Below are 144179 nucleotides of genomic sequence, written 5' to 3' on the forward strand. Positions count from 1 at the left end.
ACCGGTGCATCAGCACAACAGGATGTTGTCGATGCAGTATCTGATTGGGTGTTAACACGAATGGTGTTAGCCAGTTAAGATTATAATTGTACATTTTATTATGAACAAAAAAACATGCACAATTGCGCTAAAGTCGTTAAACAACTTTGCACGCTTTTAAACTACAATTTGAATCACACACAAATAAATGGTAAAATCAGTTTTTGAATAGGCCCGCCAAAATTTACAACGTGCCAACATAATAGTTGAATAGTTGGGACTTCAAATGCACCATGAAATATGCGAGCCACATTACTTCCAGTAAAATTATTTTCGGGATACATATCAATGAGAGCTATAACATCTGATTCAATATCACCATCCGAGACATTTGATTCCTGTAAAAAAACATGATAACTGTAAAAAATAGAGCCTATGTTTCAACTCACAATTTCAAATCTTTGGGATAATAATTACAGAAGTTGTTACGTATAATGGCCTTAAGCGGATCCAATGTATCATGACAAAATTTTTCACTGCAACACGGAACATGGCTATTGTAGGCCACCGAAACATTGTAACTTGCGGAGAAAAATAAATTGTTAATTTGGCGATAGGAATTAGGTATTTTTTTCTTACCTGGATTTCTCCTTTTCCAAGGTGCCTTGGAAATAACCGTAATGGATAATCGTTTTGAATAGCCATTGAGGGAGAGAAAAGGCAGATATTTTGCGTCAGCTGTTTTGAGCTAATAAAACACAATCAATGCACTTGTACCCATTCTAACGCCACTTGAATCTAACAGTAAGAGTTATTTAGATCAAAATTAGCTGCCTGTGGCAATTTGGAAATACATATCGTCACCTGAAATGCCCAAAGACGTAGACATTTCTTCAGCTTCAGGAAACGGTGATGGATCTTCCTCCAGTTGGGCAGTCAGCGTTTTTCATTTCCGGATCAGTCACTTTACGATCTTGCGTACGCAAGAAACTGGCGAAACGTTTTTATTTTCCATTTCTATAAAAATTTAAATTATTAAATTTATGTATGTTTATTTGCTGTTTTGTATGTATACACAAACAAAAATCAGCTGTCATTTATATCCTCATAAAGGCATATATAAACGGTTAAGATTAACCAACTGGATCTTTAAATCCCACAGGGTTAACCTTCAATAGTATAAACGCCCTATTTGGTTTCCATTCGGCGTGGTTTCGTGATTTCAAAGGCGTTTCGTGATTTCGCCCGAAATCAAGCAAAATTTACCATGATTTTGCATACAAAAATGAAATAATCTCATTTCGTGATTTCAGCGAAATCAGCATCGAAATCACAGTACACATGATGCACAACTCTGTTTTTGCCTAAAAAAGTACCAAAAGTAGCAACACTTTTCATGTATTGCAATAAAAAAGGTAGATGGTGAATTGTGCAACAAAAATTTTAGTATCAAAATTTGTAAACAAGGTGAAAAAATTATATTACTTTGTTACAATGTTAATTTTTTATTGTGTTTTTGAACCTTAATGTTAGAAAAGATATCGAATTGTCAAAAATTGCTTTTCATACAAATTTGTAAAAAAATACGGGAACGCAAAAATGAAATTTTTAAAGACAAGTGCAAGTCTTGCTAGATTTCGGAGTACGGGAACGCAAGTAGCAACATTTGGCAGCTTCTTGAACACAAAAAATTCTAATTATGATGTCTCAACAATAAAATAACTTTGTATTTGCTCATTTAATACACTTTTACTGTAATTTTCGAAATAAAGCAGAAAAGTTCTATATTGTCGTATATTTTTAACGGCATATTCAATTTACAAAAACTTGTTCTGAAAATTAATGTTTGATCAGCTGCGCACATGTATATAACTTAATTATTGTGATATGCTTGAAATCAACAAAAAATTTGTGTAAACACCAGGGTGTGTTTCAGGATTTCGTGAACTAGTATAAACCAGCCATAAGAAGATATTGACTTTGCACAAATTGTTTCATAAACTAATGCTTGGTTTACATTCGGCGTCGTTTCGTGATTTCGAATGCGTTTCGTGATTTCGGGCGGAATCAAGCAAAATTTATCATGATTTCGCATACAAAAATGAAATCATTTCATTTCGTGATTTCAGCGAAATCAAAATCGAAATCACAGTACTCATGATATACAAACCTGTTTTTGCCTAAAAAAGTACCAAAAGTTGCAACACTTTTCACGTATCACAATAAACAAGGTAGATGGTCAATTGCTGCACCGAAAAATTTTAGTATAAACATTTGTACATAATGTGAAAAAGTATTAAATTACTGTGTTACAATGCAATTTTTTCATTGTATTCCCGTACTTTTTAATGGTAATGGTAGACAAAGAGCGAATTGTCAAAAATTGCTTTCCCATACAAATTTCTTAAAAAATTCGGGAAAGGAAAAATTACGGATATTGCAAAAACTCCATCAAAAATGCAAAAATCAGGGTATCAGCCATCGTATTCAGATGCCAATAAACATGCAGCTACTTTTTACTATGCCCAATTTTTATAGCTGAAAACAGGAGAAGAGTGTGTTATTCAAAAAGAAGTGCAAGTCTTGCTAGATTTCGGAGTACTGGAACGTATTTCTAGCACTAAACGGGAAAACTACTGCATGTAGTATATTCTGCAGGTTCTGAACACAACTTTTATCTATCAAAATTTGTTATTATGATGTCTCAACGATAAAAATAATTTTTTAGTTTTTCATCTGTTTGTATTATACACAATTAATACGATACATAGATAATTTTACGATAATTTTCGAAATAAAGCAGTAAAATTGTATATTGTCGTTTATTTTTGATGACTAATTCAATTTACAACAACTTTTTTGAAAATACATGTGCGATATTCATCTACCTTGATTATTGTGATATGCTTGAAATCAAGAAAAAAGTAAGTGTAAACACCGGGGTGTGTTTCAGGATTTCGTGAAATCTAGTGGATTTTGGAGCGCAAGTGTAAACTTGGCATAATGCTCTGTTCCAGAACCTGCAAGTAGCTACTATTTTTTACTACGATAATATTTTTTCCTTTTGTGTTATCGAAGAAAATAGTAAAAATCAGTAGATTCTTGCAGATCTGGAACAGACCATAACACACCCATTACCTATTATCACGTAAAAAGACACAGCTATTGTGTATCGCAGGCTATCATGGTACAATTACTTAAGTAGAAACATCGGCGAATTGCTACAACAAAGCAACTTTTTTTGTAATGTAAACTGTCAACATTTTCGCCAAATGGTTTCATGTTGTCTCTTTTTATCGCTTGTGTTTGTACAGTGAAGTGAACACATGCTATCTCTTACTTACCGAATCATATGGTTTTTTGTTTTGATTTTGCATAGCGAATTCCTAGTTTTTTGACGTTTTAGATTCGATCAACTGGGCTGAGGCATCTACCTAAGTAATTGTACCATGTAGGCTATCATATCTGTGTGAATGGCACAGAAGAAGAGGATGAAAATAAACAATTCCTCAAAAACCGATCGCGAAGTTCGTCCAAAATCGGCGTTGTGCCAGAAAAAAATTAACCCGTGCTAGAACGGGTAATGTTAGAAGGCTAAGTTATGTACCTTGAGATAGAGGCATCATCGGGCATATCTTCCACCAACTAACATTTGATATTACATGAAGACCTGGCCACAAAAATGGATTTTTTTACGTCAGACGCGGCAAAACTGGGCAATTGCTCAAAAAAGGCTCTTGCAGATTGGTGCAAAGAAATTGTGAATAAAGAAGATCGCGGTGCTACAAACGACGTTTATAAGATCGTCACAGGCGACGAATCTTGAATCTATACTTAGGAGTCCGAAACAAAACAGGAATCGACCATGTGTGTCTTCGAAGATGAGCCAAATCCCAAAAAAGTAGTTGGTGAGGGATGTACTTTCAAGAAAATGGTCGCCTGTTTCTTCGGCTGAACTATGTGGCTACTATACGACTTGAGGAACGTAGGACGGTTAATTCTGAGTGGTACACTACAATTTGTTCGCTGAAAGAAGATAAAAGAAGACATCACACATCAATTCAAATCAGCGCCTTCTTTTTGACTGGCCAAAACGTGGAATTGGTGGATCATCCGTCCTACAGCTGTGACTTGGCACCCAATGACTTCTGTTTATTCCCACACATCAAGAAAAAGAGGCGTGGTCACCGATTTTCCTCGCCAGAACAACTTTTTCGATGTGTCTCAAATGTGGATGAAGTGCTTCAACAATTACTTTGAGGGCATGTAAAAGTGTATAACAGCCTGTTTATGTATGTCCCCAGCAAACCAAATGTCGGATGTCCGACACGTCTGATCAATTTCGGAAGCAACGTCGTTCAGATTTCGTTACGATTTCTAAACGATTTTTCGGAGCGGAAATAGTTCAGATTTTTTACCGATTTCGTTCCGATTTCGGAACGAATGTCGGAAAGAAATTTCATTTCCGAATTTCCAAAGGATTTTCTTCAGATTTCGTTACGAAATCGGATCGAAATCGATACGATGTCGTTCCGATATTTCGTTCCGAAATTATGTCAACCACTTCATACAACTTTCGTTAAGATATCGTTACGATTTCGGATCAGACATCGGACGTATCGTCCGAATTTTGTTCCGATTTCGTTAAGATGTCGGTACGATTGGTTTGCTGGGTCGTTAAGAAATGAATGCGTAAGAAATATTAACAAACTCGAGTGTTTTTAAAATTTGTTTTTTGTCTTGAAGCAAAAGCAAACGAAACAATATTTCGAAAACTATAGGACTGAATGCGAACGAAAAACACCTAAAGTTTTGTTTTCATGATAATATTGACCTTGTTTTAGCTTCAAAACAAATACAAAATTTGAAAATCATAAACGAGTTTAGGTATTTTTCATTCACATTCATTTTCTTTCGAAATAGTGAAACAGGCCCTTAAAGTTTGGGTGTGTTTCACTCGTATACGATAACAGGCTGTAAGTCATTCTGTAGATCACTTAAGAAAAAATAAAACTATTTTTGATGTTGATATTTGCGTTTTCATTATCAGGCTGTATTCTATTATATAGAATAGGCGTTTCTATAGTCCGTTTCTGAAGGAAAGGGTGCTTTACAGTCTGTTTCTGAACGAAAGGGTAGTCCCTTTCTGGAAGAAAGTGTGCTGCTATAGTCGCTTTCTGAAAGAAAAAAAGGGGTCTTCTATAGTCCCTTTCAGAAAGAAAGGGGGCTTCTATAGTCCCTTTCTGAAATAAAGGATGCTTCTATAGTTGGTTTTTGAAACAAAGGGTGCTTCTGCAGTCCCTTTCAGAAAGAAAGGGGGCTTCTATAGTCCCTTTCTGAAATAAATAGTGCTTCTATTGTCCCTTTCTGAAATAAATGATGCTTCTAAAGTGACTTGTTGAAAGAAAAGGTGCTTCTATAGTCCCTTTCGGAAATAAAGGCTGTTTCTATAGTCCCTTTCTGAAAGAAGGGTTGCTTTTTTGGTCCCTTTTTGAAGGAAAGGGTGCTTCTATAGTCTCTTTCTGAAAGAAAGCATGCTTCTATAGACACCTTCTGAAAGAAAGGATGCTTCTATAGAGACTTTCTGAATGAAAGGATGCTTCTATAGACACTTTCTGAAAAAAGGATTCTTCTATAGACACTTTCTGAAAGAAAGGGAGCTTCTATAGTATCTTTCTGAAAGAAAGGGTTCTTCTATAGACACTTTCTGAAAGAAAGGGAGCTTCTATAGTATCTTTCTGAAAGAAAGGGTTCTTCTATAGACACTTTCTGAAAGAAAGGTTGCTTCTATAGACACTTTCTGAAAGAAAGGATGCTTCTATAGGCACTTTCTGAAAGAAAGGTTGCTTCTATAGACACTTTCTGAAAGAAAGGTTGCTTCTATAAACACTTTCTGAAAGAAAGGTTGCTTCTATAGACACTTTCTGAAGGAAAGGTTGCTTCTATAAGCACTTTCGCCAACACACATTACATCAGTGTAAAAGGCTTTGCTTTTGGAAGTACTCCATCCAAACCTGTGATGTTCGTCATTACAATTTAAAGCCCAAAAATGAAAAATTGGTTAACAACCTACTCCAACCTACTTCGCATTATTATAAAGGCTATGTTCTCTTCTTTCATTGACACACTTTGAAACACCCCTAGGAGAAATGGAAATAATCGCATATGAATAAAAAAATTTTTCTCCACATAAGTTGTTTGTCTATTCCGACCCCTGTGTATTATCCGACCATCATCAAACACAATAGGCTTTTTCCTCGCAGGGACCCCCATGAGCACGATCCAATCGAAATTTAGACCTGTAGCGTGATTACAAGTTTTAGAACGGACGCACATAAATTTTAAGTTATCACGGTACAATAAAAGACATGCTGAAATTGAAAATTAATTTTTTAATGTTACTGCTTTGTTTACATTTGCGGTCATATGTTTTTCAAATGAAACCAATGGCGGATTGACTTAAAATTGACGCCGATAAATTATTTGGCGTAGGCGCTCAACTTGATTGAGAGATGCTATGAAAATTTAAGCAAAGTGGTGGCAACCCATTTTGCGTTTGACGTAGTGAAAATTTTGAGAACAGCGCCTCGAAATTGCCACAGCCTGTATGAAGTCCTCGTTTTAACCGGTATGTACAAAGTGCATTGCAGGCTTAATATTTCTTGAGAAAAATACCGATTTTCGAGAAATATCCTTAAATCAGGTCCAAATAATTTTAAGAATGGGGTCAAAGTGGAATTATTTTACCGTCTTTAAAATTGCCGTTGGACATACATATATATATATATATATATATATATATGGTAACATGGGGCGCCTTCGCCACTGGGGCGGCTTCGCCACCGCAGATTTTCTCGCAAAATACAAGTGCTACAAAAAATCCGTTAAAAGCAAAATTGTGAGTTTAATGAAGATCTATCATCTCCCAAAAGTTGGCAGTGGTGTCATAGGTATGATAGCGGACGCACGCGGTTTTGTTTTTTTAGGGTATTGGGAAAAATAATTATGGTAGGTATTTTTTGTGATACCTTCTTTACCTTTTGTGATATCAAAAACACATTTTATACCGTTAGAAAACAACTACTGCAGAATATAAATCCCAATAAGTCGCATGAAAAAAGCAAATGCAAATGTCAATATATTAATATTATGAAATATGTAAGGAGTGGGGCGCCTACGCCATGATAGGGGCGTGGTGGGTTAATGTTAGAAATTTGTCATGTTTAACTTAAATTCTTTATACCATAGATATACCACACTATAATATAAAGTTAAAATCAAATATTATCCTAAATGTATCTTGTTTTAGTTATATCATGATTTTTGTACCTAAATTCAAGGCACCTACTTCAATTAACCGCTAGAATCGGTTACTTTTTGTGAATTTTAAAATAATTTTTGATTATTCAATAGAAAACATGTTCCTTTTTTGCATAATCTTGATATTTAAGGAAGAAGTATGGTAAATTACAGTTTTAGAGTCCGTTGGAGAATGTTCATTTTCGATGGCGAAGCTGCCCCATGGGTGGGGAGGCTTCGCCACTTTTTACACATTTTGTAAATTCTCAAAAATAATATTTTAAAAACAAATTATAGCCATTTATATATCAAGAGTTACAGTGAAGATATGCTAATATTTGTACCAAAAATAATATTTGAAAAAACTTTAAAAATAATATTTGAAAAACATTTTGAAAAAAACGTGGCGAAGGCGCCCCATGTTACCATATATATATATGAGGAAAAGTCATATATAAATTTGCCTTCCCAACTTAAAAACATTATTACACTTAAACTAAAATAGCTACTTGTACCATATTTTGCAACCAGATAGCCAGATGTCATAGCTAAATTACGGCGCATGATCAAGCATGATTTGAGGTGTTTTAGTGCTTCATAAACTCAAAATACTTTTGTGTTGAATTATGCGAATCTCGTAGTAAATGAGCTGTAACTCGTCGAGTTTTAGAGATATCATATATATAATATATATCATATATATCGTATATCTGGCAAAAATTCGTGATCAATTTTATAAAAGTCGTGATATCTCCGAAACTAGAAGATATATATGATATATCATATATATGATATATGATATGTATGATATATGATATATAAAGTCGCAATATCTCCGAAACTAGATGAGATAGAGCAAATCTGGCAAAAATTCGAGATCATTTTGACAAAAATCGCGATATCTCCATAACTAGATGAGATACAGCAAATATGGCAAAAATTCGAGAAGTCGCGATACTTTTTCGGAGAAAAAGTCGCGATATCTCCGAAACTAGAAGAGATAGAGCAAATCTGGCAAAAATTCAAGATCATGTTTATAAAAAATTCAAGTTCAACTTCATTTTTATAAAAGTCGCGATATCTCCGAAACTAGAAGAGATAGAGCAAATCTGGAAAAAAAATCGAGATCATATTTATAAAAGTCGCGATATCTCCGAAACTAGAAGAGATAGAGCAAATGTGGAAAAAATTCGAGATCATATTTATAAAAGTCTCGATATCTCCGAAAATGGAAGAGATAGAGCAAATCTGGCAAAAGTTCGAGATCATTTTTATAAAAAATGCAAGTTCAACTTCATTTTTATAAAAGTCTCGATATCTCCGAAACTAGAAGAGATAGAGCAAATCTGGCAAAAATTCGAGATCATTTTTATAAAAAATTCAAGTTTAAATTCAGTTTTATAAAAGTCTCGATATCTCCGAAACTAGAAGAGATAGAGCAAATCTGGGAAAAATTCGAGATCATTTTTATAAAAGTCGCGATATCTCCGAAACAAGAAGAGATAGAGCAAATCTGGCAAAAATTCGAGATCATTTTTATAAAAAATTCAAGTTTAAATTCAGTTTTATAAAAGTCTCGATATCTCCGAAACTAGAAGAGATAGAGCAAATCTGGGAAAAATTCGAGATCATTTTTATAAAAGTCGCGATATCTCCAAAACAAGAAGAGATAGAGCAAATCTGGCAAAAATTCGAGATCATTTTTATAAAAGTCGCGATACCTCCGAAACTAGAAGAGATAGAGCAAATCTGGCAAAAATTCGAGATCATTTTTATAAAAGTCGCGATATCTCCGAAACTAGAAGAGATAGAGCAAATCTGCCGAAAATTCGAGATCATTTTTATAAAAGTCGTGATATCTCCGAAACTAGAAGAGATAGAGCAAATCTGACAAAAAATCGAGATCATTTTTATAAAAATTCAAGTTCAACTTCATTTTTATTAAAGTCGCGATATCTCCGAAACTAGAAGAGATAGAGCAAATCTGACAAAAATTCGAGATCATTTTTATAAAAGTCGTGATATCTTCGAAACTAGAAGAGATAGAGCAAATCTGACAAAAAATCGAGATCATTTTTATAAAAAATTCAAGTTCAAATTCAGTTTTATAAGAGTCGCGATATCTCCGAAACTAGAAGAGATAGAGCAAATCTGGCAAAAATTCGAGATCATTTTTATAAAAGTCGCGATATCTCCGAAACTAGAAGAGATAGAGCAAATCTGCCGAAAATTCGAGATCATTTTTATAAAAAGTCGTGATATCTCCGAAACTAGAAGAGATAGAGCAAATCTGACAAAAAATCGAGATCATTTTTATAAAAATTCAAGTTCAACTTCATTTTTATTAAAGTCGCGATATCTCCGAAACTAGAAGAGATAGAGCAAATCTGACAAAAATTCGAGATCATTTTTATAAAAGTCGTGATATCTCCGAAACTAGAAGAGATAGAGCAAATCTGACAAAAAAATCGAGATCATTTTTATAAAAAATTCAAGTTCAAATTCAGTTTTATAAGAGTCGCGATATCTCCGATACTAGAAGAGATAGAGCAAATCTGGCAAAAATTCGAGATCATTTTTATAAAAGTCGCGATATCTCCGAAACTAGAAGAGATAGAGCAAATCTGTCAACAATTCGAGATCATTTTTATAAAAGTCGTGATATCTCCGAAACTAGAAGAGATAGAGCAAATCTGGCAAAAATTCGAGATAATTTTTACAAAAGTCGCGATATCTCCGAAACTAGAAGAGATAGAGCAAATCTGGCAAAAATTCGAGATCATTTTTATAAAAGTCGCGATATCTCCGAAACTAGAAGAGATAGAGCAAATCTGGCAAAAATTCGAGATAATTTTTACAAAAGTCGCGATATCTCCGAAACTAGAAGAGATAGAGCAAATCTGGCAAAAATTCGAGATCATTTTTATAAAAAACTAGCTGACCCGGTCCGCGTTGCTGGCCCGTTGTTTGGGTTCTCTGTGTAAACTTTAGTTATCTGTCCAGTATTGATGTCAATGTTTGGACATAAATTCCATGTAATGGTATCTCCCAAATTTAAGATATAAAATTTCTTTTATTATACCCTTGACCATAAATGGACAGTTTAAAGCGCTTTGTGACCCACATATAATGGTCGGTGCAGGTCAATTAACATTGCTATATATTGGTTTGTTGGTCTCGGTTGGGGTCATAAATATTACTGCAGAGAATTGTCAGTATAGGTCGACGTTTTGATGTACATAGCTCCCAGAGAACGGTACCGGCTGATTTTCACTATTTTTTTAGGTTTTAACATCATTATCATACCAAAATGGCTGTAATCTGGTTTTAATATAATTTAAAGATGAGAGCATAAATATTCGGATCGACCGAAAGACACGCCTTTTTCTTTGCGCTCGGTATGCAACAGCTATAGGTTCACGTTTTAATATATCTCCCAAAAAACAGTACCTCCCGATTTTCGATAGTTCGGTGATATAGCCCCTGTGGGGGGTCGTAAACAGTCTTGCAGAAAATTTTCAGTATACGTCCTCGTTTTGATATACATAGGTCCCATAGAACGGTGGCGACTAATTTTCGCTATTTTTGGTGGATTTAACCTCATTCAGCCCGATCGAACGTAACGCCTTTTTTCTTCGCGCTCTATTTTACCACTATTGCATGGTAAAATACCCCTCAGCGAAATGTATGTTCCTTCGGTATATGTATGGCACCATTTATATAATTCATAAAAAATTACTTCTATAAACTATAAACTGAAATCAATGTTCATGAAGTTTCACTTCCCACATTTTGAGATTTTATCCGTAATTGTAATATTTTCAAAAATCGGACACTATCGCGGTATTCTGATTCTAATGATGATATTGTTTTGTATATCAATAACTTTGTCTGATGTCCAATCATTTTTCTGGAATTTCGGTCTAGTGACATCTCAAGTTATCGGGATTTCACTGTATTCCAAAATGTGGAGTTGATCGAGCTATCCCACTTATTGTTAAGTGTTCAGGGTTTGTAGCGTTTTTATGCACACTTACAAAATTATGTATATTATCTGAAATAATAAATGTTTGAACATTTTGTGATGACCATGATATTTCACTTCCGCGAAGACCATTCAGGGTCAAGACAGTATTACAATAGTATTGCAAACAATCTGTAAAGAATACGTTCAAAAATATCATGGACTTCAGATTTTTTTTTTTAAATTTTGAAGGAGAACCTCCGGTCACTACCTCCGGCCACTACCACTTGTTCAAGCTAGTGTTTATATCATTTTTGTGTCACGCTTACTAAAATTATGTATATTAATTGAAATAATACATTTTTGAAAACTTTGTGATGACCGCGATTTCAGATTTTATTAAAAACATTGTAGGGGAGGACCACCGGTCACTACTCTTAGTCGTATAAAAACAGCTTACGAACGTTCTAATTAATTGAAATAATACATTTTTGAAAATTTTGGGATGACCGCGATATTTCACTTCCGCGACGACCATTCAGGGTCAAGACAGTAATTACCATAACATTGCAAACAATTTGTAAACAATATATTAAAAAGTATCTTGAATTTCGCGGTTTTCTTAAAAAATTGTGGGGAGGACCACCGGTCACTACACTTAGCGGGTTAAATAAATAGATTACGACCTATTCTCAGACCTAAAACCTTCACATACAACATTTTATAAGATTTCCCAATCGATTTTTCGGAATTGCTTTATCGTGACATCTCAAGTTATCGGGATTTTACTGTATTCCAAAATATGGCGTTGACCGCGTTATCCCACACATAGAAGCCAGTGTTATAGCGGTTTTATAGTCACGCTTACTAAAATTTGCTATACTATCTGAAATAGTAAATTTTTGAATAATTTAGGATGAGCGCGATATTTCACTTCTGCGACGACCATTTAAGAAAATATATAGCCTATTTTCACCACCGGTGTTCCCAGTACATTATCGGAAATTTTCCAAAAAATCTATTCAGCCGTTTTTGAGTCTTTTCGTTTTTGAATAATTTGGAATGACCGCGATATTTCACTTCCGCGACGACCATTCAAGAAAATATATAGCCTATTTTCACCACCGGTGTTCCCTGTACATTATCTGAAATTTTCAAGAAAATCTGTTCAGCCGTTTTTGAGTCTATTCGGAACATACAAACATACAAACATAGTAACATACACACATTGTCTTTTATATATTAGATTCAAGTTCAACTTCATTTTTATAAAAGTCGCGATATCTCCGAAACTAGAAGAGATAGAGCAAATCTGGCAAAAATTCGAGATAGTTTTTACAAAAGTCGCGATATCTCCGTAACTAGAAGAGATAGAGCAAATCTGGCAAAAATTCGAGATCATTTTTATAAAAAAATTCAAGTTCAACTTCATTTTTATAAAAGTCGCGATATCTCCGAAACTAGAAGAGATAGAGCAAATCTGGCAAACATTCGAGATAATGTTTACAAAAGTCGCGATATCTCCGAAACTAGAAGCGATAGAGCAAATCTGGAAAAATTCGAGATCGTTTTTATAAAAGTCGCGATATCTCCGAAACTAGAAGAGATAGAGCAAATCTGGCAAAAATTCGAGATTATTTTTATAAAAGTCGCGATATCTCCGAAACTAGAAGAGATAGAGCAAATCTGGCAAAAATTCGAGATCATTTTTATAAAAGTCGCGATATCTCCGAAACTAGAAGAGATAGAGCAAATCTGACAAAAATTCGAGATCATTTTTATAAAAGCTGCGATTTCTCCGAAACTAGAAGAGATAGAGCAAATCTAGCAAAAATTCGAGATCATTTCTATAAAAGTCGCGATATCTCCGAGATCATTTTTATAAAAAATTCAAGTTCAACTTCATTTTTATAAAAGTCGCGATATCTCCGAAACTAGAAGAAATAGAGCAAATCTGACAAAAATTCGAGATCATTTTTATAAAAGTCGGGATATCTCCCAAACTAGAAGAGATAGAGCAAATCTGGCAAAAATTCGAGATCATTTTTATAAAAGTCGCGATATCTCCGAAACTAGAAGAGATAGAGCAAACCTGGCAAAAATTCGAGATCATTTTTATAAAAAATTTAAGTTCAACTTCATTTTTATAAAAGTCGCGATATCTCCGAAACTAGAAGAAATAGAGCAAATCTGACAAAAATTCGAGATCATTTTTATAAAAGTCGGGATATCTCCCAAATTAGAAGAGATAGAGCAAATCTGTCAAAAATTCGAGATCATTTTTATAAAAGTCGCGATATCTCCGAAACTAGAAGAGATAGAGCAAATCTGTCAAAAATTCGAGATCATTTTTATAAAAGTCGCGATATCTCCGAAACTAGAAGAGATAGAGCAAATCTGGCAAAAATTCGAGATCATTTTTATAAAAGTCGCGATATCTCCGAAACTAGAAGAGATAGAGCAAATCTGACAAAAATTCGAGATCATTTTTATAAAAGCTGCGATTTCTCCGAAACTAGAAGAGATAGAGCAAATCTAGCAAAAATTCGAGATCATTTCTATAAAAGTCGCGATATCTCCGAGATCATTTTTATAAAAAATTCAAGTTCAACTTCATTTTTATAAAAGTCGCGATATCTCCGAAACTAGAAGAAATAGAGCAAATCTGACAAAAATTCGAGATCATTTTTATAAAAGTCGGGATATCTCCCAAACTAGAAGAGATAGAGCAAATCTGTCAAAAATTCGAGATCATTTTTATAAAAAATTTAAGTTCAACTTCATTTTTATAAAAGTCGCGATATCTCCGAAACTAGAAGAAATAGAGCAAATCTGACAAAAATTCGAGATCATTTTTATAAAAGTCGGGATATCGCCCAAACTAGAAGAGATAGAGCAAATCTGTCAAAAATTCGAGATCATTTTTATAAAAGTCGCGATATCTCCGAAACTAGAAGAGATAGAGCAAATCTGGCAAAAATTCGAGATCATTTTTATAAAAGTCGCGATATCTCCGAAACTAGAAGAGATAGAGCAAATCTGACAAAAATTCGAGATCATTTTTATAAAAGCTGCGATTTCTCCGAAACTAGAAGAGATAGAGCAAATCTAGCAAAAATTCGAGATCATTTCTATAAAAGTCGCGATATCTCCGAGATCATTTTTATAAAAAATTCAAGTTCAACTTCATTTTTATAAAAGTCGCGATATCTCCGAAACTAGAAGAAATAGAGCAAATCTGACAAAAATTCGAGATCATTTTTATAAAAGTCGGGATATCTCCCAAACTAGAAGAGATAGAGCAAATCTGGCAAAAATTCGAGATCATTTTTATAAAAGTCGCGATATCTCCGAAACTAGAAGAGATAGAGCAAACCTGGCAAAAATTCGAGATCATTTTTATAAAAAATTTAAGTTCAACTTCATTTTTATAAAAGTCGCGATATCTCCGAAACTAGAAGAAATAGAGCAAATCTGACAAAAATTCGAGATCATTTTTATAAAAGTCGGGATATCTCCCAAACTAGAAGAGATAGAGCAAATCTGTCAAAAATTCGAGATCATTTTTATAAAAGTCGCGATATCTCCGAAACTAGAAGAGATAGAGCAAATCTGTCAAAAATTCGAGATCATTTTTATAAAAGTCGCGATATCTCCGAAACTAGAAGAGATAGAGCAAATCTGGCAAAATTCGGGATCATTTTTATAAAAGTCGCGATATCTCCGAGATCATTTTTATAAAAAATTCAAGTTCAACTTCATTTTTATAAAAGTCACGATATCTCCGAAACTAGAAGAGATAGAGCAAATCTGGCAAAAATTCGAGATCATTTTTATAAAAGTCGCGATATCTCCGAAACTAGAAGAGATAGAGCAAATCTGGCAAAAATTCGAGATCATTTTTATAAAAGTCGCGATATCTCCGAAACTAGAAGAGATAGAGCAAATCTGACAAAAATTCGAGATCATTTCTATAAAAGTCGCGATATCTCCGAGATCATTTTTATAAAAAATTCAAGTTCAACTTCATTTTTATAAAAGTCACGATATCTCCGAAACTAGAAGAGATAGAGCAAATCTGGCAAAAATTCGAGATCATTTTTATAAAAGTCGCGATATCTCCGAAACTAGAAGAGATAGAGCAAATCTGGCAAAAATTCGAGATCATTTTTATAAAAGTCGCGATATCTCCCAAACTAGAAGAGATAGAGCAAATCTGGAAAAATTCGAGATCATTTTTATAAAAAATTCAAGTTCAACTTCATTTTTATAAAAGTCGCGATATCTCCGAAACTAGAAGAAATAGAGCAAATCTGACAAAAATTCGAGATCATTTTTATAAAAGTCGGGATATCTCCCAAACTAGAAGAGATAGAGCAAATCTGGCAAAAATTCGAGATTATTTTTATAAAAGTCGCGATACCTCCGAAACTAGAAGAGATAGAGCAAATCTTGCAAAAATTCGAGATTATTTTTATAAAAGTCGCGATATCTCCGAAACTAGAAGAGATAGAGCAAATCTGGCAAAAATTCGAGATCATTTTTATAAAAGTCGCGATATCTCCGAAACTAGAAGAGATAGAGCAAATCTGACAAAAATTCGAGATCATTTTTATAAAAGCTGCGATTTCTCCGAAACTAGAAGAGATAGAGCAAATCTAGCAAAAATTCGAGATCATTTCTATAAAAGTCGCGATATCTCCGAGATCATTTTTATAAAAAAATCAAGTTCAACTTCATTTTTATAAAAGTCACGATATCTCCGAAACTAGAAGAGATAGAGCAAATCTGGCAAAAATTCGAGATCATTTTTATAAAAGTCGCGATATCTCCGAAACTAGAAGAGATAGAGCAAATCTGGCAAAAATTCGAGATCATTTTTATAAAAGTCGCGATATCTCCCAAACTAGAAGAGATAGAGCAAATCTGGAAAAATTCGAGATCATTTTTATAAAAAATTCAAGTTCAACTTCATTTTTATAAAAGTCGCGATATCTCCGAAACTAGAAGAAATAGAGCAAATCTGACAAAAATTCGAGATCATTTTTATAAAAGTCGGGATATCTCCCAAACTAGAAGAGATAGAGCAAATCTGGCAAAAATTCGAGATCATTTTTATAAAAGTCGCGATATCTCCGAAACTAGAAGAGATAGAGCAAACCTGGCAAAAATTCGAGATCATTTTGATAAAAAATTTAAGTTCAACTTCATTTTTATAAATGTCGCGATATCTCCGAAACTAGAAGAAATAGAGCAAATCTGACAAAAATTCGAGATCATTTTTATAAAAGTCGGGATATCTCCCAAACTAGAAGAGATAGAGCAAATCTGTCAAAAATTCGAGATCATTTTTATAAAAGTCGCGATATCTCCGAAACTAGAAGAGATAGAGCAAATCTGTCAAAAATTCGAGATCATTTTTATAAAAGTCGCGATATCTCCGAAACTAGAAGAGATAGAGCAAATCTGGCAAAATTCGAGATCATTTTTATAAAAGTCGCGATATCTCCAAAACTAGAAGAGATAGAGCAAATCTGGCAAAAATTCGAGATCATTTTTGTAAAAAATTCAAGTTCAACTTCATTTTTATAAAAGTCGCGATATCTCCGAAACTAGAAGAGAAAGAGCAAATCTGGCAAAAATTCGAGATCATTTTTATAAAAAATTCAAGTTCAACTTCATTTTTATAAAAGTCGCGATATCTCCGAAACTAGAAGAGATAGAGCAAATCTGGCAAAAATTCGAGATCATTTTTATAAAAGTCGGGATATCTCCAAAGAGATATCTCTAGAAGAGATAGAGCAAATCTAGCAAAAATTCGAGATCATTTTTATAAAAAATTCAAGTTCAACTTCATTTTTATAAAAGTCACGATATCTCCGAAACTAGAAGAGATAGAGCAAATCTGGCAAAAATTCGAGATCATTTTTATAAAAGTCGCGATATCTCCGAAACTAGAAGAGATAGAGCAAATCTGGCAAAAATTCGAGATCATTTTTATAAAAGTAGCGATATCTCCCAAACTAGAAGAGAAAAATTCTGGAAAAATTCGAGATCATTTTTATAAAAAATTCAAGTTCAACTTCATTTTTATAAAAGTCGCGATATCTCCGAAACTAGAAGAAATAGAGCGACACTTATAAAAATGTTGTCGAATTTTTGCCAGATTTGCTCTATCTCTTCTAGTTTCGGAGATATCGCGACTTTTATAAAAATGATCTCTAATTTTTGCCAGATTTGCTCTACCTCTTCTAGTTTAGGAGATATCGCGACATTTATAAAAATGAAGTAGAACTTGATTTTTTTTTAAATGATCTCGAATTTTTGCCAGATTTGCTCTATCTCTTCTAGTTTCGGAGATATCGCGACTTTTATAAAAATGATCTCGAAATTTTGCCACATTTGTTCCATCTCTTCTAGTTTCGGAGATATCGCGACTTTTATAAAAATGATCTCGAATTTTTGCCAGACTTGCTCTATCTCTTCTAGTTTCGGAGATATCGCGACTTTTATAAAAATGAAGTTGAACTTGAATTTTTTATAAAAATGATCTCGAATTTTTGCCACATTTGCTCTATCTATTCTAGTTTCGGAGATATCGCGACTTTTATAAAAATGAAGTTGAACGTGAATTTTTGTTAAAAATGATCTCGAATTTTTGCCACATTTGTTCTATCTCTTCTAGTTTCGGAGATATTGCGACTTTTATAAAAATGAAGTTGAACTTGAATTTTTTTTAAAAATGATCTCGAATTTTTGCCAGATTTGCTATATCTCTTCTAGTTTCGGAGATATCGCGACTTTTACAGCGATCCGTGGACAAGCCCATGCTTCCTGGCATACTGGTCCAAAAGTTGTACGATGACCCACTGAAATGACTAGTGGGCGCGATATCTATCGAAAAGATATGACTCCCATAATAATATCCAAATCTTTAATGGCCCATTCCTTTAAGTACCTCCTCCGCAACACTTTTGAACTTTAATCCTAATCCACATTTTCTTCGGCAAGTTCAAATATCCAAAAAGGCCACGACCCACGACCCTAAACACATTCGATCTGACTGTAGATTAAAGTTTCAATTTACATAGGCTGAGTATATATCTCTGTCGGCAAAGCCGACTGTTACTTTTTACTTGTTTTTCTCTAAAATAAAATATTATTTCCATTGATTCAATCACAAACCGCATTATGCATTGTAGTTATATCTCAAATTCTTCTAGAATTACGTAGTAGAAGTAGTATGTTTAACATTTGTTCCTTATCTGATACATACACCTGAATTTGAGATAAAAATACAATTGTAACCAAACATCAAATATTTTATGATATTTTACACATATTGCATGGAATTGTATACATTCATATTTCGTATAAAATCACAAATTCTATTTTATTGACTTCATTCTCTTTTGTGGGTTTCACAACTCACATTAATTACATTTTTAGAAAATTGTATACACATGTACATACATACATACATATCTTACTTATAACTGTTGTTGTTATTATTTACTATTTATACTTAATTTATCATTAAATAAGTAGAACATGTGGCCAAGATTGATGCTGGGCACATGTTTGCTCCTTGCAATAAACATATTATTGAAAAAAAAAAAACAGATATACATTGGGGATATGACCTTTTTGCAACCTCGAATCCTTGTATCATATTTCGATGAGTTTTTACCTAGGATTGGATAAAATCTTAATTATAAGGTGGTTCGATAAAAAAAGCTCATGAACTCTCTTGACAAAATTTTGAAATAACTATAAGGAGAATTATAACTGAAAACAAGCTTTGGAGTCATGTGAAAACCCAAATTGGAATAATTTTCTATTTCTCACTGAATTTATGATCATATCATCTTTATAAATAAAAATCAAATGTCGATCGTTGGTAGTGGCATCAGTTGAGAACGGCTGGAAAGATTTGGACAATTCTTTTTTGCCATAACCCAGCTTAGGTTTTTATGCAAAGAAAATTTGACCAGGCCCACTTTTACGCCCCCATTTTTCAATTTTAACCTTTTCTAAAAAACTACTAAACCGATTTTCCTGAAATTGTAAGAGAATGTACAGGGATGGTCCCCGATGAAAATAGGCTACATATTTTGTTGAATTTTGGAAGCGGCGGGGTACTTCCCTTATACCCTATTTCTTTAAAAATGATATATCTTCTCTATAAATATATCAAAACAAATGTCGTTCGTTGGTAATGGCATCAGCTGAGAACGGCTGGACTGATATGGATAATTCTTTTTTTGAAATGTTCGCCATATCCCATCTTAGGTTGTTATGCAAAGAAAATTGGACCACGCCCACTTTCACGCCCCCTTTTTCAATCTTAATCTTTTTCTACAAAAACTACAAAACCGATTTTCCTGAAATTGTCAAAGAATGTACAATGATGGCCCCCTGTTAAAATAGGCTACAAATTTAGTAGAATTTCGGAGGGGGGGGGGGACCCTCCCCTATACACCATTCTTTAAAATTCTATATTTACAATAACTAAGAATGTATCGGTTTGGAAATTAATTTAATTGGGATTGTGTCTCCGACCTTTCCTACTTTTTTAGGACCCAAAGGCTTGACCACGTCAACATTGAAAATATGTTACATCTACAAAACTACTGAACCGATTTTCCTTAAATTTTCAGAGAATGTACAAGGTGGCTCCAGGTGAAAATACCATGCATATTTCCTAAATTTCTAAGGGAGTGGGGTCCTTTCCTTTGCTATATGTAAAAAACGCCATATCTTTATGAATAAAAATTATATGCTGTCGTAACCCAAATTAGGTTTTTATGGAAAGAAATTTTTACCACGCCCACTTTTTTCAATAATCAATTTAATTTTTTTTTCTGCAAAAACTACTGAACCGATTTTCCTAAAATTGTCAGGGAATGTACAGGGCTACATATTTTAATACATTCCAAAATTACGCATGTATCGGTTTAAAAATTTACGGATTAATCTACAATCTATGTACTTCTTTGGGATCTAAAGACCCGACCACGCTTATTTTACTGAACCGATTTCCATCAAATTTGCAGCAAAAGCTCAATGTTTGCCGTTGTTATGTATATTTTATGAATTTTGGAGGAGGTGGGGTAGCTTCCCCACAACTTTCTTTTAAACGTTATATGTATAAGACAAACATATGATTATATAAGTTTCATCATACATTTTGGGAGGCACTGGGGTTGTGTGTACTCTAGGTACATATTTGGAGCCAAAATATCGGACCACTCCCACTTTTTTTTTAAATATGTTATATCTTGAAAACTGATGACCACGCCCACTCTTTTCAATACATTATTTTTCCAAAACTTCTGAACCGAATTTAATGCAATTTTCAGAAAATGTTCAGTAATGTCCCGTGGTCCAAAATGCTATGCAAATTAATTTTCGAGACAACGGTGGTTGCGCCCCCGATCAAGAAAAACGATATATTTGCAAATGTCCTTAAATGGTTAAGTTCAATGGTCCATCAGCCATGAAAAACTAAAACATATAAGTAAGTCTCAATAAGCGGGAGAATCCGACTTAGCAATTGTTTTAACTTTTATAATTAGATAGCTTCAGGATAAAGACATGGGACATAGACGATAATGAATTCTAAACAGCATAAATGGGCGAAAAATCCGACAAAGTTCGTAAGAGAAAAGAATGGCTACAGACGAAATCTGTTGATAAATTTATGGATAAAGTCCATAAAAAGGTGTCATTAAAACTCATTACGACGGGCCAGCAACGGGGATCGAGGTCTTCTAGCATCAAATAAAAGTGATTTGTGTGGGACCTTTTTCAATATTTAAAAGGAATAAAAGTTATTATAGTCAATAAATAGTCGTCCAGCAGGAAATAATTTTTGAGCATTTTTTTTCATAGCATTTTTTTTAAAAATGTGTTTTTTCAAAGTGGTTTGTGCGTGGCCTTTTTTAACACTTAAATGGAAAAAATAACAGGCAATAGTTCATTAATTCTTGCTTCAGAAATCATTTTTGAGAAAAAAAGGTGAAATGCCATAACCCTATTGCACATATATGACATATGGTCATTATCATATCCTTAGTTGTTGTCTTCGGTCGCCCTAACAACACAATTATTATTTTCAAATAAAAATGTAATTTCTTATTTATTTATATATTTATGCAAGAATATAGCACAAATAGTGTGTTCTTGGTTGTACGTAACTTCTATACAAGCAAATTAGTTTAGAATTATATCCAATGATATAATGAATTAATAATTAGAAATTTTAAACAAATATTAAATCCTTATATATTATATTATTATATTAATATTATTATTTTAAAATAATACACCAGAAGAAGCTTCATTAAAGTGAAGAACATCTCAAAAGGAATCACGCATACTAGTCATAGGCATACTAGTCAAATATGGGCAGGCGTGTCAGAAATATTTTCGACATATCGACCCGGTCTTTAGTAGAAGTTCATACTTCCTTATGATGCTTACATTGTAATGAGTCATTCGGCTCACAATTTATGCCGAACTGGTTCAAGCATATTTATATACGTTTAAGCGGTGAGAAAATTGACTATTTTATATTTGATTGTTCTTTGTTGTTATACCCTCCCGGTAAATGTATACGCTTTGATAAAATCAAATTTATTGTTCTTGTATTAATGTATGACATGGGATCCTCTGCTTTCACTTCCCGATCAACATTCGAATAGTACACTTGTCGCTACTTAAACCATAGTAGCATCTGTTGGCCAATACAATTCTTCTTCTTATTTCACAACTGATGTTGTTTGTTGTGTTTATGGCAGTGCCGAGGTAGACGAAGTATTTAACTACCTCAAAAATATAGGTACCAATTTCCACAGTTGGTCTGAGCTCTATGGATGCTTTGCGCGTCGACACCATCAATTTGGTCTTTTCGCCGTTTACCGCCAGACCCACTTTCGCAGATTCTGCTTCGACCAGGGACGTACGCAGGGGGGGGGGGGGCACTGGGGGCCCGTGCCCCCCCCCGAAATGGTTTGGTCGACTACAATTTTTTGAGCTACTTATCAAATTATTACCATTTATGCTGTAAAATATATTTTGATTTTAAAATTTCAAATGATAACTGATATTGTTCTGAAGGTTCTGTATTGAAAATGTACTTTGTCATCAAGTTGTCTAAGAAATATTTAAATTTTTTTTGTTTGAATACTCTTTTTAGAGAAATTTCCAGTGAAACTGGAACTGCCATGCCAGTGTTTTGGAGTTCTGTAATAAATATAAAGGTCTGGAGGCTTTAAACTCATTTTGTATTCAAAATATTTACAAATTCAGTATTGTGCGGATTAGAAGTACATAAAATGAAATGTCTATTGGACAATATATACGACATATCAAGGGTTTTCCGTGGAGTATATCTCGAAAAGCAGTTAGAACATTGTTTTACTGCCTTAATAAAAATGTTGTATTCCTATTTTATATCAACTTGTTGCTAAACAGTGGGATAAAATAATGGAGAAAAATGTATTGTTCTGCATAATAAAGTGATAATATCTGCTATAAATAGCGTGCCCATCTGAATTTTTTCCTATCAGTAACAAATTTGTAGCAGAAAACTACCATAAATGAAATTAATGCTCAAACTTTATATGGTATTGTATTAAAATCTGCTGTTATTTGTATCGTATATTACGGTGCTCTTGAACCAACTTTGAATGAAAGAAGAAAATCAAAAAACAACAAATTGCATTTTTAGGGTTTTTTAGGTTTTGACGGTTTTGCTGGGAAACCACAAGCCCTATCAAAATGGAACTAAAAAAAATGTTATAGCAGTAAAAATTCTCTACAATATTGTTGATATTTTGCTAGGTATTTTCGTAGGATTTACCATTTCTGAGATATAGAAGTTCAAATTTAAACAATTCACTGACTGTATCTCCTTATAAAACAATGTCAGGACTATAATTTCCCAACTTAAGTTAAAAAATGGTACAACCGAGTAAAAAAGTTACGAATCCCAATCTTGTAAAGAATTCGACAAGACTTACTGTTTTGAAGCAAATCGTGAAAACCTAACAAAAAACCCTAAAAATGTGACCTGAACTTCTATATCTCAAAAATGGTGAAATCTAGGAACAAATCAAACAAATTTTCAAAGTTACAACATTTTCTTTAGCCCCATTTCGATAGGAGTTGTGGTTTCCCAGCAAAATCGCGAAAACCTAAAATAAACCTAAAAATGTGAACTTATTTAAAAATCCCTCCATCGATTTTTTCTTGTTTTGGGATTTTTCTCATATATGAACATTGCTGTTTCAGAATCCACAAAAACTTCCCAGTTGTAAGCTCCATTCATTTAACGTTGGTTCAAGAGCACCGTGATATTGAACCCGCAACCATTAGGCTAACGATAAAAATGTACCTCATCCAAATAATGTTCTTAGACTAATCATATGTTTGGACGAAACACGCTTCAAACTATTTGGAGTCGATTTATCCCAGTTTGTCCGTCTGTCTGGCTCGGTCCCATTATAACTCTCGAACAGATCAACAGATTTGGTCCAAATTTTGGATCTCGCAATATTTTGTCCAACCTTCCTTTGGACATCAGACTTCAAAATGTTTCTCTAAAATCATGAGCAAAGTCAATCCGATTTTTTCGAGACCTAGAGTAGGTTCGAAAGTGGATTATATCGATTCACTCCCTCAGATACCTCCAACACAAAATTTCAATTATCCGAATTGACCGAAACATCCTACAATAACGTACATATTAAATTCTGAAACTTCTTCGCTATACAATTCAAAGAAAAAAATTGGCTATCTTGCCCCTATTCGATCTGTCTATATATAAAAGTCTCAACTCACACAGGCTGAGGGTATATCTCTGTAGGCAAACCCGATTGTTACTTTTTACTTGTTTTACAGAAAACAAAAGTTATGAATTTTCATAAGTTTGTCTCCGCTGTACCGACAGAAGTGATTGGTCGTTGGAAAGTTTTTAAGGTCATCGAGTCCATAAACATCTAGTCATACAATTAAGATAGAAATGGAGAAATGGATGGAGCTTTTCGTCTTAAGCTATTTCTTCAGGATTTAGCTAAAATGTTGCCGATCTTTTTTGAGAGATATTTTTCGACCATGTGTTTGCGTAGTCTCAAACAGTATTATTAGTTGGCTTTCACGGACTCTATCACTTCTGGTAAAATAGTAAAGTTTTGGTGTTTTTATGCACTTAAAGAATATCATTTTCTTACAATAATACAAAACTTTTTTAATGGCACTGAAGTTAGTGTGTGATAAAGAAGAAACGGCGTTATGTTCAGATCGAACTGTTTATATCCTCCAAAAATGTATAATCTATTCGACATATTCGCGAATGCAATCCCTGCGTTCGAACGTGGATCCATTTTCACCACTTTTTGCATGGAAATTCTCCCAACAAAATGATTTCCAAAATCCATATTACTGACGATATTTTTAAAAACTATGCCAATAGCCTCGAATATAGAAAATGTTTCGAATGCTATTCGCTGCGGGATTTAGAACCCAAAATGTCAAATAAGAGCTAATGTGGTTGAAAATTCTGGGATACAACAAAACGTACATCTATATGGGTAATATCAAATTGAAAGATTTGTTAGTTATTACTTCAGTTCTGTTGGAGAATTTGGTTAAAAACTTTTGTAAGGAAACTATGCCGAACGTGGTTTGATATGGTTCATCCAAGGACTAATATATTATAATCAGTTCCAAATTTCAATCTTGTATCTAAAATATTGTGATCTCTCTCTTTTGAATGTATATATTTTGTGGCATCCTTTAAAATAGCTTTACGTAACGACACACAACATTTTTAATTTTCATGATTTTTGGTCAAGTTGGGCCCCCCCCGAAATGAAATCCTGCGTACGTCCCTGGCTTCGACCTTCCTAAAGGTATCAGTTACTTCCTTTACTGATCGTCCCATGATGTCTATGTCATCAGCATAATCAAGTAACATGTGGCGATTGGTGTCAATTTTGTCACTTCTTTTGACATTTGCACCTCGTATTACCTTTTCCAGCAAAATGTTGAATAGGTCACACGAAAGGCTGTCTCCTTGTCTGAAACCTCTTTTGGTACTGAACTGTTCGGAGAGGTTCTTTCCAATTTTAACTGAGGACCTAGGATCAGTTAAAGTCATCTTACAAAGCCGCATGAGCTTTGCGGGGATACCAAATTCAGACATTGCATGGAATACCTTTTATCGGAGGGGACTGTCGAATGCTGCTTTATAATCGACAAAAAGGTGATATGTGTCGATCTGCATCTCTTGGGTCTTCTCCAGGATTTGCCGCATGATAAATATCTGGTCAATGGTGGACTTGCCAGGTATAAAGCCACATTGGTATGGTCCAATTATTTCGTTGACCATTGGCTTTAGTCGTTCGCACAATGTCCCTGACACAATCTTATAGACAATAGGGAGAGGACTTATGTCACTATAGTTGGAGCAAACAGTCTTATCTCCTTTCTTGTGGACGGGGCACAGGATGCTCAGGTTCCAATAGTCGGGTACGCGTTCTTCTTGCCAGAAGGTGCTAACTAGCTGATGCATACAACTTATCAGCGCGTCGCCTCCGGTTTTAAACAACTCGGTTGGTAAGCCATCGGCTCCTGCTGCTTTATTATTCTTCAGGCGGTTGATTGCTGTTTTTACCTCATCTTGGCCGGGCGGTATACATTCTATACCATCTTCTGGGATCGTTTTCGCTACTATTGGATACCAGCAGATTGGAGAAATGTTCCTTCCATATCTGTATCTGTTACCAGATTACCTTGCTGGTCTCTACAGGAGGATGTGCCTGTACCAAATCCATCTGTTTGATGTTTCACTCTTTGGTAGAATTTTCGGACTCCATTCTTGCTCCTGTACATCTCGATTTTTTCACACTCCCGCTTTTCCATTTCTCTTTTTTTCTTGCGGAAAAGACGTTTCTCTTCTCTCCTTTTCTCCCGATATTTCTCTCGTGCGCTACGCGTTGCTACTGATTGTAAAGTAGCACTATATGCCGCATTTTTCTCTCGGTAGCAACACGACACTCCTGGTCATACCATGAATTCCTTTGTGGAGGTCTCTGGTATCCAAGTATGGATTTTGCGGCTGTTTGCATGGAGTGGGCAATATTTTGCCATTGTGTTGTTATGTTAACGGGACAAGGAGTGCTCTCATTAAGCAATTGGGCTAGTTGAGTGGAATATGCTGTGGCTATCTGTTGTGTTTGCAGCCTATCGATGTCCAACTTCCGCGTTGTGTCTGTTCGTGCTTTATTTGCAACGTTTAGACGGGTACGTACCTTTGCTGCAACAAGGTAGTGGTCCGAATCAATGTTTGCGCCTCGGAACGATCGTACATCCAACACGCTCGATGAATGTCTTCCATCTGTCACAACATGATCAATTTGATTACTTGTTCTTTGATCTGGAGACAGCCAGGTGCCCTTATGAATATCGAGATGCTTAAATCTGGTACTGCTAACTACCATGTTTCTTGCAGCTGTAAAGTCTATCAGCCTCATACCATTGTGAGATGTTTCACTGTGGAGACTGAAATTCGCGACTGTTGGGCGAAAGATATTCTCCTTTCCAATTTTGGCATTAAAATCGCCTATTATAATTTTAATGTCATGGGCAGGGCAACGATCATACGTTTCTTCTATGCGCTCGTAAAAAATCTCTTTGGTCTATTCGTCCTTTTCTTCAGTGGCAGCATGAGCGCAAATAAAGCTGATGTTGAAGAATTTATCTTTTATTCGAATTGCAGCAAGTCTTTCATTCACTTGGGTGAAGCTGTATACCAGATGTTTTAGTCTCCGACTAACTACAAATCCGCAACCAAACTCATGCTTTACGTCATGGCAGCTATAATACAGTGCGTCACCTTTAGGTGTTGTTGTGACGCCTTTCCCAATCCATCGTATTTCCTGTATGACAGTAATATCGGCATTGTACTTTTCAAGTACGTCTGCCAATGCGAAGACTGCACCTTCTCTATAGAGAGTGCGAACATTCCAGGTACAGATTCGCAGATCATGGTCCTTAAAACGTTTGCGCTGATCGTCATTTTTCTTTTCTTTCGTTTTTTCATAGTAGGCTGTCTTTTGTAGGGGAGGGTTACTAACCCGACGCCCAAACCCAAGTTTTTAACGTTCTTATGGGTTAACGCGCGGCACATGTTAGCTCACTACCTTTAACGGGTGTTAAAGGCAGTTCCCCAGGTGACACCACGGAGAGGTCAGTGTCCACTTGAGATGAAAGAGGGACCAAGATAAATCCTGGGCTTTGCCATGTTAAAACCGGTCAGGACCGTTACTGTGTATCTTCAATTCCCTATGTCACCCAAAATATTGTGTTAATTTTTTATTAAGTAGGTAAGATTGTTGACCTTAAGAATTCTTTTAATAAATTACCGTAGCGTTTACATGTAGTGAGGTATTTTATTTTTCCCCAGGTACTCCATTTTAGTGAAATTCAAAATTTCGTGGACTAGAACTTTCCGTGTCCTCTTTCAGCCAATGTATACTTGTGTACCTGTAACGTTTGGTCCGCTTACCACTTTTTAAATTTATTGAAATTATATGGGTAAAAACGAGGGTTTTTTCTTAGCGTTTCCCCATATAAATTTTGGCTTTTTTGCACAAGTGAGCAATTTATTGATATAAATGAGATTTTATATGAATTTTTGGAAAACCTGAAAAGAAGGTTTTTTTTTAATTTTTAAACAAACTTTAAATTTTTTACTTTTTTTTTAATTTAAAAAAAATCTTGTTCTCAATGTTTTGTACTTTTATGGTTTGTTTTTTTGGTGTGTGATTTTTTTTAATAGATTGGAGAATATGAAAAACTCAAAAACACTATATTTTGATGCAAAATATGGAAAACTAAAAATGTTAACTTTGACCTTGAATTCCTTAGCATTATTGTATTGTTTTATGTAGCTTCATTTAAAATCAATATATTTTATATATGTCAGGATTAAAATATTTTCTTTTGGAAAAGCAGCACATAATGGGTTTGCTTATTTTATTTATGTCGCAGGGTATAACTTTGTCTTCAAAGTCGACTTATACTTCCTTATTCTTGTTAGACTTGTTTTTGAGAAATTCCTTGCAGTGTTTCTCATTTGCTGTACTTAACCAACAACAAATTCAATCTTTTCTCATTCCTTAAGTGCAGACCAAACACACTCACGTCCACATTGAGCAACATCTCTACATTATATTATATTTATGAGCTGTAACAAAGAACAACTCAAAATCGAATTAAAATGTAATCTTGTATGTGTCGTCTTCACTTTGTCATAATAATACTGATATGTAATTGCATTTTAAAAATTTCAAAAATAAATTGTTTGAAATGTAATCTCTCTACTGACATAATCTATTTAATTTAACATAAAGAAATTTTCGTCTCGGCATTGATGTGGATGGAAGAAAATTAATAATGTTTGTTAGCATCCAACCCGACATACTAATAACCTAAACTGAATTTCATAGAAGAATTAAATTTGTTATTTTGTTGCAAGAAGTTAGAATTTGAAAAATTACTTTGGAATTTTTAATATGCTTGAATTTTTAATATGGAAATTGTGTTCTAAGAAAATAATTAGTAACTTGTAGATAGGTGCAGTATGTGAAATCCTTTGACACAAAGTATAAAAAAAAACTAACTAACAAAATGTGTAAGAGAGAACTATTTCACAGAACAATTATGGCATTAGAGACCAACAATTTAAAAATGCGATATGAATATTAAATTAGTGTTTGCAGTTTTATTTTGAAATTGAAAGTAAATAAACTTGTAATTTTAGTAAAATACATTTTTATAACAAATATTTTAATAAATAAGTAACTGGTTTTTAAACTCCAATTTAAACTCTAGAAAAATGTCTTTACCTAAAATGTATCAACTTTATTTTTATTAATAAAAACATATTTCCCAGAGTTAATATGTACAACAAATTTATTAAAATTTCTTTAGTCTTTAATAATATTTTCCTCATTCTTGTTTCATTACAGGCACTTTAGAGAAAAATATCGTCTTTACCGTTTAGTAAGTAATTTCCGTTATACTATTTGTGTACACGTAATTTGTTCTGTGTATGAGTGTGAGCTTAATTCACAACCACTTCATAATATGAGCTAGAGGAACAAGTGGTTCATAAATTGTGACAAAACTGCTCGCACACAAAAAACGTCTAAACAACAATTTTCTCTATTGTTGTCGATTTACTCATTCAGAGTTTTAATTTCATTTTACGCTTTTGAACACTTCAGAAAAAACAAGTAAGAGAGGGTTATAGTCGGACGGGGCAGACCATGTGATACCCTACACAACTTGCCCTGGGCATTAGTTTTCAAAGGAATTTATTTTATATTATTGCGACACGTTATATGTTATTTTTAAATTTGTATTAAGTAACAAGTAAAAGATGGCTGTAGTCGGACCGGGCCGACCATGTGGTACCCTACACCACTTCACATGTTTTTTTCGGTTTTGTTGGAACAACAATATTTATTTATTTATTTTTTTTTTTTTTTTTTGATTCCAACAATTCATTTGTTTTGTTCAAGCATTGTAATTGCAAATCCAAAAATACCATCGTTTACTCCAAACATACAAAACAAAAACAACTTGCGAAATTCCTCAATATTGTAAAAATCATTGAAAATACCTATGGCAACAACTATCATAATCTAGAATTTTTACAAAAAACTATTGTCAGCCCAGAAAATTTGTTACTGAAACTTTTGATTTGATCGTATATAATTCTCATATACACTTTCCAAATGACTTAGGTATAAATGTCACGTATAATATTAAGAGCATTGACAAACACTACATATGGCCATGTTTTGCCAGGTCTAAATAAAATGACAACAAATTGAATGAAGAAACATAACTACTACATTTTAAAAAATCGATGACGGATTTTTTTTATGCGTCACCCTCCTAAACTGTTTAGTTTTGTTAAAAATTAAGATTGCCAAAGCTTCAGCTCATTTGGAATATGTTAACACGTGCCACTGGGGCCTCAAAGTTTCCATGGGCCCTTTATATAGCTAAAATTAAAATCTGACCCGATTTTCAAAATTTTTTATAGGATTACTTGTTTAGCCACTACAAAGAACTGGTAAACTGTTTTCATAGATTGGACAATAAATGTGGTCTGTAGAGTGATGACAACATTTTACCAGTTCTTTGTAATGGTTAAACAAGTAATCTTACAACAAAATTTTGAAAATAGGGTCAGATTTTAATTTTAGCTAAAGGGACCATGAAAACTTCGAGGCTCCAGTGGCACGTGGTAACATATTCCGATTGAGCTCAAGATTTGGCAATCTTAATTTTTAACAAAACTAAATATTTTAGGAGGGTGCCGCATTAAAAAATCCGACATCGATTTTTTCCCTTTGAGTTAAAACCAGTCTAATATACATACACACAGAAAAAAATGGCCTCTCTAACATATGTCCCAAACATATTTTGCAGCAAACAGATATTTGTTTGCAAGCAGTCACAAACATAACATATGTTTGGGTCCTGCAAACAAATATATGTTTGGGTGCAAACAAATTATACGTTTAGGTGCAAACAAATACATACCCAAAAGCCACAAAAACAAACACATGCACCAGTTGGCGCTTTCTGAGAGAAAGGGAGCGTAAATGTCAATGTGAAACACATTGAAATGTATGCTCACTTGCTCTTAGCAAGCGCTCACTGGCTATTTCTAACATGTAAACACATTTATAAATGGTGGTGTTTTTTACTGAAGTGCATAGAAACAAGTAAAAAAGTGTCAGTCGGTTTTGCCGACAGATATATACCCTCAGCCAATGTGAAGCGAATGTATTTGGTGTCTCTTCAGAATTTTGGACATTTAAACTTGCCGACAAAAATGTGGATTAGGAATTAACTGCACTAAGACACAAATATTGAACTTTTGTAGGGTAGGTACCCTTAGGGAGGACCGATATGGGCCATTTTAGAAGTTAAACTAAATTCTGATAAAATATTAGGAGATCCAAAGTTTGGACCAAATTGGTTGCCCCATTCAAGTGATATCGTCCTAGCATTTTGTGACATTTTTTTAAATATTGGGGAGAAGTACCGAAAGTTGTGGACCGGTATTGCCCATGAAACTGAGTTTGGATATAATATGACGAAGACCAAATGGTGGACCAAATCGGTTGAACAGTTCGAGAGTTATCGTGCTCTCCGACCGCCACATATGGTGACATAGGGTTTATTACACCTTTTGGACTGTTTTCCCAAGAAGTATGGACTTGCCCCTGAAAAAACTTTTACCGTAGTAATGGAGGTAGCGAATGCAAATCGCTTCAATAAAAAACAAAGTGATTCGATAGCAAGTATTAAAGTGAACTTAACCGAAATTTTGTGTGAGAGGTACCAGAAGGAGTAGACAAATATAGTCCATATTCGAACCCGATCTATATTTGGTAGATATATTAGGATGTGCAAAGTATGGATTACATCGGTCACTCCCTTCAAGAGTTATGGTGCGCAACATTTTTCCAAACATTTTTGAAGTTTTGTGGGGAGGTACCTGAAGGAATGGACCGATATAGCCCATCTTCGAATTAAAACTATGTTTTGATAAAATATTACGACGGCCAAATTTTGGATAGAATCGACATATCCGTTTGAGAGTTATCTTGCGCTCCAACCACTACCCAAGGGGTCAGAGGGGCTTTTTGCACCTTTCCGGCCATTTTCTCAGGAAGTATGGATTTGCCCCTGATGAAACTTGTACCGTCGTATGGGGGGACGGTGAATACAAGTTGTTGCAACAAAAATCAAAGCGATTCGAGAGCAGGTCCTAAACTGAACTTATCCCAAATTTTGTGTGGGAGGTACCCGATGGAGTGGGCCGATTGAATCCATATTGGAACCTCATCCAAGTCTTGTAGAAATTTCACGATGTGCAAAGTATGCACCAAATCGGTTACTCCCTTCAAGAGTTATGGTGCCCACAAATTTTCCGAACATTTTGGAACTTTTGTGGGTGAGGTACCGGAAGGAGTGGACCGATATAGCTCATCTTCGAACTTAAACTAAGTTTGGACAAAATATTACGAAAGCCAAAATTTGAACCGAATCGGTTCATCCGTTCGAGAGTTATCGTGCGCACCAGCCAGCCAGACAGACGGGCAGACAGACGGACGGACATGGCTAAATCAACTCCAAATTGTCTGAAACACATTTCGTCCAAACATACTTGGGGTCTAAAACCATTATTTCGATGAGGCACATTTTGCCCGTATGAAAGTGTATATACCCTTTCTAGCCTAAAGGCTGAGGGTATAAAAAGCAAAGCATAAATGACACATAGGTACATACAAAATTCCAAGGAAATACATAGCACACTTTAATAAAAGAAAAACTGAATGAAATAAATTATAAAAAGTCGCACTTTTAAAAAGAAAAAAATTATATAGAAACAACGTTGAACGCTTCTCCTTATACCCTAGGCCAGGGACGCGCTTCTTTGCAAGACAGTATAGTGAGGGCGCCCACTTAGTTGTTTTTGCATTTGCTTCTCTCTCTCTCACGTACAGTGTACGTGTACATAAACCAGGGACGCGCTTCTTTGCATGACAGTATAGCAGGAGGAGGCATTGTGACTCACAAGAGAGGCAATGTGCTCTAAGTGAGCGTAAATTTGTTATCGCTCACAGCCTGTGTAGATGCTAACACGTTGTGAACAACAACAAATTTACGCTCATTGAGAGCACAAGAGAGACCCAAAAATGTTCTCTGCCTCACTCTGCAGTATAGTGAGGACGCCCACTGAGTTGTTTTTGCATTTGCTTCTCTCTCACGTACAGTGTACGTGTACATAAACGAACGATGAACATCATGTGGTTGTTGTTTTTTTCACCCATGCATACACACATGCTTTTGTATTGATGGAAATATTATGTGCGACGCTGCCCTAGACAGACGGCAACGTTAATTTGCATTAATATGTGCATTTAATTTTAACCTGACAGACAACAGGTTCTGCTTTTACGAAACAGCTGTTTGCTGGTAAACAACTGTTTTGTTTGCAATGCAAATTGTATTTCAGAGCATGAATATGCCCTCTCTCCTACATGAATATGGGCTCTCTTTTACAGCATTGCCATATTGAAATACTTAAATTCAGTTTAAATTCCCTTTGATTTTGTGCATTAAGAATGTGGATAATGCACGAATTAATTTGAATTAAGGCAGTTAATACAAATTAACGCTGCCGTTTGTCTAGGGTATTAGTTGTGGAATAAAGCACATTTTCTTCAAAGTTGAAATCATCAGCGGGAAATCGACATCTGGAATCAAATGATTATATAATGTAATAAATAGATACATCCATATTTCAAATATACATATGTATGTATATGAAAAATGTATTGATGTAATTACCAATATTTAATGCGATTTCTTCCTTGTCCAACAAAATATTTCCATTCACCTTTTTGATTCAACTATAAAATGTATTGGACATTTAATTTACTAAAAAGCACAACTTCTTTAAGAAAAGACAAAACACTGATTTATTCACTCACATTACCGTCTTTACTCAACGATGTTCTCTAGAACACTGATGAAAAAAGACCAACACAATTAATACCATTTTTTTTCTTTCCCTCTTCGCTTGCTACGTTGGTTAACAACAAAGCACGAAACACACGTGTTTTACGTATACACATCGCAGAACGTCTCCTATTACACCATGCACACAACTCTTTATTATAAACCAGCATTCCGCAGCTGCGAGAGCCCTGTTGTTACTCTCTTTGACAAAAATCCTCTACTCCCATAAAAAAACATGTTGTAACATCAAAAATATGTTGGTACCTAAACAAATAAAATTGAGATATGTTACAAAATGTTGCAAATATATATTTGTTTGGACACAAATTATGTTTGTATCCAAACATATATTTGTTTGCAATCAGTCCCAAACAAATATTTGTTTGGATCCAAACATATTTCTAACATATATTTTTCTTTATCTAACTGCTACATTGATATAAATTTCATTAATTAAATTGTCATGAGTTGGTGTTCAAGTTTTCGTAAGTTGTCCGAATATGCCCCCAGAATTTAAATTACTTAGTAAAAAATTTAATTGAATATTTTTCCCACAAAAGTTATGGTCATTTTTACACTCTAAATACTATCCGATCATTATCAACAATTATTGGAACCATCCTTGACCAAAACTGTTACCTCTTGCAAACATTTGTCAGTGTGGAACCTATAACTGCGATGTCTAACGTGATTAAGGTTACACTACTCACAATTAAAACTGAGGGATCCCTGTATATACTAGGCTGTAACTCCGTTATCTGACTACCTTCATCAAAATAATTTGCATCAATGTAAAGGTCAAGCGTTCCTCTTCTTGCTTGGGTTTAACATAGTTACCAGGAATAAAGATATAGTCATTTCACTAAAAACTTTATCAATTTTCACACAAAAGTTCTGGTTAATCTAACCCGCTAAATATTATCAGCCCATCACGTTAAATTGCCAGCTACTTCTCTGTCGTAAACGCAAACCTTACATAAAATTTCGCGTCGATCAGACTAACATTGCGACATACAGAGGCGTTACAAAATCGGATAAAAAGTTAGTTTTTGGTCCATTTCACCGTCAAAATATTTCACGATCATCGCCAAAAACTGTAGGGGTCTATTCTGGTCTGAACCTGGTCGACTCCATACTAAACCTCGTGAATATTAGTCCATAATTGCGGCCTGTAGCTTGGTTACAATTTTTAATGGAGGACGAACAAACATCTCAAAATCGCTTTATCTCGTCGAGTTATGGATTTTGGTATAACACATGAGGGGTCTACGAAGAGTATTTCGCGGTGTTATATGAATCTTTCGAAAAACAAACTTATAATATTCTTTCCACATTGTGGTGTAGGGTATAATTAATTAAAAGCACCTGAAAATTCATGCTGCCGCCACAACACAACAAAAACCCAGAACAGAACAAAATCATATAATTTCCTAGTCTACGTATGAGATATTCCATGAGAGAATTTAACAAATAAAAATATAAAAAAATGAAAAATCATATTTTAATAAACTTAACAAACGTGGCATGAAATTGACACAAATGCAGGTGTGCTGTTGATTAGTTTTCATTGTTTTTTTTAATATATTTACCTTTAGTAAGTAAAATTTTCACCACATTAAAGGTTTCACATGTGGAGAAACATCAAATCCACTTAAATTTTATACTTCCATGCCAATCTTAAATCCTTCATATGTTGGAATTTAATAAACCCTTCATTCACATCACTATATTACAATTTCATTACACCTTTTCCCCCCACTTCCAATTGTTACCACATCACAAAATTCTAGTGCTCTAGCTAAATAATAATCATCTTCATAACACACGCACGCATTTATCCATATCCACATACAAACACACACTTTGGTGTAATATGAAATTATATATTCTCACAGCATTTAGCATTCATATGCTCCTTTTGTGATACACATGGCAAACTCCTGGATCTCGGGATATGAGTAGAACTCGCAACAACCACACCTTTACTGGAAATACAACAATCACAAACATACTTGCGCTATCCTGTCATACATTTACTTGGAAGCTTATACACAGACAAAAATATATCATTCCATCTTTGTGTTTATTTCAGCTTTAGTCCATATTTTGTTGTATTCAAGTATTTGAATAACAACAAAATGTTTTACAGTGGATATGAAATTGATTAGTTGCGGGCGGAGGGTAGGGAATACTATAGTTTCAGTTGTCACCAAACAACTTCATCAGTTCCCTTTTCCGCCGACTCTGTATCGATAAACAGGTCAATAAGCCCATCCAGCAAATTAAACAAAATGAGAAATTTGCTATAAGGCCCTAAAGCTGATTACCCTACAATTTGAGTCGAACTAAAGAATTTCATATCCACCACTGTTTTTATGTCGTCTTTGCTTTGCTTCAATAAGCGGGGGTAAAACAACGAGAAAGTTGTTGTTTTTGCATTACGCATTGATCAACAAGGCCGTGCTGATGCCTATTATTGTTGTTGGCGTTTTTTATTGTTGGACTGCAGAATTTTACATCTTTGTGTTTATTTCAGTATTCCCTATTCCCTACCCTCCGCCCGCAACTAATCAATTTCATATCCACTGTAAAACATTTTGTTGTTATTCAAATACTTGGATACAACAAAATATGGACTAAAGCTGAAATAAACACAAAGATGTAAAATTCTGCAGTCCAACAATAAAAAACGCCAACAACAATAATAGGCATCAGCACGGCCTTGTTGATCAATGCGTAATGCAAAAACAACAACTTTCTCGTTGTTTTACCCCCGCTTATTGAAGCAACAATCCTATGTTCGTATTCTTTGCAAAGCAAAGACGACATAAAAACAGTGGTGGATATGAAATTCTTTAGTTCGACTCAAATTGTAGGGTAATCAGCTTTAGGGCCTTATAGCAAATTTCTCATTTTGTTTAATTTGCTGGATGGGCTTATTGACCTGTTTATCGATAAAGAGTCGGCGGAAAAGGGAACTGATGAAGTTGTTTGGTGACAACTGAAACTATAGTATTCCCTACCCTCCGCCCGCAACTAATCAATTTCATATCCACTGTAAAACATTTTGTTGTTATTCAAATACTTGAATACAACAAAATATGGACTAAAGCTGAAATAAACACAAAGATGTAAAATTCTGCAGTCCAACAATAAAAAACGCCAACAATATATCATTCCACAAATCCGTGAACTTTTTTTTTAATTTTCCCGCTTAAAGACAAGATTGTTAGGTACTCAAAAAGCTGCCAAAAATATATGAATATAGGTACATTTGTTTGTGAGTTAATGGAGACAGACTCAATCAACATAAACTACACCAAAACACGTATTTCATTTTATATTACAAGACTAGCATTGCGGTTACAGCCACTTGCAAATTTTTAAAAAATCTAAAGCATGTAGAAAAGAATATGTTACAAAGAAGTAAAAAAGTGTCAGTCGGCTTTGCAGACAGAGATATACCCTCGACCTGTGTGGATTGAAATACTTTTTTCCCGAAAAAAAAACATGTGTATTTAGGGGGCTTTTCAAAATGTTGGGCGTATGCACCGACAAAAGTATGGATAGGATTATCACACTAGCCTACGAAAGCTAATATCGGTAAAAATATCCAAAGGATCCTCGAACTACACCAAAATGTTGAACATTTGTGTGGGTGGTACCACAAGGATTGGACAGATATGACCCAAATTTTTATGTTCAAATTAATTTTCGATAATATTTAGAGATCCAAAGTTTGGGCCAAATTGGTTTCTATGCCTAGGAGAAATCGCGCTCACCACTTTAGCGAATATTTTCGAACTTTTGTGGGGGAGGTACCGGAAAGAGTGGACCTATAAGCACCACCTTCGGATTTCATCTAAATTTTGGCCGTATGCTCCGGCAAAAGTATGGATAGGATTAAAACTTAAAAATTTGGGGAAAATCTATAGATAGGGCTTTTTTACACTAGCCTGCGAAAACATAATATAGCTATGTTCGGTAATATATTCGGTTCGAGCCCTTCAGCCACTACATATGGTGGCATAGGGGTTTTTTTACAACTTTCGGGCTGTTTTCTCAAGAAGTATGGACTTGCCCCTGAAAAAACTTTTACTGCCGTAATTGAGGCAGAGAATGCAAGTTACTTCAACAAAAATCAAAGCGATTCGAGAGCGGGTCTTAAAGTGACTTTATCTTAAATTGTGTGTGGGAGGTACCCAAAGGAGTGGACAAATATAGTCCATATTCGAACCAGATCTATACCTTGTAGATATTTTAGGATGTGTAAAGTATGGACCAAATCAGTCATTCCCATCAAGAGCTATCGTGCACACAATTTTTCCGAACAGTTGTGAACTTTAGTTGGGGAGGTACCTGAAGGAGTGAACCGATATGGCTTGTCTTCGAACATAAACTAAGTTTTCACAAAATATTACGAAGACCAAATTGTGGACCGAATCGGCAGATCCGTTCGAGAGTTATCTTGCGCTCCAACCACTACACACGGTGTCACAGGGCATTTTTGTAACTTTCAGGCTATTTTCTCAGGAAGTATGGACTTGCCCCTGATGAAACTTATACCGTTATATGGGGGGCAGTGAATACAAGTTCCTACAACAAAAATCAAAGCGATTCGTGAACAGGTCCTAAACTGAACTTTTCCGAAATTTTGTGTGGGAGGTATCCGAAGGAGTGAACCGATTGAGTCCATATTGGAACCTCATCTAAGTCTGGTAGATATTTCATGATGTGCAAAGTATGGACCATATCGGTTACTTCCTTCAAGAGTTATCGTGCGCACAAATTTTCCGAACATTTCCGAAGGAGTGGACCGATATAACCCATCGTCGAACTTAAACTAAGTTTGGACAAAATATTACGAAAGCCAAATTTTGGATCGGATCGGTTGATCCGTTCGAGAGTTATCGTGCGCTCCAGCCAGCCAGACACACAGACAGACGGACGGACATCGATAAATCAACTCCAAATTGTCTGAAACACATTTCGTCCAAACATACTTATGGCCCCGACACATACGATCCGTTGTGAGTCGCGTCACGCGTTGAAAACAACAACCACATGAAAAATGTGTAAGTGATGCCAAGTTTGTTCTTGAATTTTTCATTTTTTCGATGAGGCACATTTTGCCCGTATGAAAGTGTATATACCCTCGTTAGCATAAATGCTGAGGGTATAAAAATTTCGTTTGTGCGTAGAGACGCAGGTTATACGTGGTTTGCACGATAACTTTATTGGCTAATACGTTTAGCTCGTCTCGTAAGAGAAAAAAATACTGAAATTTTACCATATAATCAAAAACTCGCGGTTACAGGCAAACATAACAGAAAACTCTAATATTTACCATCAAAAATTGTTTTATTACACTGTGCAACACTGGAAATGCAAACAACTTCTAATGGGCATTTTCTGAAAGTGCATATTGAGGCTACAAAAACCTTAATTGGGTTTTGTGTTCTTAGATCGGGTTTAGATTTTATGGCCTCATCTAAACCGACCTAAAATGAGCCTTTTTTCCAGTGATCGGACCTTTATCTTCGAAACTAATAAGAATTTTGCTTTGCAGTTTTCAGCAATATTGTAGCCCTAAAGTAGTAGAACTTATGTGTCAAACATATGAACTAGGAAAAGCTGCATCTAGCGCATCAAACTCCTTAAAATATAGAAAGTTTCGTAATTTCTGAAATTCTGGTCAGTAACAACTAAACTGTTGGAAGTTGAAACAAGTAACCATTCTAAAAATTTTCCAAATAATGTAACCGTCAATTCTTCAGAACATTCTGAAACTCTAAAATTGTTATTTCACGTGTTTTAAGGGGTATTTCATAACATACCTTTTACAAAACTTATTTCAACCAATGTTCACACAGGCTGTTTATTCTCATGTTGGGGATTTCAATGAATTATTGAAATATTTACCGAATTGTTGTTGAAAAATTTGCTATAAACAAGGCGATAGAGGCATTTTGCAACAATATAATGTTCTGAAGAGTTGTGTATTACATTCCAGAGAACATTTTCCTAAAAGGTACCATTAAGAAGAATTTAACATTTTGGGAGATACGCTGCGAAATATACACAAATTATAGAATTTTTAGATATATTATAAACTTTGAGGCAATAAATGCAGTTTTTCGAGTTCACTATTCCCCCAAATATTTTCTTCTTGCTCTTATCCACAAGTTTGCTGCAGAAACCAAAACAAGATTCGTATTGCTTTCAGAGATACAGCCCCGATTTGTTTTAAAAATTCGATCTTTTACCATGTTTATATGAGGCCATAAAACCCGAACCCGATCTAAGAAAACAAAACCCAAATATGGTTTTTGCCTATTGGTCCTCTACTTTCATAAAATTCTGGACAGAAGTTGTTTGCACGCGATTGGCTCAGAAATGTTGCACAGTGTTATTGTCAGGTAGTCTCCAGCATGATTTATATACTTTTTCATGCGCTCAAAGCAAATGAGACACCTCAAAAAACAACAGCATTTTCTTTTGATGTGCGCCATTTCTCTTGATGTGCGGGAATCAAATGAAGTCATTGGGTGCCAAATAGGGGCTGTACTGCGGGTAACACAACAATTCCAGGTTTTGTCCGGTCAAAAAGGAGCTGGTTCGAATCGATGTATGAGAGGTAGCATTGTCATAGTGCACAACAATTCGTCTTATCTTTTTCGTTTCCGAATTTCTCAGGAGACTTCAGGCAAACAAATTGTAGTATACCACTCAGAATTAACCGTCATACGTTCCTCAAGCCGTATAGTAGCCAAGTGCAGCTGAAGAAACAGGTGACCATTTGCTTCGAAGTGCCTCTTCCATGAACAATTTTCGTTGATGCATTGTTTCATACACATAGATCCCTCTTTTGCACCTGGATTCATTTTTTTAAACGTCGTTTGAAGGACCGCGATCATATTTAATCACAATTTTTTTGCACAAACCGATAAGAGTCTTTTTTCTTTCGATAGTTAGTTATCGTACCAGGAGAAAGGAAGCAGGAAATTGCCCACTAAAAAAAATATATCGTTGTAATCCATATATATATATATATATATATATATATATATATATATATATATATATATATATATATATATATATATATATATATATATATATATATATATATATCCCGGTATAAACATTTACAACTACAACTTTTTTCTACAACGGATTTCTACTACCAACACAACATCTAATGATGTAGACCACAATTACCAATGTCATGTTTACCAAAGGTCAAAACAGCTGTGGGGGAGGTCACCCGAGACCACTTCTTCCCGTTATACTATGAGAATTTGCATTGAAAGCTGTTATTTCGATACTTTGAAGAGCTTTGGCTGATTTCCCAATCGATTGTTTTGGAATTTTGGTCAAGTGCCATTTCAAATTATCGGAATTTTAGTGTGAAAATTGTGAAGTTGACCGCAATGTCTAACTTATTGAAGCCAGTGTTTATAGCGCTTTTAAAGACACGCGTACCAACATTAAGGATATTATCTGCAATTATACATTTTTGAAAAAAAAAAAATTGTGGACCGCGATATTTCACTTCCGCGATGACCATTCAGGGTCAGGGCAATAATTACCATAGCATTGCAAACAATTTTTAAACAATAGGTTGCAAAATATCTTCGATTTCACGTTTTATTAAAAAAAATTGTGTGGGAGGTACTCTGGTCACTCCACTGACCACTATAAAAAGTAGTTAAAAACCTATTCTCAGACCTACAAATTCCATATACAAAATTTCATCAAATTCGGTCCAGCCGTTTCGGAGGAGTTCAAAGCCGAACAGTGAAGTGAAAACACGATTGATGACAATTCAATTCTTTATTATCATATTTTGGTGCATAAATTATAATTAACATAGGGATATTGGTAAAGTTGTTGTAGTCGGCTCGGCCGTGCTCGGGTGGCAGGTGTCGCCTCGATCGTACCCAGTGTTAGTGGTTGTACCAAGCGACATGGATTGATGATACTCGGTTTATTGCAGTTGATGATACTCGGGTTGGTGTAGATTCTTGGTTTGCGATTCTCGTTGGGACCCTTTGGAGGCAATAGTGGTTGTGTCTCCGACCCTAGGTACTCATATGGAGCCTGATGACCTGACAACGCCCACTTTTTTAATATATTATATATTCAAAACTGCTTTATCGATTTTCTTGCAAATTTCAGAGAATGTATAGGGATGAACAATGGCGGGGAACCCCCCTATGCCCGATTTTTTATAAACGCTATTTTAGCATCCCACTTTTTAAATATGTGGGTGGGTGCCACCGTGGTGCAATGGTATGCAAACCCGCCTTGCACACATAAGGTCGTGGGTTCTATTCCCCGTCCAGGCAACATCAAAACACTTTCCAACGGTGGCAAAATACCCCTCAGTAATGTTGGCCACATTTCCTGAGTATTTCAGCCATGTAAAACTTCTTTACAAAAGTGGTGTCTTAGACACGCCGTTCGGGCTCGGCGATAAACTGTAGGTTCCATATTCTCCCTTGTCCCTTTTCACCACGGATCCTCAATGTACATTCTCTGAAATTTTCAGGAATATATATTTTTTTCCTGAAAATTTCAGAGAATGTACAGGGAAGATCCTTGGAGAAAATAGGTTATCTTCTTCTTCTAAATTCGATAGACAATGGTGGTCGTGTCTCCGACCCGAGGCACGTATTTGTGACCTTAAGACACGACCACACCCAATTTTTTAAATATGTCATATGTCCCAAACTTCTTAACCGATTTCCATGTCATTTTCAGATGATGCACAGAGATGGCCCCTGGAGGAAATAGGCTATATATTTTGATTCATTTCGGAGGAGCGGTTTGTCCCCTGTGCCCTAATTTTAAATGCTCTATATACATATGTAAAATTAACGAACGTGTCCGTTTCCCGACCCTGGATACACATTTTAGCCATAAGACCCGACCACTCCCGCCTTCGTAAATATATTACAAATCAATGGAAATAAAAAATGTTAAGCATAACAAAGCGTTGGTCTTTTTGGAAATCATGTGTTTTAATTAGAAGGAAACATATCGATAGCTATAGCTTCATCAGGTATATAAGGTACATTAAAAGAAGGTGGAAGGACGTCACAGTCGGCCCTAAAGTAGCAAATGGACATTCATTGAATGAGAGGCACACATGCAATATTAAATAGAAGTTATCAACTGGAATGAATGTACGATGGCACATAAAAACTCCTTAGAAGATTTTGATCGATTCTTGAAGGATTAAAGAAGCAATTCAGGTTTAAATTTCAGACAAACACTTCCAGATATACTATTCCAGCAGAATGAATACATGCGTACCTCAAGTCATCAGTTCTTTGGCGGTATGTTAAAATTGCATATCTACACCAACATTTCTGAAAATTGTTTATTTATAGTCACTTGCAGATCCCGACTAATTACCGATGCAAGCCAATTATAATTGACTTAAGAAAAGGTAACATAAAACTGTTTCAAGGGCCAGCATCGCGGACCGTGTCGGCTAGTAGAAATATAAACATTAAAGTGGGAGATATGTATAATGAGGTAAGTTAACCACAATATGAAATACTATTATTATTAAAGAAAAGAAATAAAAGTAATGGTCACGTTACAAATTTCAAAGCGATCATCAAAAACACTTAAACTGCACTTGAAAGGAAATTTTGAACTTTTGTTATGTTATAGTCCATCTTCGAACCTGATTTAAATTTAAGAGAAATATTACGATGTGTAAAGGCTGGAGGAATGTCAGTCACTCCTATCGGTAGTCATCGTGTTCACAAGCCATTTTAGTTGGCCGCCTTTGAATTTGATAGAGCGAAAACTTTGGATTTTGGTGAGAGAGGTTCAGATACATTTTTCACAAGTGTTTATTGGTACTGTCCGATATAGAACTTCACTTCAGGATGTACTTTTAGAAGAAAGTTTACTGTGTGTAAAATTTCGACCAAATCGAAAGCTCAATACATAAGTTATTGTTCTCATCAATCATTTTTGTTGGTGTCGGCAGGACTTTTTAAAGTTTTTTTACCTTTATCTCCTCGAAAATATGAACTGTTTAATTAAGGGCCGCAAAGACTAGCTGTTGCAAAATATTTAAAAAATACGCTTTAAGGAATAATTTTGAAAGTTTGTGTAAGAGACACCCTAAGGTATCTGAATCTGAAATATGTCCGTATAAACTATCAGGATGTGCAATTTTGGACCAACTCGGTGACTGCCTTCAAGAACTAGCATGTGCACCAGCAAGTCAGACAAAGATGGCGAAGGATGCACAGGACTAAATCTACTCCAAATTGTTTAAAACGAATTTCCAAAGCCATTATTTCCATGAAACACATTTTTGATCTTATCAAAGTTTCTGTATTTTTTTCTGTGTATTAGAACGGTAGCCAGCGCGTTAGTAACTATTTTTATATTCATAATATATACACACGTATGCATGCATGTGTGTTTGTGTGAATTCATGTCATTTACTCATACTTTTTCTGACCATAATTGCACCACAAAAAGCAGCAGCACTATACCGAACAAAAAGCAACAAAACATTTACGGTAATGTGGTCGGTCGTACAGGAAAGCTGTAAATGTATATGTGATAATTTACACACTATACCTTTACAACGATGTAAATTAGGTTGTCGTAGGTGGTCAAATAGCAGAGATATGGCAATAGTCGATAATGCATCCCTTTTCCGATTGTTTTGTAATCACGCCACAGGTTGCAATTTTGATCGGATCGTCACGAAATTTTAGGGGTTAATGGGGGTCCCACAGATTTTAATGATGGTCGGATAATATTTAGGGGTCGGAATGGGCAAAAACTCATTTGGAGACAAATTCAAAGTTTTATTCTTTGTGAATATATTGGCTTTTAGTAGGGGTATTCCAACGGCAAAACCTGTCAATGGAAGAAGAAAATATTACCTTTAGATTGGCGTAAAGCAGGTTGGCGAAGGTGGTCAAACAAGGGAGATACCACAATAGTCGGTAATGCATCCAATTCTTCCATTTTTTGCAATCAAGCTACAGGTCGTAATTTTGATGGTTCACGGATGGTCACGAAAGTTTGGTTGCTTATGGGGGTCCCAGAGAGAAAGAGGCATATTATTTTTGGTGGTAGTCGGATTATATTCCCTAAAAGAAATGTTTACCAGTGAAAACCTTATGCACAGGGGTAGTGGTGTAGGGTATCACATGGTCGGCCCCGTCCCGACTATAGCATTTGCTCACTTGTTACTAAAATAAATAGTGTTCGTCCTTTGGCCAAAAAACTATCTTTCCCAACTTTCATGCGAATCGGACAATAAATGCGACCTGTACTTTGTTTACAAAAATACATGGACAGACGGACGGACATGCGTAATTCGACTCAGAAAGTGATTCTATGTATGTATGTCCCTAAAGGAACTATGGGTCTATCTCGTTTCCTTTTGCATGTTACAAACTAATGCACAAAGACATAATACCCCTTACCACAACATTGCTGTTTAAGAATCCGCAAAAAATGTCCCAGGTGTAAGCGGTTTTTATTTAAAGTTGGTTAAGGGCACCGTACATGACATTGTTTTATAAGGAGGCGATACAGTCAATGCATTGTCCCAATTTGAACTGCTATATCTCAAAAATGGTAAAACCCAGGAAAAAGTCGTAAATGTCAATTTTGTCGAGAATTTTCACTGCTACGACATTTTGTTTGATCCCATTACGATAGGATTTGCGGCTTCCAAGCAAAAACGTGAAAACCTTAAAAACCCTAAAAATGTCAACTTTGACCGCGATTTATTTTAAAACTCTTCCGGCGATTTTTTGTTTTTCTCATCTATGAACATTGTAGTTTCATTTAAAGTTAGTTAAGTCGCACCGTGAACAATTTTCCGAATTGAGCTCTTGAACTCCTGGCAAAACACAATAATAAATTACAGCAATCTCGGTAAGAAAATTAAAAGAAAAAACTCGAAATATATACAATTGGGCAATAGACTTAAAGCTGGATATATATGGATAGCTTGTTTGCGAGTAAGTTTTCTATCTTCTGGAAACACTAAAATCCTATTAACGACAAATTCGGTAGAAAAATTAAACTGAAGTCTTCAAAAACCTTTAAATGATGACTACGCTTATTAAGGGGCTATACCAAAAGGTGAACCTACACTGTCTGATTTTTGCAAGGGATGTTTTGTACTTGTATAAATGTCTTGTACCTCTAGCGAAGGTTTAATACCAAATTTTAGTTATACCGTTTGAATAATGTGGCTAAAACTTTCAAAACGCCGAAAATCGAATTATAAATCGAAAATTATACCGACAAATTTCTGGTGGAAAGTTTTATACCCCCAAAGAATTGTAAATGCGAAATTTAAACCATTTGGGTGGGATATTGGAGCCAAAATCTTCAAAATACCGAAAATTTGGAGGGGCTATTCTATGCGGCCTATTTGAAGAGATGGAGCAATACCAACAAATTTCATTTGGAAACTTGCATACCACAAACGACAACTAGATAGCGAATTTCAGACGTTTCGGTGGTATATTGAACCCACAATCTTCAAAATACAAATACCACCAACGTAGACTAAATACCAAATTTCAGCAATTTCGGATATTGAGGTCAAAACCTTCATACCGAAAAATTGAGGTACTTTTCTATGGGGGCTGTATGAAGATACCGACAAATTTCAGGTGGGAAGTTTTACACACCCCAACAAAGACTACCAACCAAATTTTAGTCATTTCGGTGGGATATTGAGGACACAACTTTAAAAGTACCAAAAATCGGGTGGTACCGTTCTATGGGAGCTATATGAAGACGTAGACCTATCGACAAATTTCAGGTGGAAAGTTGTGTACTACCAACGATGATTAAATACCAAATTTCGGCCATTAACGTATTATAATGAGGCTAAAAGCTTCAAAATACCGAAAATTGTGAGGTACAGTTCAATGGGGGCTATATCAAAATGTGGACCGATCGTAGGAGTAATAGATACTTCTATACCAAATTACAAAGCTCTATGTTAAAAATTGCGAACTGTTTCTTTGACAGACGGACGGGCGGACAGACGGACATCGTTATATCGACTTAAATCAACAATATATATGAAGAAAAGACAAAATTTTTTAGTTTTCCCATAAAAAAAAAAATTAAAAAATTTTTTTTAAGCTACATGAAAGATTTTTGTACATAGATTGGGAAAAAATCCCATTCTTAAATCTGTTCGAGATACTAATTTTGGTTGTTGCGCGCAAAAGTTATGGCGGTTTCAATTCTGATAAAAAGAAAAAAATCTTTAAAAGACTCTAATCATTATATTGAGAAACTCTCTTAATTAGGGGCTCCCTACATACTATATGTTTACTGAGGTCCCATAACTTTAGTGAAAAAGTTGTACATTTTCGCGGAAATTAGGAAAGCATTCAAAACAATTGGTAGTTTACAACTTGCTCTAATAAAATTCAAGCTGTTTATGCATCTGAAAAATATATAAAAAATATGTACGTAATCTAAACATCGCGAAGATTCAAATGAAACCAAAACTATACAAATCCGTTTAGCGGTTTGCATATTATAGCAAAAAACAAAAAATGTATTGATGAAATTTATAAAATTTTTGTAAGAGAAAATATTTATTAAAATTTATTTTGTGAGTTAGTTGAACAAAATGTAAGAAAAATAGGTCGGAGTTTTTCTTCTATTTTAGTTAAATTTCACGCAATTAATCACATTTTTTATTCTAATCACTTCTCGAAAACACGCTAACATCTAGCAGAAGATATGGATATCTTTCAAATAAATGTTGGGTTCCTTTAAATGGGGAATACTCTTGAAATAAAATTGTATCGGGTAATGTTCATTTTGAAATGCGTGCAAATCGCGAAATCCTCAAAATCACTTGATGCGCATGCGGTTTACCAATACAGCGAATTCTTCTCTTTTAATTTGTACACATTTGCCAGGATTTACTTTGGCCGCTAAGATGTAGCATCGTCTGCAGTTTAGTGTGCAACAAACTGTATAACGCTTATATTTTGCACACAGTGCATACACTTTTTATGCGCATCCGATTTCACTATGAACCGTGAAAAAATACATCGATCTAAACATATTTCAATAAAATCCATCAAGAACCGTGGATGTAGCATCACAAAGTATTTTTTGGATAAATCGGATACAGCTCCCATGCCACTAAATTTTTCAAACCGCTGTTTTCGCACAAATGCGAGTGATGATTCACTTTCTTCATTGAAATGGAAACGATACACATAAAACGCGAATTAGTCAGCGATATTTTGAAAAACGTTTTTCGCAAATTTTTCAATTTTTGCAGTAGCCATTTCCGCCGTTCTAGTAGATGGATTTTTACGATCTGTGATTCATATGATCCGGATCGTCGAAAAACTAAAATATCGCGGGGTACCAGCACACTCAAAACGATATTGTAAATACTGTACCCAAAAAATAGTTTTTTTAGAAAAAATATCGCTCTAAATGTTGGCCTTTGGCAGTAGATTACTCTGCTGCTGTGTGGGCTACATACTCAATATACATATCAGATTATGCGAAATCGCGAGTTCTTTAATCCTATAATTGGTTTTTCGAAATATCCGAATGCGCGTCCCAGTTACATAAAAAAATACAAAAAACACCTGAAATCCGGCTTCAAAATGTCAGCATCCATAAAAGGTGGATGCAGTGGAAATTTTGGAAAGTGATACATCAGAAGTATAATCTTCATTTTGTATTCTCCTACTTTTACTTTGGACAGATGTCCGTCATTTGAATGGTTTAATCAGAAATCGAATAGCAATGTAAAAAACCTGTTTAGCTTCAACGTGTTTTTACCTATGTTTTTTCCTTTACGCGGTCGTAACTACCACGTAAATTAAATTTTTTTGCTAAATTTTTGAGCTTTGTACAAAAACATCTAAATTAATCCAGCAATAGTCATAGTTACTGGTAAACTACAATAGTTCGCGTATTATAATAGTGCAAACCTTGGCTTCATGGAAACTAAAAAATTGTGACTTTTCCTCATATACTTTATAGGGTATCCGACCAACATTTCGATGTGTTACAAACGGAATGACAAATTTAATTATGCTCTCCATATTATGGAGGAGGGTATAACAAGGTACCTATTGAATTATCACCAGGGTGAAAAATAATGGGTGCTTTCTTTAAAATTCTGCAAATGCAAAACCAATTATTTTACAATTTTTTACTGAGTACTAAGTAATGACTACCGACAGCGCAGACATTGTGTGTCTGACTACAAGACCGAGAGTTGTGGGTCAACGATCACCACCTGCAAACATTTTTGGCAGCAAAAGTTGCACGGGGTGCCATAACTAACTTTAAATGAAAAGTGCTTACACCTGGGAAATTTTGCGGATTCTGAAACTATAATGTTCATATAGCCGGAGGGAGTTTTTAAAATCGATGTCACAGTTCACACCCTTATAGTACGTTTATACTATGGTGGATTTAGCAAATCCAATCGATTTAAGTTGTCATTTTCATACAATATACGTCAAAAAATCGAGATAATGCACTTATACGTGTTATAAGTGTACGAGCCCTAACCACTATTAATTCGTACACATAGCATTTTTCAATAATGTGATATTAAAATATGCATATCTTCAGAACTATAATGACTACACAAACAATTTTTTATTATTCTTAAAGATAATTTTATTCTCTTTAGACATATATTAATAAAAATACATATTAAAAAAAGGTCCTTTTAAACAACGAACAAAAACGAAAGTTCATTATTTTAAACAAAAATATTGTGACCACTATTAATTCGTACAGTCACCAATTATCATTGTTAGAATTATGTTACGCCATCATTGCTTTTTACAACGGTCTCGACCCACTTTGGCATGGTACTGACTAGCTTTTGACAATCATCTCGGGTTATCTAGTCCCAAATTTTCTGAATTTTGGACTTTAACCCGTTAACAGCCCACACATTTTATATTGGATTAAGGTGTGAACAAGAAGATTACCAATCCTCGGATTCCATTTTCTTCAAGCTACTTTTTCTTATTTTTAGCAGTATCGGAAAAAGCACCATCCTGTTAGAATACGTATTCCCCATAGTCTGCTAATTTCGATACAGATGGTATCAGATTTTCTTCCTGTATTTTTATATATTTTTCTGCATTTACGATTCCATCTATGAAATGGAGCTGACCAACACCTTTTGAAGAAATACATCCCTATACCATACCGCTAACTGAAAACTTTACTGCACGTTTTAAGCAGTTTTTATTGTATGCCTCGGCGCTTTTACGTACTGCCCTTTTTCTTACATCACCAAAACAGACATACATACAGTCTGTCGCAAAAATTAGTATACACCGTTGAAACCAAAATGTATTAGGGATAAATATCACTATAACTTATTGAGAACAACAAACAATTAGTTTTATTTGATAGACAAGAAGGTTGTCTTTCGTAATAACAATTACAAATTCGCAATATTTGCATACATTAGCAAATGTACGGTTCGAATCCCAAAAAGACCAAAATTTATGTCGCAAAAGTTAGTATACAACGGAGAATCCTCATGGAACTGTGTAAAAAATTCTTGATATTTTTGAACTAAATCAAACTAAATCTGTATTTAAGATCACAAAGAGTATATTAATTGGTTTTAATGGCAGTTATAGTACTTATAGTGACAAGTCTAACGTACACTGGATCGTAAAATCCACAAAAATTGGTCATCTACAAATGCAACAACTGCAGCGACAAAATTCCGAGTGTTATGTCCTGTTTATGAATTCTAAAGCCATGAAAATCTCAGAAAAGCTCTAAAGTTTCAATATGGAGTGATCTTGATCGAGTTTCGACTTGTCCTTTTTGAAGAAACGGGAATTTCTTGAAGGAAACGCATACTTTTGAGGCCGTTGTCCTTTTGAAACATGTAATAATCCTTAATCCTTACACGTAAGGACTTTCTTTTTCAGTTAATTTTCTCACATATTATGTCCCTTTTCACATTCCCACCAAAAATAAATAGTAGGAGAACTTCAAGTTCTGGTGTAAGCCCTACAGTGATACTCCACCACCACAGAAGGATATGAGAGCTAATTTAAAATTTTAATACAGAGCTTTCTCGGCTGTTATAACGCATGGATTGTGCAAAAACGTTCTGAGAAGCTGTGTTCGCTTCACTTAGGACTAAAGTACAACTAAGTGGATCAGTTAGAAGTAGTTCATTAGACATTAGTAGTACATTAGACACTAGGGACACGATAAGCATGTCCGATACTGCTAAAAGGCCGGCAGGACAGTATAACTGCAGGGCTTACAACGGACCTTAAGGTTCTCCTACTATTTACTTTTGGTGGGAATATGAAGAGGGGGAACATTTGTGAAAAATTAACTCAAAAGGAAAGTCCTTATGTGTAAGGATTAAGGTTTATTACATATTTAAAAAGGACAATGACTTCAAAAGTATGGGTTTCCTTCAAGAAATTCCCGTTTTTTTAAACAGGACAAGTCAGAAATCGATCAAGATCACTCCATATTGAAATTTTAGAGCTTTTCTGAGAATTTCTTGGCTTTAGAATTCATGAACAGGACGTAACACTCGGAATTTTGTCGCTACAGTTGTTGCGTTTGCAGACGACCAATTTTTGTGGATTTTACGATTCAGTGTACGTGGGACTTGTCACTATAAGTACTATAACTGCCATTAAAACCAATTAATATACTCTTTATGATCTTAAGTACAGATTTAGTTTCATTTAGTTCAAAAATATCAAGAATTTTTTACACAGTTCCACGAGGATTCTCCGTTGTATACTAACTTTTGCGACATAAATTTTGGTCTTTTTGGGATACGAACCGTGCATTTGCTAATGTATGCAAATATTGCGCATTTTTAATTGTTATTACGGAAGACAACCTTCTTGTCTATCAAATAAAACTAATTGTTTGTTGTTTTCAATAAGTTATAGTGATATTTTTCCTTAATACATTTGGGTTTCAACGGTGTATACTAACTTTTGCGACAGACTGTATATCAAACTTGGATTCGTCACTAAAAATAATGCTGTCCCATTGCCGTTGTACTCAAAATCTTCTCTTTTTAGTCCATAATAGGCGTTTATTTCATTTTAAGCGCTGTAAGCAATGCTTTTTCCTTGGCATAAAAAATTATATAAATTATCAGGTTGATTTCGAAATACCGGCTTAATCTTTAACTTACTTTATAGAAATTATAACCTTTTCATATGCAGTCGGGTCCACTCACGTTCTAAGGGCTTTCCAATTGCTTTAGACCGCTTTATGGCTATATCTCGAACAGTGCTTCTACGATTTAGTTTAATGATATTTGCTGAAGCTCTTTTATCGCGAGGACTTATTTTGGAAGTCCGGCCTACGTTCGAAACATTATTACTGAAATTTCTTAATATTTTCACTTTTTCATATTTTCTTTTTTTCATATTTTCTTTTCTTATATTTACTTTGTATTGTAGATCTTGGAATTTTTAGATCTGTCGAAATTTGTCCATATGTCTTTCCAGATTTGAATTTATATTAAAATTCAAATTTCCTTCCAAATAGGTTTGCCACGTGCCATTTTTAGAAACGATGAAAATTAAAATAAAACGAAAATGTTATATTTGTTGACTCCTTTACGAACCTATTCTCTCATTGTAACGATAAATTTACATTTTTTTGATAAAATTTTGTTTTTTCGTTTACCTTGAACGCAATTTATAAACTGAACGAATAAATAGTGGTCAAATGATTTGCAGCAATAATTAAAGGCCTTTTTGTTTACTTAATATTTTTAGCATTTTAACACCGAGTTTAATATTATTTCTATACCAGTTTAGAGGAAATAAAATTACCTTTCAGAATAGTATAAATGTGTCGGCGTTATTATAGTAATTAAACCTTTATTCTGGCGTTTGATGTTAAAGAGTGAAAAAATACCTGGTGTACGAATTAATAGTGGTTAGGGCTCGTATAGTCTAACAGGCGTTTTAGGTTTGTTTTAGTATTTCAGGATTTTGCTTGTAAACGGCAAATCCAAAAGAAAAAGTTGTACCTGTAAAAATTATCTACAAGATTGTTATTTATGATATCTTCCTAGGTCTTACCATTTATGAGATATAGAAGTTCAAATTGGATTTGCAGTTTTCAAGCAAAATAGTGAAAACCTAACAAACCTAAAACCTAACGAAATGTGACCTTAATTTCTATATCTCCAAAATGGCAACACATTCGGCAGAATTGCTGTGGTCAATCTCGTAAAAAATTTGCACATCTACAAATTTTTTTTAGTCCAATTCCGATAGAACCCTAAAAATGTTAACTTTGACCTCGATTTATTTAAACGAATCCCAACAGCAGACAAAATCAAAATGTGAAATGTGTCGGCTTTGCCGACAGATATATACCCTCAGCCTATGTGAATTGGAACTTTCGTCTACGGACAGATCGAATGTATTTAGGGTATTTTCAGAGTTTTGTGGCTTTTTTCGGACATTTGAACTTGCCGACAAAAATGTGGGTTAGGATTAAAATTCAAAAGTTTTGTGGAGGAGAGAATGGACTGACATAGTGCATTACGGAAGTGGATCTTATTTTGAGAGTCATATCTTTTCGATAGATATTGCGCCCACTAGTCATTTCAGTGGATTATCGTACACCTGTTGGACCAGTATGCCAGGAAGCATGGACTCGTCCACGGAAAACATAATATGGCTGTACATCATCGGTATAAATTCCAAAGGGTCTCCGAACAGACCCTAAGCTGCACTTGGACACAAATGTTGAACTTTTGTGGGGGAGGTATCCTAAGGAGAGGACGAACATTTTAGAAGATAAACTAAGTTTGGACAATATATGACGAAGGCCAAATTTGGACCAAATCGGTCTATCTATCGGTCCCAAGAAGTTTGTACTTGCCATTGAAAAAAGTTTTACCGTTTTAATTGAGACAGCGATTGCAAGTTGCTTCAACAGAAATCAAAGTTAGTCAAGAGCAGGTCTTAAAGTGAACATGTCCGAAATTTTGTGTGGGAGGTACCCAAAGGAATGGGCAAATATAGTCCATATTCAAACCTGATCTGTGTCTGGTACATATATTAGGATGCGTAAAGTATGGACCAAATCGGTCCGTCCCTTCAAGAGTTATCGTGCGCACAATTTTCCCGAACATTTTTGAACTTTTGTGGGGGAGGTACCTGAAGGAGTGAAACGATATGGCTTATCTTCGAACTTAAACTAAGTTTGGACAAAATATTATGTAGACCAAATTTTGGATCGAATCGGCAGATCCTTGTACCGCCGTATGGGGGACCGTGAATACAAGATGCTACAATAAAAATCAAAACGATTAGAGAGTAGGTCCTAAACTGAACTTTTCCGAAATTTTGTGTGGGAGGTACCCGAAGTCGTGAACCGATTGAGCCATATTGGAACCTCATCTAAGTTTGGTAGAAATTTCACGATGTGCAAACTTTGGACTAAATCGGTTACTCCTTTCAAGAGTTATCGTGCTCACAAATTTTCCAAACATTTTCGAACTTTTGTGGGGGAGGTACTGGAAGGAGTGGACCGGTATAACCCATCTTGTAACTTATACTAAGTTTGGACAAAATATTGCGAAAGCCAAATTTTGGACCAAATCGGTTCATCCGTTCGAGAGTTATCGTGAGCACCAGCCAGGCAGACAGACAGACTGACGGACTGGCATTGCTAAATCGACTCCAAATTGTCTGAAACACATTTCGTCCAAACATACTTGGGGTCTAAAACCATTATTTCGATGAAGCAAATTTTGCCCGTATGAAAGTGTATATACCCTCCTTAGCATAAATGCTGAGGGTATCATTAAACATAATCTCACCACAGCCGTTCTAAATATGGAATCAGAACCGCAAGAATAATAATAATAATTGTTCCACAAACATCCCAGAAGGGAAAAGAGAAACTTCTCTCATATCAATGAGTGCACACCGATTCATATTATCTCAATGATATGGGACCTACTTTTTATCACCGAGTCCAAACGGCGGGCGTGTCTTAAGACACCACTTGTAGAGATGTTTTACATGTCTGAAATACTCAGGAAATGTCGCCAATATTACTGAAGGGTATTTTGTCACCGTTGAAAATTTGATGTTGCTTGGCCTGGGAATCGAACCGCAGATCTGCGGAGTGCAAGCCGGGTGTGCATACCATTGCAGCACGGTGGCACCCACGACTACAAGAGTACCTCCTTTAAAATCTTAAAAGCGAACATTTTAAACTTTTGAGAAGGAAGGTTTTGACCAATCTAGACCAACTTGAACATAGTGTAAATTTGCAAGAAATATTGCCGTGAACAAGGTGCTCAATTCGAGAACTGTCATCCTTGCCAGCAATTCTTGTTGGCTGCCGCAGAGCTATTTCAACTTTTGGAAGTATCCCAGCAAAATGTTCGATGCCAAAGATGATATTCAAGAATGGGTGCAAGTGAAATGGAATGTCATTTTTTCAGCATCTTCACTCATTCTTTTTACAAGAGCGTGACCCCCAAAAGATGCAATTCATTTTCAGATCCTAAGCATGTCATCTATACCAACTCGATGGAATGGCATCTTCAACAATTCTTTGGCATGGCATCTATACCAATCCTTTGGCATGCCATCTTAACCAATTCCCAAGAATAGCATTTTCACTAATCTTTGGCATGTCATTTTCACCAACCTTTTGGCATATAATTTGCACGTCTTGTTCGGAAAATGGAAAATGCTGTATTGAAAATGATTTTCATTTTTTTTATTTTATTAATTCAAAGGAATTAATGAAATAACTATAATTTATTTATCATAATAAAGTTTACATCTATAATTGCAGTTTGTTCTCGTTGTTGTAACAGTAGTTAATATGTGTGTATTCTCATTTTTCTGCCTAATCTGACTCTGGGTCTATCAGTCGTAAGAATGTGGCTATTTCGCTATTTATATTTTTGGTAACCACAAAGTTGCAAACTTAAGTTTCTTAGCAGAATTGGTAGGGCAATTGAAAAGGAGCAGTGTGTCGTGGGGGCCTGTGCTGTATGCTGGGCAGATGTTTTCCACGTTGTCATCAGTACTTGTCCTATAGGAATTTTGACGGCTGCACCATCCCGAGCGTATTGACCCAAAACTACTCTGGATTGTCCTGACAGCTGGCGCTTCTCAGCTGCGATAGATGGTGGATGTTCTCCAAGGACCGCATTCATACGATAACTGTTTACTGCATCTGCGACTGCATTCGTGTGAATTCTACTTAAACCTGGTTGAAAGACTTGTTGATCTAGAGGTTCTCTCTTGTAACGTTAGACTTCTCTTTCTAGATTATTAGCACGGCTTGCTCTGAGGGAGTCCTCTGCTAATATGGAGATGGCCTTCAGCGCAGTTGTTGTGGTGCTTACGGATCCTATGCTATTGATCGGCAACTGGAAAGTTATTTCTGATGCTGGAAGAACTATAGCCACAAGGGTCCTTGCTACGGGCGACAAAAGCGAAATCGGTTTGTAAGATTCACCTTTGCTGGCATCCTTTTTGGGCTTCAGTAGCTGGCCTATTTTCCAGACTTCGGGAACGATGTGTTTGGCAAGCGACAGGTTGTAAATTTAAGTGAGAAACTTGACTACCGGCCGTCCCAGCTGTTGTAGTCTAAACACCGCCGCTGCACGCAACAGAGTTTACTTCCTCCGCAACAGGTTTTGATTCATCTTACAAAAGGATTTTACTTCCCATCAGTGCTGTGCAGATTTCGACATTGACTCCAACTGCAGATTACTATTTTATATTACAAAGTTTTGGAAATGTTTGTTGTTTTGTAGGGATCTACAAATCGACTTCTTGAGCGGGGTTCTCTAGTGCAGGCAAGGAAACTTTCATAATTGGTCTGTTCCTTTACTTTTAAAAATGGTAATTGTTGCAAAAATTGTAAAAGTGGTGAACTGCTCTCATATAAATTGTATGCTTTTAAAAGTAAGGAAACACTTTGCGGGTAAAAACTGGTAACCTCAGGCACGTAAAGGAACACGACTAATACCAAAGAATGCAGTCCGACTCTACTTTTAGCTCAATGATTGGGACTTCCTAGCATAATAAATCTTACATTGCTTTAAACGTACATATTTAGATAAATAAAAGAATATATACATGTGTAAAAATAAAAACACAAAATTCATCTTTATTGGATCGATGGACTTCCTTTGAATTGGTTGAAATGCTGATGAAACGATCGGATCTTTCACGAATTCCTTCGAATGGGTTCAAATGCTGATGAAAAGATCGGATCTTTCACGACTTCATTTGAACCAATGCAAAAGATCCAGTGAAATCATGGCATCTCATGGAACCACTTCCATAAAATTTTGCTGGGATGGAATTGTCCATACAAACAAATTAATTACGACTACAAAGACTACCTTCTGTATAAATGTCAAAATTATCCTCGAAAAGACTTCAAACGGCAGTTAAGCAATTTTGGGGGGAAATTGACGTCATGATACTGCATTTTCTTCCCCGTTTTCCACAAATAGAGTCCACTATTGTTTCACATCTTTCAAGTGAAAACAAATTATTTCATTGTCATGTCATTTTTCTTACTAACAAGCGATGTCAATGAAAAAATATATATGTATGTATGTATTTGTATATAAGAAATATGTTTCAAAGAAAAACAGTAATACACAACAATGGTAAACACCCACCCAGACGACGAGCTTCTTCAAGTGAAAGAGGAGTTGGCATTTTCTTTCAATAGAACTATCTTTCAATCTGACTAATGGGAAAAACGCTACATTGCGATTTGTGGAACGTTGACAATTAGTTATAGTCTCCATAATGTCCGGATGGAATTTGAAGCAAACAATAAGAATGTTCTTTTTAATGGATGTTGTCGATAACCAAAAGAGAGGAGGGCAAGCTTTAACAATTTGCTATTATTTTGTTTTCATTTGTTATTGTTATTTTTCTTCATCTTTTGCTATTTTCCTCGAAATGTCGATGCAATGTAATGATTGGGATTTTTTTTAGTATAAATATAGTTCTCGTAGAGCACACGAACAAAATGGCTAAACACAATCAATAACTTCAACGTAGAAATGTCAGCAGTGAAAACTATCCAAACCCCGACAAACAATAAAATCAAATGATTGATTACAAATATCAACGTTCCTTGGATTCTTTTTCGTTAGGTTCTTTTGTTATTCCTGCTTTTAGTTTCATGTTCCCCATTTCTTCTGTGATGTTTTGTAACAAGAATGCATCCTCAAGCATGAAATTTCAGGAAATTTAGTATATTTTTAATTATAAACGCCAGGGGCATAGGGACAAATGATTACATTTTCTGCTCATCCAGAGTGCATTGACCTGAAAGAGGGAAGAAAAATATGTACTTTACTTAAATTGTCATTGTACTTATTTTAATGGATTTAAAGACCAAAAAGTTTTTTATTTTACTCATATTCAATTTTAATTTTTAATAATAAATTTATCATAAGGATTAGATCGACAAGAAAAAAATGACTATACAAACATTAAACATTATTTTATTCTCCTTCTTGCAATTTGTTTCTATTTGGAGATTTTTTTCTGAATAGGGCAATCTTACACTAATTTCTAAAATAGACAATGCACCCACACAAATGCTTAAAATGTTCGAATAATAACTCCTAAACGAATTTTAAATGGAAGGTGCTTACACCTGGGAAGTTTTTGCGAATTCTGAAATTACAATGAGATTACTTGGAAACTGCAAGTCCTATCGGAATGGGATTAGAGCAAATGTTGTAGCTGTGAACATTTTCTACAAGATTGACCATTATAATGTTTTCGTAGGTTTTACAATATTTGAGATATAGAAGATCAAATTGGGAAAATGCAATGACTGTATCGCCTCCTTATAAAACAATGTCATGCACGGTTCGTCTTAACTAACTTTAAATGAAAACCGCTTACACCAGGGATTTTTTTGCAGATGCGATAAATCTGTGCATTATTTAATTTGAACTTCTATATCTCAAAAATGGTAAAACATATGAAAATATCATAATGGTCAATCTTGTAGAAAATTTTCACTGCTACAACATATTCCTTAGTCCCATTGGACTTGCGGTTTCCATGTAAAATCGTGAAAACCTATAAATACCTTAAAAATATGAATTTTAATCGCGATTTAATTAAAAAGCACTCCGGCGATTTTTTGTTTTGTTTTTTTTTTTTTTTTTTTTTTTTTTGTAATTTTAGAATCCGCAGAAACTTCTCAGGTGTAAGCACTCTCATCACCATTTAATAAATTATTTTATATCCTTAGCCTTTAGGCTAGGAAGGACGTATACATTAGGGATATAACCAAAAAAAATACCACGCCAGTGCCATATGCGGAATATTGTCCTGATAACGAAAACGCGTGTTTTAGTTCGATTCGGTGAAAAAAGTTTCCGCAACGACTGCGATTACTAAAGCCCTTTTGAAATTTTGTTAATTAAAACAAGTAAGACAAGGCTATAGTCGGACGGGGCCGACCATGTGATACCCTACACCCTTACCACTGGGAATTAGCTTTTCACAAATCAAAATTTCTTTATTGAACACATAAACTTATTGTAAGAAATAACTTTGTGGATTCTGGTACCGTATCACACCAAGCTTAAATAGTAATATAATAATTGTTTCACAAACATCTCAGAAGGGACAAGGGAGACTTATCTCATATCAATGAGTGGGTGTACCCCGATTCATATTCGCTCAATGATATGGGACCCACAGCTTATCTCCGAGTCCGAACGGCGTGCCTTAAGACACCATTTGTCGATAAGTTTTATATGGCTGAAATACTCAGAAAATGTCGCAAACCTTACTGAAGGATATTTTACCACCGTTAAAAAATTTATTTTGCCTGGCTGCAATGTATGTATAAAAATCCAATTGGACAATTAAAACGTTAGGGCACCATGTAATTTACAATAATGCAAAAACCGGGAATTGGAAAATTTGGTTCTCTACACAAAACACATTATATATTAAACAGTAGGCCCGTTATCTAGCAGACACGTGATTGCAATTTGCATCAGGGGGAAGATCAGTAGTTCTATTTCCATATGTAGTCTACTTTGCCGGCATATGCCCCCAGGAAATAAAATATGGACCAAAAATATTTTTTTGTATTTTTCATACAAAAGTAATGGTCCATTTCACCCGCTACATAATATCAGATCATCATCCAAAATTGTAAGCATCTTCTTTTACATACATTTTTACCTCGTGCAAAATTTCGTGATTATTGAGCTATATTTGCGAACTCTAGCGTGATTATGATAACACTACAAACAAATAACTGGGTATATTAGGCTGTAATTCCGTTATCTTATCATGTAGACCAACACAATTGAAATCAATAGAAAGGTCAAGCCTTTCTCTTCCAAGTATAGCTTACTTGCCCGGAATGTCTCTTCCAGGAAGAAAGATATAAGCTGTATATTAAAATTTTTTACCATTTTCACACAAAAGTTGTGGTCCATTTAACCCTCTAAATATTATCTGATCGCGATCTCAAATTGCAAGCTTATTCTTTCTCATATACTCTTACCTTATTTAAAATTTCGAGGCGATCGGACTATTATTGCGACCTACAGAGCAGCTACAAAATCGGATAAATATTATGTTTTTGGTCCATTTCACCCGCTAAATATTTTTCGATCATCACCAATTAAAATAGCGATCAATTCTGATGTGAAACCGACCTCCATGCAAAATTTCGTGACGATCGGTCCATAATTGCGGCCTGGAGTTTGATTACAATTTATAATGGACAGACGGACACACGGACGGACGGACACACATCTCAAAATCGCTTTATCTCGCCGGGATATGAAGATTGGTATACCACATTGGGGGTCTCCGACGAATATTTCGCGGCGTTACATGAATTTTTCCCAAAACAAACTTATAATACCCTTTCCACATAGTGGTGTAGGGTATAAAAATTGAATTTGCTTGGTTTGAATAAATATTTATAGAAAACAAATACTATTCTCAAAGGCAAAGTCATTAAAAACAGTCTGTAACTTTCGCGAAATCGTTGTAAATGACAACATATTTTCTTGGCCGATAGGTACAATAAATACAAACATAAAATTCGAGTTTATAAAGAAAAACAAAAAAATTAAATTGACAATAGGTGCATTAAATGGTATAAAATGTCGCGATTCCATTCCAAATTGGTCCAGAATGGTTTGATATTGATTTTAAATTAGATTAAAACTATAAATAAATTATTACAAAAAGCGTATATCAAGCTTTTTGTAGAAAATTAACTTATGTTGAAACTGAGGTATGGGGTATTGTAACTCGCGATATGTTTTACTATACCATAACTTTTGACCGCATTTCGGTAAAATAAACTGTTTTAGCCCGATTTACCGAGGGGTTTCTTAAAATAATAATTTGAGCGGAAGCTGTGGTCGTACTAATGTTAAAAAATCTGAAAAAAATCGTTGAAATAAACGAGTTTCATTATGTTATTTTCCAATTAGTGGTTTTACAACACAATGTAGAACTTAATGCTCAAAGGAGAAGTTACAGAGTACACTTCAGAGTTGAAGTTTCTAATGTTTGATTATGTAATATATCCACTGTATCTACCTCAAACGGATGCTGACATTTTGAAACCTGAAAAATTAGGTTTTTTTGAATTTTTGCTCTAATCGGGACGCGCATCTGGATTTCCCTGAAAGCTTATTACTTGATTGTAGTACTCGCGATTTCGCATTTTTTAATGTATAACATGAGGGTGTAGCCCTCACAGGATCACAGTAATCTGCGCCCAAACACGTAATTTTTGTGCGTACATTTTTCTTAAAAACCTATTTTTTTGGTTTAAAATTTACAAACGTCATTCGATTTCCGTGGAAACCCGCGTAAATGTAGTTTTTTTTACGTTCTGAATCTAACATGCTACGACGCGTAAAAATCCACCCACTAGATCGGCGGATATGATACCCCTCAAATTTCGAAAATTTGCAAAAAATTATTTTGAAAATATCGCATATTAAAACGCGTTTTGGATGTGTCAGTTCTACTTAAATAAATAGATCGATACGCGTGTTTAAACTGCGCGAAAACAGATATTTTAAAAATCTCTTAAATCCAGAGAAATCCGGCATAGAATGATGTATTTTTAAATAAAATATAAATGAACTTCGCGGAAATTATGACCATTTTTCTTTATTTTGCACCCTAATATGCAGCAGATGCTACATCGTGGCCGCCAAATAGAATTTGACAAACTGTACATCAAAAAAGAGGGATTGATTCGCTGTGTTGGAAAATCGGATGCGCATCATATCATTTTTATAATTACGCGGTTTATATGCGTCTCAAATGTTGTAATATTCAATATAACATTATTTTAACGTTATGCCACAATTGGAATTCCTTGTGATTTAATATAAGGTTCTAATAATATTATCCATTAGGAAAACTATAAATGAAAAATTTGTTACAACGGAATATCATCATTATTGCGTGAAATTTTGACGAAAATGCCGAAGAACTCAAACATTTTTTCTCCAAATTTTCCTATAAAACCATAAAAAAATAAAATTAGAATAATATGATTTTAATTTTTTCGTAATATTTTCTTCGTATTTTTGCAAACAACATGAATACTATAGCTCCAACCTTTACAACTTAGGTTTTATTTTATTCCTCAAAATGTCTGGATGCTTTTATAATTTTTTTTATATATTTTTCGTAAGTATGAGCGCTATTGATTCAAAAGTATGTTTGTAAATACGTGAAATTATTTAACAAATTTGATTTTTCGCGAAACGATTGAGACATTGCGATTATTTTTCGCATCATCACAAAGGTTACGAATTCAGTTAACGATAATAGGATATAACAGCTGACTATATTAAGCCGCGATTTTTTTTAGAATTTTTTCTAATTATCATAATTAAAACGGTCATATCTTTTGCGCGCAACGATCAAAGTTAGTAACGAAAACAGATTTGGAATGCTGATTTTTTTTCTTAATCTATGTACCAAAAATCATTGATGTAGTATCACAAATCTTTTAATATTTTTGAAATGGAAAAGACAATTTTAGAAATTTTTCCTGATATACCATTATGACAAATAAAATTAAATAATGCATTACTGAACTTCAATACATTTGGTGCAGAATGACGCCGTATTTCATAGTAGTTTTTCACAGTCATGTGGTATTTTTGATATTTGCAAAAATTGAAAAAAAATTATAACCATAGTGTACATATCACGAAAAATTTTTAAAATTGTTTTTTTTCATTACAAAAAAATTAAAAAAAAAATGTTGATACTACGTCAATGATTTTTGGTACATACATTAAGAAAAAAATCGTCATTCCAAATCTGTTTTTGCAAGTAACTTTGATTGTCGCAAAAGGCGTTTTAATTTTAATAATTAGATAAAATTCTAAAAAAGATCACGGCTTTATATAATAAGCTGTTATAACTTATTACTGTTTACAAAATTGTTACCCTTTGCGATGATGGAAAAATACTTATGAAAAGTCTCAACGGAATCGCGAAAAATTGAATTTCTTACAAAATTTTACGTATTTACAAACATATTTTTTAAAATAACGGAGCTTGTACTTACAAAAAATATACTAAAAGATTACAACAGCATCCATACACTGTGAAAAATAAAATGATGTCTATGTCGTGCAGCTTTGAGCTATAATATTCATGTTATTTGCAAAAATACGAAGAAAATATGAAGAAACAAGTAAAAAAGAGTTAAGTTCGGCCGGGCCGAACTTTTCATACCCTCCACCATAAAATATTCTGAACTAAAATGGAATAATTAGTTTTCATTCCTGTCCCCAATTTTAAGTGGGTACGTTAAAATGTCAGATAATGTACATAAAATGCTTCATTCGGGAGACCCTTTTTTATGGTGCCTATATCTAATTATGTATGTTGACTGTTTTTGGTGAGCTAGAAATTGGGAGGTACCGTTATATAGGGGTTTAATAAAACATAGACCTATGTTGACAGTTTTGATGGGAGCCTTTAATGTCAAATAACTCCTAATTCGGTTAAAAATTGTAGCTAGAATCCTCAAAATACATAAAATCGGTACATAACGTGGGAACTTGAAATGTCATTAACAGCTAGTTTGGAGGTATGTGGGCTATACGAAAATATGAACTTAAATGAACAATTTTTGTTGCAGAATTTTTGTTTGCTTTTAAATTTCAAATTACAGAAAGTTCGTCCAAAAAATAAAGCTAAGGTACGGAAAATCGGGAGGTTTGTTTTGGGGCTATACCAAAACATGGACCTACGTTGGTGAAACATTTTAAGTAAAATCCTCAAAGTACCGAAAATCGGGAAGTATCATTATATTGGGGCTATGTTGAAAATTGTTGATGCAGATGTGTGGTGACCACTACAACCTTCAAATGTCAAATTACAGTTAGTTCGGTTAAAAATTGTAGCTTAAATTGGAAAATTACTGAAAATTGGGAGGTACCGTTATATGGGAGCTATATCTGAACATGGACCTATGTTGACAATTTTTGATGTAGAGGTGTTGTGACCACTAAGAACTTCAAATGACAAATTACTGCTAGTTCGGTTTAATATTGTAGCTAAAATCATCAAATTACTGAATATCGGGAGGTACGGTTATATTGGGGCTTTATTAATACATCGACTTTTCTTGACAATTTTAGGTGGAGAGGTGTGGTGACCACTAGGAATTTCAAAGGTTCAAATTACAGATAATTCGGTTAAAACTTGTAGGTAAAATTCTCAAAATACCGAAAATTGGGAGGTACCGTTATATGGAACTATACCAAAACATGTACCTAGGTTCATAATCTTGTTGGTCACTAAGAACCCTAAATATCAAATTATAGCTAATTCGGTCTATAAATGTGACTTAGAACGTCAAAATACCTGAAATCGGGCGGTAATGTTATATGGGGGCTATTGCAAAGCATGGACCTATGTCCACTTGTTTCGTTATATAAGTTTATTGACACTTTAGAACCCTAAATGTCAATTTATAGCTAAATCGGTCTGAAAATGTAGCTAAAAACGTCAAAATACCGTAAATCGGGTGTACCGTTATATGGGGGCTATACCAAAACGTCGACCTATGTCCACAACTTTAGTTATATAAGTTTATTGACACTTAAGAACCCTTAATGTCAAATTATAGCTACATCGGTCTGAAAATGTAGCTAAAGACGTCAAAATACCGTAAATCGGGGGGTACCGTTATATGGGGGCTATACCAAAACCTGGCCATATGTCCACAAGTTTTGTTATATAACTTTATTGACACTTAATAACCCTAAATGTCAAATTATAGCTAAATCGGTCTGAAAATGTAGCTAAAAACGTCAAAATACCGTAAATCGGGGGGTACCGTTATATGGGGGCTATACAAAAACGTGGACCTATATCCACAAGTTTTGTTATATAAGTTTATTGACACTTAAGAACCCTAAATGTCAAATTATAGCTAAATCGGTCTGAAAATGTAGCTAAAAACGTCAAAATACCCTAAATCGGGGGGTACCGTTATATGGGGGCTATACCAAAACGTGGACCTATGTCCACAAGTTTTATTATATAAGTTTATTGACACTTAAGAACCCTAAATGTCAAATTATAGCTAAATCGGTCTGAAAATGTAGCTAAAAACGTCAAAATACCCTAAATCGGGGGGTACCGTTATATGGGGGCTATACCAAAACGTGGACCTATGTCCACAAGTTTTGTTATATAAGTTTATTGACACTTAAGAACCCTAAATGTCAAATTATAGCTAAATCGGTCTGAAAATGTAGCTAAAAACGTCAAAATACCCTAAATCGGGGGGTACCATTATATGGGAGCTATACCAAAACGTGGACCGATATAGCCCATCATCGAACTTGACCTGCCTGCAAACAAAAGACGCATTTTCCCAAAATTTCAGCGTCGTATCTCAATTTTTGTGGATGCTAGAGTGATTACCACAGACGGACGGACGGACGGACGTGCACAGATCGACTCAGAATTTTACCCTGATCAAGAATATATATACTTTATAGGGTCGCAAATGAGTATTTCAATGCGTTACAAACGGAAAAACAAACTTAATATACCCTCCATACTATGGCGGAGGGTATAAAAATAAAAATGAAATCATGATATTGGTAGCGATCAGTAAAATTTTGCAACACTGTCAGTTCGTTTTGAAAAACATTACTCTCTGTAATAGAGGGTAATAAATGAAGTTGAGCCAATGGGGGAATACTCCACTCAAGCAATCGAAAAAGAAAGAATAAAAATTATATTATTCTAATTTAATTATACCCTATACCACAATGTGGAAAAGGGTATTATAAGTTTGTTTTGGTAAAAATTCATGTAACACCGCGAAATATTCGTCGGAGACCCCCAATGTGGTATACCATTCTTCATATCTCGACGAGATAAAGCGATTTTGAGATGTGTGTCCGTCCGTCAGTCCGTCCGTCTGTCCATTATAAATTGTAAACACGCTCCAGGCCGCAATTATGGACCGATCGTCACGAAATTTTGTATGGAGGTCGGGTTCAGATCAGAATAGATCCCTATTCTTATTGGTGATGATCGTGAAATATTTAGCGGGTGAAATGGACCAAAAACATAATATTTATCTAATTTTGTACCGGCTCTGTAGATCTCAATAATAGTCCGATCAACGCGTAATTTTAAATAAGGTAAGAGTATATCACAAAGGAGAAGCTTGCAATTTGAGATGGCGATCGGATAATATTTAGAGGGTTAAATGGACCAAAACTTTTGTGTGAAAATTGTGAAAATTTTTAATATACAGCTTATATCTTAATTCCTGGAAGTGACATTCCGGACAAGTGAGATATACTTGAAAGTGGAACGCTTGACCTTTCAATTGATGTCAATTATGTTGGTGTGCATGATCAGATAACAGAGTTACAGCCTAATATATTCCGTTATTTGTTTGTAGTGAAATAATAAACTCGCTAGAAGTCGCAATTATACATCAATAGTCACGAAATTTTGCACCGGGTAAGAGTATAGGTCGAAAAAGATGCCTACAATTTTGAATGATGATCTGATATTCTTTAGCGGGTGAAATGGACCATTACTTTTGTATGAAAAATATAAAAATTTTATTTTTGGTCGATATTTGAATTCCTTGAGGACATATATATTTCGCAAAGTAGCCTACAAAGGAAAAAACTACTGACCTTTCCTCTGATGTAAATTGCAATAAAGTGTTTGCTAGATAACGGGCCTACTGCCTAATATATAATGGTTTCTGTGTAGAGAACCACATTTTTATACCATGCTACATATTGTCTCTCCAAAAGTTTATGTAATACCACGAAATATTCATCCTAGACCCCTTATTTGGTATGCCAAATTATATCTCGACAAGATAAAGCGATTTAGTGATGTGTGTCCGTCCATTAAAAATTGTAAACAAGCTTTTAAGGCCGCAATTATGGACCGGTTGTAACAAATTTTTTAAGGAGTTTGGGTTCGGGCCAGAATAGAAATGATTAGTTTTTGGTGATGATCGTGTTCACGGGATGAAATGGACCAAAAACAAAATTTTAACCAATTTTGTAGCGGCTCCGTAGGTCAAAATAATAACCCGCAAAATTTAAACAAAGTTTGAGTTTATGATGAAGAAGAAGCGTACAAACCAACGTGAAGATCAGATAATACTTAGCGGGTTAAATGGACTGAAACTTTTGTGTGAAATTGGTAAAAATTTCAATAACGTAGCGGTTAAACAACGGAAGTAGTAGTACTACATAAGTGGGTTTCATTACATTTTAGTTTGTGTGAACTAAATTTTCCTTTCCTGCTACAAAAATGTCTTTGTCATGCTAGATAACTTTTTGGTTTTGGTCATAAGTATTACACATTGCATCTCTGATATTTGATAATTAAATTTTCACAGTCATTGAAAAGAAGTTCCGTGGAGAGCGTTTGTCCAGGGATAGTGGTATAGGGTATCCCATGGTCGGCTCCGTCCGACTATAGACTTTTCTTACTTGTTTTTGTATGGTTTTATAGGAAAAATTCACAAATTATAGTGGTCCTATTAGCGAATATTTTTAGATCATTATATAAAATCAGAAGGATTTCCAATTGGGATATAAAAGTAAAATAAAGTTAAAGTAAATATTACAACACTTGAAATGCATCCGATTTTCCAAAACAGCGAATCAATCGCTTTTATTTGATGTACACTTTGTGAAATTCCATTTGGCGACCACAATGTAGCATAATGATAAGTTTATATTTACGAAATCCACTCGGTTTCAACTGTCAATTCCATAGCTCAAACGTCAAATGAAATCTCATCTGAAATCCTTTGGATTTCATTTGACGTTTGACCTATGGATTTGACAGTTGAAATCGAGTGGATTGGATTAAATGTAAACCAAGCATAAGATAGGGTGCAAATAACAGTAAAAGCCCGTAATTTCCACGAAGTACATTTGTTTTTTATGCGCATCTGATTTCAATGATCTTACTTAATTAAAAAATACATAAATTTACGCGGATTTCTACTGAAATCGAAAGGCATATGTAAATTTTGAATCCAAAAAACAGGTTTTTTAGAAAAAGTACGCACAAAAATTTTGACTTTGAGTGCAGACTGCCGTGAACCTTTGAAGGTTACACGCCCAAGTTATACATTAAACAAGTATAAAAGTATCAGTCGGATTTGCCGACAGCCATATACCCTAAGGCTGTGTGGATTCTTCTTCTTTATTTGCGCATCCGTGTTTCGGATATATGCGATCATATAATAATTACAGATTATTTGTTGATTTACAAATTTTCTTATGTTTAACAAAAATGGATTTTTATAAATATAGATATCTGTTTTTGGCGGCATTCAATAAACTTCTTTCATTTTGATGTCCGGTCCATGTCAGAATATTTTTCAGATATGTCCCAGGTATGACACTTTTCTTGTTTTAACTGTTTTAAGGAGTCGGCGATCTTGATTCATTCTTCTTAGTACCTCGTCATTTCTTATGCGATCTGTCCACGGTATTTTAAGTATTTTTCGGTATATCCAAATTTCAAATGATTCCAGTTTTCTTTCATCCATCGCCTTTATTGTCCATGTTTCTGATGCATATAATAAAACAGACCAGATGTAGCATTTGATGAATCTGATTTTAGTTTGTATACCGATGTCATGACTTGTCAGTATCTTGTTGTATCTGTAAAATGCATCCCTTGCCATTTCTATACGACAAGTTATTTCTTTCGAAACATCCCATTGTTCATTTATGATAACTCCTTCGGTAGACTCCTAATTTTTCAATGTATCTCTAAAGGCCTAACAGCTCAACTCGAAAGAGAATTAATTAAATATCACTATAAATGGCCTTCGCCTTAATAAGGCAAAAATAAAAAATAATTTCAGCATGAGCCAGGCTGGGATTCGAACATGGGTCTCCGACAACTGAGTGTCAAGGTTGCCGGCGTCTTAGCGTTCTAAGCCACCATCAACTTGTCAAAACCTTAGTAGACAATAATTGATGATCAAAAAATAAAATCTTCTGATATAGAAGAGCAATTACTAATGATGTAGGAATAAAACTTACCATAGTATTTGTGAACATTGAAAAATGGGATTACCAAGCAGGACTATAGGAAAAGTTTGGAGTTTCAATTAACTGACATAATTTCGCATATACATTTATCTAATGAAGTTCGATATATATACCAGTTACCAAGCTTTGCCTTCGTCTGCCACAAAAACAACATCCTAATACACCTGAAGATCGGATTTACCACCCGTGAAACGTAGTGTAATGGTTGGATGCGTGGGACTTCGGTAGACTCCTAATTTTTCAATGTATCTCTAAAGGCCTAACAGCTCAACTCGAAAGAGAATTAATTAAATATTTATAGTTTTTTACTTTTTATATTACGGTGTTTTGTATTTTCAACGTACTGTTGTTATACGTATTTTTTCGACTGATGGTCATGTATTTTGTTTTCTTTTTGTTGGTTTTCAATCCATACGATTCACTTACATCTGTGAGTTTGTCAATAAGTTTTTGTAGACCGGATATGGTGCTAGCTAATATTGTTGTATCGTCCGCGTATCTGATATTGTTGATAATCATACCATGTATTTGTACTCCTATTCTTTGGTGCTCTATAGCCTCCATTAATATTCGTTGGGAGTATATATTAAATAACAACGGCGAAAGGATACATCCTTGTCGTACCCCTTTGAAATCGTTACTTCTTCCGTTATTTCTCCGTTTATATCGATGTATGCCGCCTGTTTCCAATATAAATTTCGTATACATCGTATTTCCATCTCGGTTATGTTAATTGATTTCAGAATTTCTATTAGTTTATCGTGACGAACTGTGTCGAAAGCTTTTTCATAGTCAACGAAACATATAAATATATCCTTTTGTACTTCTCGGCATTTCTGAACTAGCACCTGTAAGCTAAGCAGTGCTTCTCGAGTCCCCATTCCTTGTTTAAATCCGAACTGTGATGTGCCCATATACTTTTCACATTGTGGATATATTCGGCTATGGATTACTCTTAGAAAAAATTTTAATGCATGACTCATGATACTAATCAGTCTGTATTCTTCACATTTTTTTGCGTTGTTCTTCTTTGGTATCGGTATGAATTTTGAAATGAGCCAGTCTGGTGAATATTTCCCCGTGTCATATACGTGGTTAAAGAGTATTACGAGTAGTTCGACATTTTCATCCTCTATAAGTTTTAATACTTCAGCTGGTATATCGTCAGGTCCTGTTGCTTTCATATCTTTGAGTGTTTTTATTGCCTGCTCTACATATTCTTTCCATATTCGTTTTTTCTCCGCTAATTCAAATATAGCTTTGTTATTTTCATCTAACAGAGTGGCTGGCGCTGTTTTTTTATATACTCCTGCTGTTTCCTTTAACTTCTTATGAAGGTTGAAGTCATCGTGTAGGTTCGTGTAGGTTGACATTTTCTATTAAGTAAATTATTTTTTGCTGCTCTTGCCAAGGTTCTGATTTCTTTATTTATCTCCCAGTATATTTCGAAATTTCCATTTTTCTGTTGGCTTCTTAGGATTCGTAATTGTTTTATTTCCTCAGTGACCCATCCATCATCTCTCGATGCAGGAGAGTTTTGTAGGCACATATTCGTGGTGGAGTTTATCTTTGTTTTGAGATTATGCCATATATTTTCCACATCCTCCTTGTTTACTCCTTCAAGTTTGGAGTTAATCTCTGTTTTAATTTCGCATTTTTCATCATGTGCAGATTTAGTCTGGGTGTCCTCTTCTTTTTTCGGGTAATTGCTAATTTGATCCTGATTTTTGAAAGTAGCAGGTTATGGTCAGATGGGACGTCCGCACCGGGGCAAGTTGAGCTCTTCATCACACTTCGTATAAGCTTCTAACATTCCACGTTCCTATTTTTAGTACCTTTTTTGTTTTACCTCTGGGGATTCTTAGCACCCTCTTATTGCCGGAGACTGAGGGCCGTGTTTCTTCTGTTGTTTCCATATTAATTATTATATGATTTGCAAGGGATTTTACTTCAGTGGTTTCCCGTTCCCTTCTGAAGGGTTTGTAGTTTCCCATCTATGGTTGCAGCCGCTCCACGGGAGTTCAGACGCTGTTCACAGCCGCCCAATATGGGAACAGACGCTGTGGTAGTATTCATTCGCTGTTCGGAAGCCGTTTTAAACTTGTTACGCCTACCGATTTCCAGTGGTGGCCATTCTAGCTGATTCAGCTTCCGCCCACCAAAGGTACTAAGGGACCAGCTGCCGCCCCTTAGGCTTGTTTTTGGTCACCCCCGAGTATTTTATTTCCTCGGTACCCCACTTGTCAGAAAGACAAGTTGAGCTTCCCCAATTCGCCAATGGGAGGGTCCCGATAGAGGATCTAGCAATCCCCCACGGGCTGTGTGCATTGAAATAATTTTTTCCCAAAAAAAACGTATGTATTTAGGGGGTTTTCAAAATTTTTGACGTATGAAATGACAAAAGTATGGATAGGATTAAAGCTCAAAAATTTGCGGGGATATCGATAGATAGGGCTTTTTTATCACACTAACCTACGAAAAATGTAATATCGCTGTAAACAGGCCCACTAGGAAAACCTTCGGTAAAAATGTCCAAAGGATCCTCGACAAAAATGTTGAACATTTGTGTGGGTGGTACCATATGGATTGGACAGATAAGGTCCAAATTTGAACATAAACTAAGTTTCGACAATATTTAGAGATCCAAAGTTTGGACCAAATTGATTGCTACGTCTATGAGAAATCGCGCGTACCATTTTAGCGAATATTTTCGAACTTTTGTGGGGGAGGTACCGGAAGGAGCACAACCTTCGATTTCATCTAATATTCGAACATATATTACAATATCCAAAGGGTGAACGAACGCAGTTCTCCAGCCACTACATATGGTGCCATAGGCGTTTTTTACAACTTTCGGGCTGTTTCCTCAACAGGTATGGACTTGCCCCTGAAAAACTTTCACTATCGTAATTGAGGCACCGAATGCAAGTTGCTTCAACAAAAACTAAAGTGATTCGAGAGCAGGTCTTAAAGTGAATTTATCCAAAATTTTGTGTAGAAGGTACGCGAAGTAGTGGACAAATATCGAACCTGATCTATATCTGGTAGATATCCACTACGCGAAGTAGTGGACAAATATCGAACCTGATCTATATCTGGTAGATATATTAGGATGTGTAAAGTATGGACAAAATAGGTCACTCCCATCAAGAGTTATCGTGCGCACAATTTTTCCGAACATTTTTGAACTTTTGTGGGGGTGGTACCTGAAGGAGTGGACCGATATGGCTTATCTTCAAATTTAAACTAAGTTTGCACAAAATATTATGAAGGCCACATTTTGGACAGAATCGGCAGATCCCTTCAAAAGTTATCTTGTGCTCCAACCACTACAGACGGTTTTTCTTACGGCTCCTTTTAAGACGGTAACATTTTTTCTTTGCGGCTCTCTTTAAGACGATAAATTTTTTTCTTGCGCAAGTCCATACTTCTTGAGATTTTAGCCTAAAAGCTCAATAAAAACCTTACGGCACCAACCAAAATGGCAAATCCACAAGATAATTCTCGCAGGGTGTTTCTGATGGCACTGTGACACAAAATGGAGGTGAAAATCTGGGGCAAAGATAATTCCTTTTGGGAATGAAAGCCCTTGGTGAGTACATTAAGAATCCCGAAGGAAGTAAAATGAAACAATTAGCTTCCTTTCGTTTATGAAGAAGACAAATACCAATATTTCTGTAAGATAAAGCTAAAGCCTAAAAAATACCAAAAATCAGGAGGTATACTTCTATGGGAATATAGTAAGGCGTGGACCTATACTAATAATTCTTTTTTTGGAATATTTTATAACCCAATGGATGACTAAATAACAAATTTCAGTAATTTCGGTGGGATATTGACGTCACAAGCTTCAGAATTACGATAATCAGGAGGTACCGTTCTATGGGGGCTATATGAAGGCGTGGATCTATACGGACACAACTTGCAGGGAAAGTTAAATACTCCCAACGAAGACTAAATACCAAATTTCAGCCACTTCGATGGATTATTGTGGCCATAACCTTCAAAATACCGAAAATCGGGACGTACCGTTCTATGGGGGCTATATGAAGGCGTAGACTTACACCGACAAAATTCTAGGGGAAAATTGTATACCCCCAAAGGAGACTAAATACCAAATTTCAGCCATTTCGGTGTGATAATGAAGCTAAAATCTTCAAAATACCGAAAATTGGGTGGTACCGTTCTATGGGAGCTATATCAAAACGAGGATCGCAAATGGGCTATTTGCAATACCAAACATCCTTGGAGTAATAAAAACTTCTATACCAAACTACAAAGCTCTATCTTAAAAACTGCGAGCAGTATCTTGATTTCAACAGACGGACGGACAGACGGACTTGGTTATATCTTTGTATATATTTATAGGGTCTCCGATGAATATTTCGATTTGTTACAAACGGAATGACAAATTTAATTATACCCTCCATATGATCCTGCTTCACATAGGATGAATTTTAATGATCTTCCAACTACAAACACAATTCAGGTCGTGGATATCCAACTTTTAAAAAGCTTTTGCACTTCATACATAAATTTCGGTTAATAATTCCAATAATTACAGATCCAATTATATATTTATTTTTAAAATTTTGCAAACATTCTGAATTTTAAGTGTACAATACTAATTATTGCTCATTATGGGAAAATATTTTAAGTTTTTAGGGTGATAAATTATTTTTTCTTCCCAATATTGTATGTTAATTGATTTAAATGAAAAAACCGCTGATGATACTTTTTGCATATATTATTAAATCCGCATCATAGGGAATCATTTTGAATTCGAAAATGTTTCAATCTACCCCAACAAAACTCTTAGCTTGCTGAAATAATTTTGCTCCAAGGCAGTTGCAAATTACGTGACCATCACTGTATATCTGTCTGTTAGATGGCTGGCTTGAGCGCACCATAACTCTCGTGCCGATCAACCAATTTGATCCAAGTTTTGCATGTCGTTATATTTTGCCCAAACTTAAATCATATGGATATGTGCGATAACTACCACAATTTCAAAATTTTAATGACATGTCTCGGATCGTTTTGAATTTGAAAGCGAAGTAGGTTGTCCTCGCGGCACCTATTATGACTGTGTCACTTGGCTTTTGGTTTATGGATTGAGTATTCGATTTAGTCGAAACTTTGCTTATCGTAAAATTTTTTCGAAACGTATATCAAGTTCCAAAAAGGCCACAGAAGTTCAAAATGTGTTGTTTAAGGGCTGTTCGACGATTATTTTAAATGTCTCCCAATTGTTCTTATTATGGTCGTGATCGTAATTCTTGATCAGCATAAGCTTCTATGTCGATTTCACAATGTCTTTATGAAAGAGCTTTATGATTTGGTACAGCAGTTTATATTACTCATAGGATGTTTGGTATTGAAAATGGGTCGTACAGGTCCACGTTTTGATATAGGTCAAATATAAAGTTTTCGGTATATTTCGGTTTAATAGCATTATCCTAGCGCAATGACTAAAATTTTGTATATATACAAAATTCAGTAATTATATAATTTTTGTGGATTGATATAGAAGTTTCTCTAACTCCTAGGAAGTTTGGTATTGAAAATGGTGTATATAGGTACACGTTGTGGTATAGCCCCTATAAAACGGTACCTCGCAATTTTCGCTATTTTGAAGGTTTAAGCCTCATGATAAGACCGAACTTTGGTATTTAGACCTCGTTGGGGGTACACAAATTTCCACCTGACATTTTTCGATATACTTAGGTCCACGTAAAACAGTACCTTCCTATTTTCGGTATTTTGAAGGTTGTGGCCCTAATATCCCACCGAAATACCTGAAATTTGTTATTAAATATAAATGGGGGGTATAACCACCTGAAATTGGTCGGTATAGGTATACGCCTTTATATAGCCCCCATAGAACAGTACCTCTCAATGTTCGGTATGTTATAGGTTGTAAAGATTTTGGTTCCAACATCCCCCCGAAATGGTTTAAATTTGGTATTTAGTCTTCGTTGGGGGCATGAAACTTTCCACCAGAAATTTGTCGTCAAGTATTTCTATGGGGGCTAACAGATTCCTCCGATTTTCGGTATTTTGAAAGTTTTAGCCACATTATTCAAACGAAATAACTGAATTTGGTATTTAGTTTTCGCTAAAGGCACAAGACATTTGTACAGGTACAAAACATCAAAAGGAAAAAATCAGACCAGAAGGTAGAAAACTTGCTCACAAACAAACTGTCCATATATATCCGTGTTTAAGTATTGTCCAATTTAATGTATTTCTATGGTTTTTTGTCAAATTTTCGAACCTAAACTGCTGTAATTTATTATTGTGTTGCCAGGAGTTCAATTCGGAAAATTGTAAAAATTGATCCATGTTACTACGACGCCCCATATGAGCTCTTTTGAAGTGAGTACAATCAGTCCTGCAATAAGAGGAAAAGCTTAGTACTTTCATAAATGAAAGGAAACTAATTATTCTTATTCACTCGTCGGTCCGGCCGAACTTAACGCCGTCCTTACTTGTTTCTGCTATTTTTTTTAGTAGTCTTTAAAGTTTTTATTACAATCTTCTTATATACAGTCCACGTCAGTAGAATAGAACACCTAAATTTTTGTTAATGTTAGCTTATTTATCCCAAAACGAATGAATCTCCTTTTTTAATTTTGTGGGGATTTAAAGTCTATGATGTTCCGTATCAAACACAGAAAAAATTATGTTTCTAGCTTTTCGCAAAATGATTTTCTGATCAATTTTCAGATAGTACTATGAGAAATAGACATTTATTTTTGGTCATCAGGATAGAACAATCACTTTATTTTCGCGAATTTTTGAGACATTAACGCCGAAATTTCTTTCAGTCGATAAAACAAGGCTTTCTAATCATTTTCCACCAAAGAAAACCTATAAATTATTCCGCGTACACCGAAATAACAGCGTTAAAGGGTTTAAATTGACAGATATTTGAAACATCTCGGAATATCAATAGGAGTCGCGCAGTTATGTCATATTTCTTCACAATAAGATAGAATATGACACAGACAAGCTCGAGGGATACAATCGAGTGCTTCGGATGCTGATAAGATGGAACATTGTCAAAATAATTATGAAAAGCGTTAAAATTTCTCATAAAAACCATGACGTTTTGTTGAATAAAACGGTTTTTCCGCGAACAAGTCTGCCGTTCAACGGTTTGGAAATATGCTCCAGATTTGAAGGAAGATAATCTGATACGAAAACAACCGTTATTTTCATACATTGAGAGAAATTTTAGTACTTTTTAAAACAACAAACGAAACCTAAAACCTCAATTTCCATGACTGTGTTTTTCCGCGAAAACGGGTCTTTTACATTTGCGAGTTCAGTTAAAAAACTACTAATTCGTAAAATCCGGTATGGCGAGCATAACCAGGTCCATTTATATTGGAGCATAACACTGTTGAGAACAGTCGCGGACACCGAAATAAGAACACATTTAAAATTCAAAGTCCAAAGGGTGCGTTCAATTTGAAAATAAGCTAAAATTTCCCTCAGTGTATTAAAATAGCGGTTGTTTTCATATCAGATTATTTTCCTCTAAATGTGGAGCATATTTCCAAACCTTTAAACGGCAGACTTGTTCGCGGAAAACCCGTTTTATTGAACAAAACATCATGGTTTTTATGAGAAATTTTGACGTTTTCATAATTATTTTGAAAATGTTCCATCTTATCAGCATCCGAAGCACTCGATTGTATCCGTCGAGCTTGTCTGTTTCATATTCTATCTTATTGTGAAGAAATATGACATAACTGCACGACTCCTATTGATATTCCGAGATGTTAAAAAAAATATCTGTCAATTTGAACCCTTTAACGCTGTTATCTCAGTGTCCGCGGAGTAATTTATAGGGTTTCTTTGGCTGAAAACGATTAGAAAGCCTTATTTTTAAAAAACGCTATTTTAGCAAAACTGACGAACGTAACGGAGAGAAAATTAATTTGCGAGACAACGGTTGTTGTTTCCCTGATCCTAGGTACTGATTTGGGGTCTAAAGACCGACCCCGCCCACTTTTTTAAATAGCTTATATATCAAAAATGGCCTAACCGATTTTCTTGAAAATGTCAGAGAATCTACTGGGAGGACCCGTGGTGAAAATAGATTATATATTTTGTTGAACCCGGGGGGGAGGTCCCTCCTATGCCCATGCCCTACTTCTTTGAAAACGATATTTTAACAAAACTGAAGGACGTATTGGCGAGAAAAATAATTTGGGGACAATGGTGGTTGTGTCTCCGACCCTATGTACTCATATGGAACCAGACCACGCCCACTTTTTAAATATCTTATATATCCAAAACTACTAAACCGATGTTCTTGAAAATTTCAGTGAATGGATAGTGATGACCCCTGGTGAAAATAGGCTATATATTTTGTTGAATTTGCGAGGGCGGGGTACCTCCCCTTTGCCGTATTTTATTACAACTCTGTTTTTGCAACAAAACTTACTAACGTATGGCTTAGAAAATAAATTTGCGAGACAATGGTGGTTGAATCTCCGACCCTAAGTACTTATTTAGGGCTTAAAGACCCGAACATGCCCACATTGTTAAGTATGTTATATCTCTGAAAGTACTGAGCCCATTTTCTTTAAAATTGCCGAGAATGTACAGCGATGACCCACCATGAACACCCGTGATGAAAATAGCCTACAAATTTTTTTGAATTGAATTTTTTTGAATCGGAGGCTACGGGGTACCTCCACCATGCCTACCTTATTTTAAAACACTTTTAGCACGCTCATTTTTTAAATACGTTATATCTCCAAAACTTCTGAACCGATTTCCAATTCATTTTCAGATGATGTACAGGGTTGGCCACTGGCGGAAATAGGCTATATAAACTTACGAACGTGTCCGTTTTCCCAACCCGTGTTACATATTTTAGCATTAGACCCGATCACTCCCAATTTCTGAAATATGTTACAAATCAATGGAAATAACGAAGCATTGATCTTATTGGAAAGCAAGTCTTTAAATTAGAAGGCAACATATCGTTAGCTATAGTTTTATCAGGTATACATTGTAAGAAGATACAAGGACGACACATTCAACCCTTAAGTTTCCACTGGACTTTATTTTGATTTATTTGAACACATGCAATATTAAATAGAAGTTATCATCTGGAACTAATGTACGATAGATTTCAGACAAACACTTTCAGTTATACTGTTCCAGCAGATGAAATAAATGCATGCCTCAAGTCATCAGTTAACGTACCGCCAAAATTTTATATAGACACCAATTTCCGAAGATGTTTTATTTATAGTCACTTGCAGTTCCCGACTAATTTGCGATGCAAGAAAATTATAATTTACTAAAAAAATGAAACATAAAACTGTTTCAAGGGCCAGCAAGGCGGACCGGGCCGGCTAGTGCTATAATATTTGTTATAATATTTGTTTTGACGCCTACTGTAATGCTACTTCTCCTGTTATTGTTTTTGGTTAACATCTACGGGCTGAAAGTGTTCAGCTGTCGGCAAAGCGAACTATTTTTTTTACATTTTTATAGAAACGCAATTTTAATATTTTGTGTATTTGAGCAACTTTTCCCACAATTATCCAATGTGTGACACACAACTTAACGTTTTAAAACAAAATACAGGACTTTCTATTTTTAAAATCCTTGCTATACAAATGTTATTTTTATACCCTACACCACTATGTGGGGAGGGTATTATAAGTTGGTTTTGGCCAAAAAGTTTGTAACGCATCGAAATAATCGTCGTAGACACATACTTATATATACCAAAATGAATGTCTCGACGAGATGAGTCGATCTGGCTATGTGTGTCCGTCCGTCTGTCCATCTAAACCTTGTAATCACGCTACAGGGCGCAATTTTAGTCGGATCGTCACGAAATCGGACGAGGCAAAGGGCAAAAAAACTTAGGTGGATAAAAAGACAACGTTTTTTTCCAAAGCAAATATCTCAGTTTCTATATGGGGTATACCAAAAGCAAAACCTAACAATGAAAGTAGAAAATATAACCTTTCTAATGATGTAAAGTTGGTGCTCGTAGGTTATCAAACAACGAAGATACAACAATACTAGCAAATAAAACCCCAATTTTCATTTTTGCGATTTTAATTATATTGACGAATATCACAGCTTTGGTTGGAAGCTTTCCAAAAGCAAAGCCTGACTATGAAAGTAGAAGATCCCGTCTTTACAATGATGTAAACTAGGTTGGCGTAGGTAACCAAATAACGGAGATATCGCAATAGTCGGTAATACATCCCATTTATCATTTTTTTTGGAAATCACGCTACAGGTCCCAATTTTGATCGAATCGTCACGAAATTTTGAGGGTTAATGGGGATCTCACAGAGGAAGAAGCCTATTGATTTTGGTGATGGTCGGATAATATTTAGGGGTCGTAATGAGCAAAAAAGTTATTTGGAGAAAAAGACAACGTTTTTTCCAAAGCGAATATCTCAGCTTCAATATAGGGTATACCAAAAGCAGAACCTGGCCATGAAAGTAGAAAATATCGCCTTTCTAATGATGTAAAGTAGGTTCTCGTAGGTGATCAAACAACGAATATATCGCAATAGCCGCTAATAGAACCCAACTTTTTATTTTTGCGATTTTAATAATAATGACGAATATCACAGCTTCGAAAAACAAAGTCTGACTATGAAAGTAGAAAATCCCATCTTTATAGTGATGCAAAGTAGGTTGGCGTAGGTGGCCACATAACGGAGATATCACAATAGTCGGCAATACATCCCATTTTTTCATTTTTTTGTAATCACGCTACAGGTCGCAATTTTAATCGGATCGTCACGAAAATTTTGGGGGCTAATGGGGATCCTATAGAGAAAGAAGCCTATTGATTTTGGTGACGGTCGGATATAATCGCCTTTCTAAAGATGTAAAGTAGGATCTCGTAGGTGATCAAACAACGAATATATCGCAATAGCCGCTAATAGAACCCAACTTTTTATTTTTGCGATTTTAATAATAATGACGAATATCACAGCTTCGAAAAACAAAGTCTGACTATGAAAGTAGAAAATCCCATCTTTATAGTGATGCAAAGTAGGTTGGCGTAGGTGGCCACATAACGGAGATATCACAATAGTCGGCAATACATCCCATTTTTTCATTTTTTTGTAATCACGCTACAGGTCGCAATTTTAATCGGATCGTCACGAAATTTTTGGGGGCTAATGGGGATCCTATAGAGAAAGAAGCCTATTGATTTTGGTGACGGTCGGATATAATTAATTCAGAGGTCGGAATGGGCAAAAAACTTATTTGGAGAAAAAGTCAACGTTTTATTTAAAAGCGAATATCTCTGCTTGTAAAAGGGGTAGGTTGTCGTAGGTGGTCAAACAACGAAGATATCGCAAAAGCCGCTAATAGAACACAACTTCATTTTTGCGATTTTAATAATAACAAGTGAGCAAAGGCTATAGTCGGGACGGGGCCGACCATGTGATACCCTACACCACTACCCCTGGGCATAAGCTGTTCACTGGTAAACATTTCTTTTAGGGAATATAATCCGACTACCACCAAACATAATATGCCTCTTTTTCTCTGGGACCTCCATAAGCAACCAAAATATCGTGACCATCCGATGAAAATTGCGGCCTGTAGCGTGATTGCAAAAAATGGAAGAATTGGATGCATTACCAACTATTGTGGTATCTCCCTTGTTTGACCACCTTCGCCAACCTACTTTACACCAATGCACAGTTGTCCCAATTCAAATTTTTTGGCCAAAATTATTTAATACAACATAATGTATACTTTTCGTTTATAAATAGATTAATATTTATTATAATAATATTAATATTTATTGCAAATCCGTTAAAACGCGTTTCTGCAATCATAAGGTACAATATAGTACTATTTATTAGGTTTTTAGATATGCAAAGGCATACAAAATGTTAGGGTACAAAATGTGATGTATTAGTACAAACATGAGTTGTAAAACAAAATAAAATGCGGTAAACATAATTCAAAATTTACTCTTTTTATAAAAGTATGACTTAAAACAGGCTTAAGAAGGTTGTTTTATACTATTAAGTAAAGAAAATAAAAGAACTCTATTAAGTTTTAAATTAATTAATTATTGAATATATGTAGATATTTCGTTTTCCAGAACTATATTTTCATCGCCATATTCTTCTTCGAATTCTTCATCTGTGGTTTCATCACAATCAGTATCATTCGCGGGCCGTAATTCATCGTTTAGTTCACAAACTAACAATTCGATTACTTCAGATGGCAGGTTTAACCGCTTTCTTTCTTGTAAGCGGGCGTTTAGGCGTATAGATGATATAAGTGGATCAGATGTATCCAATGCTCTATTAAATACGTCTGTGAGATTATTGACACGACTACTGTTTCTAGCGTGTAATAATCTGTCATTTTTATATATTTTGTTTCTGCATTCAGCAGCATCCTCTCCAAAACATCCAACTGGCAACACAACATTCTGCATTATTTGCTTAGAATGAATCAAGACCTTGTGCACTGTTGGTGTCATCGCTACCCAAGGATAATGGCCCTGAATATATTTAGCTGTTTCGAAACAGTATTTTTCAAATTTTTCCAAATCAAGGGGAAATTGACATGTTAAACATACAAGAATTATATGAAGGCGGTAAACAAGCTCTTCTTTAATTCCGATAATTTGAGCAAACTTCTGGTAACTACCAAAAGCACGACAGGATGTGTTACCATCATTAGTGGAACCAAAACCACCAACCACCAATTAAATAGTGAGGCGCCGTTGTGGGAGGTCTTAACCAAAATATTTGGTACAAACAGTTTATACTTTCCATGAAGTCAAAATGCAAAGTTAGAGCCGAATCGGTTAAATAATATCGCTAAAATCTTTAAAATATCTTAAATCGGACGGTACGGCTATGTCACAGTGTGGGCCAATTTTCAAAAAATGTTGCAGAAATGTTTTTTATACTAATAAAACCTTAAATATCAATTTTAAGAAAAATCGGATGAAACTTTGTCTTTATCCCACATTTTCAGTTCAATACTATATACAATAAAAACATCAATTTATAAAGAATTTCACTCAACTTAAAGTAGAAAAATGCATTTTTTCTAAAAAAGGCAAAATAAGGCAAAATATTTCATCTGAATATTATAGTACATACCCCTGCCAGCTTCCAAAAATTTTTTGGAGGAGACGATATTTTTACATTTTTTCTAAAGTTTAAGAAGATTTCAAAAATATTTGTAAAAAATAATTTTCAATATACACACAAACTTTTATCTCCCTACCCAGATATTACAACTTTCTTCGTTCTTTCTTTATATATTATGAAAGCACTTATTATCAGCTTCCAGATTCATAATAACTTTGGTCTGAATTTCGTATACCCATTCGACCACACAGCACACCAAAAAGTATATATTTTACAGCAGACAGTCTGTTCTATTTTTTATACAAAAAATTTTCAACTTTAGCATTACACCAACGAGCGGCTATTAATGGTATTTAGAAAAACCAATTATTTTCGGATGGTTTGAAGTGTTTTTTATTATTCCGCGCAAAAAAATTATAAAAATATGAAACTTCAAAAAAATAATTTTGGCCAAAAATTTTGTGATTGCGACAACTGTGCAATGTACAGGTAATATTTTCTTCTTCCATTGACAGGCTTTGCCGTTGAAATACCCCTACTAGAAACCGATATATTCACAAAGAATAAAACTTTGAATTTCTCTCCACATGAGTTTTTTTCCTTTCCGACCCCTAAATATTATCCGACTATCACCAAAATCAATAGGCTTCTTTCTCTGTGTGCCCCCATCAACCCCCAAAATTTCGTGACTATCCAATCAAAATTTCAACCTGTAGCGTGATTACAAATAATGGAAAAATTGGATATATTACTGACTTTTGCGATATCTCGGTTGTTTGCCCACTTACACCAACATATTTTGCATCAATATAAAGGAGATATTTCCTTCTTCCATTGGCGCGCTTTCCTTTTGAAATACTGCTCCCAGAAGCGTAGATGTTCGCATAAGTAAAAAACGTTGACTTTTCTCCACAAAAGCTTTTTGCTTATTCCGACTCCTGAATATTGTCCGACCATCACCAAGCTTAATAGGCTTCTTCCTCTGTGGGACCCGCATCAACTCGCAAAAAATTCGTGACGATCCGATCACAATTGCGACCTGTAGCGTGATTACGAAAAAATCGGAAAATGGGATGCATTAACGACTATTGCGATATCTCTGTTGTTTGACCACCTACGACAGCCAACTTTACATCGTTGTTAAGGTGATATTTTCTACTTTCCTTGCCAGATTTTGCTTTTGATATACCTCTTAAAGAAACAGAGCTATTGACTTTGAAATAAAACGTTGACAATTTTCCCAAATAAGTTTTTGCCCATTCCGACCCCGAATATTATCCGACCATCATCAAAATCAATAGGCTTCTTGCTCTGTGGGACCCCCAATAAATCCCAAAACTTCGAGACGATCCAATCAAAATTGCGACCTGCAGCGTGATTTCGTAAAAAAATGAAAAATAGGATGTATTACCGACTATTGCGATATCTCCGTAAGTAGGTCACCTACGCTGACCTAGTTTGCATCATTGTAAAGATGGGATATTCTACTTTCATAGTCAAGCTTTGCTTTTGGAAAGTCCCCAACTAAAGCTGTGATATTCATCACTATAATTAAAATCGCAAAAATGAAAATTTGGGTTCTATTTGCTACTATTGTGATATCTTCATTTTTTGATCACCTACGAGAACCTACTTTACATCATTAGAAACGTGATATTTTCACTTTCATTGTCAGGATTTGCTTTTGGTATACCCCATATAGAAGCTGAGACATTCGCTTTGGAAAAAAACGTTGTCTTTTTATGCAAATAAGTTTTTTGTCCATTACGACACGTAAATATTATCCGACCATCACCAAAATCAATAGGCTTCTTCATCTGTGAGACCCCCATTAACCCTCAAATTTTCGTGACGATCCGATCAAAATTGCAACCTGTAGCGTGATTTCCAAAAAAATAGAAAAATTGGATGTATTAACTACTATTGCGATGTCTCCGTTATTTGGTTACCTACGCCGACCTATTTTCCATCATTGTAAAGACGGGATCTTCTACTTTCATAGTCAGGCTTTGCTTTTGGAAAGTTTCCAACCAAAGCTGTGATATTTGTCAATATAATTAAAATCGCAAAAATGAAAATTGGGGTTTTATTTGCTACTATTGTGATATCTTCGTTGTTTGATCACCTAGGAGCTCCTACTTTATATTATTAGAAAGGTGATATTTTCTACTTTTATTGTCAGGTTTTGCTTTTGGTATACCCCATAAAGAAGCTGAGATATTCGCTTTGGAAAAAAACGTTGTTTTTTTATCCACCTAAGTTTTTTGTCCTTTCCGACCCCTAAATAACACCCGACCATCACCAAAATCAATAGGCTTCTTCCCCTCCGGTACCCTCATCAACACCCAAAATTTGGCGACGATCCGATCAAAATTGCGACCTGTAGCGTGATTACAAAGTTTAGATGGACAGATGGACAGACGGACTGACGGACGGACATACATGGCCAGATCGACTCAGCTCGTCGAGACATTCATTTTGGTATATATAAGTATGGGTCTACGACCATTATTTCGATGCGTTACAAACTTTTTGGGCAAAACCAACTTATAATACCCTCCCACATAGTGGTGTAGGGTATAATGACGAATATCAAAGCTTTGGTTCCGGACCTTCCAAAAGCAAAGACTGACAATGAAAGTAAAAAATCCCATCATTACAATGATGTAAAGCAGGTTGGCGTAGGTATCCAAATAACGGAGATATCGCAATAGTCGGTAATACATCCCATTTTTCCACTTTTTTGGAAATCACGCTACAGGTCGCAATTTTAATTGGATCGTCACGAAATTTTTGGGTGTTATTGGGGGTCCCACAGAGGAAAAAACCTTTTGATTTTTGATAATGGTCTGATATTATTCAGGGGTCGGAATGTGACAAAAAAAAATATTGGGAAAGAAGGTCAACGTTTTATTTCAAAGTTAATATCTCACTTCTGTAGGAGGTATATCGAAAGCAAAACCTGGCAAGGAAAGTAGAAATAATCGCCTTTACAACGATGTGAAGTAGGTTGTCATAGGTGGTCAAACAACAGAGATATCGCAATAGTCGGTATTGCATCCCTTTTTCCATTTTTGTGCAATCACACTACGAAATTTTGATCGGATCCTCACGAAATTTTGGGGGTTGATGGGGGTCTAACACAGAAAGAAGCCTATTGATGGTTGGCATACATCCCACTTTTCCATTTTTTATTTGGGTTGTACTGTCGATGCACTTAAATGTGTTTCACAAAAATTGACCTGTGTTAATGAAGACATTCAGAGCAACGGCTCTAAGCTATCCCAATTTTAATATTTTGAATTTTATTAGTCAAAAGCTTATGAACAGGGGTAGTGGTGTAGGGTATCACATAGTCGGCCTCGACCCGACTATAGCCTTGGCTCACTTGTTTTTTTTTTTTTTTTTTTTTTTTTTTGTATGCATACATATGTATGAGCCAATTTAGTTCCATAATTGTATTTTCATGTCATTTTGTGTGTAACAGTGCATAATTATAGTATTCGGCAATTTTATATACTTCAGTAACCAACAAATGCAGTAGCAGTACAGCCTACTATCAACGCGAACATCATTGCCATTGGGTTTTATGGTTACAAAATTATCCATTATGCAATGCTGGCAATACTACATTACAACTAAGTATCCATACATATCCAGATATGAGTGACTTCTCCGCAAAACGACAATGTTAAATCATGCTTAAATATGAACATAAAGTTAGTCAACTAAATTCTTGCAAACGATGAATTTATAAGAATTTAGGTTTTCAATTAGAAATTAAAACAAGAAATTCATTCAATAATGTTGGGTTTGTTGTACACATGTATGTATGAGTTGATGAGTTGATTGTTTATGACAACATCAAGGCAATAAATGCAGAAATCGGTTGGAAATAACAAAGACAAGAAGCAAAAATGATAAGTATCGGTTTTTTGATTTCAAATAAATAATTGCTAAATAAATGAAAGTGCGTAAAATCGCGTATTTTCCAGCGATTTTTTTGCAATTAAGCATTTTTATGATTTTTTGGATATATGTAGATGTAATCTCTTGACTTGTTGTCATTAGTTGATTGTCGTGAGTGAAACAAAGACAGAATATTCGGAAAAAGACAATGGGTTGCAAACACGCTTCGGAAAATATGATACAATTGGTCTAGTCCAATTATTAAAATGGTAAACGGGTCCGAGAAATCGCTCAAATCACCTCTCTTCAGACTGAGAACGCTGTACAACTTCATTTACCGCACATTCTTTCATGGTGCGGTATATGAAGTTTGAAAGTTCAAGCTTTTTGTTGATTTATGTCAAACTCCTAGTATATTAGCTGTAACTCGTTGAGTTTAAGAGATATCAACATGATTTGGCACAAGATAAAGTAGAAGTCGAAGAAAAAATAGAAATTGCTAGCTCATAAAACGTACATTTTCAGTTATGTCACTTTGAAGTAAATAAGCGATATGTCGGTTTATCACCACCATGCCTTTGAACCCATCCACCAACCATCATCATCATCCATACACACAATGCGAGACAACAATAATTTTTGTGGGTTTTTAATATAAAGTGGTTGTCTGTCCGTCTCTCTGCAGCTGTCAACGACAGCCAAATGTAAATTGAATTTGTGAATTATTTGAAAATCTTTTTTCTCCTCCTTCCATCTGAGTCTTTTGCCAACATTGTAATAAGCTGGGTATTGTGTGCGAAAATAAAAACAAAACGGAAGCATAAATTTCATTCAACAAATTTGGTAACACAACTTTCACTTTTTCCAACCAACCAAACGAAAAAAACCTTGTGTTAGCTCCCACTTCATCAGTAGTGGTTGTTAAGCTAATTCAATGCAAAGGGCATAAAAAAGGCGAAACAAAACTGGTGTGAACTTTACTTTACCAAACAGTGTTCGCTAGCTGGTCCGTGGTGTTGTATTTTGGGATATTCCTCTTTGCTGTGAGACAAAGTGGCTGTAATTGTACAATACATGCAAAACTGTCATTTTACAATGATTTTGCATTCACAAACAAACAAAATTGGATATAACATGTATTATAATTTTCGTGGGCAAGCGTTTTTGTCATCATTTGAGGACTGCTCGATAACTTAACGCAATGTTAACACAATGCCAATGTTTTTAATGTTTGTTGTGTTTTTTTACAGTGACTTGAAAAAATCAATTTGCAAAAAATGAAACAACAACAATAAACTATTTTATGAATTGTGTAACAATTGTTATAATTAAATGTTTTCTTATGGAAATTTTATATTTTACAAAATGGAGCGTATTGCAAATGTGGTCGGCACGGTGACCAACTACAATGGATAGTGAGGACGACAACTACGAAAAGAATATTTCTCTCAAACTTCAACTAAGTTCTAACATGGCCCAATAAAGAAGGTCATCCAATCGGAAAATTCACCAAAAAATACAACTCTGCACCTTCATTTGTTGTCAAAAGTAGTTGTTGGTGCGAATAAAAATTATTTCGATTTTTTATTAATTTTCTCGTTTAGAGTTAAGCTTGATGATCGGAAATTATTTGCAAGTGAAAAAGGAAAGCCAAGGACTCGAACCCACATAGTCACCAAATTACGTCATTGGTGGTAAAGCAAATCTTCGGACGTATCGACTATGTAGTGGCTTCTCTGTCCTAGAACTTATCGTTTTTCAAATGCAAATGTGTTTTATACATTTACTCGGATATTTGGCCACAGAAATGTATTTTCTTCATGACAAACGCTTTTTTTGCGCCGCCTTTGATGTTATGAGTTTTGGCTTTGAACGCTAACACGTCGTGAAATTTTTTGATATGTTTTCAAGGACGTGGGTTCAAATCCCAGCCGGGCTCAGCCTGTTTTTTATTTTTTGAAATTTTGCCTGTTAGGGCGAAGATCATTTTTAATGATTTTTTATTAATTTTCTCGTTTAGAGTTAAGCTTGATGATCGGAAATTATTTGCAAGTGAAAAAGGAAAGCCAAGGGCTCGAACCCACATAGTCACCAAATTACGTTACCTGGCTTCATTGGTGGTAAAGCAAATCTTCGGACGTATCGACTATGTAGTGGCTTCTCTGTCCTAGAACTTATCGTTTTTCAAATGCAAATGTGTTTTATACATTTATGTGGGTTCGAGTCCTTGCTTTCCTTTTTCACTTGCAAATAATTTCCGATCATCAAGCTTAACTCTAAACGAGAAAATTAATAAAAAAATATTTCGTTTTGATTTTGTTATTATTAAAAATGTTTATTTATTTTTGGTTTCTTTTATATCACACAGCAATAAAGGCCACAAAACACAAAGATAATTGTAGAAAAATGTTTTATTCGCGATATTTCAAAAGAATTTAAAAATTTGGTTGAAATAACCAAAATTTGTTTTGATAATTTTGCTATGGGTAACTATGTTTTTTCGTACAATTTCAAACTACGACAATATATTTTGACAGGAAATGGAGGTATCAGCTTGTCTTATTGGATGACCTTATATTTGGATCATGAGTTCTAAGGTACTCCAATTTGACTTCTGACCTTGATTTTTTGATTTTGTCTTCCACTTGTATACTACATCGAAACTATGTTCTGTCATTTCTTTGTGTACAGCACTATGTTGCGAGTTCATATAAAGGTGGCCAAAAACAAGGAATTGACGTAGGTGAATGAATTTTAGAACTAGTACTTATTGTTGCCTGACAACGTCAAGGGCAAACAATTGGGAAGGTCGGTTAGAGACCCCTTATACCGGTACTTTTCATTTTTCGATATTTTGAATATTTTAGCTAAATTTAGGTCCACATTTTGATATAGACCCCATATAACGGTACTTCCCGATTTTCGCTATTTTGAAGATGTTACCTAAGTTTCTGGACCAATTGGACAATAAATTTTTTTGATAAAAATTATAGGCATAGTATTAAGTCTTTGTCAGGGCTTCGAAATATTCCTAAAAAGAATTGTTGGTTTTGGTCCACGTTTTGATATAGCCCCCAATGGAACAGTGCCTCCCTGTATTCGGTATTTTCAAAGATTTAGCCCCATTATCCAAGGAGTGGACCGATATAGTACATATTCCAAGCTGATATATGACTATATGAAATAATACAATGTGCAAAGTCATCACCAATCAGAAACTCCCTGTGAGAAGTATTTCTAGGAACATCAGTGTTTCTTGAAATTTTTAGGCCAATATCTCAGGAAGTATGGACTTGCGCAAGAAAAAAATGGTACCTTCGTAAAGGGAACCACAAGAAAACCTACTGAAAAAAATTGAAAACGATATAAGAGGAGCGCTTAAACTTCACTTTATCCGAATTTTGTGTGGTAGGTAGTCGAAGGAATGGACCGATATAGTATATTTTCGAACCCGATCTATAACTGGAAGGAGTAATACGATGTGCAAAGTTTGGAACAAATCGATTGCTCCCTTCTAGAGTTATTGTTCACACCATTTTACAGAAAATTTTTGAACTTTTGTGGGGAAGGTGCCCGAAGGAGTTATCGGTCCACTCCTATCGGCCCATCTTCGAATTTAAACTAAGTTTGGATAACATATAACGATACCCAAAATTTGTTTCGATTCGGTTGATCCGTTCGAGAGTTATCGTGCGCACCAGCCAGACAGACTGACGGACGGACATGGCTAAATCGACTCTAAATTGTCTGAAACGAATTTCGTCCAAACATATTTGGGTCTAAAACCGTTATTTCGATGGAGCACATTTTTGGTCGTATCCAGGTTTATATACCCTTTCTAGAATTAATAAGGTGGTCACTGATAATTAACATGTACGTCTGCAAGCCTTGCATCTGGCACCTTTATAAATACATTTAAAGTACTCTCGTTTCACAACTCAACCAGTAAATTATATCGATATACACTTTTATACAAATTTTTCCCCTTCCACTAATTTTAGAATTTGCTTTACAAATTTAATGAACTAAGAACAACATGCCTAGGTAACTGTAAACACAATATGATCACAATTTACTTTCAAACAAACGTGAGGTCAAATGTATTACATTTAAAGCAACAAAAATCAGTTTTATAAAGATCGTTACTTTAAATCCGAGGTACGTAGCATTTTTTAACAATTTTTGGCCGCTGACGTGACACTGTGTGCCGTAACTGTCGGTCCCCCTAAAATTCTAATAATCTATATATATATAAAAGATAGTGAGGTGAGTGACTGACTGATTCATCAGCACCCAGACGAAACCGCTGAAGCTAGAAAGTTGAAATTTTAGGTGTAGGTTGCTGTTGGTGTGTAGGGGTGAGATAAGGCTGGGTTTTTGGAAATTCGACCTAGAAGTGTACGAAAAGTACTAAAAGGTACTAAATATGGTACCCTTTGTATTAGGCAAACGGTAAGAGCTAGAATTCTGAAATTTGGAATGAGGGTAACTGATGGAGGGCTAGAAAGATGTACAAAAGGGTTTTTCGAAATTCGAACTATAAGTGTACGAAAAGTACAAAAGGGTACTAAATTTAGTACAGTTGAGATTTGGGTGAACAGATAGAGCAGGAATCCTGAAATTTGAAATGAAGGTCACTGATGAAGAGTAACGATGAAAGGTTTTTGGAAATAAGGGTACGAAAAGTACTAAATGGTACTAAATTTAGTACAATTTGAATTTGGGTGAACGGATAGAGCTGGAATCCTGAAATTTGAAATGGGAGTTACTAATAGAGAGTAACAAAGAAATGTTTTTGGAAATTCTACTTATTTGTGTACGAAAAGTACTAAATGGTACTCAATTTAGTACTATTTGGATTTAGGTGAACGGATAGAGCTGGAATCTTGAAATTTGGAATGAGGGTCACAGATGAAGGGAAGCGATGAAAGGTTTTTGGAACTATAAGGGTATGAAAAGTACTAAATGGTACTAAATTTAGTACAATTTGGATTTCGGTGAACGGATTGAGCTGAAATCCTAAAATTTTGAATGAGGGCCACTGATAGAGAGTAACAAAGAAAAGTTTTTTGGAAATTCGAACTGTATGTGCACGGAAATTACTAAATTTAGTACAATTTGTACAATTTAGTACAATTTGGATTTGGGTGAATGGATAGAGGTGGAATCCTGAAATTTGAAATGAAAGTCGCTGATGAAGAATAACATTGAAAGGTTTTTGGAAATTCGAGCTATAAGGGTACGAAAAGTACTAAATTTGGTACAATTTGGATTCGGGTGAACGGATAGAGCTGGAATCCTGAAATTTGGAATGAGGGTCACTGGTGGAGAGTAACAAAGAAAAGTTTTTTGAAATTCGAACTGTAAGTGCACGAAAAGTACTAAATTTAGTACAATTTTGATTTGGGTGAACGGTTAGAGCTGGAATCCTGAAATTTGGAATGAGGGGTCAGTGATGGAGATTAACAAAAGTACTAAATGGTACTAAACTCAGTACAATTTGGATTCGGGTGAACGGATAGAGCTGGAATCCGGAAATTTGGAATGAGGGGTCACTGATGGAGAGTAACAAAGAAAGGTTTTTAGAAATTCGAACTATAAGCGTACGAAAAGTACTAAATGGTACTAAATTTAGTACAATTTGGATTTGGGTGAACAGATAGAGCAAGAATCTTGGAATTTTGAATGAGGGGTCAGTGATGGAGATTAACAAAAGTACTAAATGGTACTAAACTTAGTACAATTTGGATTCGGGTGAACGGATAGAGCTGGAATCCGGAAATTTGGAATGAGGGGTCACTGATGGAGATTAACAAAGACAGGTTTTTGGAAATTCGAACTAAAAGTGTACGAAAAGTGCTAAATATAGTACAGTTTGGATTTGAATTAATGAACATTGCTGAAATTTGGAATAAGGGTCACTGATAAAGAGTAAGAAAGGTGCACCAAAGGTCGAAAAGTCCTAAATGGTAGTGAGTTTAGTATGATTTGGATTTGGGTGAAGATAGAGCTGGAATCGTGAAACTTGGAATTAAGATTACTGTTAGAATGTAGAATTGAGATATGATTTAGAAAATCATACTAATGTGTACGAAGCAGTACTAAATGGTACTAAATTCGATACAATTTGTATTTGTGTGAACAGATTACTGTTGGAGTGTAGGATTGCGGTTACTTTTGAAATTCGTACTTATGAAAAAGTGCTAAATGAAAGTACATTGGCTATAATTTGGATTTAGGTGAACGAAAGAACTGAGTTATGTAAGTAGTTTTTGGAAAGTCGTGTACGATAAGTGGTAAATGGTACAAAATTTGGTACCTTTTGGTATTTGCTATATGGTATAGAATTTTGTACAATTTGTGATTTTGTAAAGGGGTAGAACTGGCATTTTTAAATTTGAAATTCGGTATTAGATTAGCAATTGTTGTTTAGAGTGGAGGTAGGGATGAAGTATTGAAAATTCGCACTTATTTATACAAAAAGTACTAAATAGTAATATAATTGCTTTCAGCGGAACATATAAAGCTGGAAAAGGGAATTGTGGTCGGGATATATGTTGAGTATAAGGAAGTAAGCTTTGAAACGTTTAATTATGTGTACGAAAAGTTTGGTAACATGTTGGTACCAAAACCATTTTGGTATTGTGTAAAAGGTTAAGTGAGAAAAACCTACTATAGGTGAACGAAAAGTACTAAATGGTACTAAATTTGGTGTTGGGTGTAGGAACAAAGCTTGGATTATATAATTTGGACAAAAAAATACGAAAAGGAAAAATATTTGTTATGAAGATCACTCTGAACTTTGAGATAAAGTTCGGAGTTCGGTTGGAAAATGTGCATAAAATCTTCAAAATAAGTCTTCAAAATACCTCTTCTAATAAAAGTGGATTGAAGTAGACGTTTTTTAAATTAAGCTTTTGTATCCTCTGAGTATCCCAAATGTAAAGAAAATTGGACAGTATAGATTTGTTCTATTTTAAAAAAAAAAAACACTAAGTCGGCTTTCACACAGTGTACTTTCGTCACGGGGACGACGTCATTTCTTGCTTTCCGTTTTCGCCTCATGCGTATTTTTTTGTAAGCAGAGTTGCATTTTTGCGGGATTTTTGTACCAATCGTACATCTTTATCTAAGCGTACTATTCAATCAAGCGTACTATTCATGTACCGAATGTACAAAAATGTTTTAATGAAATATGTTGAAAAATAGAGATTACAAAATATGTGTATATCACGTATATTGTCAATTATTTCATATTCCATTTCAGAAAAAAGGATAAATTTTTTTTGCGCTACATCAACGATTTTTGATATATAGGTTAAGAAAAAAATTCCCAGTACGAATCTGGTCGCGAGCCAATTTTTGGTTGTTGCGGACAAAAGATATGGCGCTTTTATTTCGCTTTTTAAGAAAGAAAATATTATAAAAACGCTAATTATTTTAATGAGCACAATTGTTACAAAAAAGTTCTCTCGAAGTGACTTAAGCGAGTAGATTGCATAATACCTGCAAAATGTTACACAGAATTCACGGAATGTACATAAAATTGATAAATTATTGAATATAAGTCAATTTTTTTCAAAATTAAGGCCCATTTAGTGGTCATAAAATTACATAAACATTTGTTGTTGATCAAAACTTCACGGCGAATCAAATGAGACTACAATCATACAGATTGCTGTTATAGTTTCGATGTTACAGAGAAAATAAGCACATATTTTGGTCAAAAAAATAATTTATTGTTTGAAATTTTTTTCACATGCATTATGTAGTAGAAAATATTGTAAAAATCTATAGAAATACTTCCTTCATTTTGCTTAAATCTCCCAATAAAATAGACGGATTTTGCTTTATTGACATTCATATTAAAGCTTTCCCATTAGGGAAGGTATCTGGGTTGATAAGGATATATCTCAAAGCTTCTGAAATGGAAATAGAGGTCAAATAACCCATTTTAATTTATATGCATTTTAAAATACGTGTAAATCGCGTAAATATCAAAATCATTTTGTCCGCATGTGATTTTCATGTACAGGAAGGCCATATCTATTAAGTTGTATATATTATTCGAAATATAATTTGGACTCTAAGATGTAGCATCGGCTGCATCTTAGCATTAAAAACCCTATAAAATATCGCTAATTTGCACAAAGTACATACAATTTTTGTCCGCATCCGATTTCAGTGTCCACCATGAAAATCTAAATCGATATATATGTATCTATTTCAAGGCGATCAATCAAGAACCGTGGATGTAGCATCACACACTATTTTTTGGGATAAAATTAATGTAGCTTCCTTATCAGTGAAGTTTTCAAATCTCTGTTTCCGCTAAAAGAAGATGCTGCACTAGTTTTTTCTTTGCAGTGAAAACAATCCGCAGAAAACGCGATAAAATACGCGATATTTTCCAAAACAATTTTAGGCGATTTTTCTACTTTGGAATTTCTCGTAACTCGCGTTTTAGTAGATGGATTTTCACAAGGAATGATTTTTTGGATCCGGAACGTAAAAAACTAAAATGTGCAATAGAGTACGAGGAAATCGAATGACAATTGTAAAAATTAGGCCCGAAAAATTATTTTTTGAAAAATGTTCGCACAAAATTTCCGCATTTGGATGCAGATGTTAATGAAGCTGTGCAGACTACATTCACAATATACGTATCAAATAACTCAGAATCGCAAGTACTACAATCCTATATATGATCTTTTGAAAAACCTGTTTGCGGAATGAAATTAGAAGAAAATTTCAAAAAACACTGTAAATCTGGCTTCAAAATGTCAGCATCATTTAATGGTAGAAGCAGTTCAAATTTTGAAAAGTAATACATTAGTGAGATGATCCTTATTTAGTTTGCTTCTACTTTTACTTTGACAGTAAAATCGAAAGAAGTGTGGTTTACTCACAAATCGATAGAAAACAAAAAAAGACATGTTGGCTTCAACCCATTTTTACCCATTTTTATACCCTCAGCCTTTAGGCTAAGGAGGGTATATACACTTTGATACGATGAAAATGTGCCTCATCGAAATAATGGTTTTAGACCCCAAGTATGTTTGGACGAAATGTGTTTCAGACAATTTGGAGTCGATCTAGCCATGTCCGTCCGTCTGTCTGTCTGTCTGTCTGTCCTGCTGGCTGGAGCGCACGATAACTCTCGAACGGATGAACCGATTCGGTTCAAATTTTGGCTTTCGTAATATTTTACCCAAACTTAGTTTAAGTTCGAAGATGAGCTACATCGGTCCACTCCTTCCGGTACCTCCCCCACAAAAGTTCGAAAATGTTCGGAAAGTTTGTGCGCACGATAACTCTTGAAGGGAGTGACCGATTTGGTCCATACTTTGTATAGCGTAAACTTTCTACCAGAGTTATATGAGGTTTCAATATGGTCTCAATAGGTCCACTCCTTCGGGTATCTCCCACACAAAATTTCGGAAAAGTTCAGTTTAGGGCCATCTCTCGAATCGCTTTGATTTTTGTTTTAGCAACTAGTATTCACTGCCCTCCATACGACGGTACAAGTTTCATCAGGGGCATGTCCATACTTCCTGTGAAAATAGCATGAAAGTTGCAAAAAACCCCTATGACACCGTGTGAGGTGGTTGGAGCGCAAGATAACTCTCGAACGATCTGCCGATTCTGTCTAAAATACGGACTTAGTAATATTTTGTCCAAACATAGTTTAAGTTTGAAGATAAGCCATATCCGTCCACTCCTTCAGGTACCTCCCCCACAAAAATGTTCGGATAAATTTTTCGTACGGTAACTCTTGAAGGGAGTGGCCGAATTGGTCTATACTATACATATCCTAATATATCTACCAGATATAGATCAGGTTCAAGTATGGACTATATTTGTCCACTCCATCCGGTACCTCCCACACACAATTTCGGATAAGTTCACTTTAAGACCTAATATCGAATCACTTTGATTTTTGTTGAAGCAACTTGCATTCGCTGCCTCAATAACGATGGTAAAAGTTTTTTAGGGGCAAGTCCATACTTCTTGAGCAAACAGTCCGAAGAGTGTAAAAACCCCCTATGGCGAACGCCCAACATTTTTAAAACCCCCTAAATACATACGTATTTTGGAAAAAAAATTGTTTCAATATACACAGGCTGAGAGTATATCTCTGTCGGCAAAGCCAACTGATACTTTTTTACTTGTTTAACATAAACATAGTCGCAGCTTCCACGCAAATTATCTTTTAAGGCCAATATTTTTTGCCACGTCCAAAAACATTTAATTTTATCCAAAAATATTAATTTTGTATAATATACAATCACAATTCGCGTGTTCTTAAAGGGTAAACCTTGGCTTCAGCTATGTTAAATTTTCAAAAATATTGGTGATATATTGATTCTGATGAAAAACATCATTGCAGGTAAGAAGCATAATAAATGAGTGCAATAAAATAATTATTTTGTGTATGAATTTACATCAACAGTACTTTTTCGTACGTTTTCTTCACTACATTTTCCCACCCTGACAACATGTACGAATGAACATCAAAACGGAAACTGTGAAATGGTGTCGTCAAAACGACACTGTGTGAAAGCCGACTAAGTGGTGTGGTACCGTTATATGGGGATATATTCCGAAAATTTTACGAACCTATTCGGGTTCTTGGCGAAACCGCTGAAGCTAGAACCTTGAATTGTGAATGTGCGTTATTGTTGTTGTGAAGGGGTGAGATAAAGTTTAGTGTTTAGAAATTCGTATTGGGAGGGAATGCTGTGTAAGTGAAGGAGTAAAACCAGAAGTCAAGTCTGAAATTTGCAATATGGACGCTGTTGGTGTATGTCTGTGATATGAGGTCATAGTTTTGGAAATCCGAAATAAGAAATATGGTAGCTGTGTAGGGGTGCGATACGGCAGATATGTTTTTTGGAATTAAAGGAATTAAATCGATTAAATGTTGGTATTAAAAATAGGTTTTAATACAGCAGAATCGTCAGTGTTCACCACTTCCACATTAAATATTGTTCATATATATTTTATGCCCTTTCCGCATACGAAGTAGCGGGCATTTGCTAGTAATGTAATATGTGAAGTATATGTGACAAAAATTTTATAATCAGGATTATTCGTATATTTAAGTTGAAGTTTCCTTCTCATCTCTGATCATTGTATCTATAATGATCATATTTAAAAACGTCCAGATTCTAACTTCGCCTGACATTTTGCTGGGTTTGCAAACTCGTCCGAATTCTGAAACTACAATGTTCATATACGAGAAAAATCAAAAATCCAGTACAAAATCTTCCTTTTCGGAGCCCCTTTTAAATCCTTATTATATTAATTAACTTCTGTACACTAACGCTCTAATTTATTGCCAAACACCTTGAAATGAAACAAGTTGAGTTAATTTTCGTATTACTTAACACAACTAAAAGTTTAACAACACTTAAAATACACAAAACAAAGACCACGAAATCTTCAAGAAAAACGGACCAATTCTCATCTCAGTTATGTATCTTTAAGAACTCTTTACTGTAAGTGGTAAATATAACACCTGACAAGATGTAGAAGAACAAAATGGTTAGAACAAAAAAAAAAATGAAAATGGCTTATGTTTTGTTAATTGTCTTCAAGAGGTTGTCAAAAGACATTTTAACTTGGCTAATGGTAAAGAAATTAGCCCTATTATACGGAATGTAATTCTTTACAAATATAAAATATTTTATAATTGTAGTTTGTTGTTTTTTAGGTCAACCGAACACAAAATGTTTTTGAGTGGCAATGGTTTCACTGGTTGTGGTATTTTTTGGAAGGACGTAGCAAATGGTTTTTGAGTATGGCCTTTAATCTTAACGCCTAGGGGTTTGTTGTAAAACAAGTTGTTTGTTTTAATATTTTTTGTTTACTTGTTCTCCTTTGAATTCAAAGGAACTTGAAAGGATAAAGCGAAACCTATAGAGCTTTATTTTCTTTTTCCCAAAACCAATTTACAAACAATTTACCGCAATTATTTTAAAGAAAAATAAGTAAGAACGGCGTTAAGTTCGGCTGGGCCGAACTTGTTATACCCTACACCACAAGTGGTATTGAAGTAAAATGGAATAATTAGTTTCCTTTCGTGTATGAAGAAGACTTAATACTAAATTTCAGCAATTTCGGTAAAACAATGTTAGGCGCCGTTCTATTGGGGCGATTTCAAAACGTCGATCTATACCGACAAATTTCTGACGTAAAATTCTTAGACTCAAAGAAGACTAAACACCATATTTCCTATATTTCGGTAGGAGAATGTGGCTAAAACTTAAAAAATACCGAAAATCAAGAAGAACGCTTCTATGGGGATGTAGGAAGACGTTGACCTAAACTGATAATACTCTTCTGGAATATTTTATAACTCTTGGAAGACTAAATAACGAATTTCAGCCATTTCGGTGGGATATTTACGTCACAATCTTCAGTATTACGAAAATCGGGAGGTACCGTTCTAAGGGGGCTATATCAAAACCTGGTCCTATACCGACGAATTTTAGTCGGACATGGGGCAATATGAAAGCGTGCACCTGTACACACAAACTTCTGGCGAACAGTTTTATATCACATTGAAGACTAAATACCATTTTGGTGGAATATTGAAGCCACAATCTTCAAAATACGGAAAATCGGGAGGTACCTTTCCATCGGGGCTATATGAAGGCGTGGACCTATACCGCAAAATTTAAAGGGGAAGTTTGTGTACCCCCAACGAAGTCTAAATACCAAATTTCAGCCATTTCGGTGGAATATTGAGGCCACACCGTTAAAAATACCGAAAATCGGGAGGTAGCGTTCTATGGGGGCTATATGAAGGCATGGACCGATACAAAGATACAAAGTTCTGTGGGAAAGTTTTATACCACCAACGTAGACTAAGTACCAAATTTCAGCCATTTCGGTGTGATAATGAAGCTAAAACCTTCAAATTACCGAAAATCGGGAGGTATCGTTCAATGGGAGCTATATAAAGACGTGGACCGCTACCGACAAAATATTGGGTGAAAGTTTTTTAACCCTAAAGAAGGCTACGTACCAAATTTCAGCCACTTTGGTAGGATAATGAAGCTAAAACCTTCAAAATACCGAAAATCGGGAGGTACCGTTCAATGGGGGCTATATCAAAACGTGGACCGATATATCCCATCTTCAATACCAACCATCCTGCAAGTAATAAAAACTTCTGTAGCAAATATTGACAATCTATCTTTAAAATTGCGAGCTGTATCTTGATTTCAACAGACAGACAGACAGACAGACGGACATGGTTAAATCGACATCGAATTTGATGCTGATCAATAATATATATATACTTTATAGGGTCTCCGACTATTGTAGATGGTATAAAAAGCAAACGAAATTGAAAGGCCTTTGAAAAAATGCTAAATGCAAAAATTTTGTATTGAAGAAACACAATTTTATTTATAATTAAAAGATGAAACATTTTAGTGATCTGCAAAATAATTGCCTACTTTTCGGTATTTTTTGAAAGAAATTTGAAATTTTCTTAGAAAATTAATTCGTGAAAAAGACTCTGTGATTACCTCTGGCTAATAATAATTTACATATCGCTTCTGTTCAGAAACAACTGTTAGCACATAAGTAGTTACTTAAGACACGAAGTGTTACTCTTCAAGATTTTTTTTATGGAGGAGTAAACAAATTGATGGAAGATTTTACAGTGGGTTGAGTTGATTAGTATGTACTGTTTTTTAATAAAACGTTAAAATTTCTAAATTTTGTAGGCCTAATTATTACTTAATAAAAACTTAATTATTTATTTTGATTGCAAGAATAAAATATAGGCGGAGTTTTCGGAACATTCGGGTCATTACCGAGAGTAGTTTCATAATTTAAAAAGTAGGAGTAATTTAGAAAGTAGGAAGTAAATAGGAACAATTAGTTTTATTTCGTTTATGAAAGTACTAAACTCTTCCTTTTCTTGCACGAGTAGTACATATATCTTAACTGATAATACTCCTTTCAAAAATTGGTAAAACCGACTAGACCTAAACCTGGATATTCTAGATTTGGATAGTTAACAACATCGGGAGCACCGTTCTATGGAGGCTGTATAAAACGTTAACCTGTACCCATAAATTTCTGGAAGAAAGTTTCGTAACTCCAGCGAACACTAAATATCAAATTTCAGTTATTCCCATTGCATATTGTGGCTAAAACTTTCAAAATACCGAAAATTGGGAGGGATCATTCTAAGGAGGGTATATAAAAACATGGAACAATACCGGAAATTTTCAGGTGGGAAGTTTCATACCACCAACGGAGATTCAATATTAAATTTTATCCGTTTCGATGGGATATTGATGACACAACCTTAAAATACCGAAAATCGGGAAGTACGCTTCTACAGGGGTTATTTGAAGGAAAGGGCTTATACTGAAAGTTCTCTTCTGCAATATTTTATACACTCATGATAATATAAATACTAAATTTCAGTCATGTCGGTGGTATATTGGGGCCACCGTAAATCGAGAGGTACGATCCTATGGGGGTATTTGAAGACGTCGACCTATACCGGAACATTTCAGCTGGAATGTTTCATACCTCTATCAAAAACTTAATACCAAATATCATCTATTTTGGTGGAGAACGAGCTATATGTAGAAAATCAGGAGGTACCGTTCTATGGGTTGCTATATGAGGACAAGGACCTATACCGACAAATTTCAGGTGGAAAGTTTTATACTGTCAACGAAGACTAAGTACCATCTTGCAGCCATTTCCGAGTTATAATGAGGCTAAAACCTTCAATATACCGAAAATTGGGATATACCGTTCTATAGGGGTTACCCCCCAAAACATGCACGTATACCGACAAATTTTTGAGGGAAATTTTTGTAGCCCGGAAAAAGACTAAATGCCACATTTTAGCCACTTCGGTGGAATAATGAGGCTAAAACCTTCAAAATACCGAAAATCGGGCGGTGCCGTTCTATGGGAGCTATATGAAGACGTTGACATATACCGACTAATTTCAGGTGGAAAGTTCACAACGAAGGCTATGTACCAAATTTTAGCCATTTCGGTGTTATAATGAGGCTAAACCCTTCAAAACACCGAAAATTGGGATATACCGTTCCATGGGGTGTTCATTAAAGCTTGGACTGATACGGATAAACACAAAATACAAACTTACAACCGATTCTGTGGTCAAATGGGACTAATACATTCAAAATATCTTAAAGTGACGCGTACTATATATGGGACGTTATATGGGGGCTATACCAAAACGTGGATCTATATAAACAAACTTTGGTAGAAAGGTTGTTTAGCCTCTTCAGACACAAAACACCAAATTGCAACCAATTGGTGCTCTAATGGGACTAATACATTCAAAATATATTAGAGTGACGCGTACTATATATGGGGCGTTATATGGGGGCTATACCAAAACGTGGACCTATGTAAACATTTTATGGTATATATATTTCTTAGCCTCTTAAAACGCAAAATGCAAAGTTACAACCGATTCTGTGGTCAAATGGAACTAATATATTCAAAATATCTTCAAATGACGCGTACTATTTATGGGCCTTAAAAGGGGGCTATACCAAAACGTGGACCTATATAAACAAAATTTGGTAGAAATATTTTTAGCCTCTGGAGACACAAAATACCAAATTACAACCAATTCGTTGGGCAAATGGGACAAATATCCTAAAATTTCCTTAAAACGACCACGCGTCACTTTGTATGGGGGCTATACGAAAACGTGGACCTACATAGCCCGCTTTCAATACCACAAGTCCAACATACATATAATAGATTTTACCAAAATTTCATCCACCTACTTCAATCCGTTCGGAAGCTAGAGTGATTTCCACAGACGGACAGACGGGCGGACATATCGATGTAGAATTGCACGCTGATCAAGAATATATATAGTCTGTGGGGTCTATAATGATTATTTCGAGTAGTTACAAACGGAATGACAAACTTAATATACCCCCCATCCTATGGTGGAGGGTATAAAAATCTCCCTTAAATTGGTGACCAACCAATATTACCCAAATCGCGTCATCTAATTGTTGTCATGAAAACAGATTTGTTCTTTTTTATTCACGCCCTGTGGACTAGGATTCCATAAAATATTCAAAAAACTAGAAAAAAACGACATCTATATTCAGTTAGTTTCCGTTTAAGATATCAGGGAGAAGAGCGAAAACGAAAGGGCAGCCCCAACGGAAAATCGTATATAATATATGCAGTTTCCAATTCTTTCAGTCCATTCACTGGCAAAATAGTTGACATCCTTACAACCTTTTTTTCTCTCTCTGTGAGGAAATTTTTTTTCACAGTTTTTTTTCTTTTTCAAAACTCACAACATTTACGGCCATAAAGTAGGAAAAAAAGAACACAGAACTCAGTATCGAAGTAAAAAAGACGACAAATAAAACACACGAGACTTGTAATGAAAGTCCTTCTAGAGAATGAGAAAGAAAAGGCAGGGGTTACATACTGTGTTAAGTGGAAGTTTGAATGAATTGCTTGTCTTATTGTGCGGTCAGTGAAGAGTTTATACACAAGTGTGTGTATGTATGTTTGTATATAGTTTTACTGTGATACTTTCTGTTGTTGTTTTGTTCAAGAATATATAAATCAACAATACCAATGGAAATAAAAAAGTTGTCTGTTTTATAGCATCAATTAAGAAGCTTTTTTGCTATTTATGTTTAGTTTGTTTGCTGTTCAATATCTGGCTAGTTTGTTGATTTAGGAAATTTAAATTTGTTGTATTTTATTATTATCTTATATCTATATGTCATTGAGCAATTTATGTTCTTAGGATTATCAGCTGCCAACAACAATGAATACACGTAATTTTGCTAATGGTCTTGATGGACAAGGAAATCAACATATTACTTAAAAAATTAAATTTTCGCATAGAGACACGAAAAATATAGTGAATAACAAAAAAAAAAAAATATTTTAAAACAAGTAAGAAAATCGTCAGGTTCATGCGGGTCGAACTATTTATACCCTCCACCATGAACTGTACTGATGCTAATAAGAACAATTAGTTTCCTTTCCTTTACGAAAGTTCTAAGCTCCCAACTGATAACACTCCCTTCAAAAGAGCTCATATAGGGCGTCACCGTAGTTCTTTCCAAATCAGGGATCAATATTAACAATTTTCCGAAGTGAGCTTTTGAACTCCTGACAACACACAATATTAAATTACAGTAATCTCAGTTCGAAAATTTAACAAAAACAAGTAAAAAAGTATCAGTCGGCTAAGCCGACAGAGAAATACCCTCAGCCAGATTAATTCGAAACATTTTATTCCAAAAAATACTTCCTACGCACAAAAATGTGGATTAGGATTACAGTTCAAAAGGATTGGGGAGGAGGTACTTAAAGGAAGTGGAAGTGAATCTTATTTTGGGAGTCATATATTTTCGATAGATATCACGCCCACTAGTCATTTCAATTGGTCGTGGTATAACTTTTGCACCAATATTCCAGGAAACATGGACTTGTCCACGGAAGATATAATATCCCTAAGGAGAAAAAAAAATTAGACAATATATTGGGATATCCAAATTGGTTGCTCCGTTCAAGAGATATCGTGCATGCCAATTTAGTGACATTCTTTAAATATTTGGGGGGAAGGACCAAATCGGTTGATCAGTTCGAGAGTTATCGTGCTCTCCAACCACTACATATGGTGACATAGGAATTTTTTACACTTTTCGGGCTGTTTTTTCAAGAACTATGGACTTGCCCCTGAAAACTTTTATCGTCGTAAGGCAGCAAATGCAAGCTGCTTCAACAAAAATCAAAGTGATTCGAGCGCAGGTCTTAAAGTGAACTTATCCGAAATTGTTGGCTTTGTATTGTTGGACTGCAAAATAATACTTGATGTGTATTTATTTCAGCTAAATGCGATGCAAAGACAGCATAAAAACAGTAGTGGGTATATGCTTTTGATTATTCTGACTCAATTGTGCGGTCAACAGATTTAGGGGGATACAGAAAATTTCTCGTTCTGTTTAATTTTCTGGTCACTCTTATTGACCTGTTTATCGACACCGAGTCAGCGGTTAAGAGAACTGATGAGGAAGTTTGGCTGCTTCCGAAACTATAGTCTTCTCTGCCTCCGCTCGTAGTAATCAATTTCATTGCCCACTGTTAAACATTTTGTTTCTTCAAATATTGAAGCAACAAAATATGGACTTTAGCTGAAATAAATACACAACAAGTATTATTTTGCAGTCCAACAATACAAAGCCAACAACAATAACAGACAATCAGCACGGCCTTACTTGTTGACTACGCATAAAGCAAAAACAACATTTTGTTGTGATCTCTGCTTACTGCAAACAACACTACTTATGCGTGTCTTCCTTGCGATGCAAAGACAGCATAAAACAGTAGTGGGTATATGATTTTGATTATTCTGACTCAATTGTGCGGTCAACAAATTTAGGAGGATACAGAAAATTTCTCGTTCTGTTTAATTTTCTGGTCACTCTTATTGACCTGTTTATCGACACCGAGTCAGCGGTTAAGAGAACTTTAGCTGAAAAAAAAAACTTATCCGAAATTTTTTGTGGGAAGTACCCGAAGGGGTAGGCAAATATAGTCCATATTCGAACAATTTTTCCGAACATTTTTGAACTTTTGTGGGGGAGGTACCTGGAGGTGTGGAACGATATGGCTTATCTTTGAACTTAAACTTTGTTTGGACAAAATATTACGAAGGCCAAAGTGTAGACCCAATCGGCAGATCCGTTCGAGAGTTATCGTGCTCTTCAACCACTACACACGGTGTCATAGGGGTTTCAGGCTATTTTCTGAGGCAGTATGGACTTGCCCCTGATGAAACTTGTACCGTCGTATAGGGGGTAGTGAATACAAGTTTCTACAACAAAAATCAAAGCAATTCGAGAACAGAACCTAAACGAAATTTTGTGTGGGAGGTACCCTAAGGAGTGGACCGATTGAATCCATATTGTAATCCCATCTAAATCTGGTAGAAATTTCACGATGTGCAAAGTATGGAACAAATCGGTTACTCAAGAGTTATCGTGGGCACAATTATTCCCTATATTTTCGAACATTTGTGGGGGAGGTACCGGAAGAAGTGGACCGATATAACCCATCTTCGAACTTAAACTAAGTTTGGACAAAATATTACGAAAACCAAATTTTGGACCGAATCGGTTGATCCGTTCGAGAGTTATCGTGCGCTCCAGCCAGACAGACAGACGGACGGACATGGCTTAATCAACTCCAAATTGTCTGAAACGGATTTCGTCCAAACAAACTTGGGGTCTAAAACCATTATTTCGATGAGGCACATTTTGCCCGTATGAAAGTGTATATACCCTCGTTAGCATAAATGCTAGGGGTATAACAAGTATGAACGGCGTTAAGTTCGGCCGGGTCGAACTTTTTATACCCTCCATCACCACTGTATTAAAAGAATGGAAGCTTTCGGGCCGAAACATGGATATCTGGGAAACTAAAGCAGATAGGAAAACACTTCAGAAGGAAAATGTAACAACACTTATTAAAAGAGCTCATCGTTGTTCTTTCTATCCTCTGAGTAAACACAATACCAGCAATCTCTGTTCCACAAAAACCCATCGATATACATACATATGTACATAAAATTGGGAAATACCAGTCTATGAAGCTTAGATTAAACCTCCATGCTTGTATATGGATAGTTTTTGCGAGTAAGTTTTCTATCTTCTGGGAATACAAAATTCCAATTAACAACTAATTCAATAGGAAAATTTTCAAAAAATCTTAAATTGGGTGGTACTCTTACATGGGGCCTTTGGCAAAACTTGGACGTCTGCTGTCTGATTTTTTACAAGGAATGCTTTGTACCTGTTATAATGTTTTTAAAGCTTTCAAAATGTCGAAAATCCGTGAGTCTAGGGGACTATATAAAGACGTATACCGACAAATTTCTAGTGGAAAGTTTTAAACTCCAACTTCAGTGGTATATTGAGGCCACAACCTTCAAAATAATAGGTGGACCTATAAAAACAAAATTCATTTGGAAAGTTTTATACCCCTTACGAAGACTAAATCCCAAATTTCAGCCATTTTGGTGAGATTTGATACGGAAATCGGGAGGTACTGTTCTATGGGGCTATATTAAAACGTTGACCTATCCCGACAAATTTCAGGTGGAAATTTCTTTAGCTTCAACGAAGACTAAGTACAAATTTCAGCCATATCAGTACTATATTGAGCCTAAAACCTTGAAAATACGAAAATCGCGAGGTACCGTTCTATGGGGACTATATGAAGACGTTAACCCATATCGACAAATTTCAGGTGGAATTTTTTTACCCCCAACGCAGACTAAATTCCAAATTTCAGCCATTTTGGTGGGATATTGAGACCAACAAAAATCGGGAGATTTCAAGTTACTAAATTACAACCAAGTCTGCGGAAAATGGGACAAATATCTTAAAAATTCCCTATACAAAAACGTAGACCTACATAGCCCATTTTCAATACCAAAAGTCCTACGTTCATACAATAGATTTTACCAACATATCATCAACCTACGTCAATCCGTTCGGACGCTAGAGTGTTTTCCACAGACGACATGGCTATATCGATGTAGAATTGTACGCTGATCAAGAATATATATAGTTTGTGGGGTCTAAAATTATTATTTCGAATACTTACAAACGGAATGGCAAACTTATTGTATACCCCCCATAGTATGGTGGAGGGTATAAAAACTTTCGAAATACATAAAATTGGGCAAGGATATATATGGGCAGGTTGTTTGTGAGTAAGTTTTCCATCTTCTGTGAACACCAAAATCCAATCAACGACCAATTCGGTAGAAAAATGTGCTTATATGGGGCTATACCAAAGGATGTTTTATACCTGTATAAATGTCTTGTACCTTTAGCGAAGATTAAATACCAAATTTCACTTATTCCGTTTGAATAATGTTGCTAAAACTTTCATAACACCTAAAATCGGAGGGTTCTATTCAATGTTTTTTTGTCCCCAACGTAAACTAAATACCAAATTTAAACCATTTCGGTGGGACATTGGATCCAAAATCTTTAAAATAACGAACAATTGGAGGGCAGTTATATGAAGACGTGAAGCACGACCGAAAAATTTCATAAGGAAACTTGTATACCCCCGAAGAAGTCTAAATGCCAAAATACATACCTATATGCATATACCGAAAAATTTCAGGTGGAAAGTTGTATACCCCCAACGAAGGCTAACTAACAAAAATTTCAGTCATTTCGGTGTGATATTGAAGACATATCCTTCAAAATATCGAAAATCGGGAGGTATCGTTCTATGGGGGCTATACGAAATCGTGGACCTATATCAACAAATTTCAGGTGGAAATTTCGGAACTCCAGCTAACACTAAATTTAAAAAAATCAGCCATTTCGATGGAATACTAAAAACTGGGAGGTACCGTTCTATGGAGACTATAGGAAGACGTGGACCTATACCGAAAAATTGCTCATGGAAAATTTTGTACCCGCAATGAAGACTAAATACGAAATTTCAAACATTTTGGTGTTATTATGATTCTAAAACATTAAAAATACCGACAAATTTCAGGTGAAGAGGATTGCACCCACAGCTAACACTAAATACCAAAGACATGGGCCTATGCCGACAAATTTCAGGTTTGTACCCTCAAATAATACCAACTTTCAGCCATTTCGGTGAGGACAAAACCTTCAAAATACCGATAATCGGGAGGTCGCGTTTTATGGAGGCTATATCAAAACGTAAACTGATATAGCCCATTTTCAATGCCAAACATTTTAGGACTAATGGAAACTTCTATACCAATATACAAAACGTTATCTTCAAAATTACGAGCTACACCTTGATTTCAACAGACAGACGGACGGACAGACGGAATTTTATGCTGATCAAGAATATATAGCAAAGTTTGAAGGAAGGGGTTCCATGCGATGACGTGATTTCATGGCATCTTTTTCATTGATTCAAACGAAGTCTTTTCATTAGCATTTTAACCAATGACAAGGAAGTCGTGAAAGATCCGATCTTTTCATTAGCATTTGAGCCCATGCAAAGGAAGTCGTGGTAGATCCGATTTTTATACCCTCAGCCTTTAGGCTAAAGAGGGTATTTACACTTTGATACGACCAAAAATGTGCCTCATCGAAATAATGGTTTTAGACCCCAAGTATGTTTGTACGATATCTGTTTCAGACAATTTTGAGTCGATCTAGCAATGTCCGTCCATCTGTCTGTCTGGCTGGCTGGTGCGCACGATAACTCTCGAACGGATCAATTGATTCGGTTCAAATTTTGGGTATCGAAATATTTTGTCCAGATTTTATTTAAGTTCGAAGATGGGCCATATCGGTCCACTCCTTCAGGTACCTCCCCCACAAAAGTTCAAAAATCCTCGGAAAAATTGTCCGAACGATAACTCTTGAATGGAGTAACCGATGTGGTCCATACTTTGTGTATCGTAAACATTCTACAAGAGGAAGATGAGGTTCCAATATGGCCTCAATCGGCCCACTCCATCGATTACCTCCCACACAACATTTCGGAAAAGTTCAGTTTAGGGCCATCTCTCGAATCACTGTGATTTTTGTTTTAGCAACTTGTATTCACTGCCCTCCATACGACGGTACAAGTTTCATTAGGGGCAAGTCCATACTTCCTGAGAAAATAGCCTGAGAGTTGTAAAAAAACACCTATGACACCGTGTGAGGTGGTTGGAGCGCAAAATAACTCTAGAACGGATCTGCCGATACGGTCCAAAATTTGGCCTTAATAATATTTTGTCCAAACATAGTCTAAGTAAGAAGATAAGCCATATCGGTCCACTCTTTCAGGTACCTCTCCTACAAAAGTTCAAAAATGTTCGGAATATTTGTTCATACGGTAACTCTTAAATGAAGTGGCCGAATTGGTCCATACTTTACACATCCTAATATATCTACTAGATATAGATCAGGTTTAAATATGGGCTATATTTGTCCAATCCATCCGGTACCTCCCACACAAAATTTCGGATAAGTGCACTTTAAGACCTGCTATCGAATCACTATGATTTTTGTTGAAGCAACTTGCATTCGCTGCCTCAATTACAATGGTAAACGTTTTTTCAGGTGCAAGTCCATACTTCTTGAGTAAACATCCCGAAGTGTGTAAAAACCCCATATGGCACCATATGTAGTGGCTGAAGATCCACTTCCATAATGGTCAATGTAGATCCATTCCTTTTAGTATCTCCTCCGCAAAACTTTTGATCCCTAATCCTAATGAACATTTTTGTCTGTTCAAATTCCCAACATTTATAAAAACCCCTAAATACATATGTACATACATACGTTTTTTGGGAAAAAATTGTTTCAATATATACAGGCTGAGGGTATGTATATCTCTGTCGGCAAAGCCGACTGATACTTTTTTACTTGTTTCATCTGCATTTGAGCCCATTCCATTGATGTAATAGAGATGAATGTTGTGTTTTTATTTATACACATTTTTCTAAATATATGAGATTAATTATTTGCAATAGGCTTGATGTTGTTGTGATGTGATTTAAGGGTGAAAAAAATATTAGTGATGCGCAAAGGTTGGACCAGTGCCAATCACTAATTTCAGTAGTTATCGTACCTATCTGGCATTTAGTTGGTCATCGCAGATTTTTTAGAACTTTTTGACTATTATGTCAGGAAACACGGGCTTGAAAAAAACGAAAATAGCGACAAATTCGATATCAATTTGCAAATGATTCTCAAACAGCCCTTAAAGTGCACTTAAGTAAAACAAGTAAAAAAGCATTAAGTTCGGCCGGGCCGAACTTTTCATACCCTCCACCATAAAATATTCTGAACTAAAATGGAATAATTACTTTTCATTCCTGTCCCCAACTTTAAGTGGGTACGTTAAAATGTCAGATAATGTTTATGTACATTTATGCTTCATTCGGGAGGCCCTTTTTTATGGTGCCTATATCTAACTATGTATGTTGACAATTTTTGGTGGGCTAGAAATTGGGAGGTACTGTTATATTGAAGTTATAATAAAACATGGACCTATGTTGACAGTTTTTGATGGGAGCCTTTAATGTCAAATAACTCCTAATTCGGTTAAAAAATTTAGCTAGAATCTTCAAAATATCGAAAATCGGTACATAACGTGGGAACTTCAAATGTCATTAACAGCTAGTTCGGAGGTATCTGGGCTATACGAAAATATGAACTTAAATGAACCGTTATATGGGGGCTATACCAAAACGTGGACCTATGTCCACAAGTTTTGTCATATAAGTTTATTGACATTTAAGAACTTTAAATGTCAAATTATAGCTACATCGCACAGTGGATCCACTTGTATGGAGAAAGTGGCCAAAAATATTTAGAGTGTAAAAATCAAGCCAATGCGCCGGTTACAGCTTTGTGCTGCTGCGAAGAGTGTTTTAAGAAACCACGAGCGTAACATTCTCCCCCCTTTCACCCCTGGAGGGGGTATACGGTAAAAATTGTTTTATGCTGTTAATACAAAATGACATGAGCAAAGGTCCCGATTATCTTACGATGCAAAAATAGGCTTGGGGAAACAAAACAATCTCCAAAACAACATAAAAGCGAAACAATTTAGCGGATTAAAAAAATCAACATTTTTGTCTGAATATTGGTAAGATTTTTATTATAGATCTTATAGCGTTCGTCTTGGCAGGCACCTACTGCCAACGTAAGACAAATTTGGAAGAAAATTTCATCATCTTGCCACTGGTACCAATTATGTTAATGTATGTGGTCAGATAACAGAGTTATGCGCTAATATATACACAGAAAACCTATTCTAAAGTAGCTTTAGTCAGCGGCCCACCATTTATAGTCTGGCACTAGATGGCAGCTGATTTTTATACTGAATAATCTTAAACCCATGAACTACCTTGGAAAACTATTCCCGAGGTGGGCACTGGTGGGCACCATGACTAAAACCTTAGGTCAAATTTAAGTATATAATCGAATTGGCATTACAAAATACACTAAGAAAATATGCAGCTAACTAGAATTCCACAACACGTTAAAACACTATTTTTAATGAAAACTAAGCTATCACCTCCTCCTTCAAAATCCACTATAATATTTTGCTATACGTATTTGTTTCGCGATATTTTGAATATATTTCCTTGCACTTAAAATATAGGTTGAACTCACAACAAAAAATATTAGTCAAATGTTACGACTTTTGAAGCTATTCTTAAGAAGATCGCGTTCCAATGAAACAAAAATGTATATATTTTTAAAAAGGGTCATGTCATAGCTGTCATATTTGCTAGATGTTGTACCAACATTTTGACATTCATTTTTTTATTTTTGGCCAATGGGTGGATCCACTGTGCATCGGTCTGAAAATGTAGCTACAAACGTCAAAACACCGCAAATCGGGGGTACCGTTATATGGTGGCTATACCAAAACGTGGACCTATGTCCATAACTTTTGTTATATAAGTTTATTGACACTTAAGAACCCTAAATGTCAAATTATAGCTACATCGGTCTGAAAATGTAGCTAAAAGCATTAAAACACCGTAAATCGGGAGGCACCGTTATATGGGGGCTATACCAAAACGAGGACCTATGTCCACAACTTTTGTTATATAAGTTTATTGACACTTAAGAACCCTAAATGTTAAATTATAGCTACATCGGTCTGAAAATGTAGCTAAAAACGTCAAAATACCGTAAATTGGGGGGTACCGTTATATGGGGGCTATACCAAAACGTAGACCTATGTCCACAAGTTTTGTTATATAAGTTTATTGACACTTAAGAACCCTAAGTGTCAAAATATAGCTAAATCGGTCTGAAAATGTAGCTAAAACTGTCAAAATACCGTAAATCGGGGGGTACCGTTATATGGGGGCTATACCGAAACGTGGACCTATGCCCACAACTTTTGTTATATAAGTTTATTGACATTTAAGAACCCTAAATGTCAAATTATAGCTACATCGGTCTGAAATTGTAGCTAAAAACGTCAAAATACCGCAAATCCGAGGGTACCGTTATATGGGGGCTATACCAAAACGTGGACCTATGTCCACAACTTTTGTTATATAAGTTTATTGACACTTAAGAACCCTAAATGTCAAATTATAGCTACATCGGTCTGAAAATGTAGCTAAAAGCATCAAAACACCGTAAATCGGGGGGCACCGTTATATGGGGGCTATACCAAAACGGGGACCTATGTCCACAACTTTTGTTATATAAGTTTATTGACACTTAAGAACCCTAAATGTTAAATTATAGCTACATCGGTCTGAAAATGTAGCTAAAAACGTCAAAACACCGTAAATTGGGGGTACCGTTATATGGGGGCTATACCAAAACGTGGACCTATGTCCACAACTTTTGTTATATAAGTTTATTGATACTTAAGAACCCTAATTTTAAGTTATAGCTAAATCGGTCTGAAAATGTAGCTAAAAACGTCAAAATACCGCAAATCGGGGGGTACCGTTATATGGGGGCTATACCAAAACGTGGACCTATGTCCACAAGTTTTTCTATATATGTTTATTGACACTTAAGAACCCTAAATGTCAAATTATAGCCAAATCGGTCTGAAAATGTAGCTGAAAACGTCAAAATACCGTAAATCGGGGTTACAGTTATATGGGGGCTATACCAAAACGTGGACCGATATATTCCGACGGCTAAAAAAATGGTATTCCCCAATTTTCAGCGAAATCGGTCAACAAATGCGACCTGTATGTTGCGAACGGACGGACGGACGGACGGACATGCATAAATCGACTCAGAAAGTGATTCTATGTATATCCCTAGAAGGAACTATGGGTCTATCTCGCTTCCTTTTGTATGTTACATACAAATGCACTAACACATAATACCCCTTACCACATAGTGGTGTAGGGTATAAAAATTTGAACTTCTTCGAACTTGATGTACGTTTGGAAGACGTTTTACGATGTTCTTTGCAAAAATCGAGGTTCGTATGTTTTCGTGGTCATCAGTCATTTGAGATGGAGCTACGGGTTACTTACAACTTTTGTACTTGCCACCGAAAAAATGTTACAGTCTTAAAAGGGACCGTGACCACAACATGCTGGAAAAAATGTCATGGCGATCCGAGAAGTGTTTGTAAACTACACCTGTGGCAAAAAAAATTTTAATTGTACGGGTGAAGTGTCCTAATGTGTGGACCGATAGGGCCCACCTTCCAACTTGATATTAGTTTTGACAAAATATTACGAGAACCAAATTTTGAACCAAACCGGTTGATCCGTCGAAAGTTACCGTCCTCTCCAGCAAGCCAGAAAGACAGACAGAAGGACGGACATGACTTAATCGACTCCAAATTGTCTGAAACGAATTGTATCAAACATATTTGGGGTCTGATACTATTATTTCGCTAAGGCCCATTTTCATAAATACGAAGCTTATATAACCTCATTAGCTAAAAGCTGAGGGTATAAAAAAACATATTTAAAACGGTTGGAACTTGGCGCCAACATAGATGGTGTTTTAATGCAAACATCTCTAGCCGTTCAAAATTTATAGGATTTTGGTTAGTAGAAAAACGATTTTGAATCACTGCGGCACACAAAGAGTCTCACATCTAAAAAAAATCCAGTTTCGAGAAAAACGCGGTTTATGTTGGCGATTGAAATTTGACTTCCCAACTTAAAAAGATTATTACACAAAAACTAAAATAACTAATTGGACCATATTTTGAAAACAGCTAGCCACATGTCGGTGCTAATCTTCTGTGCAAGATCAATCATGATTTGAAGAGATTTAGTTCTTCATAAACTAAAAGAATTGTGTTGAATTATGCGAAACTCGTAGTAAATGAGCTATAACTCGTCGAATTTTCGAGATATCAGCATAAAAATTTGACACATAATAAAATAGCAGTCGTAGGTAAAACAGAAATTGCTAACTCAGAAGACGAATGATGACCGGAGTGGTTGATTGACGCTATCATAATAAGACCAACCCACACCATCAGCGTCTTCCACGTACCACAACGTGATTAATTTAGTTTCATTTGAATTGATCTAGCATTATGGTGCTGAATCTACTAACTAATAAATAATTATTTCTAACAAACATATCTGAAAGGACTGGATGTGACCTCTCATATCAATGATTGCAGACCGATTTAATAATTAGATCAATGGGACATTATTACACCCTCGACCATAATATGGAGGGTATAATTAAATTTGTCATTCCGTTTGTAGCACGTTGAAATATTCGCCGAAGACCCTACAAAGCATATATGGGAAATGTTGCCAATTATTTCATATTCCATTTCCAAAAAATTGATTTTTTTCTTTTCGCGCTACATTAACGATTTTTGGTACATAGGTTAAGAAAAAATTCCCCAGTACAAATCCGATCGCGAGCAAATTTTTGGTTGTTGCGGACAAATGTTATCGCGGTTTTACTTCTGCTTTTAAGAAAATATTATTATAAAAACGCTAATTATTTTATTGAGCATAATTGTCACTAAAAAGTTATCACGAAGTGACGTCATTAAGTAGATTGCATAATATTTGTAAAATGTTACTCAGCATTCGCGGAATTTACAAAAAATGGACAAAATCTTAAATGTAATCCGAATTTTTGGAAAATATAAGTCCATTTACCCTCCAAAATTTACAAAAAAATAACAGTTTTAAATAAAGACTCCACGGGGAATCAAATGAGACCAAACTTATAATCATCGGGATAGTAGTTAGGATATTATAGCCAAAATAAGCACATATTTGTGTTACAAAAAACAAATTTTGGTTTGGAATAATAGTTTTCACATGCATTCTAGAGTTGAAAATATTGGAAAATTCTATAGGAGTATTTCGTTTATTTTTCTTGAAACTCCCAAGAAAATGGGCGGATTTTGCTTTATCTACATTCACATAGAAGGTTTCACATTGAGGAAAGTTATCGGGTTGATGAAATAAATCATTAGACTTCTTAAACGGAAATAGAGTTCAAATAAATCGCTTTAACTTATATGCATTATTAAAATATGTGTAAATCGCGTAATTATCAAAATCGTTTTTTCCGCATGTGATTTTCATGTACAGCAAGACCATATCTTTTAATTTGTATATATTTTTCGAAATATAATTTGGACGCTTAGATGTAGCATCGGCTGTATCTTAGCATTAAAAAACCTATAAAACATCGCTAATTTGCGCAAAGTTCATACAATTTCGTTCCGCATCCGGTTTTAGTGTCACCATGAAAATCTGCATCGATATATTTCTATTTCAAGGCAATCAGTCAAGAACCGTGGATGTAGCATCATACACTATTTTTGGGATAAAATGAATGTAGTTACCTCATCAGTGAAGTTTTTAAATCTCTGTTTCCCCAAAAAGTAAGATGCTGCACTAATTTTTTCATAGCAGTGCAAGCAGCAGACAGATTACGCGATAAAATGCGCGATATTTTCAAAAACAATATTAGGTGATTTTCCTACCTTGCAATTTCTCCTATCTCGCGCTTTAGTAGATGGATTTTAACGAGTAATGATTTATTAGATCCGCAATGCAAAAATCCAAAATTTGCAATCATGCACGAGTAAATCGAATGCCAATTGTACAAATTAAACCCGAAATATATGATTTTTAGAAATTTGTTCGCACAAAATGTTCGTATTTGGATACAGATTTCTCTGAAGCTGTGTGAATGTAGGGTTCACGACACATATATCAAATAAATCAGAATCGTGAGTTCTTCATTCCTATATATGATTTTTTGAAAAACCTGTTTGCGGAACGATATTATAAGAAAATTTTAAAAAACACTTTAAATCTGGCTTCAAAATGTCAGCATCATTTAATGGTAGACGCAGACCAAATTTTGAAAAGTTATACATTGGTGGGATGATCCTTATTTAGTTGGCTTCTACTTTCACTTTGACATGAAAATCGGGAAAAATGTGGTTTAATCACAAATCGAGAGAAAACAAAGAAAGTCACGTTGGCTTCAACCCATTTTTACCCATTTTTTAACATAAATATAGCCACAGCTTCCACGCAAATCAACTTTAAAGGCCAATATTTTTGCCAAGTCTAAAAACATTTCATTTTATCCAAAGCATTTAAATTGTACAATATACAACCACAATTCGCGAGTTATAAAGGGGTAAACCTTGGCTTCAACGATGTTAAATTTTCAATAATATTGCCCATATCGACGCCTCCAAACAATAGTATGCTAAGTCGACTTAGCATGTTTTCAAGTTCTTTACATTTTTACATTTTACGTCCTTTAACTTAAATTCTGTCAAATGTTGGTAATGATCGGTCAATCCGAACAGAAGTTATAAACAAATGTTTACTCAGAATAGTAGTGAACGTCAAAGAAAACTGTAAACTTTGAGAGCTTCTCCTGCAAAACTCACTTTTCAGACTTAGCATACTATTATTTGGAGGTGTCGATATATACTTTATATGGTATCTTACCAATATTTCTATGTGCTAAAAACGGAATGATAAATTTAATTATACACTCCATATAATGGTGGAGGATATAAAAAATTATCACTCGGCTTTGCCGGTAGAGTTATACTTTCAGCCTGTGATATACTGAAAATATGCAAACCCAGTAAATATCTTTTTCCCGAAACAATCTGTGTTAGGATTAATTCTATAATTATCCGAAATAACGTTTAAAATTTACCCGCCAACACGCCTGAATCTAATTTTAAGCCGAAAAGTTTGAACTCATTTTAAGAGCTATAGCTGGAGACCGTATATAGATTAACCCCTGATAAAAATTATACTGTCGTAATATAAGCTGCGAGGACTACGTGCTGTAAAAATGTCAAAACTATCCCAGATATGTCCCTAACCTACACATTTGCGAACAATTTAAAAATTTTGTTTTGGAGATACCCAAAGGTTTGCACCGATATAGTCTATATTTGAATATGATTTAAGAGTGAAAGAAATATTGTGATGCGCAAAGGATGGACCAGTGCCAATCACTAATTTCAGTAGTTATCGTGCCTGTCTGGCATTTAGTTGGTCACCGCAGATTTTTTAGAACTTTTGGACTATTATGTCAGGAAACACGGGAAATAGCGACAAATTTGACATCAATTTGCAAGTGATTCTCAAACAGCCCTTAAACTGCACTTAAGTAAAAAAAAAATTGAACTTCTTCGAACTTGATGTACGTTTGGAAGACGTTTTACGATGAACTTTGCAAAAATCTATGTTCGTATGTTTTCGTAGTCATCAGTCATTTGAGATGGAGCCGACGGGTTACATACAACTTTTGTACTTGCCACCGAGAAGATGTTACAGTCTTAAAAGGGACCGTGACCACAACATGCTGGAAAAAATGTCACGGCGATCCGAGAAGTGTTTGTAAACTACACCTGTAACAAAAAAATTTAAATTTTGTGGGTGAAGTATCCTAACGTGTGGACGGATATGGCCCACCTTCCAACTTGATATTAGTTTGGACAAAATATTACGAGAACCAAATTTTGGACCAAACCGGTTGATCCCGTCGATAGTAACCGTCCTCTCCAGCTAGCCACAATGACAGACAGACGAACGGACATGATTAAATCTACTCCAAATTGTCTGAAACGAATTTCATCCAAACATACTTGGGGTCTGATACCATTATTTCGCTATAGCCCATTTTCATACAAACGAAGTTTACATAACCTCATTAGCTAAAAGCTGAGGGTATAAAAAATACATATATTAAAAACGGTTGGACCTTGGCGCCAACATAAATGGTGTTTTAATGCAAATATCTCTGGCAATTCAAAATTTATAGGATTTTGGTTAGTAGAAAAACGATTCTAAATCACTGTGACACACAAAGAGTCTCACATCTCAAAAAAACCAGTTTCTAAAAAAACGGGTTTTATGTTGGCGATTGAAATTTGACTTCCCAACTTAAAGAGATTATTACACAAAAACTAAAATAACGAATTAGGCCATATTTTATAAACAGCTATACATATCAGTGCTAATTTCTGTGCAAGATCAATCATGATTTGGAGCGTTTTAGTTCTTCATAAACTAAAAAAAATTGTGTTGAATTATGTCAAACTCGTAGTAAATGAGCTATAACTCGTCGAATTTTCGAGATATCAGCATGAAAATTTGATACAAGATAAAATAGCAGTCGTAGGTAAAATAGAAATTGCTAACTCAGAAAACGCATTTTTTGATTTATGTCACCCTTTTAGTAAATGTGCGATATAACAACAAGGATAGTAAAATTATTTTGTATAGAATGCTTTGGTCTGACCATACCATCTTTATTAGTAAAATATGGGGACTTCATTCTGACCTCATTTTTTCACCGTTCCCTCCACTCCTTTCAATGGGGAAATTGGTTTTTCCTCTATGCTTTTCTCCTAATATATTTCTCATTATTATGTGTTGCTTCTGCTTGTGGAATATGCAGCTTTTTACTATTCGGAGGGAACACACTGCCACTGGAAGTTCATGGGATCCTTAGTGCAGGTCTTTATTATTCTGGCCATTACGCTGATATCTAATAAATGTTTTCCTGAAGCAATTGGATATGCTGAGTAGAGTGGGATATAGCTTCCTGTTGAGATTTATCGCTTCCCGAATGCGTCATTACATACCATCATTACGTACAGTGGAGAAAACTGATTGCATCAAGGAAATGACCCGAGTCGTTGTTTGAAGCTATCATAGTAAGTCCAACCAAAACCATCAGCGCCTTTCACGTACTACAGGGTGATCAATTTGGTTTCATTCCCAGCAAAATGTTCGAGGCCAAAGATGTCATTCAATCATGGGTGTAAGTGAGCTGGCATGTCATCTTTTCAGCATCTTCATCGATGAATTTTATACGAGCGTGGACCCCAAAAGATGCTATTCATTTTTGAATCCAAGCATGTAATTTACAGCAATGCTTTGACATGTTATTTTCACCAATGCTTTGGCATGTCATTTTCACCAACCCTTTGGAATGACATTATCATTAAGTTTTAAGTTTTAACAACGTTGGTTGTGATTTCGAGTCTCCGACAACATCAAGAGTCTCCGACATTTAATCTTATATATTAGAAAAATTGTATAAATAAAAACACAAAATTCATCTCCATTGGATAGATAGAATGCGTTCAAATGCTGATGAAAAGATCGGATCTTTCACGACTTCCTTTGCATTGATTCAAATGCTAATGAAAAGATCGGATCTTCAACGACTTCGTTTGAACCAATGCAAAGGATGTCATTAAATCACGTCATCGCATGGAACCCCTTCCTTCAAATTTTGCTGGGTTTGACTTGATCTAGCATTTTGGTGCTGAATCTACTAACTAAAACATAACTACGAGTATTTCTCACAAACATCTTTGGAAGAACTGGATGTGATGGATCAATGATTGCAGACCGATTTAATAATTAGACCAATGGGACTTTATTATACCCTCCACCATAATATAAAGTGTATAATTAAATGTGTCATTCCGTTTGTAGCACGTTGAAATATTCGCCGAAGACCCCATAAAGCACATATATTCTTGATCAGCATCAGTCAAAATAACCATGTCCGTCTACCTGTCGTCCGTCTGTTGATATCAAGATACAGTTCGCAATTTTTAAGATAGAGCTTTATAGAAGTTTCTATTACCCCTAGGATGTTTGGTATTGAAAATGGGCTATATCGGTCCACGTTTTAATATAGCCCCACATATAACGGTCCCTCCGATTTTTGGTATTTTAAATGTTTTAGCCTCTATATCCCAACGATATTAAGTCTTCGTTGAGGGTGTACAACTTTCCAGGTGAAATTTGTGGATATAGGTCCACTTCTTCATATAGCCCCCATAGAACGGCTCCTCCTGATTTTCGCTATTCTGAAAGTTGTGACCTCATTATCACACTGAAAATGGCTGAAATTTGGTACTTAGTCTTCGTTGGTGGTAAAAACTTTCCACCTGAAATCTGTCGGCATAGGTCCACGTCTTCATATAACCCACAAAAAACGGTACCTTCTGATTTTCGGTATTATTAAGGTTGTGGCCATATCGGTCCTCTCCTAAGGGTACCTCTCACACAAAAGTTCCACAATAGTGTTTACGTGCAGTTTAGGATCGGTTCGAAGATCCTTTGGAAATGTATTCCGATGCTGTTCGTTGTGGTCCTGTTTGTGGTCACGTGGACAAGTCGAGGCTTCCTTGCTTACTGGTCCCAAAGCTATACGAGATGACCCACTGAAATGACTAGTGGGCGCGATATCTGTCGAAAAGATATGACTCCCAAAATAAAATCACTTCCATAATAGACCAAGTAGGTCCATTAATTTACCTCCTCTGCAACACTTTTGAACTTTAATTCACATTTTGTCGGCAAGCTCAAATGTCCAAAAGGGTCACAAGTTTCTGAAAAGACCCTAAATACATTCTATCAGTCCGTAGATGAAAGTTTAAATTCACATAGACTGAGGGTATATCTCTTTCGGCAAAGCCGACTGATACTTTTTTACTTGTTTTAGATTAGTTTCCCATGGCTAAAAATACTCAAAAAATTAAAGTCAACATTAAGCTTTCCGATTAGTTAGCGGTTGACAATTTCTCTGACATTGATTGTTCTATTTTTAAGCCCAACAAGTAAAAAAGAACAGTCGGCTTTACCGACAGAGATATACATTCAGCCTATGTGAATTGAAACCTTGCACCTACGGACAGATCGAATGTATGTGGGGTCTTTTCAGAATTTTGGCGACAAAAATGTATATTAGGATTAAAGTTCAAAAGTAATGCGGAGAAGGTTCTTGAAGGAATGGACCGACATAGTGCATTATGGAAGTGGATCTTATTTTGGGAGTCATATGTTTTCGATAGATATCGCGCCCACTAGTCTGCCAGGATGCTTTGACTTGTCCAAGTAGAACATAATATCACTGTAAACAGGACCACAACGAACAGTATCGATACACAGTTCCAAAAGATCTTCGAACAGACCCTACACTGCGCCCAAATGTTGAACTTTTGTGGGGGGGGGGGGGGTATCCTAAGGAGAGGAGCGATATGAGCCATTTTAGAAGTTAAACTAAATATGCACACAATATTAGGAGAACCAAAGTTTGGACCAAACTGGTTGTCCTATTCAAGTGATATCGTTTTAGCATTTTAGTGATATTTTTTAAACATTGCACAGTTGTCGCAATCACAAAATTTTTGGCCAAAATTATTTTTTTGAAGTTTCATATTTTTATAATTTTTTTGCGCGGAATAATAAAAAACACTTCAAACCATCCGAAAATAATTGGTTTTTCTAAATACCATTAATAGCCGCTCGTTGGTGTAATGCTAAAGTTGAAAATTTTTTGTATAAAAAATAGAACAGACTGTGTGCTGTAAAATATATACTTTTTGGTGTGCTGTGTGGTCGAATGGGTATACGAAATTCAGACCAAAGTTATTATGAATCTGGAAGCTGATAATAAGTGCTTTCATAATATATAAAGAAAGAACGAAGAAAGTTGTAATATCTGGGTAGGGAGATAAAAGTTTGTGTGTATATTGAAAATTATTTTTTACAAATATTTTTGAAATCTTCTTAAACTTTAGAAAAAATGTAAAAATATCGTCTCCTCCAAAAAATTTTTGGAAGCTGGCAGGGGTATGTACTATCATATTCAGATGAAATATTTTGCCTTATTTTGCCTTTTTTAGAAAAAATGTATTTTTCTACTTTAAGTTGAGTGAAATTTTTTATAAATTGATGTTTTTATTGTATATAGTATTGAACTGAAAATGTGGGATAAAGACAAAGTTTCATCCGATTTTTCTTAAAATTGATATTTAAGGTTTTAATAGTATAAAAAACATTTCTGCAACATTTTTTGAAAATTGGCCCACACTGTGACATAGCCGTACCGTCCGATTTAAGATATTTTAAAGATTTTAGCGATATTATTTAACCGATTCGGCTCTAACTTTGCATTTTGACTTCATGGAAAGTATTAACTGTTTGTACCAAATATTTTGGTTAAGACCTCCCACAACGGCGCCTCACTATTTAATTAATTTTCGCTGTTTTTGGCGAAAATACATTTCAATTGATATTGTGGGACATTTGATTAACCTAGTAATCAATTTTAGTATAAAAACGTCGCACAGTTGCCCCGATTTTTGGCCAACATTATTTTTTTGAAAAAAAATTGGTTTTGCTAAAAAGCGTTAATTGCCTTTAGTAGGCGCAGTGTCAAAGTTGTCACTTTTTTTGTATAAAAATAAATCAGACTGTTTACTGTAAAATATACATTTTTTGTTGCGTGTTGTGATTGAATGAATATATAAAAGTGAAACGAAAAATATTATGATTCGGGAAGCTGAAGGTAAGTAATTTTATAATATTTATATATATCGTTTAATCAATAATCGTTTTAATCAAATTTTGCTTGTCTCTATACTTTGACAATTGTGGTTCTACACTCTATTTTTGTATTTTTTAGACGACCTCTTCTTCAGAAACGAAGATTTGTTTAAAATTTGGAAGCAACATGGCACAATTGCTAAGAAATAAAAAAACATCTTAAACTATGTACTACAAAACTGTAGTGAAAACAATCCGTCAAAGGAGTATTTAAAATATTTAGAAAAAGGAGTACGAATTTTTTGTCTCACTTTGAAGAGAAAATGGGAAGAAAGTAGAAGATATTTTAAGGATTTCGAACAAAAAAATGCACAATGGTTTGCTTCTGGAATATATTTCAAAAAATATAAAACAGAATGTCAAAAACCAAGGTGCTCAAAAGCGGGGCGCCCCCGTGTCGCATTTTCAGAAATGTCTGACCGAAGTAAGAGAAGGGAGGCAGCCGAACTTTCCATCTCAAAAGATCACGATACTACTTTACTACTTAAAGCCGCTTGCGTTTCCGCCAAGAAAACGGGAAACAAAGATTTGGCTCATATTCTCAAAAAAACGACGGAAAGCCCCACTAGACTTTCAAAGATAAGGAAGCTGTGCACTACATCAAGTGATCCAGTTAAACTTTCAGCAGCAGAAGCACTTGCATTTTTCCTGGAAAATAATTTTTCAAAACGCCAGTACTGCAACATACGCAGGGAAAATAAGCAAAGAAATTGTGATATATACCCATCTTATAAACGTCTGCTCGCTGAGAAAAACGTATGTAGATCCAAAAATGTACATATTCGGGAAAGTGTGGCCAAAGTTCCTCTACAAAATCTATTAGATCATACTGCAGCAAGAATAGTTGAAATGCAATAAATACGGATAAAAGCAAATCAATTTCTGCGGAGTTAATATTGAGCTATGGATTTGACAGTAGTACTGGTCAAGCTCAATATAAACAAGGGGTTTCCGACCCAAATACAAATGATTCAAGTCTTTTAGCAACAACTGTTATACCATTAAGACTCGCAGACTCCAAAAACCGACCATTATGGTGCAATATCACCCCACAATCTACTCGATTTTGTAGACCCATAAAATTGGAATTTGTTAAAGAAACAAAAGAAGTTATTTTAAAGGAAAATTCTTTTTTGAATGAGGAAATTGAAAAATTGACAAACGTGACTTTTCAAATCGAAGGATCAATGACAATCGAAATAAAATTTAGATTGTTTCTTACTCTAATCGATGGAAAGGTTTTAAATGTCTTAACTGGAACTAACTCAAATCTTGCATGTCCTATATGTGGTGCCACATCAAGTGATTTTATAAAAATCAAGGACTACAGTTCAGAAAAATTTGTTGCGAAAGAAAACAACCTTAAACATGGAATGAGCCCACTTCACTGTCATATTCGATTTTTCGAATTTTTATTACATTTGGGGTACAAATGTGAAGTACAAAAATGGCAGATTAGAGGGCAAGAAGACAAAGAAAATGTTTCTAAAAGGAAGCAAAAAATTCAAAACGACTTCTGGACAGAGTTTGGAATTCGCGTTGACGTTCCCAAAGTTGGTGGTTTTGGTTCCACTAATGATGGTAACACATCCCGTCGTGCTTTTGGTAGTTACAAGAAGTTTGCTCAAATTATCGGAATTAAAGAAGAGCTTGTTTAGTGCCTTCATATAATTCTTGTATGTTTAACATGTCAATTTCCCCTTGATTTGGAAAAATTTGAAAAATACTGTTTCGAAACAGCTAAATATATTCAGGGCCATTATCCTTGGGTAGCGATGACACCAACAGTGCACAAGGTCTTGATTCATTCTAAGCAAATAATGCAGAATGTTGTGTTGCCAGTTGGATGTTTTGGAGAGGATGCTGCTGAATGCAGAAACAAAATATATAAAAATGACAGATTATTACACGCTAGAAACAGTAGTCGTGTCAATAATCTCACAGACGTATTTAATAGAGCATTGGATACATCTGATCCACTTATATCATCTATACGCCTAAACGCCCGCTTACAAAAAAGAAAGCGGTTAAACCTGCCATCTGAAGTAATCGAATTGTTAGTTTGTGAACTAAACGATGAATTACGGCCCGCGAATGATACTGATTGTGATGAAACCACAGATGAAGAATTCGAAGAAGAATATGGCGATGAAAATATAGTTCTGGAAAACGAAATATCTACATATATTCAATAATTAATTAATTTAAAACTTAATAGAGTTCTTTTATTTTCTTTACTTAATAGTATAAAACAACCTTCTTAAGCCTGTTTTAAGTCATACTTTTATAAAAAGAGTAAATTTTGAATTATGTTTACCGCATTTTATTTTGTTTTACAACTCATGTTTGTACTAAAACATCACATTTTGTACCCTAACATTTTGTATGCCTTTGCATATCTAAAAACCTAATAAATAGTACTATATTGTACCTTATGATTGCAGAAACGCGTTTTAACGGATTTGTAATAAATATTAATATTATTATAATAAATATTAATCTATTTATAAACGAAAAGTATACATTATGTTGTATGAAATAATTTTGGCCAAAAAAAATTGAATTGGGACAACTGTGCATTGGGGAGAAGTACCGGAAGTTGTGGACAGGTAGTGCTGAAACTATATTTGTACAAATTACGACGAAGACCAAATTTTGGACCAAATCGGTTGATCAGTTCGAGAGTTATTGTGCACTCCATGGTAACACAAGGTTTTTTTTACACTTTTCAGGCTGTTTTCTCAAGAACTATGGACTTGCCCTGAAAAAAACATTTCCCGTCGTAATTAAGGCAGCGAATGCAAGTTGCTTCAACAAAAATCAAATTGATTCGAGAGCAGATCTTTAAGTGAACTTATCCGAAAATTTGTATGGAGGCACCCGAAGGTGTGGACATTCATAGCCCATATTCAAACCTGATCTATATCTGGTAGACATATTAAGATGTGTAAAGTATGGACAAAATCGGTCACTCAATTCAAGAAATATCGTGCGCACACCTTTTCCGAACAATTTTGAACATTTGTGGTGAAGGTACCTGAAGGAGTGGGCCAATATGGCTTTTCTTCGAACTTAAACTAAGATTGGACAAAATATTACGAAGAATAAATTTTGGACCGAATCGGTACATCCGTTAGAGAGTTATTTTGCGCTCCAATCTCTACACACGGTGTTATAGGGGTATTTTAAACCTTTAAGGCTATTTTTTAGGAAGTATGGATTTGCCCCTGACGAAACTTGTACCGCCGTACAGTGGTTCAGAATCGTTTTTTCTTGGTCAAAATTCATAATTCATAAATTTTCATAATTCTTTTTTTGTAAGACAGATAATACAATCAGCTTTCAGACGAATTATAAGTGGTCAAATTTGGTTTGGTAGTTGCAGAGAAATTCAAGGTCAAAGTTAAACGTTTGAGTTTTTTAGCCATTTTTCATCAAAATATGTTGTGTAAACGCTACGGTAACGCTACCTTACAAAAAAAAAATGAACACAACATCTGTTATAGTTTCCGAGAAATAGCTACGTCTTTCCCAAAGATGGGGAAAATGTTCGTCTTTATGGGCACACCAAGCCCACACCTTCCAATATGTTTACCTATTTTTTAAGTTTCCTTAGTTTCAATATGTTTACTATGGAATCCCATATAGAAATTAAATATCTTTGACAAAACAAAATTTTGATTTTTGGCCAGGAAAATCGAATCCTGAACCATTGTGCGTCGTATGGAAGGCAATGAATGCAAGTTGTTAAAACAAAAATCAAAGCGATTCGAGATCAGGTTCAAAACTGAAATTTTCCGAAATTTTGTGTGGGATGTATCTGAAGGAGTGAGAGGAGAAATTTCAGGATGTGCAAATTATGGACCAAATCGGTTACTCCCATTAAGAGTTATGGTGTGCACAAATTTTCCGAGCATTTTCCAACATTTGTGGTAGAGGTACCGGAAGGAGTATACCGATGTAACACATCTTAAAATTTAATCTTTGGACAAAATATCACGAAAGCCAAATATCGGACCAGTTGATCCGTTCGAGTTTTATAGTGCTCTCCAGCCATACAGACACACGGGCGGACACGGCTAAATCAACTCAAAATTGTCTGAAACGGATTTCGTCCAAACATACTTGGGGTCTAAAACCATTATTTCGATGTCCATATGAAAGTGTATATATCCTCGTTAGCATAAATCTTCTTTTTAGACCCCATATAAGTATGTTATACATTAAAATGAACTGTAGAAAACTGCATGTTTACAATTGTGTATGCCTCTGCAGTTGAGTTTTACAATTCCCTCTAATTTTTAAACAATGTTCTGGGAATTTAATTCACATTTTTGAAGCTTTCCTTATAACAAAGTTTTTAAAATAAATTAAATTAAATATATGGGCTGTCCTACCTTAAATTTCAACTAAATATTCCTAACAAAAGAGTAAATCTGTTCGGAGCAAATATTATAAAAAGATAGTCTTAAGTTACTAAACTATGGGAAATATAATCTTGAATATTGAACAAAAAAATATGTTTGTGGCACTAAAGAACAACACCATACTTCCTAACCAACATTCCTAATTCCCTTAAAAGGGTTTATTTCAGTTAATTTTCTCATTTTGGATTATTAACTGATTATTAAGGCCAACAGATAAAAACACAACGAAAACACACATGGGATGTATTGGAGTAAGTGTGTAGTAGATTTGATATCTCAGGTTTACCCACATAAATAGATTTTCTTCAGTATTTAACCGCAATTTATATCATTGAAAGAAGAGAGAAGTCAACATCGATTATTGCGGAAAAGCCAGTCAGCCAAGCATGTGTAAATGTGTTCGGATGAATGAGCGGGTATTCAGGCGAAAAACAAACTTCACAACCAGACAAATAAACAAGAATGAAAACATTCGCACACATACAGCGAAAAATAATAACCGTCCATGTTCCCCTATAGCTGACAAACCATAGGATAGAAGGCAACCGGAAGAAATAATGAACAAAACTCACAAACTTACATTTGTTTACATATTCACCAAGATCTGAAGCAACCAACACCTACGTATATTCCTACGCACCTACGCATATTCCACTCAACTGACCCAATTGCTTAATGATAGCGCTTCTCGTCCCGATAACATATCAGCACAATGGCAAAATATTGCCCACTCCATGCAAACAGCCGCAAAATCAGTACTTGGATACCAGAGACCTCCACCAAAGAATCCGTGGTATGACCAGGAGTACCGTGCTGCTACCGAAGAAAAAAATGCGGCATATAGGGCTACTTTACATTCAGTAGCAACGCGTAGCGCACGAGAGAGGTATCGGGAGAAAAGGAGAGAGGAGAAACGTCTTTTCCACAGGAAAAAGAGAGAAATGGAAAAGAGGGAGTGTGAACAAAGAGAGATGTACAGGAGACAGAACGAAGTCCGAAAATTGTACCAAAGAGTGAAGCATCAAACTGATGGCTTTGGTACAGGAATATCCTCCTGTAGAGATCAACAAGGTAATTTGGTAACTGATACAGATAGTGTGCTCAGGATATGGAAAGAACATTTTTCCAAACTGTTGGTATCCGATGGCAGTGAAGACGGCGAAGATACCACAGATCCAATCCCAGATGATGGTATTGAATGTATACCGCCCAGCCAAGATGAGGTAAGGACAGCAATAAACCGGCTGAAGAATAATAAGGCGGCAGGAGCAGAGGGCCTACCAGCCGAGCTGTTCAAAACCGGAGGCGACACGCTGATAAGGTGTATGCATCAGCTAGTTAGCACCATCTGGCAGGAAGAACGCGTACCCGACGATTGGAACGTGAGCATCCTATGTCCAGTCCACAAGAAGGGTGATAAGACTGTGTGCTCCAATTATAGGGGCATAAGTCTGCTCCCTATTGCATATAAGATAGTATCTGGCATATTGTGTGAGTGACTAAAGCCTATGGTCAATGAAATTATTGGACCCTATCAGTGCGGCTTTAGACCTGGCAAATCCACCATTGACCAGATATTTACCTTGAGACAAATCCTGGAAAAGACCCAAGAAATGCAGATCGACACCTTCCATCTTTTCGTCGATTATAAAGCAGCATTCGACAGCCCTATACGTTCAAAGGTGTTCCAAGCCATGTCTGATTTTGGTATTCCTGCAAAGCTCATTCGACTTTGTAGAATGACATTAACTGAGACGAGATCCTCAGTTAAAATTGGAAAGAACCTCTCCGAAGAGTTTACTACCAAAAGAGGTTTCAGACAAGGAGACGGCCTGTCGTGTGATCTATTCAACATCCTGCTGGAAAAGGTCATACGAGACGCGAAGGTCAAAAGAAATGGAACGATATACACGAACAGCCACATGTTACTGGCTTATGCCGACGACATTGACATCATGGGTCGATCGGTAAAGGAAGTAACTGACACCTTTGCAAAAGTCGAAAGAGAATCTGCTAAAGTTGGTCTGGCAGTAAACGGCGTAAAAACCAAGTTGATGGTATCGACGCGTAATATGTCCATAAACACCGCACCATCTGTGAATGTTGGTACCTATAATTTTGAGGTAGTAAAGGACTTCGTCTACCTCGGCACCGCCATAAACACAACAAATAACATCAGTTGTGAAATACGAAGAAGAATAGTGTTGGCTAACAGATGCTACTTTGGGCTGAGTTAGCAGTTTAGGAATAAAGCCACCTCTCGTCAAACAAAAATAACACTGTACAAAACACTGATACTACCCGTGCTAATGTATGGTTCCGAAGCATGGGTACTTGCTCAAGCAGATAAGGCAGTGCTTTGTGTGTTTGAGAGAAAAATTCTTCGAAAGATCTACGGGCAAATCTGTGTTGACGGCGAATATCGGCGTCGTATGAACATCGAGCTGTATCAACTATACAATGACATCAATATAGTTGAACGAATCGAGATACAACGATTGCGATGGCTAGGCCATGTTATAAGAATGAGTGATGATGAACCCGCTAAAAAGGCGTATAAATACGGGCCGCATGGAGGTTCTCGCAGATCTGGAAGGCCAAAGCTTCGTTGGAGCGAACAAGTGAAACGAGATATCACAAAGCTACATATCCCAGATTGGGAAAATAAAGCAGCAAACAGAGAGGGTTGGAGATTTTTTCTTAGTTCGGCTTATGGAACAAATGTTCTGTAAAAGGCCAGCTAAGTAAGTAAGTAAGTAAGATGCGTCTTCATATTCAAAACACTGGAACTATTTCTAAAAGACCAAAGGACCTTCAAATAGATAGCCAACGGTTCTTCTAAACATATAAAAAGCAATAGAGTCTTTTATAGAAGACCAAAGGGTCTTCATATAGAAGGAAAAATTTTCTTCTTTTAGAGACTAAATGGTATTCACGTGGAAGACCAACTGATCTTCTTATAGAAGACCAAATGGTCTTCATATGGTATACCAAGGGCCTTCTTATATAGAAAGTCAAATGGTATTCTTGAAGACGACAAATGATCTTCTTACGGAAGACCAAATCATATGTTTATGGAAATCCAAAGCTAATTATAGATGAGTAAATGGTATTGCTGTAGATGACCACAGAAGACAAAATGGTCTTCTTAAAGAGTATCATATGGTATCCTTATGGAGGACGACATGATCTTTTTATAGAAAACAAGTAAGCAAAGGTTATAGTCGGACGGGGCCGACCATGTGATACCCTACACCACTGTCCCTGGGAATTAACTTTCAGCAAATCAAAATCCCTTTATGGAACAAATGAGCTTATTGTAAAAAATACTTTTTTTGGATTCTGCCACCTTATCACAATAAGCTTGGGACCTACAGTTTATCGCCGAGTCCGAAGGGCAAGTCCTAAGACACCACTTTTAGAGAAGTTGTATATGACTGAAATACTCAGAGAATGTCGCCAACATTACTGAGGTGTATTTTGCCACCGTTGAAAGTTTTATGTTACCTCGCCGATGAATCGAACAGACGACAATCTGTGTACAAGGCTGATGTGAAGTTGAAATATAGCTCCACTCTATGGAATAATATAAGAAACGAAGATACGTAATGATTTTTTTGCTTTGCGCATATTAAATGTCTCCGAAGTCTATTCTTGAAAAATCAAAAAATGTGTTGACATATCTAATAGGGTGCCACCGTGGTGCAATTTTATGCACACCCGCTTTCACGCTGAATGCCCGGTTTCAGTTCCTAGGCCAGACCACATGAAATTTTCAACGGTGACAAAATACCTAATGATGGTGACATTTTCTGAGTATTTCAGCCATGAAAAACTTCTCTACATGCGGTGTCTTAGGACACGTCGTTTGGACTCGGCGATAAGCAGTAGGCCCCTAATCATTGAGCTAGTATGAATCGGGGTGAACTCACTCATATTAGAGAAGCCTCCCTTGTCCCTACTGGGATGTTTGTGAAACAATTATGTATATCGTTATACATTTCTGATAAAAGTTCCAAAATTGGAAAATTGACATTGGTAGCCTCTTCTGATACATCTATAAATTGTCTTTGAATATCAGGTTCCTTTTTGGAATACACCTAATATAAATAAATATATAAGCCGCTGCAAATATACCTAATTACAATGTAATTTGCCATATCCGGCCGTGAAATTTTCGACACTACAAATGCTATATACAAATTTTCAAAGGGAACATTGTGAGTTTATTGAAGATCTATCGTCCAGAAAAAGTTCACTTGTACCATACATATTGTTTGGAAATGCACGCGATTTTGTGCCTTTTGGGGTATTAAATTGTGATATCAAAAATATATTTTAACCGTTAAAAAACAACTAATAATGAGTAGAAATTCAAATAATTTCCGTGTAAACAAATTTAAGGCTAGGGTTCCACGTAATTTGCAATAATGCTGGGAATTTATCTATCATGGCAGAGACAAATTGTAGCATGAGAAGAAAATGTTGTATTCTACACAAAACCTATTATATATTAGGCAGTAGGCCCGTTAGTTACCCAGGAGACACATTATTGCAACTTGCATCAGGGGAAAGGTCAGTAGTTAATTTTTCATATGTAGGCTACTTTGCTGGTACATGCTTTCCTGGAAGTAAAATATGGACCAAATTTTAAATTTTTATATTTTTCATGCAAAAGTAATGGTCCATTTAACCCACTAGATAATATGAGATCATCATCCAAAATTGTAGGCATGTTCTTCGACCTAAACTCTTACATCGTGCAAAAACTCGTGACTATTGATCTATAACTGCGCCCCTAGCGTGCTTCTGATTACACTACAAACAAATAACTGGATATATTAGGCTGTAACTCTGTTATCTGAGCACGTAGATCAACATAATTGGCATCAATGGAAAGGTCAAGAAATGGCTTTCGAAATTTTATTTACGTGGATGGAATGTATCTTCCAGGAATACATATATAAGCTGTAAATTAAAAATTTTCAAAATTTTCACACAAAAGTTGTGGTCCATTTAACCCGCTAGATATTATCTGATCACTATCTCAAATTCCAAGCTTCTTCTTTGTCATATACTCTTAGCTTAGTTAAAATTTCGAGGCGATCGGACTATTATTGCGACCAACAGAGCAGCTACAAAATCGGATACAAATTATGTTTTTGGTCCATTTCACCCGCTAAATATTTCACGATCATCACCAATAATAATAGGTGTCTATTCTGGTCTGAACCCGACTTCCATGCAAAATTTCGTGACGATCGGTCCATAATTGCGGCCTGGAGTTTGACTACAATTTATAATGGACAGGCGGACGGACGGAAGGACGGACATATCTCGTCGAGATATGAAGATTGGTATACCAATATTTCGCGGTGTTACATGAATTTTTCCCAAAAAAACTTATAATACCCTTTCCACATAGTGGTGTAGGGTATAAAATTGTAGTGTACCAATCAGAATTAACCGTCCTACATTTTTGTAGCCGTATAATAGTCACATGGTCAGTTTAGCCGAAGAAATAGGCTACCATTTGCTTCGATGTGCTTTTTCCGTGAACAACATTCGTTGGATCTTATAAACGTCATTTGAAGTACCACGATCGTTTTATTCATATTCTTTGCACCAATCCGCAAGAGCCTTTTTTGAGCGATTGTCAAAATATTATGGATCTAACGAGAAAACCCCACTTTTGCGGTCACGCATTCCTGCAATTTCAAATGTAAGTTGGTGGAGGAAATGCCCACGGATGCCTCGATTTCACGGTATATAAAAGGGCTATCTTGCATCCTCACGGCCTTCGTTTTTAAGCATGTGTCGGCCACGACTTAATTCATTAAACCAGTTTTTCATAGTGCTATAGGATAACATATATATACGTGGAGCAATAAAATAAAAAAATAATGCCCATGGCAAATGGTGTAGGGTATCGCGTGGTCGGCCCCGTCCGACTATAGCGCTCTCTTACTTGTTTTTTTTTTTTTTTTGCAAAGTCATTTGTTTAAGTCTCTGTAAACAACACAATACATGATCGTATGATAAACTGTTCTGAGTACGCTTTGGCTAAAAACTGTCTAACTTTCCAAAAAAAATGTCAAATGGCGTCTGGCAACACAACGTATTACCTAGGCCAGAAACTTTTCTAGTTCCCTGTGTAAAATCCCCAAAGGGACCCTCGTATAACATTTTACTTCTTCCTATGGTAATACCCATAGTGAATTTCCGTTAGAAGTAGACTTTTCTTTAGAAGGACACAAGGTTTTCTTGTAGAAATTCACTTGGTCCACATGATCTTATAGAATCCCAAATAATCTTCATGTACAAGGCTATGTGGTCATCATATCGAAGCCAAAAAAGTCTTAGAGAAGTAATCTTATAGAAGACCACAATGTTTTGTTGTGGATGTCTAGAACAAAACGTTGTGTACAAATTGATAATGAAAAGTCTTTATCCTCTGTTATAAGTTAATTACCTTGTGATGTGGTCTGTGTATCTCATGAATAGACTGCGGAATCCTATGCAAATGCATATATGGTTAGGATGGTCGTAGAGAAAATCTGATTAGACAGAAACTCGTTTTATTACAAAATAAAACTAATTAGGCCCAGAAATTTTTGCATATTTTGCATATTCTGCATATCGTGCATATTTTGACATATTTGTACATATCTGCATAAAAAGAGCATATGCAAAACCATATGCAAAACCATATGCAAAAATATATTCAAGGATTTGTGGTCTAAATATCCTACCAAAATGGCTGAAATTTGGTATTAAGTCTTCGTTAGGGATATGCGACTTTACAACTGAAATCTGTCCGCCTAGGTCCACGTCCTCATAATGGCCCCATAGAACGGTACCTACCGATATTCGGTATTTTGAAAGTTGTAGCTTCAATATCCCACCGAAATGACTAAAATTTGGTATTTGGGTTTCGTTGGGGGTATAAAACTTCCCACCAAAAATTCCTCGGTATAGGTCCACGTCTTCATATAGCCCCCATAGAACGGTACCTACCGATTTCTGGTATTTTGAAGGATGTGCCCTCAATATCCCTCCAAAAAGGCAGAAATTCGGTATTAAGTCTTCGCTGGGGGTATAAAACTTTCCAACTGAAATTTATCGGTATTGGTCCACGTCTTCATATAGCCCCCATAGAACGGTACCTCCCGATTTCTGGTATTTTGAAGGATGTGCCCTCAATATCCCTCCAAAAAGGCTAAAATTCGGTATTAAGTCTTCGTTGGGGGTATAAAACTTTCCACCTAAAATTTGTCGGCTTAGGTTCAGGCCTTCATATAGCCCCCATAGAACGATACCTCCCGATTTTCGGTATTTTGAAGGTTGTGGCCTAAATATTACACCGAAATGGCTGAAATTTAGTACTTAGTCTTCATTTGCAGTATTAAACTTTCTCCCAGAATTTTTTCGGTATAGGTCCACGTCTTCATATAGCCCGCATAGAACGGTACCTCAGGATTTCTGGTATTTTGAAGGATGTGCCCTCAATATCCACCCGAAATGGCTGAAATTCGGTATTAAGTCTTCGCTGGGGGTATAAAACTTTCCAACTGAAATTTATCGGTATTGGTCCACGTCTTCATATAGCCCCCATAGAACGGTACCTCCCGATTTCTGGTATTTTGAAGGATGTGCCCTCAATATCCCTCCAAAAAGGCTGAAATTCGGTATTAAGTCTTCGTTGGGGGTATAAAACTTTCCACCTAAAATTTGTCGGCTTAGGTTCAGGCCTTCATATAGCCTCCATAGAACGATACCTCCCGATTTTCGGTATTTTGAAGGTTGTGGCTGTGGTTATACATTTCTCTATTTTATTGACTTGTCTGAAGAGAATTTTAAACAGAAAAATTGTACACATAGACATTTTTGTACCTATTATTGAAATATTTGTTGCATAAGAAAATATGTAAAATGCATAAATTTTGCATATGCAAAAATTTATGCATTTTGCATAATTTTGCATATGTCATATGTTTCGATTGCAATGTAATCAGAAGCCAAAAATATGCCCAGTCCCAAAATTTGACATGAATCGGACCAAAAATAGGGGTTGCATAAAATTCCGCTGTCTACTCATGAATAACAGTATGTTTTCGCCTCTGATGGCATTTGTCACTTAGCCTGATTGGTGAGTAAGATGTTGATGGAGGTTCAATGCAAACTTTGAACTTCATCGACAATTCATTTGTTGTAAATGAGGTTGCCTATGCTCAAATGCTAAAATCGTTTGGGATTTTCATCTTCTTTTGTAATAAAGGACGAACAATGTAATTTGAGAGAAGAAAAATGAATAAGAACGGATGTCAACTTAGTACAGCGAAACATTGCTAAACTTAATGCTCAAAACATACTAAGGCTTCTAAAAACGAACTCTTTTCTCAATTGACCACAATTGACCAATTGTAAGAGGTTTCACTACACATATTTGTCATATCAAACAAAATTGGTTTTGCTTATAACGACAAACATACAATCCATGATTTCCCTAGACATCAACATCCTTTCAATGACTAATGACATGCCCACCTTTTAATTCGTATGATGTGGGCTTATAAAAAAGTATGGTTGGTCAATGGAATTTCATAGGTTATTTTATGACGTTTAGTTTACCTATCACAATGAATATTTCTGTGCAATTTCGATACTAATTTCATATCTTTGCATGTATGGCCTTAATTCAAAAATTTTCACTTGAACAGAAAACCACAAGCTGCGAAACGATGCATGGATGAAATCACTTTGAGATGATGGTGGTTATCATGTGGTGGTGGTTACGTGGTGAAGCGCACTCACGTCTATCAAATATTTCATTACACAGCCGCCAAAACATTCGCTTAGCTTAATGATAGGTGGCCATTGTGTGACCGTCTTGGAATGACAATATTTTCTTAGTTCTTCCATTGAAGGTAATTAGAGCAGAAATTAAATCAACTAACCTCGTTCAAAATGAATCTTGATGTAAGATAGTGCTGTAATGTTGTTCTCACAATGTGACAACGGTCTTAAAATATGACAAAGGAATGCAAGGATAGATTTTTTCCTTAAGATTTTTAATTTTTTACATATTTTTTGCGATCCATTTTAAAGAATTATAAAATCTATTATTGGATTGATTAAATAATATCAAGCTTTAATTTTGGAAAGTTCGTGGATAATATAAATTAAGAGCTGCATTCAAATTAATTCTCAAATTTATGTTTCAATGTCATGAATGACAATAAACCTCTCTACGAATCGATTTTTATTTAAAATTCTTGCCACACATGTTAAAATCACCAGACATTGATTGTTACATCAACTTCTCGGTCTATTTTTAGGGAATTTTATAAATATTAAATACATTTGCCAAATGTTAATTGCAGTGACACAGATTTTATATCGACTCGCAAAATACATTTTTGCAAATTGTAGCCAACCAATGTAACATTGAGTGGCATCGATTCAAAACAAAGTAGATTAAGCTATTCAAATATTAAAAGATTCCCAGCAACATATTGAAGTACACTTCGTATTCTCTGTGGATCAATGATTGGATATTCAGGCCAATTAAAAACACCAACACACAGCCGAACAAAATAATTACAGGAAAAAACAAAATTACCAGATGAGAGTACTACTCGCTTTCTCTTTTGTCAGACAGTTAATTAACATTAAACACACAAATGAAATGCATGAGCGAAAAAAGTTCCATTAATATTATACTGTCGCCTTTTGATATATTGGATGTTCGAAACAGGCGACTGATGGTGGATACAATTTGTAGAAGATGAGATAAAAGAGAAAAAATTAATTGAATGGCTATGATGGTGGCAGGGAAGTAATATAGTTGGAATGGAATAATTTCAAAGCAGAAGTATATTACAAGCCTATTATACCGTTAGATGGAGTTATAATCAAAAAATAATTGTGTGCACCCTGAGCTTAGTAAAAATGACAACGATTATTATAACAGTAATTAAATTACTTACATATTCGAGATTTGCCCAAATTTATTTTTTCAACTGTTCAAATAAGTGTAGGCTTGTTCACAGCACACATAATTTCAACAAGCGGAATTTATCTCTTCGGGGATAACATTTTTGCTTGACACTCCCAAATTTTTGAACATTTCCCATTTTATCCTTTTTTAATTTTCTGATGAGGTTCGCTAATTCACTTTATTTTTCTAATGGGTGAATGGGTGGACTGATTTTGATTTTAATTTTTTTGGACAAACATTTATTTTTATAATATTTATGTAGAATTGTTCGGTATTGAAGATTATTTTAAATTCCAACTAAGAACTATTTTTTGTGGTAATGAAAAAAAGTAAAAATTCAATAAGTTCGCAGAGGCCAAACATTTTACACACTCCACCATAAAATATTCTGAGCTAAAATGAAATAATGATTTTTCTTTCAAGTCCACAATTTTAGGTCGACCACGGATACCCCTAATGCCTTAAAAAGATCAGAAAATGTATCTAAAAATGTCTTCAACCGGGGGCACATAGATATGGGGGATATTTGTGACCACTGGGAACCTTAAATGTCAAATTAATGATAGTTCGGTCAACAAATGTTGCTAAAGTCCTCAAAACACCTAAAATCGGGAGGTGAAGTTATATGGGGGCTATACCAAAACATAAATCTATATTTACAATTTTTGGTGGACAATTTTCGTGATCTTCAGGAACCTCAAATGTTAAATTACAGGTAGTTCGGTCAGAAAATTTCGGTTAAATACTCAAAATACCGAAAATCGGGGGTACCGTTTTCTAGGGCTATACCAAAACATGGGCCTATCTTAATAATTATACCTTACACCATTTTGTGGAAAGGATATTACAAGTTCGTTTTGGGAAACATTCATGTAGCACCGCGAAATATTTGTCGTAGACCCCCAATATGGTATACCATATCTCGATAAAGCGATTTTGAGATGTGTGTCCGTCCATCTCTCCATTATAAATTGTAATCAAACTCCAGGCCGCAATTATGGACCGATCATCACGAAATTTTACATGGAGGTCGAGTTCACACCAAAATAGACATCTATTGTTATTGGCGATGATCGTGAAATATTTAGCGGGTGAAATGGAACAAAAACAAAAATTTTAACCGATTTTGTACCTAATAGTCAGATCGCTCCGAAATAAGGTAAGAGTATATTACAAAGAAGAAGTTTGCAATTTAAGATGGTGATCAGATAGGATTAAGAGGGTTAAATGGACCAAAACTTTTGTGTGAACATTGTGACAATTATTTAAATTCAAATTATATCTTATATCCTGGAAAGCACATTCCGGGCAAGTAAGCTATGTTTGGAAAAGGAACTTTTGACCTTTCTATTTATGCCAATTGTGGTGGTGAACATTATTAGATAACAGAGCTACAGCTTTATATATCCAGTTATTTGTTAGTATCAATAGTCAATAGTCACGAAATTTTGTACGAGGTAAGAGCTTAGGTCGATGAAGATGCCTGCAATTTTGGATAATGATCTGATATTATTCAGCGGGTGAAAAGGAATATTGCTTTGGTATGAAAAATATCAAAATTTTATTTTTGTCCATATTTTAATTCCTGGAAAGCATATACCGGCAAAGTAGCCTACATATGTAACAAGTAAAAAAGTATCAGTCGGCTTTGCCGACAGGGATATACCCTCAGCCTGTGTGAATTGAAATACTTTTTTCAAACAAAAGCTTATGTATTTAGTGGGTTTTCAAAATTTTGGCCGTATGCGCCAACCAAAGTATGGATAGGATTAAAGCTAAAACATTTGCGGGGATATCGATAGATAGCGCTTTTTTATCACACTTGCCTGCGAAAAACATAATATAGCTATATTCGGTACTATATTCTGTTCGAGCCCTCCAGCCACTACACTCCGTTGCCGGACTTTGCAAACGAGAATGGGAGAACACAAAACAGATATAGAAAAAGGAACACAGAAAACTGCATTAGCCCAACACATATTGAAGACTGGACACAAGGCGAACTTTGAAAACGTCAAAATATTGGATAAGGAAAACAAGGAAAGAAAAAGATACACAATAGAAAGCTTGAGGATTCAACAAAAGATAGAAAAGACAATGAACGTTAAAGAAGATACCAATAACATTAGCATTAGTTACCGAGTTGCAATATAATACAATCTTTATGTGATACTTATTTTAAGTTGTGTTGTATTTTGAATGTGCTTCTTGACAAAAAACTTCATGTAAAATTAACTTTATTTATTGTAAGTAAATTATAATTTCATGGAGATTCGATTCTAATTGATGTTTTTAATAAAACAGACGTATCCCCCTGAAGATGTCAACAAATATTGACGAAACGTCGGGACAAATGAAATAAAAAGCAATTTTATTTGAAAAATACTTAGGTCTACAGAGCTTAAAAAATAACACAAACGATCATATTGGACCAAGAAAACCAAAACTCAAAAAATCAAAATGATTCGAGAGCAGATCTTAAAGTGAATTTATCCAAAATTTTGTGTGAACCTGATCTTTATCTGGTAGATATTTTAGGATGTGTAATATATGGACCAAATCGGTCACTCCCATCAAGAGTTTTCGTGTGCACAATTTTTTCGAATATTTTTGAACTTTTGTGGGGGAGGTACCTGAAGGAGTGGACCGATATGACTTATCTCCGAACTTAAACTTAGCTTGCACCAAATATTACAAAGACCAAATTGTGGACCGAATCGGCAGATCCGTTCGAGAGTTATCTTGTGCTCCAACCACTACACACGGTGTCATATAGTTTTTTGTACCTTTTTGTACCAGGCTATTTTCTCACCGAGTATGGACTTTCCCCTGATGAAGCTTATACCGTTATATGGGGGCAATGAATGCAAGTTGCTACAACAAAAATCAAAGCTATTCGTGAACGGGTCCTAAACTGAACTTTTCCTAAATTTTGTGTGGGAGGTACCCGAAGGAATGGACCGATTAAGGCCATATTGGAGCCTCATCTAAGTCTGGTAGAAATTTCACGATGTACAAAGTATGGACCAAATCGGTTGCTTCCTTCAAGAGTTATCGTGCGCACAAATTTTCCGAACATTTCCGAACTTTTGTGGGGGAGGTACCGGTAGGAGTGGATCGACATAAACTATCTTCGAACTTAAACTAACTTTGGACAAAATATTGCGAAAGCCAAATTTTGATCGAATCGGTTGATCCGTTCGTGCGCACCAGCCAGACAGACAGACGGACGGACATTGCTCAATCGACTCCAAATTGTCTGAAACACATTTCGTTCAAACATACTTGGGGTCTAAAACCATAATTTCGATGAGGCATGTTTTGCCCGTATGAAAGTGTATATACCCTCGTTAGCATAAATGGTGAGGGTATAAAAAGAACTGCTGACATTTTCCTGATGCAAATTGCAAATAATGTGTCTGCTAGATAACGGGCCTTCAGCCTATTATATAATGGGTTTTGTGTCGAGAAACATATTTTCATCCAATGCTACCAATTTGCAATAATAGTCTGATCGGCGCGAAATTTTATGTGAGGTTTGGGTTTACGACGAAGAAGAAGCTTGCAATTTAACATGATGATCAGATAATATTTAGCGAGTTAAATGGACCAAAACGTTTGTGTAAAATTTGTATTATATCCTAAAAGACATTGATGTCAATTATGTTGATGTACGTGGTCAGATAACAGAGTTACTATTATTATTATATGCAAGGATCCTACAGTTTTAATTATGGGCAGTGTAATTACATTCACGCTAAAGGTCGCAGTTATAGTTCAATACTAACAAATATAAGCACGGCGTAAGAGTTTTGGTCAAGGAATTTTGGAACTTTCACCTTCTGAACCACCCCGCTTCGAACCACCCTGCTCGGAACATCCACCCTACGATTCACCCTGCTTCGAACTTCTACCCTCCGAACCATTCCGAACTTCCACTCTCCGAACCTCCCCCTCCGAACTTCCAGCCTACGGTGCTCTTGAATAAAATTAAAATGGAAGGTGTTTACACCTAGGAAGTGTTTGCGGATTCCGAAACTACAATGTTCATAGATGAAAAAAATAAAAAAAAAAAACAGAAAAATAGCCGGAACGCTTTTTAAATAAATTGCGATTCAAGTTGACATTTTTAGGGGTTGTTTAGGTTTTTGCGTTTTTGCTTGGAAACCGCAAGTCCTATCAAAATGGGAATAATGAAAATGTTGTAGCTATTAAAATTCTCTACAAGATTGGCTTTAATGAATTTTCGTAGGTTTTACAAGCAAAATCGTGAAAACCTAAAAAACACCTAAAAATGCGAATTTTGTCCGCTATTTAATTAAAAATCTATACAGCGATTTTTTCTTGTTTTTGAATATTTCTCATCTATGAACATTGCTGTTCCAGAATTCACAAAAACTTCCCCTGTGTAAGCGGTTTTCATTAAATGTTAGTTATGGCGCACCCTTCATGTCCTTGTTTTACAAGGAGGCGATACAGTCAGTGCATTGTCCCAATTTGAACATCAATGTCTCAAAAATGGTAAGACCTACGAAAATACCGTAAAGGTTAATATTGTAGAGAATTTTTATAGCTACAACATTTTTTTTAGTCTCATTTTGATAGGACCTGCGGTTTCTAAGCAAAATCGTGAATCCCAAAACAACCCCTAAACATGTCAACTTGAATCGCGTTTTATTTAAAAAGCGCTCCGGCGATTTTTTTGTTTTTTGATTTTTCTCTTTTATGAACATTGTAATTTTAGAATCCGCAAAAACTTCCCAGGTGTAAGCACCTTCCATTTAAATTTGATTCAAGAGCACCGGGTATACTCTATTTTAGAGTTTAAGAAAATTAAAAGACAATGTGTGAGGTGGCGGGGTACCTCCCCAATTCCCTACTTAAAAAAAAACGATATTTTAGCAAAACTGAGAAAGTTAATTTGCGAAGCAATGGTGGTTGTCCATCGACCACGCCCACTTTTTTAATATGTTATATCCCTGAAACTACTGAACCGGTGAAAATAAGCTATTTATTTTGTGGAATTTCGGTTGGGGTTTGAAAATTAATTCGATAGAAAATGGTGGTTATGCCTCCGAACCGTGGCATTTATTTGTGGCCTTAAGACCCAACCAGGCCCACCTTTTTTAAATATGTCACCAAAACTTCTAAACCGATTTCCATGTCATTTTCAGACGATGTACAGGGATAGCCCTACTTTTTTAAATGCGCTATATATGTAAAACTTACAATAAGACCCGACCACTCTCACTTTCTTAAATATGTTACAAATCAATAGAAATACCAGATGTTATGCATAACGAAGCTTTGGTCTTATTGGAAAGCAAGTGTTTAAATCAGAAGGCAACATATCGATAGCTATAGCTACATCAGGTATTTAAGATATAAATTATAAGAAGGTGGAAGGACGACAAAGTCGGCCATTAAGTTGCCACTGGACATTCATTTGAATGAAGGGCACGCATGCAATACTAAATATAAGTTATCATCTGGAACGAATGTACGATGGCACATAAAAATTCCCTACAAGTTCTATATCGATTCTTGAAGGATTTAAGATGCAATACACGTTTAGATTTTAGACAAACAATTCCAGTTATACTATTCCAGCAGATGAAATGCATTCCTCAATTCATCAGCTTTTGGGCGATATATTAAAATTGAAACAACAACATTTCTGAAGAATTTTTATTTATAGTCACTTGCAGATCCCGACTAATTAGTGATGCAAGAAGAATATAATTGATGACTTAAGAAAGGGTAACATAAACTGTTTCAAGCGCCAGCAGCGCGGACCGGGTCGGCTAGTTATAAAATAAAGAAAATAACACTTAACGTTTCCAGTAATGACGGTGTAGGTATGTGCTTTATCTCTGGTATTTTATCATGTATATCAACTTATGTATGTATGACCGGACGGCAAAAATATGTCGCAATCATATAAAATTAATTAAGTTGAAAACTAGTACCCAGGGGAATTGGTGTAGGGTATCACATGGTCGGCTTCGGCCATTTGTAGACCTCTTTTACTTGTTTTTACGTAATTTGTTCCCACATTAACAATTAATATGAAGTTATTTACAAGTTGGTGTTTTGAAAACATTTAGTTGCCGAACTGTAGCTATTTCACTGTATGTGTTTTATTTGTGGCACAGTCACAACTTATTACAGCCACTTCTTGTTATCTCCCACGGTCATATTTATCATAAAATTCTATTTTACTACAGCTTCCCCCTAAAGTTAGCTAGATGATGGGTGTCGTGCAGTCGATTTTTTTCACACGTTACATTTTAAAATATCTGCGTTGTATAAGGTTAAAATACTTTTAGATTATTCAAAAGGTTATTAGCGTTATAAACATCTGCTCCATCTAAAAAAGTACAACTCGTGGCACCACGCTGTTGTATTCTACAAGTGTTAGTGCTATGGCTTTATCTGTGCTTCGGAATTTTTTCATTACCTTTTAAGGACTTTTCGGCATTTCTTTAGGAAATGAGAAAAGAAAATGTGACAAAAAAGGAAGCGGTTTAAAATTTCATTAAAATTAGGTTTAAGGTGTAAAAAATCCCAAAAATATGCCCACAGGGAAATTGAAGGAAAGACAATAATGTTTCATAAAAACCACAAAATGTGAGGAAAGTTATTATCTGTTTAAGTCATTTACGCAAAAAGGCTCTTTACAAGGAGTTCAAAAGAAATGTTACTGACAAGACTAGCTAGAACAGAAGCAACGTCTGCACACAACGAGTTTAAAAT

Source organism: Musca autumnalis, unplaced genomic scaffold (genome assembly GCF_047663935.1).
Source record: "Musca autumnalis isolate F117 unplaced genomic scaffold, ASM4766393v1 scaffold_1, whole genome shotgun sequence".
NCBI lineage: Eukaryota > Metazoa > Arthropoda > Insecta > Diptera > Muscidae > Musca > Musca autumnalis.